The 144,179-nt window shown below is 37.8% G+C and overlaps 5 protein-coding genes and 1 long non-coding RNA gene across 7 annotated transcripts; 4 read left to right on the forward strand and 2 right to left on the reverse strand.

The window, feature by feature from the left end:
• The first annotated feature begins 10,662 nt into the window (after positions 1–10,662).
• Positions 10,663–21,018, forward strand: LOC149834422 (uncharacterized). 2 transcript variants are annotated; one of them, XR_016432535.1, is made up of 4 exons: positions 10,663–10,862; positions 12,623–12,953; positions 13,029–13,062; positions 20,818–21,018. It is a non-coding gene; the product is annotated as an uncharacterized LOC149834422 (long non-coding RNA). The 2 variants fall into 2 exon arrangements; XR_016432536.1 differs by lacking the exons at positions 10,663–10,862; positions 12,623–12,953; positions 13,029–13,062 and adding exons at positions 20,074–20,208; positions 20,286–20,738.
• Positions 21,019–45,806: 24,788 nt separating this feature from the next.
• LOC149834423 (gamma-soluble NSF attachment protein-like) lies at positions 45,807–79,171 on the forward strand. The gene is made up of 3 exons (XM_090011398.1): positions 45,807–45,990; positions 78,759–78,826; positions 78,955–79,171. The coding sequence occupies exons 1-3, from the start codon at positions 45,929–45,931 to the stop codon at positions 79,062–79,064; spliced, it is 240 nt and encodes a 79-aa protein (XP_089867524.1). The 5' UTR covers positions 45,807–45,928; the 3' UTR covers positions 79,065–79,171.
• LOC149834424 (uncharacterized) lies at positions 65,422–69,542 on the forward strand. The gene is made up of 4 exons (XM_090010126.1): positions 65,422–68,421; positions 68,528–68,646; positions 68,732–69,056; positions 69,149–69,542. The coding sequence occupies exons 1-4, from the start codon at positions 66,738–66,740 to the stop codon at positions 69,316–69,318; spliced, it is 2,298 nt and encodes a 765-aa protein (XP_089866252.1). The 5' UTR covers positions 65,422–66,737; the 3' UTR covers positions 69,319–69,542.
• LOC149834425 (gamma-soluble NSF attachment protein-like) lies at positions 79,057–91,008 on the forward strand. Its single transcript, XM_090011397.1, has 6 exons — positions 79,057–79,305; positions 79,395–79,532; positions 85,235–85,313; positions 89,360–89,439; positions 89,694–89,823; positions 90,685–91,008. Exons 1-6 carry the CDS (start codon positions 79,169–79,171, stop codon positions 90,784–90,786), a joined length of 666 nt encoding a protein of 221 aa, XP_089867523.1. The 5' UTR covers positions 79,057–79,168; the 3' UTR covers positions 90,787–91,008.
• LOC149834426 (NAD(P)-linked oxidoreductase superfamily protein) lies at positions 90,947–94,448 on the reverse strand. Its single transcript, XM_090011396.1, has 10 exons — positions 94,199–94,448; positions 93,070–93,161; positions 92,915–92,955; positions 92,570–92,731; positions 92,464–92,486; positions 92,305–92,376; positions 92,035–92,202; positions 91,454–91,536; positions 91,313–91,375; positions 90,947–91,206 (listed from the first exon to the last, which is right to left on the reverse strand). Exons 1-10 carry the CDS (start codon positions 94,401–94,403, stop codon positions 91,021–91,023), a joined length of 1,095 nt encoding a protein of 364 aa, XP_089867522.1. The 5' UTR covers positions 94,404–94,448; the 3' UTR covers positions 90,947–91,020.
• A 26,726-nt stretch (positions 94,449–121,174) lies between these two features.
• LOC149834427 (sulfate transporter 3.1-like) lies at positions 121,175–140,720 on the reverse strand. Its single transcript, XM_090009363.1, has 12 exons — positions 140,408–140,720; positions 138,277–138,484; positions 137,823–137,994; positions 135,638–135,703; positions 133,957–134,070; positions 132,734–132,850; positions 125,296–125,422; positions 124,859–125,145; positions 124,002–124,195; positions 123,133–123,218; positions 122,087–122,163; positions 121,175–121,880 (listed from the first exon to the last, which is right to left on the reverse strand). Exons 1-12 carry the CDS (start codon positions 140,718–140,720, stop codon positions 121,716–121,718), a joined length of 1,926 nt encoding a protein of 641 aa, XP_089865489.1. The 3' UTR covers positions 121,175–121,715.
• Positions 140,721–144,179: the final 3,459 nt, after the last annotated feature.

Genomic DNA, 144,179 nt, shown 5'->3' on the forward strand with positions numbered 1-144,179 from the left:
TCTATAATCTTTGTTTTCATTACCAAAAGCCACATAACCCTCAGGTTGATTCATATAGATCTCTTCTTCAAGATCGTCATGCAAGAAAACAGTCTTCACGTTCATTTGATAGACTGAAAGATCATAAATGGAAGTTAGTGCAATAAGCACCCTAATTGTGGTCATCCGAGTAACCGGAGAATAGGTGTCTTATTTGAACCCCTTGGCAACCAGTCTTGCCTTGTACTTGTCAATGGATCCATCTGGTTTCAACTTTTTCTTAAAGATTCATTTGCACCCAATAGTGGAACTACCACGAGGGAGGTCAACCAGTTCCCAAGTGCCATTAGAGACAATAGAGTCCATTTCACTCTTGATGACGTCTTTCCAATGCCTTGCTTCAGGTGAAGTCACTGCATCTCGGAAAGTGGGAGGATCATCCTCGATAAGGTAAGTGATAAAATCATTTCCCAAATCCTTGGTAATCCATGGTCTTTTACTCCTTCTCGGTTCAACCACTTCCTCATACTCAATGGGTCTAGAATGAGAACAAGATGGTTTTACCCCCACATCTGTCATCCTTTCCACATGTTCAGGAATGAAACCAGAAGTTGAAGGTATATCTAAAGAAGAAATATTCTGAGGTACACCAACTTTCATGAAAAATACATCCTCAAAAAATGCAGCTTCTCGAAGCTCAACAATAGAGTTTACATCTATGCCAGATATCTCAGACTTAATTACTAAGAACTTGTAGGCATAGATGTTCTCTACATAACCCAAAAAGACAGCATCTACTGTTTTAGGACCCAGCTTCTTCCTGTTGTGCTTTGGGACAAATACATTTGCAAGGCACCCCCACACTTTAAGATATTTCAAGCTCGATTTCCTATTTCTTCAGAGTTCCAAAGGGCTACTGTCCTTATGCTTCTGAGGAACTCTATTCAGAATATGGTAAGCCGTATTCAGAGCATCCCTCCATATATAGGTAGGTAATTCAGAACTCCCAAGTAGAGCATTGATCATGTCAGTTAGGGTTTTATTCTTTCTTTCTGCAATCCCATTAGATTGAGGAGAATATGGAGCAGTAAACTCATGAACTATGCCAACAGATTTGCAATATTCATAGAGTTTATTAGAGGTATATTCTCCCCCTCTATCAAACCTCAGTCTTTTAAGTTTTCTACCAGTTTGTGTTTCTGCTTCATTCTTAAAATTAAGAAACTTATCAAAAGCTTCATCTTTTGATTTTAGCAGATACACATAACAGTATTTAGTGTTATCATCTATAAAAGTGATAAAATCCTTTTTATGATTTCTGATTAACACTTCATTAAACTCACATATATCTGTGTGCACTAGATTCAATATTTTAGAATCTCTAATAATCGTATGAAAAGGTTTCTTACATTGTTTTGCTTGCACACAAATTTCATATTTTTTAGTTTTATCAATAGAATGCTCAAGAATCATTTTTAAATTCATCATGCGTTTCACAAAATTGAAATTCACATGACCTAATCTATTATGTCACAAATCAGATGATTCTATGTTATATGCAACATTAGACAATGAATCAAAAGAAACATCTTTTTCTAATTTGTTACTGCAAACATGTTCAACACGAAGTTTAAACAAACCATCATCTAAATACCTCTTGCCAATAAAGATTCCAGAATGTAAAATAACAACTTTATTACATTTAAAGTTAAATTCATAACTCTCTCAAACAAGACATGAACCATTTAGAATGTTTCTTCTAACTACAGGCACATGGTGCACTCTGTGTAAAGATAAAACTCATCTTGAAGGAAACTTCAGATCCACGCGCCCAATCCCTAACACCTTAGTAGTTGTTGAATTGCCCATAGTCACGGATCTGCCTGCAGTAGCCTGGTATGAGACAAAGACAGATTTATTAGCACAAACGTGCACATTAGCCCCAGTGCCAACCAGCCACTCAGTAGGTTCATAAACGTGATAGATTTGAAGGTTAACAGAAACATACACAGTACTGGTTCCAACGACCTCAGTCACCATGTTGACTTGAGGTGTTTCATTTGTGGTCCCATGAGCTTTGGCCTTCTTGGAAGGACATTCCTTAGCCAAATGCCCAACCTGCCCACAGTTCCAGCATGGTTTGTTCTTTGTCTTTTTCTGGATTTTGGCCTTAGGTTTAAACTGGTTTTTCATTACAAATTTCGGTTTTTTTCCCTTGCCCTTAAAGGATCCAGACATCATGTTTACTTTAGGTTGTTCAGTTGGCATCATGACCTGTTTCTGGCTTCTATGCTCTTCTTCAATGGCAATAGCTACCATAAGATCATTCAGGGAAATCTTTCCTCTACGGTGCTTGAGAGACATACCAAAGTCTACCCAAGACTTAGGCAATTTCTCCACGATGGTCATAACTTGAAACTTCTCAGAAAGTTTCATATCAGCCTCAGCCAAACTATGGAGCAACAGCAGAAACTCGTGTGTCTGCTTAGTGACCGACTTGCCCTCAACCATTTGATATTTCAAAAACTTGGCAATAGAGTATTTTTCAAGATCTTGGTCTTCGGTATTATACTTTTTGTCAAGTTGATCCCATAGGCCCTTAGCAGTGGAAGACGAGGAACAATATACATCGAACAACGTGTTGGATAGAGCCAACAGTATGCAACCATGATATATACTATCATTTTCTTTCCACTCTACAGTCGCAGTGACTGCAGCAGGGTCAATATCAGAAATCGAAGAGCAGTCGATTTCTAGAATAGACAACAACCCTATCGTAGTGAACCAGATTTTCATGCGTTGCTGCCAACGCTTGAAATTCTGACCGACAAACTTTTTTGGCATCCCGGACATGTCCACTTTTGGTACAAAAGTGAAAGAGGTCGACATGCTTAGAATCTTCTCTAAGACTGTTAGATCGATATTCGGATCACGCAGTTTCACAATCATCATCATGATATAAAACATGATATAAATTAGGAAATGTAACAATATGGAGATCATAATCAACATATGATCGAAACAATAACAGGGAGCAAGAATGATGTTTTCCGCATTAGACCAAAATCCAGACAGCAGCATATGAACAAACAAATGCATAGAACACAATAAAAATAATTGAAGCATGTTAATGCTGTGTAAAAGGCTAATGCGTACAAAAGTACTCCCCTTAGAGAAGATTTGCTCCCACATACAGTGCAAATAGGGTCCAGCATCCTTCCCCCAGGATACAATAGCCTCGGCAATCTGGATCGGTGCACGCCGATGGTAGATTGCCCTTCGAAAACAACATTAGAAACTACAACTGCAGACCTCACAGTTTTAACAAAGCAAGAGAGAGAGAGATGATAGAGTGTACATCCGTTCTCTTGGAACCACTCTAACCACGTTTATATAGACGTGGAAGAGATATGTTCGAATGGACATGACTCTTGAAGAGTTTCCCATTTTGAATAGACATGACCCTCGCAAAGAGTTACCAGATTTGAACAAGTGTGACTCTGCCAAGGGTCACCAGTTTTGAACGGGTGTGACTCTGCCAAGGGTCACCAGTTCCAAAAGGCATGACTCTTATCCTTAATATAATCCAAGGATAAACAGAAAATTGAGGCAAAAAGGATACATTGGTCTTGAAACCCGAACCGGCTCGGCACGACACGGCACAGTGCGGCGGGCGGGCGCGCGTGTGTGTGTGGTAGTCATCCCAACCTCTTGTTCTCAGGAACAAGTGTAAGAGTTTACATGTGGGTTATAAAGCCCACAACAAACTCAAACACAATCAATATGGGACTATTTCACCTCATCAAAACCAAATTCCTCTAAAACACCCCACGTTTCATCTCTTGAATTCTCTCTCCCCTCACTTCTTACAACTAACACAAAGTACATTGGATGTGTTGTGGTGATAATCACTAAGTTCTTTCACTTTAATGATTCCTCTAGAAGAAAGGAGAACTTTCACTTGGATTGTTAATGGGGCTGATGAAATCTTGAAGGCGACAACAAAATATTTTTATGATTTTTGACCTCCAATATGGTTGAGGACTCTCTTGACATAATTGAGGCTTTCATGAGCTGTTTTGATACGAGAAAGCAAACCTCTCTTAAGAGGGATTTCTTGGTAGATGAAATCAAGCAAGCCATATAGGATCTTCCCAACAACAAGTTCTTGGGGGTGGGCAGGTTGCTTGTTGAATTTTTGACTGCTTGGACACATGGATATTGGGTTGGATAGTTTTATTTTGGATAGTATGACTCGTACCACCCAACCTTACGAGTATTTTAACATGTTTATTATGGATTTTAGCTTTAGAATTAGATTTAAAAATTTAAAATGTTTACGTTTAAAGTAATTTATGAAAAAATAACAATTGATATTTTTTATATATATAGATGCTTTAATTGGTGTAATATTGAAAAGTTTATCAAAGACCTGATGTGGTTTACTCACTCAAACCAAAAGATGCGGGTTTCCAAGAGCATGATATGGTTTGGAGGTGGAGAGGGAGGTGAGTTAGGGAGGATTGTGAGAAAAAAAGAGAGGGGAGGATGGATGAGGTGGATTCTCTTGAGAGTTCAATAGTCTTCTCCTTCTAGGAAGGAGACTAATCCTACCAAGACTGTAAGATCCATAATTTTTCAGTAAACTTTTAAATAAAAATAAAAGATATTTTTATGTAATTTTATCATATTGACCTAGAATGTGAAACAAAGAGATTTTACATAGGCAATTATACTTAGGACACATATATCCTCAATAATATACACTCAAAAAATTCAGTAGGACACATCGCACTCATTTATAAAAATGTGAGAATTTCGCAGAGACAATCTACTTCGTCTTGTCGAGATGAAAAAAAAAGTGTATTAACTTTTTTTGCAAAAAATATCAGCAAAATACCAAAAATATATAAGCCCCAGATAAATATCTCAAAAAATATCTTGCAAGCTTTACATAAATATCTCATAAAAATATCTAGGTAGTTCCCACAGAGGATATATCTATCCTTATCTGAAAAGGGTAAGAAGAAATCAGGAAGAAGGGGAATGTTTATCCCTTGGGTGGGGCTTACACCCAAAATCTATAAATAAAACCCTCACCCCCTATTTTAGAAATTGTCACCCTCTTATCTCTCTCATCGCTCCCTTTTCTCTCCTCTTTCTCCCTCTTAATTCTAGCCTAAGTCAAGCCTACTTAACCTGGATAAAGCCCACTTGAGGTGAGCTTGGACCTGCCTGACCTATATTGAGTCTACTTGGGTCAAGCTTACTTGACCTACTAGGTTAGCATTTCTCTCTCTTCTTTTATTTCTTGGTCGTAACCTGATTCAAGTCTACTTAACCTAAACCGAGCTCACTTAAGGTAAGCTTGGACTTGCCTGACCTACACTGAGTCCACTTGAGTCAAGACCACTTGACCTTGACAAATTGACTTTTTATATCTTATTGCCTAGGTCTAACCTATTTGACCTGGACCGAGCCCACTTGAGATTGGCTTGAACCCATTTGGACCTAAGTTAGGTTTGATTCATTGTTTGCCTATATCTCCCTGTTTGTTTGCGTAGACAAGTTCTATACGAGATGCTCTTGATTGTGACCATTTCAAATGTAAGGACATGCCGACCATAACTTAGGAGTGTCTCTACGCTTGTGCTAGTCCACCTCTACCAGATTTTTTGTAGGTTTGCACATTGCTTTCTATTTCAAGTTATATTTGTTGAAATAACTATCGTGTACTGTGAGATTTTCCTTATTATATATCTTTTTTAAATGATATTGGGTCTTAGTCCTTAGTTTATGCCCTTTAGGCTATCGTCAACTTACTTTGGTATTCACGCTTGTGTCCTTGCGACTACTTCTTGATATTTATGATGAATTATGTATCACAAGGTCCTTGTCTTTAGTTCATGCCCTCTAGGTCACTGTATGCTTATTTTGATGTTTATGTGTATCATTGTGATTACTTTCTTATTATGTGTGTGTGTGTGTGCGCACACTTTACTTAACCCGATGTGTGGTTTCATTCATTGGGCCCTACTTTATGCATTTTACTTAGCCTAATATGTGTGTGCATATATATATATATATATATATATATATGTTCTTTTATGCACTTTACTTAACCCGATGTGTGGTTTCATTTGTCGGGTCATGCCTTACGCAATTTACCTAACTCAATGTGTGGTTTCATTCATCAGGCCCTATTTTATGCATTTTACTTAGCCTGATACATATTTCATGCATCGAGCCTTGTTATATGTTATTTACTTTATTATTGTATTGATATGTGCACAGGCTTTTGCTTTTAATAAATATAATTGTCTTGTAATAAGTGTACAAATAATGAATCATCTATATTGCTCAAAGCGATTCAAAAGCTTTGTCACGTTCAAAACATTGTTTGACGAAGAAACCTCCTATTTTAAAGGTTTTGGATTTTCTTAAAATTGCATTTATGTAAACATCCAAGTTATCAGCGTAAGACTTAACTAAGGCCTATGTTTTCGATAAACCATTAGAGATGCAACGTATGCACAATTATATGCATCTATTCAAAATTGAATATAGTATTTTTTTTGTTAAACATGAATTTTTGACAAGGTGCGCTCTGAGCTAAAAAAGAATATAGTGCTTTACATGTTAAATGAGAAAAATACTGGTAAAATACTCAACCGAGCTAGTATGAATGACATGATGATGTTTTTATTGTCAAAACCCTGTCATGATGACACATTTCATTTTTTCTTTCAAGGCCATCATACTCGTAAGGGTCGTTATGTCAGAGTAACTATTGCACCTTATTAGACTATTACTCGGTATGGTTGAATACACCTAAGTAGTCGATCAAAAGTGATTATTGATTATGCATGCCTTTGTAAACTATTATATAATAATAATAATACTTGTAAGTATCGTTGTTCTAGAGTTAGTTATCCATCCGCAAGGGGTGAAGCACACGTGAAAGTTGTAGATGCTAAGAGCGATGTATGCATGCAGATAAACAAACATAACAATAGTCCATGTCCACACGAGAACCGACTTGCACTTCAGAAAATTGATTGGCATTGGGTTTATATTTTTCTTTGTACGAAATGCACTGAATTGCTTATGTGGTACTCAATGTTCTAATAATAAAGATTGTGTCATTGAATCCCTCCAGGACTTACGCTCATCGAGGCATACAATAATGGTATCACCTCGAGTGACATACTTTATTTGATGAACTAGAGAGTTCGGGTGACCTCCCAATCACTCGGAGGTTAGGAGGTCAGGTTATTCTATGACTTAGGGTTTAACCTTGTTATTGTTGTAGTAGGATGCATCCAAACCAACCTAACGAGGTTTATCTCAACAAAAATCTGTCACTCCATTACAGATAGGGTCACTTAGGCTACTGGGCACAAAAATACATAGCATAATAAACACACAAAAAACTTTGTTTGACACTAAAGTTATGTAATCATGCGTGCTAGGAGGTGAACTTATAATTATCAAAACAATGTATTAATTATAGGTACAGTAACAAAACTTGAGCTATGATGTTTTCAACTATGGTCTTTGAGTGACTTTTATGTCACCGACATATTATACTTGTTAAAATTTAAATATTTTTTCTATCAAACTAAGAATGGTTCTAACTCCGTTTTATCAAAGATACAAGTACTAAACCTGCCATGTGATATGCAAAGCAGGATGACATAAAGATCTAGGGTTTCTTTAGACATTGTTAGATATTTCATTTACGAACCTATTGTCTAGTATTAAATAACTCATTTTGGGACAAATGGCTTGTCTCATTTCCCAACCCTAGTTAGGACTAGTAAATAAGCTGAACAAACCGAGCAAGCCTTTGTTTAGGTTCAGTTCATTTACATGGAGGCCTTACTCGTACTCAGCTTACCTAGCTTGTATAGGCTGAGCTGAGCTCGAACTTGTACAAGCCTGAGCCTGAGGAGTTGAATCCAAGCTGGCTCGTTAAGCCAAAACATACACCTCTTTTTCCCTTGAGACCATATTGAGAATCAAATCTGGGACCTCATTGTTACATTCACGTATCTATATAGACAGTTAGTCTACCTTACCGAATATATGTAAACTGTTTAAGCAAGCAACTGAGCCAAAGCCAAGATGTACACTCACTGTTCGTACTTGGCTCCCATACTATATACGAGATGCTCATAATTTATCATGCCGAGCTCATTCAACGAATTCGAACGAGCTTCACATGAGCCGAACCAAGCGAGCGTGAACTGCTCAGATTGTACAACGTTACCAATGGTCCTACAGTGGACACGTTAGCCAAGATACATTTTATCATTACTCAAAATTTGTAATTTGTGCCTCTTATCATTACCAAACTATTGTCTAAACTCTTGATTACATTTAATTAGCTGTTGACATCCCAAAGGGTGCAAATATTTCTTGCTGCATTCAGATCCAGATGGGTCTCATTCTGACCAAACTTCAGAGCTTACCTGGGTGCAGGTCTATACCTACCAAGTCTTGATCTGGTCCAACATACCTCAATAGTTTATGATGTGTGAGTTCCGGTCAGTAAGCTTACTGGATCACTGGGCATATGAAATATGTGGTCTAGTCTCTGACCAATGGGCAACGTATCAGTGAAGTAGTTGTGTTTGTTGAGCGCATGGTCCACTTTAGTGTACATGACTTGTATTCTTATTGGATGACATCACAAAAAGAGAGATGTAGCTTAGAAGAAGATGGCCAACCGTGCACAATTTCAAACACAAATATAGCGTCTCAACAAACAAACACATGGTGCGTATCTATCTTTTATTTGTTGAAAGAAACAGGTTCATATCTTTCAACTCTTCTATAAAGACCCTGACAGCCTGCTTCTCTACTCAACACCCTTCCCTCAGATATTCTGCTCTTGTAGCCAAGTCACAGTATACACTCTTCCATGGCTTCTCAAGGTTTTCTCTTCTTAGCTCTGCTTGTCTCTGTGTCCATGCTAAGCACTGATGTGTGTCTTGCTGGACGCTATTTGTTGGAGGCTGAGGAATCAGATTTGACCCCTCATGAACCCACTCTTCCTACATTCCCTACCTTTCCTAACCATGAATTTCCACCATTCCCAACCATCCCCACTCTCCCAGAGATCCCTAAGCCTACTCTCCCAGAATTTCCCACCTTGCCAGAATTCCCCTCTATTCCAAAGCCAACTCTTCCAGAACTGCCCACTCTGCCCAAGCCAACTCTCCCAGAGTTACCCGCTCTGCCTAAGCCGACCTTGCCTGAGTTGCCCACTTTTCCTAAGCCTACTCTTCCAGAGTTGCCTGCAGTGCCCTAAGCCAACATTGCCATGATTTCCACGACCCGCCATACCTAATGAATCTTTCATCAATCCCATCCATCCATCCATTCATCTGTGAACCAACTTGTTTCTTTGCTCATCCTGCATAGTCCTCCAACGGTCGCCATGAGCCTGCATTCAGCTCAGCTTATGAAACACACACTTTGGTGGGCTTTCCTCATATATGAGTGATTATTGATGGAGTTGTTAGGCTTTACTATAGTCTTTGTTTGTTATCTCGTGTCTATGTGTATAGTTGCACTGCAGATATCTTTGTATTGTGTCCTACCTTTGTTTCATGTATTTTGTTATTGTTATGATCATTTGGTGTATTCAGACCAAAAGCTACCTTGTTTCTTTGTTGTTTTTTTTACGTAATAAACCAATTACTAGCCAATGTTAGGTGCAGATAGTAGGTTGGCATGCAAAGACACACTCATTGGCACACACATACGAATTGACCCTTGGATCAAACTTTTTTTGGGGTTTTTTGTTTTTTGCAAATGGGCTTCCCTAACTCATGCCTTTTTGCAAATCGGTTGCCATCTTTTCATTAACCTTTGCAAATTAGTCCCTGAGGTTAGCAACCGTTAGTGAGGGTAACGGCTAAAGTAAGGCAAATTGACAGTTGTACTTTTATGAGATTGCTAATGTGCAAAATACTAATAAGTTGGGGACTCATTAATTTGCAAAATGTTACAAAAATAATTGTTTTACGCTCCGAGGACAATTTTGAAAAATTTGAATCAAGCAGCAAAAACTTTTAAATGAAATAAAATGACTGTTTTGCCCTCTTAGAAGAACAGTGTGTAAATAAAAAATAAGACGGGGTTTATTTTGCAAAAAGAAACAAAAATGCAGCAAAATGATAATTTTTTCCCATCATTCTTCGTACAAAATTGAGTAAAACAAGAAATATTTTTTAAAACTAATAGAAAAAGCGACAATCCAGATATAAAATTGTGCGACAACAAGAAAACCAATCCATACTCGTATTTGAAATTTTGAACCCACTTTATGAATTATGCAGAGCAGATGTATTGGGAAAATGATCGCTGGATTAGTTGATCAATTTTGATGGGTCTTTCTTTGATGACTCAGGTTTAGAACCTTGGTAGCTGGTACCGTGTGGGTTAAATCGATGAAGCTTGAAAATGACCGAGCATTCTCCAAGACAGTCACAAAAAAGAAAAAATGGTCACCACTGATGCAAAAACTATCCACCATCTATAAACAGAGAGCGAGAGATCCTCGATGGAGCCGCTGGAAGGCACCCATTTTCCGTGGAAAATAAAAAAACGCGTGCACTTTCTGTGCATTTACACAAACTAAAGAAACGAAATCCTCGACTAGTTCGAGGATCTCGTTTCTACGAAAGGGGTAAAATGCACGAAATCGTTTCCCGACCACCCCCGTCGGGAAACGAATCCGCGCATTAAATTTCTTCTCCTTTTTGCCTCATTTCTTCTCCTTTGTAACCTATTCTTCTCCGCTGAGCAGAACCGAAGAAGACCCCCCATCTTCTCCTTTGCTGCTGAGCAGAACCAAAGAATGACCCGATCAGGTTTGCTCTCAAAACTCTCTCCCTTTCTCTGAAGACCTCTCTCAGACTATTCACATTCTCTTGGTTTATTGGGTAATTGGGGAGGTGGTTTCCTTCCTCTTTGATTTTTTTATTTTTTTGTTTTGTATGATGGTGTTTTATGGTGGTGGGTTTTTACCTGTGGTGTTCGTGTTCCATGGAGGTTTTTTTTTAGCATGATAGTTTTCTCTAATTTAAAGCTGGAGGTTCATAATGCCTTCATATGCAGAAACATTAGGATGGTTCTGTCTATCTTTTCACTATTCTTTTCCTTTTTCCTTTATGAGCTCTGTTTTTCCTGTACCTCTTTCTTTTCTGTTTTTGCTGTACCTCTACATTGTTAGTAAGGGGGTATTTCCTATAGAGATACAAAGAGACGTGGGTATCTTATCCTAAAATAAAACCGCAATAACTTGAAAACATCATATTTATGAGATATCCTGTAAATCAGCATTTTCTCTTGTTGGAACATAATCCTATGCATTTTGAATATGCAAACTGCTTTGTGCTTCTTTGATTGAGACATTCACAAAGCCTGATGTGGTGTTTCTACAAATGGTATTTCTGATGGCAGTTCTCTGCAAGAAAGAAATTGGAAGAGTAACCTGGAAGGATGACTGTACCTAGTTGTCCATATATGTTTACTCCTAGAGTAGTTTCAATGCGAAATTTGCACGTGAAAGTTAGTGTTTTTTTTCAAAATGTTATAGCATAAATCCCTCTGTTTTTCTTCTTCATTTTTGGGCTAAACCTCTCTTCTTCTCAAGTAGCTGGGCAAATTTTTGTAACTGAAAACTGGTGACATACACTATTCTTCCAATCTATCAGCTGAGAAAGCATCTCATGAAAGGCAAAAAAATAGCCTAAGTCCACATAGAAAGGCTTGCTACTTTCCTGTTATATGGAACAAATGAAAATTTTAATTTAGCAGGCACTCAAAATGTTGGTTTTGTACTAGTACACCATATCAGAGCATTTACATTCATTTTGCATTACCATCTATATGCATGCTTGCATTGAAGTGAATGCCTTCATAAACATTTGTATTTATTTGTGGTTCCAGTGAAGACAAGACTTTTTCTCCAAAAATCTTATATTAGTTAATATCATAAGAGTTAAGCTATGTGAAATACAAAACTAGATAAGCATCAGAAACACTAGAAACTTGGTTGAGTTGGTCAGGTGTTATGGACTTGTCAACTTGGACCTAATCCCTAATCAGTTTGGATTCTCAAGTTTTGTGAGACTTGAGACAAGTTAGTTTTAGTTGTGCCTTGCATGTCATTAAAATCTTAGGATACTAGTCCATGCTGACTACTGAGGTTTTTGATATTGAAACTGAGATTGCAGATTCGGATACAAAATAGAGAAAGTACCTACTTCCTGCTTTGAGATTTCTGGAAATGTGGCTCATCATGCAACTACTAAATTTTGGTTTGCAATGTTGATTTATTTTGTGATCCCCTTCTTGATTAGATTACTTTACTGTAGTGTGGTCCCCTTCTTATGAAATGGAAGAGGCATGCCATCTCATGTTCAATGCTCATTGTTGGCACACCAAACACACAATCATACAAAACATGCACATATACAGGTGCACACACATGCACACTCTCATATAGTTATTCATATCATCATTAGCTTATGAATTTACTTTAAATTACATGTGTTGTTAGCTTGAATCTTGTTAGTGTTAAGTTTTTTTTTTTATAAAAATTACTTAGTTCATTTCTTTATCATAGGAATGGCTCCATCAACTAAGGATGAATCAAAGAGAAATATGCAGTGGCTGGCAATACATGACAAATATTTCATACATTGCATGCTAGATGCATGTCGGAATGGATACTCAATTCCGGGTGGGTTTACTACAAAGGGGTGGACAGAAATAGCAAACAAATGATGAAAGAATTTGGCAAGGAGTTTGAGAAGGTCAAACTAAAGAATCACATAAAGATAATTTAAAGGCATTTTAATGTTTTAAAGGAAATTCTCAATACAAGTGGCATGGGGTGGAATGGAGCTACCAAAAGTTTAGATGTTGAAGATGAAATATGGAACTCGTATATTGAAGTAAGTACTCAAAATTTTGCTTAATAATTTTTTGTTTGGCAACATATACTCTAATATAAATGTTGTTTTATGCAGAGGTATCCAGATAGAAAGAAGCATAGAACGGAAGGTTGGGATTGGCATGAAGAACTGTCTATTATTTTTGGTGAATTTGGTGCTATTAGAAATGAAGCATTTACTTTATTTAGCAAAAAACTTCATGATACCAGCCCATTATTTGGTAAATCTATTGGCTTCATTTTGTGCATGATGTAGCTTGTTAAATTATATACTTAAATATATATATATATATATATATATATACACGAATGTATATATTTAAGTATATAATTATACTGTATAACCAAAATACCCGATAGGGGTATTTTGGTCATTTCACTGTACATTTTTTAGATGTTTTTCTTTCTTTATTTTCCTTTTTCTTTTTTTATTTTCCTTTTTATTTAATGTCTTTTTGGGCCACATAAAGGGGCCCCACCCTCTAGTCGTTGGGGCCCCAAACGGTCATAAATATGACCGTTTGGGGCTCCCAACGGCTAGAAGGGAGCCCCTCTATGTGATCCCTTGGGTCCTCCCTCATCCTTGTATGGCTTTTAGCCTCTTCATTTCTCTCATTCAATAAAGTTATTTTTGCCATTGAAGGCTTTTCACCCCTTAGTGGATTATTTGCACTTGTATTGTGCTTGTGTTCTCTTTTGCACATTGTATGCTTGTGTTGTTGGCTTTCATTCTTCTCCTCTTTTCACATATTGATGCTTGCGCGTATTTCATTACATGGTATCAGAGCAAGGTTGGTGATCTTGCATTCTTATTGAAGCCTTTGGGAAGCGTGCCTCTCAACCTCTTTGAAGAACGGAATCCTCTTTGTTATCTATGGGGTCCGAATCAAAGGTAGAGCTCTCTTTTAAGCTCAATGAATCCAATTATCTTATATGGGCTTCCGCTATGGAGAATCACTTAAGAGGTAAGAAACTTTGGGGTTTTGTTATGGGAACCTCTCCCGAACCTTCTCTTGAACTCACTAAAATGGAAGGAGATGTTGAAAAGGCTTTGGAAGGCAATGAGCTCATCAAGGCAATCAATGATCATCAATCCAAATTAGAGGATTGGGAAAGTAACCATGCCAAAATTTTGGCATGATTCATGAACAATGTTGATCTAAAGAATTGTGCCCATATTACGAAATTTAGAAGAGCCAATGAGGCATGATTCTTTCTTAAGGGTATGTATACCCAAAAGGACCTTGCTAGGCAATTCTTTTGTCAAGAAAAAATTAGATCTACCAAAAAAGGGGACATGAATGTCCAGGATTATTTTAGTGCTCTTACTCCCCTTTGGGATGAGCTTGCCCTCCTTGAACCTAAATGGGTGGCTCCACAAGATATTGAATTAAGAAGGGAACAAGTTGAAAAGAACATTTTTTTCAATTCCTCCATGGTCTTAGACCGGAGTTTGAGCAAGTTCGGGCATCTCTTCTTCATCATAGCAAAGCTCTACCTATTGAGGATGCTCTTGCCGAAATATGCCAAGCTGAAACTCATCTTGGCATTTCCCTAAAGAATGATGATGTATTGGCCGTTATTAGGCCCGAAAACAATGTTAAACCATATAAACCTCCTCATTTTGGAAAAAACAATAGAAGAGGTATCATATGTCACTTTTGTAATGAACCGGGGCACATTAAGTCTGTTTGCCCCAAGCTTAAAGCTATGGTTGCCGCCGTTGAAGAAAATGCTTCAAAAAGGGAAGAAGATGGAGGTGATATTAAAGTAGCTCTCAATCAAATCTCTGAAGCGCTCCAACATCTTCTCAAAAATTCATCTTCCTCTACCTCGGGTGCCGCGGTTGCCTACGCTTCATCACCCCTAGGTATGTGGATTCTTGACTCAGGCGCATCTTTCCATATGAAATCTCATAAAAATATTTTATCAAATTTGTTTACTGACCTCATACTTTCATATGTTTCAATGGCCGATGGGACATCTTTAAAAATTGATTGTATTGGAACACTTGATTTAAATCAAAATTTTATTCCAAAAGTAAGAGTTGTTCCAAAAATCAATCTTAATCTTCTCTCAGTTTTTCAAATTGTCGATCACGGTTGCCAAGTCTCTTTCTCACCCAAAGGTTGCACTGTGCAGGATCTCCAGTCAGAGAAGCTGATTGGGCGCGGCCATAGAAGGGGTGATCTTTACTACATGGATTTTTTGGCTCTTCCAACCAAGTTATTTTGTAATCTTGTAAATGTCAAAAATATCGATATTTGGCATAAGAGACTTGGCCACCCCAATTTTCTAAAGATGTCTCTATTTCCTTTTTTAAGCAATTCTTGTAAAAACAATCATATGTCTTGTAAAGATTGTATCTTTGAAAAATCTAAAGCTATTTCTTTTCCTCAAAGAAATTTTGTCTCCACTAGGCCATTTGAATTAATACATTCTGATGTATGGGGTCCCTCTTCGGTTGTATCCAAAGGAGGATTTTCATATTATGTTCTGTTTATTGATGATTTTATTAGATTCGGATGGAACTATTTTTTAAGAAATATGAAGTTTTCTCTTTTTTTAAAGAGTTTCATGCCATGATAAAAAAATCAATTCCTTGGCAACTTGTCTATCCTTAGATCCGACTCAGGAGGCGAATTTATGTCAAATGAATTTCAAAATTACTTAAAGAAAATGGGATTTGTCATCAACGTTCTTGTCCAAACACTCCGCAACAAAATGGTCTTGCGGAAAGAAAACATAGGCACACAATAGAAACAACTAGAACCTTGTTGATTTTCAAAAATATCCCAAAATCTTTCTGGGCTGAGGCGGTTTTGACTTCAGTATATTTAATTAATCGAACTCCCTCATCTTCTTTAAAAAATTTCTCTCCATTTGAAAAGCTTTACAATAAGACTTCTGATTATCAAAGGCTAAGGATCTTTGGGTGTAAATGTTTTGTCTTAACTCATAACAATGCTAATCTTTCTTCAAGGGCGATTGAATGTATATTTTTGGGGTATGGTGAAAAACAAAAGGGTTATAGGTGCTTTGATGTAACAAATAACAAATTGATATCTCAAAGGATGTCACCTTCTTAGAAAATGAAAATGGATTTTCACTCCAATCAAATGAAAAGGTAGATCACTCATTCCTGTTTGATTTATTATCGCATGATAATAGCTTTAAAGAGCCTATTAATGAACAACAAGAAGAACATATAGAGGATTTGAATACTGAACAAGAAAATATAAATGAACCTACATCTAGGCAAATTCAAGTTTATTCCAAAAGAGAAGAGGCAAATCCTCCTTGTGCTCTCGAGAGATATTCTCAAAGAAACATTATGGAAGAATCATCTCAAAGAAGGTCAAGTCGTGTAATTAGAGCACCAAATAAATTTGTATCCTATGAATCCTTTTCACCAAATTTTAGGGCATGTCTGTTAGCTTTGCATTCTTTTCATGAACTGTATCATTACAATGAAGCTAAACAATATGATCATTGGGTTAAAGCTATGGAACTTGAACTAGATGCTCTTGAAAGGGCGAAAACATGGGAAGTTGTTGATTTTCAAAAAGGGAAGAAACCTATCGGGTGTAGATGGGTTTTTAAAGTTAAAACCAAAAGTGATGGGTCTTTGGAAAGATATAAGGCTTGATTGGTAGCAAAAGGATTTGCTCAAGAATACAAGGTAGATTATGATGAGACTTTTGCCCCTGTCACTCGAATGATTAGTGTTCGAACTCTTATTATTGTTGTTTCTATTAAGAAATGGAACATTTTTCAACTTGATGTGAAAAATGCTTTCTTGAATGGTGATCTTAACGAAGAGGTTTATATGGAACCTCCTCCTGGTATGAATCTTAATGGAAAAGTCTTGAAATTAAAAAAGGCTTTATATGGTCTTAAACAAGCTCTCAAAGCTTGGTATGGAAAATTTAGCAATATCTTGATTAATTTGGGTTTTATATCTTGTTATACTGACACTGCTCTCTTTGTTAAGAAAACAGGTGACCTCATAATCATTCTTCTTCTGTATGTTGATGACATGATCATCACAAGAAATGATAAAAAGGGAGTAGATGATGTGAAATTTATTCTAAAGAAAACTTTTGATATGGTTGACTTGGGTTATTTGAGATATTTTTTAGGTATTGAAGTGGCGTATTCGCCTCGTGGGTATATCTTGTCTCAAATGAAATTGACAGTTGACATTTGTACCAAGTCAGGAATTTTGGATAAAAAAACAGTCGAGACCCCTGAAGTTATAAATGCAAAACTCAGACTTGAAGATGATGTTATCCTTGAAGATCATATGCCTTATCGCCAACTAATTGGCTCTCTCACCTACCTATCCATCACCCGCCCGGATATAACTCATGCGATTCATGCTGCAAGCCAATTTCAGCATGCTCCTACTTCTGTACATATGGCGAGCGTAATGAGGATTGTGCGCTATATCAAGAACACCTTCTCTAAAGGGCTTTTCTTATCCTCTTCTTCATCTCTTGAATTAAATGCTTATACTGATGATGATTGAGGAGGAAATCTCAATGATCGAATCTCAGTCACTGGTTTTTGTGTTTTCTTAAGAGAATCGCTTATCTCTTGGCGGTGTAAGAAGTAGCAAAAAGTTTCTCTTTCTTCCACTAAAGCCAAATATCCGACGATGGCAATGACAACTATGGAAATTGTATGGATTAAAAGTCTCCTCAGCGACATGGGCATCTGCATTTCTACTCCTACCAAGATGTGTTCCGACAATAAGAGTGTCATCTATATTGTTAGCAATCACACCTTTCATGAGCGTACAAAGCATATTGAGATAGATTGTCACTATGTTCACGATGAATACCTCAAAGGGACCATTTCATTGCCATATGTTACTTCAGAGTTTCAATTAGCGGACTTCTTCACCAAAGCTCTACCAGCTCCAAGATTTATGTTCCTTTTTGACAAACTTTCCGTCTTCTCCCCGTAAAGTTTGAGGGGGAGTGTTAAATTATATACTTAAATATATATATATATATATATATATATATATATATATATATATATATACGAATGTATATATTTAAGTATATAATTATATTGTATAACCAAAATACCCGATGGGGGTATTTTGGTCATTTCATTGTACATTTTTAGATGTTTTCTTTTTCTTTATTTTTCTTTTTCTTTTTTTATTTTCCTTTTTATTTAATGTTTTTTTTTTGCCACATAAAGGGGCCCCACCCTCTAGTCATTGGGGCCCCAAACGGTCATAAATATGACCGTTTGGGGCTCCCAACAGCTAGAATGGAGCCCCTCTATGTGATCCCTTGGGTCCTCCTCCTCCAACAACAACAACAACTACGCCTTCATCCCAAAACAATTGGGGTCGGCGATATGAACCAACAAAGAAAATCATTCTGGGTCTTCCACATGAATCCTTCTTCTCTAATCATTTCTATCCAATGTCATGTCCTCGGTGAGGTTCAAAGCATTCATATCCTTTCCTATCATGTCCATCCAAGTCTTCCTAGGCCTACCCCGACCTCTTTTAACTAATATATTTTTCCATTTCTCCATCCTTCTAACTGGAGCATCATTTAGCCTTCGCCGAATATGTTCAAACCACCGTAAACGATTCTCTCTCATCTTATTTTCAATGGGTCCTCCCTCCTCTATAAATTGAGGGCTCCTCCCTCATCCTTGTATGGCTTTTAGTCTCTTCATTTCTCTCATTCAATAAAGTTATTTTTGCCTTTGAATGCTTTTCACCCCTTAGTGGGTTATTTGCACTTGTATTGTGCTTGTGTTCTCTTTTGCACATTGTGTGCTTGTGTTGTTGGCTTTCATTCTTCTCCTCTTTTCACATATTGGTGCTTCCGCGTATTTCATTAGAGTAGCTAACAATTTTAGAAGTCATTAATTGGTGTCCCATATATTTTTTACTTGATGAGTTCGTATTTCTTTATTGAGTAACAACATTAAACTCATGTTTCAAAATTAATGGTGTGAATTATATATTTTGAATGACAAGCATTTCTATTATTTGTTTTTATAGCTTCTATGCATAATGCTTACAGGGAAATTGTATTCTTGTATAAAATAATAGGTGCTCTAGTCTTGTTTGTGCATTGTTTATGATTGATTAATTAAATATTTATTGCTTTGGTATATGCAAAATGTAACAAGGACTCAAATTGTTTGAACATGAACCTGATATGGATATGATTATCCTTGCAACACTTGTGACATTTATTATAATAACCACTTATTATTATATAAGAAGAATATCCAGACAAGTTATACTTGACTCAATTCACTCTGGAGGAGATTTTGTTTATGATTGCCTTCATGAAAATCGAAAAAATAGTTTTGACTTATTACGCATAGATCCAGAACTATACAAAGAGTTGTGTAACAAATTAAGGATAAAAGATCTAGTACGTGATTCATGCCAAGTGATGCTCGAAGAAAAGGTTGCAATATTTCTTTATACATTATGACACAATGAGCAAAATAGGGTAGCACAATATGTATTTCAGCATTCAGGTCAAACAATTAGCAAATATTTAAATTTGGTATTGGACACAATATGTGAATTGGGTAAAGACCAGAGTTTCCAGTTGAGGAAGCGGGAGTGGGAAGCGATACGGGAAGCGAGGCACTTTCAAAAATGCAGGAAGCGGGGAAGCGTGGGACCACTTAGAAGAAAATTACGAACCATCTCGGAAGCGAGGGGGAAGCGAAAAAATGAAAAAAATGGGGAAGCGAGGGGGAAGCGCGCTTCCCAAAAAAGGGGGACGCTTCCCCTCACGCTTCGGAAGTGCGACGTTTCGCGCTTCCGAAGCGCGCTTCCCCTTTACCCTAGGCGCTTCCGGTAACTCTGGTAAAGACTACGTACAATTGCCTGACAATAGCATTCCACCTAAGATCAACAACGACCCTCGATTTTTTCCATATTTTAAGCTAATAATATATTTCATTTATGTTATTTTTCTTACATTGAAATATATATTTAATTATTTTATTTATCACTATTATTTTAGGATTGTATTGGTGCTATTGATGGAACTCATATCCCAGCTTGGGTGCCTGCAGCCTCACAAGTGCGATTTCGTAATAGAAAGGGTTACTTATCCCAAAATGTAATGGTAGTAGTGGAATTCGATATGAGGTTTCATTATGTACTTGTAGGATGGGAAGGGTCTGCATCTGACTCGATGGTTCTTACAGTGCACTTGATAATATAGAGTATCCGTTCACAATTGCTCAAGGTAACATGCATTACTACAATTTTTTTTTCATATATTGTTATTCAAATTTTATTTTTTATGTATCGTTTTATGTGCAGGAAAATATTATCTTGCTGATAAAGGATATCCAAATATGGAGGCATTTCTTACACCATTTCCTTCAACTCAGTATCATTTGCAAGAATTTTATGGCCCTAATGCACGCTGCCCTGTTAAAAATAAAGAGCATTTTAATCTTCGTCGCTCATCAATAAGAACTACTATGGAACGAACATTGGGTTTGTTAAAAGCTAGATTTCCAATGTTAAAACCACAAATACAATATCCATATTGTACTCGAGTAAAAATACTGCTTGTTGTGCATTGCATAACTTCATTTTAGATTGTAATTCAGAAGCCATGCAATTTAGAATTGAAGATGAATGTGATAGAGAAGAGGAAGTCAATGATGATGATGATGGCTTATTAGCCAACAGTCGAGCATGTCATCGTCATAGTAATAACCCATTACGTTTTAATATTACAAATCATATGTGACGAGATTATTGCAGGTAATAGGCTGTGATAAATATTTTAATGTTTGGATATCATTTATAGAATAAATTCTAACATGAATTTCATCATTTGTAGGCAACATAGACGTCGGAGGTAGGTCAACTTGAGTTATAAAGGTTTGGCAGTTTAGTACTTGAAGGCAGATTTTCTAATTATATTTAGACAATTTATGATAAGAAATTGCAATTTCTATGGATTATGGTTATGTAGTCTCGATTTTCATCTATTTGCTAGCTGATGTACTCCAAAGAACCACTAGTTGTTTGCAATCTAAATTTTATTAATGCATATTGGGTTTGGATATTGTGGTGTGAATATGGTTATAAGTTGTATGTGTATAAAGGTAATTCTATTATTTCTGTGTTCATTGTTTTTATTCATAGAGTGTGCCACAGTTGTTTGTCGTAAAGTTGGGCCGTTGTCTCAAAAGAAAACTTGAAAATTTTGTAGATCACACAGAGAGAGGGTGGTTATTACCCCAGGATCAGATTTTGTAGTTTAAACTTTTATTTATGCCGTCTATCAGATTTTGCATGGAGGGAATTGGTGCAACGAGGTATCCATATGTATCAACCACAGGATCATAACCCCATAGTTGATCATGCTCCTGGAAGCCATCATGTAGTCATTCTCCCGGGTCTTATCGAGCCATTTAACCATGGTGATTCCCATCAGCATCATGTTAACTTGCATGCTTATACCAACAGTCTTGTTAGATCATAACCCATGTCCCGAGTCCATTTCATATTTTGCAGGTCTCAATTGATTCACGATTTGTTATTGTTTCAGAACATATTTGAGTATAGCCCTTTTTATCAACTGCTAGTAGGTTATCTTTGTGTGTGTGTGTGTGTGTGTGTGTGAGAGAGAGAGAGAGAGAGAGAGAGCTGAGTATCGGGCTTGGATGTTAATGCATATTTAGATCTATATATTCATGAGCTGAGTAGTGCACAAAAAAGCATTTTCCATGATTCATAGTCAAACAGTAGAAATCACATCCCTTCCTCTTTCCTCTCCATAAAAAACATTGTATTTGTAATCATTGCAGAAATGAAATGAAAGGATTTATAGTCTTTGCAGATCGTTTTCTTTGATGAATTGTTTTCCGTGACATGTTTGTATGTTATGGAAAAGGGAAGGTTTCTGCGGAAATGCACAAAGCACAAGGCCTTTTCGTGGGCTCCACCATGTCAATGCAAACAGAGGGCTTTCTTTCCTCGTGGAAAGAGAGACCCAAAACCAACGTGAACACCTCCCTTTCAGTTGATCCCCTTCCAGTAGGGGAGTGGTCCAACTCTGTTTCCGCGAAGGAGGCTCCATGCGGATTGAGGTGCAAGCCTCCTTCCACTTGATGCAAACGCGCCCTGAGGGTTAAGGAAAACAGGGTTACAAAGAGAGAAGGTTAGAGAGAGGGTATAAATCATAAATTATCTTTACTTATAACCATGGTCAGTCTGACCATTGGTTAGTTTGAAGCCATCTTGACAGGACTATTTTGCAACGGTGAAAGAGACGATCGGATTTGCAAACTGGTACAAGGGAGGGACTGTTGCAAATCACCAATAAGGCAGGGACTATTTTTTCAAAAACTTTTTTTTTAACAAAAAGTATTTGTTTCTTAAAGTCGTAAAAAATCGGTGCACTTGCTGCCTTTGTTTTTTTTAATTGCCAGAACTTACACACATGAAATATGGTGATTAAAAAGCCTAACCCCACCAATTGGACTATGTAGATTACATTTGTAGGACTAGATTCACTTAAAAATACATGTGCCATGAGATATTGTTCGCTTCAACTCATTGATACCGTGCACAGATTAGCACCATAGACTTTCCCACTTTATTATTAGTGGATTAGTGACCACAGATGGTTTCTAGTGAAATTTGATCAGCCTGGATTAAACAAGTGTTGTGATCAGGTATTTCACATGATTGTTTGGAAATTTTGCAGTTTTCAAAACAGGGTGTGCCATGAAGATGAGTTTATTTCAATTCGTCCAGCTAAGAGGGTCCTGTGTCAAGCTGAAGGCTGAAGATCAAACCCCACTGGCCCATGAGGGTTGGCACCATTGCTTTATCATGGTTTATCCATATAAGGCTGGTCAGTCGTGTGCTCAACTCAGAGTTTTACCTTGTAGGGAGGCAAGCCCATTACTCGATTCGGGTTTTCCTTCATCATAAAAAAAATCCATTGTAATCTGTCATGTAAATCTCCTTGGATCTCATCCGGTTAAGAGTGGGACGTTTCCTTGTAACCAATATATACTCATTTGGAATCGGAATGCAGAATGACTGAAGGATTTTTCTTCTTTCTATCGTTCCTCTCGATACCATGGTCTTGCCAAAGTTCAATAGACTGGAAATCAAGTTGGTTAAAAATATATATTTCATCAGTTGATATTCGTTCATGACCATCAGCTGGTGTCCGATCTTGAAAAGAACTTACATACTAAAAAGCAGTTGTTTAGAGCTAATGCTTGCTAACCTTGAGATTAGTTAATCAAAAAGTTCCATTTTTTTTGGCCGTTCTCTAAATCCTTTGTGCGTAATTAGAGTCTCCTTTGAGTTTAGATTAGACCAGACACGAAGAACGAACTTGATCAAATATTGAGGAAGATTAGTCTTTGACAAACATGGTTTTTTTTTTTTTGAAAGACCGATGCTTGTTGAATAGTTTGTAGAAATTCTGGCCAACATGAGTAAACTCTGGAGTGAGTTGGTTGAGTCATTGACCTGCTGACTAACTTGGTCCAGTGAAGATCAAAGGTCTCAGAACTTGTTCTTTTCGTTATTAGGAAGGACTTTACAGGTATGGTTGTCTGAACCGTGCTCCTCTTCACATGGAAAACCACAAGTCTTTGAACATCATAAAGCAGCCAGCTAGAAAGAAAATGACCAACCACCAACATAAATTCTAACCACAAAGGTGCTTCAACCAACAAAACTCAGTAAATCACTAACTGTTCTCCTATATATAAATACTCTGCCTATGTTGTGTTCCCTACATCTCCATTCAAAGCATTCTTCCTATTGGTCATACTGCAAAAAGCTTGTAGACATCTCGTAACACCCTCTCAATGGCTACCCAACGTTGTCTAATCTTAGCTCTGCTCCTCTCTTTGTCAATGCTAAGCACTGAAGTGTGTCAAGCCAGTCGCCGTCTGTCAGAGTTCAAATTTCCAACTGTTCCAGCCAATCCTACTTTACCCAAGCCCGAATTGCCTCCATGGCTTACCATCCCAATTCTGCCTAAGCCAACTTCACCCGAACTGCCAAAGCCAACAGTTCCAGAGGTGCCCACTTTGCCTAAGCCAACTCTCCCAGAGTTGCCCAAGCTGCCAGCTTTGCCAGAGTTGCCTAAGCTACCAACCTTGCCAGACTTGCCCCATCTGCCAACTTTGCCAAACTTTCCCCATCTGCCAACTTTGCCAAACTTGCCCAAGCTGCCAACTTTTCCAGACTTGCCCAAGCTGCCAACCTTGCCACAACCAACTTTACCAGAACTGCCCAAGCCAACCTTACCAAGTAACCCCCCTGTGCCCAACCCAAATTTGCCATGATTGCAGGCTAATTCCCAGCGTTGAATCTACTACTTGATGGTCTTCCTTCCAAGAGTTCAAGTAGAGATTGTTCTTGTCTGATAGATGTTCACATGTTTGGTTATTGTTTTCTAGCCCTTGTCTAAATGTTTCTGTAGCCAGTGGCAGCGTATATATGTACTTGTGCTTGCTTGCATTTCCCTCTCTCTTCTATTTGTGATGTAGTCGTCTGGTACATGACTGATTGTATTTGGTGCCTTCAAAAAGAATATAGTTTCCTTATCACCTTCACCTGCTTTTATGAAATTAAAAGCATTGGGTTTGCAAAACATGCATGTGACTACAAAGTTCTGACAACTGAGTGCTAATTAGGTCCAGCATGAGAACTGTGAAACGTGAACCGGATCAGTATCCAACCTGACATGGGATGCATATATTTAAGGATTCCCCATTCTTAAACTACGAGTGGGAGACAAATTCATTTACACCACAAACAGTATTAATTATCAAACTTAATGAGACAAATCATGAAATTGTGGTTGTAAATTCAAGCATATATAAGTTTGCCTTTGGAAGTAACCTGGCTTTGCGTTCTATTATGTACTTTACCTACTTGGTTTTAATTTGGTGGTCTCGTGCTACAGGTATCTGTTCTGAATCATGACATAACCATGGAATTGAAGTGAAAGTTCAAACTCAAAGCTACCAACTGTGCTTTTGAATTGAGAACTTTGTTAATTTTAGTGAGGTGTGGCTTTGAGGCTTTTTAGCTACAACCATGAGATTAACTAGCCATTATTCAATTATACCCTACTAAGACCACTTTCCCGCGCCACCTTTTTCTGCTGTCTAATCCCTAAATTTTGGACTCCTAAGACCTGTTTGCAAATTCCAACATGAGATATGGACCACAGGATGGATCATTTGCTTTATCCTGACCCAAATGGGTCAGATCCAGGACGAAGGTTTTGCAATTTTTGTCTGTTCCATATCCCACCCGCACACGAGATGCATGGTTGTGAGACCACGTGCACCATGCCCACACAAATAGGGCTGGTAAATGAACCGAGCAACTCGTGCCTCGTTTTGGTTTGGCTCATCTCAAAGTCATTCATGTTCGGTTCATTTGGATAGTGAGCCGAAGACGAGCTCATTCGTTGTACATAGCCGAGTCGATCATGAACAAAAGGTGTTCTTCTTGGTTGGGATGATATAAGCTCGTTTAGATAGCTTATGTAGAATTTATTGCAGTATAGGTCAAGAAATCATGTTAGCTCAACTGGGTGGTTGGGCTTACTTGTATCAGGTCGTGTGTTCCATTCCCGCTATAAACCCTTTAAAAAAAACATAATCTTTTATTTAGGCAAGCCAGCTCGGACTTGGCTTGTTTGGCTCAGAGCTCGGCTCAAGTCATATGAGCCGAGTCCGAACACAATATGGCTGTAAGTGAGCTGAGCTTGAACCGCCTCCGTTCAGCTCAGCCCTATAGATAATTTTTGGCTCCATGTCTCGGGGGCATAGCACGCAGGAGAATAGCAAGGAATCTAAACTAGGGTAGGCACAAACATACAGTAAAAAGAACAAGAACAGGCAGAAGAAAGTATATTGTTGCATCATACATTGCACTATGATATTCATATGCACCTTAAGATTTACCTATTGCATCAATACCAATTTACGTAAATCAAGTGAATGAACACATAAGAATACTTCTCAAATTATAAACTTTAAAAAAAAAATCTATCTTTAATATTTCTCTCAGTAGTTCAATAACTAAGAAGGAGGCAAAACTCAAACTGCTAGTGGAAATGTTCCTTGCTCACATTCATCTTGGCATAGAAACAAGAAAGCTTTTTCATAAGAGACACTTCCTTAAATTCATTCTCATCCATTATCTGTCTTTTTCTGCTCAAGACACAACTTGATCCCCATATTATAACAGCATTTTTTAATCTCATGATTTCCTCGTGCAATTGGGATACAATCAACTAAAGTCTCAGTTTCTACATGTTAGGTCAATTCCTCAAGAGAGAAGCTCAAGCAATTGACCAAAATTGCAAAAACTCTTTGAATCATCAAAGTGACAATTCCTAAACTGCATTTGGCTCTTAGTTTTCTGTATAATAAAATGCTCTATTTATCCATGTATTTCATTGTACTAATTGATGCAGAGCATCCGGAGATTCAGAATTCAGAAGCGGAGTTGGATTCTAATCCAACTCTTCAGACCTGATCTGGGCATCGCTACTCAAGGCGATCTACGCGCTTGCAGGACATCTCTTGTCCTAGTGGATCTGTAGTTTAGTTGATGTTCACCGTGTTTCTTCATTAGATGTGTCGATTTCATTGCGTCTTTATGGAATCACATTCTTGGATATTTTATCGACAGTAGTTATTTCATGTAATCTTTTTTTTTTTTTAAGAGCCGGATTCTACGGATCCGGATAGTTATGGTGCTCTGTAGGATTCTTTTGTGGCACTAGAAGGTGTATGGGGAACATGGGTAGTTTTTTTTATTTTTTTCATAATTGTATTTTTTTTAATGCATCTTGTGCATTATCCAGTTCGCTGCATGTTTTGGATCTGGATCAAGATTTATTTTATTGGAGCCCTAGTTGGCGTCATTTGGAGTCAACCATTTTGGTCATCATTCAAAATTCAACTTTTACTAGTCCAAGTCAATATGGTTGTTAGTCACTTAATGACCCTTGGAAAAAAATAGCTCAATCAAACTCGTTTTTGGAGCAAGGCTTGAGAAGGTTATTTTTTTCTTTAATGTGGCTCTTCCCCAAGCTCCAAGCTTATTAATGAAGGGAGGTCGACCAAGGGGGGGTGCTGCTTCTCATTTTGAAAACTTTTACCTTGGTGTGGCTGAAAATTCAGTGGAGAGAAATCTTGTGTGAAGAAGACTCATTTCTTCTTGGGCGTGAAGGTGATCTTGTCTAGATCGACCTTGCGAGTTGAAGCAAATGTTCTTGGTTCGAGTTGGTTGCTGATTCAAGCTATTGTTCATGAGTCATTATTCCGGTGTCTGCTTCCCAACAACATTTATTGTCATCTTCATCCGGATATCATATTTCCTGGTTCACTTGTCTTTCATTTTTGTTATTTTTATCATGTGATTTGTTCTTCTTATTACACATTGCTTATAAGTTGCAAGTAGAATATTTGTTGTTATTAGAATGAATATTTGAAGTATGCATATTATTAAGTGATTCTAGTGTTCACAAGATATTCAGTTCAATTTTTTATTTCATAACTCGGTTTTCTGTTGAAATCTGAATTCCCGAATTTTGAGTTGTCAGAGATGACTCCAAAAAAATGATCATATCGGCCTTGATACTGGTCGGTTTATAGCGTTCTTTAGCTTCCCAAAAAGCTAAGACAATCATATACAACTTTGTAGTTGAGGCCATTGCATGAATCAGTCTTATAGACCCTTAAAAAGTGCTGACAAAGTTTCGGACTGACAGGACTCCACTGTCACCTTTCTGTAACATAACACATCTGGTGGTGTTCGATATTTTTTAATTATCTTAAGATTTTCTGCATGAAAAAATGTTTTGTTTGATTCTGTAGAAAGTTAGAACATAGCTTTAAAACTTTTGTGTTCAGAGTTATAGTTGAATCTTCATTTAATTGTCTCATAAAATATTAATCTTTTTGTTGTTATCGAATATTTGGAAATTAATTCATTTGTCAATATCTCATACCATTTTTTAGAATTCAAAAATTTGTAGAGACTCATAGAAAACTTAGAAAAATCCAAAATTTAGTTCGTTGAAAAGGTCTAGATCTGACCTACGCTTTCTCTGTTAATGATTTATGCAAATTCTACTGTCTAAATGGTCGAAAACCCCTTTGAACAGACAGTCTGTGGAGTCCGAAAGTCTCTCATAAACTTGTTTATCCGTCCCAATCCCGAGTCAGTGAAACAGACACCTCAAATCCAAATTCAGTGATTTCAGATTCATTGAAAAGGCGTGCAAGTCATGCACAACTTTCCTTTGGACCTCCCTTGCCGAAACAGAGCGTACGGGTCCCGAAAAATCTATTTTCTTGAGTCATATTCAAACTCATCTTTGTAAAAGCTTTCACACGTCTTGGATCGTGGATCGGTGTTCACCGAGTCCATATCACTAATAAACCACGATACTTGGCTGTTTGACATCTAGTGTGGAGATTAGTAAATTTTCCACTTAGTTGAGAAAAAAAAACTCACCTAACGCAAAGGTTCTTTCAAAGTTTTCATGTTTTCTTTGTTTTTATGCTTTATGCAACTTAATGCTCCAAAAATCATATTGTTTTGAACCCATGCAAAGAGAACATGCAAAACACAACAATTATGCTTATGTTCAACTAAGGCAGCTTGACCGGGGCAGGTTATATGCCCCCCCCCCCCGAACATGCATTGTAGCTATAGTGCATGTTTGGGGGTCCCGACTGAGCACCGAGTGGCGCTCAATCGGCCCGTACACCACCGCGACCCGGTGCTTAGTTGGGACCCCGAACATGCACTGTAGCTGCAGTGCGTGTTGGGGGGGACACGCAACACGGAGTATCCATTAAATTTAATCATGGCATGTAGCTTTCCCATCCTAAGTGAGAATGACAGTGTCCCAAAATTTTCCACTCCATTCTCCTCTCCAAAAATTTAAAAACTAACTAGACCAAATAACAGACTAAGTAGTGAAAATCAATTAACCACCAAAAAGAAAATAGATCAATCAATATAGAACAGACTTCCCTCCAACAGTAAGCTCATATGCATAGACCTCACCCTATCATCACATCCAGAAACACCTCACACAACAATATACAAGCAGTAATTAACAACACCCACAACCCAAAATCCGTTTAACCAAAAAAAAACGTGAATTATATTCATGGGAGGCACAGAAAATTTCTCCTCGTTAATCTTTAGAACAACTCTATTAGAGAAAAAAAGCACACATCATAAACAAATGACTAAGATTGAACCTCTTAGAGAGAGAGAGAGAGAGAGTCGGGGTCGGGGATGGCCATGCTTAAAAGCGTCGGGTCCGGGTGGTGCCCACCCTGACCCAACCTTTTACAGGGTCAGGGTGGGCACTGCCACCCTAACCTCACGTTTTACAGGGCTTGACCCTAATGTGGCTCCGCCTTTGATAGCACGTGACATGCTCTTGGCACGTAGTCAAAATTTTATTATTTTTAGTAATCTATTAACAGTTTTAGTAAAATTTTCAATAATAAAATAGAATTTTATGTAATAGGATATCAAAAGTTTAGTATCAAGCAGTGTGATAAAAGTTTTTATCGGCAATTTCTTGTTTTTTAAAAACTCATGAGAAATTGAAAAAAAAATCATAAATCTCGTGTTTTTTTTGGTAAAATCTCGGCAATAAAAAATTTAATTAAAAAATATATAAATTAATTTTATAAGAAAATATTAATAAAAATTATTTAAAAATAAAAATTCATGATTTTTTCGCGATAAAAAGCCGTTTAAAACGTAAATATCGCGTTTAAATCGTGGTATTTATGTTTTTTCATAAATCTCACGATATTTTGTAAATCTCGCGAGAAATTGCCATTTTAAACTTTCAGGCAATTTCTCGCGATATTATCGCGAGATTTTCATAAATCTCGCAATATTTGTCACTATGGTATCAAGTCACATTTCTTTCTTGAAAAAAAAGAAAGAAATTTCAGTACCAAGTCACATTTTTTACAGGCCGTCTTTGTGACATAGCCCATTTTGATTCTCACCTGAATCGCAAAACTCGATAAACTCTCATGGTCTTAAATATAGAACACACATGCCTTTCAAAAAAAAATATGGTACACACATCATGCATAAAACACCTGTGGGGCAATAAAACAATGAGACCAGTTCTCTGAAGTAAAACAATATTTTCCTGGCTTAAGGTGAAGATGTATGTTTCACTATTAAGCTTTAAATGACTAGAAAATAGCTTGTTAAAAGTTTTCCAATTGCTTTCCATGAAAAAATCGTCCAGTAGAACGCAAGCAAGAATAGCATAGGAAAATGACTAAAAACAAGTATCATGGGGTTGACTGCTTAATAACAGAGCTATGGAAAACTTTCTCTGCCATTCCATTGACACTGAAATGTTGCTTGAAGCTTCTGTCCTTAATTATGAAAGACAACAACAGCGTAGTAGTGCCATTTTGCTACTTTAGGTACATAGTGTTTATGCAAGGGTTTGATTGGTTTTGGATGTAGGTGTTACTGAATCTCATATTTGGAGTTGGAATCGGATGTCAACCAGGTCTGGATTTGGATGTAAAACAGAGGATTCTCCCTTGGAAAAAATTATTAATCCATTGGGTAAAGCAGATTTTCCTCCTTCATCAAGTTATTTTGGCAGTTTAATTGGAATTGGATGTCAATCAGACCTGGATTTAGATTTGGGTTTGGATGTAAAACAGAGGATTCTCCCTTGGAAAAAATTATTAATCGATTGGATAAAGCAGCATTTCCTCCTTAATTAAGTTATTTGGCAGTTTAATCATTGTAAAAGAGAAGGGATGGTGGGTTGGAAATTAATGACGTCTTGACCAAAGGGAACTTGGAACGCAACTGCAACTGAGCCAACTGAGTCTCCTTCAATTGGCCAGTCCATGATAAAGATGGGACTATAAGTAGGACTCTTGCCATAAGCAGTATCTCTTATTTGGATGGGCAAGCTGGGGATTGTCCCCATGTGTGGATCTAGCATAAGGTCCTTAAGGTTGGGAAACAAGATGAGTCACTCATGTTCGGCTTGTAAAGATCTCATTCGAACTTGTGAAATCGGCTCGACGAGCTCGAGCATGAACAAGCAATGTTAGTCTTGGTTTGGCTCGTTTACTAGTAATAAATATTTTCACATATATTTTATGTTATAGAGTGAAGATGGTTGAAGTGTTTGGCCTGCAAGCAACTAGTTTAGAGTTCAAATTTTATTGCTTACAAGTTTGAAACAATTATTTATTTTGTAAATGAGTTAGTTTCTGCTTGACTTAGTAGGTTTAGGGTTCAAATTCTATTGTTTTCAACTTTTAAACTATATACATTTTGGTAAATGAGTTTGCTCATGCTCGTCCTGTTTAGCTCAGGTTTTTCATGAGCTCAAGCTCCACTCTCCTTGACACAAGAAACAAGTCAAGCTTGAACACCCTCAGTTTGGTTCCTTCAGCTCGTCTACCAGCCTTATTCCTTTACAAAGATTGTGATTTCACTGATCCAGACACCGCATTCAACATATAGACGTGTGGAATTAGGTTTAAAGTGTGAATATATTTGGTACAATCTAGTTGGGATTTCATGATATAAGCTGTTTTGACTCAATCTAATATTGCAGATATGTTCAACATGGTCAATGTGTTAGAAATCAACTCTTGGATAATCTTTTTTAGATTAAAAACTGTTACAACACTTTTTTTTTAAATAAGAACACTGGGGTAACCCTGATTTTATATTAGAAAATAAAAAATTACAAAAGATCACCTTTAAGGGGTATCCAATATGGAAGCTTATCTTTTCATAACAAATTATTACAAGATTGAAGAAAGAAAAGAACAAAACGCATGCTCATCAAAAGCTCCTTACACAAAACATCCTCACAAGCAAAAAGATTTGTCCGAGAAAATGTTGGATTTGAAGTTCAACTTCCTTTAACAGCACCCCTCATGGTTCTGTACACCCTCATGATAAGATGTATTTCTCAACTTTCAAATATTTCAACAAACAATATGAAATGTAATGTCCCAACAAGGCTTGAGCCACGAAGGGTGAAAGCATGATGTCATCCACCATTTAAGTTTTTGGATAAAATCAAAATGTAGAATATGTTTCTTCACAAAAAATTTGCACTAATGTTTTCAAATCAATTGAGAAATAGGGTAAAAAACAATAAATGAGATTGTGATTCCTCATGCTTAAAACATAGAGGGCATTTTTTTGGCAATGCGACCCCAAATTTCTTTAATTTGTCTTAAGTGAAAAGCCTTTCATGACCAGCCAAATAAGCAACCCATGTTGCCTTAGGCATCACTCTTTTAGGTCATACATAATCATACCACTAATAAGATGGATCATCTTTGCGAATGAAATTTTGGATATTCATCATGCTGATTTTTGTTGCACTGGAATCCTATCAGATTAAGTCACAATGGTTCCCTTTGTAAGTTTTGCTGACTATGCTGGACATTTACTGTTTCCCCAACAATATCAAATAAAATCACAAACTAGTTGGAAGCAATAATAGGATTCTCCGAAGCACTTAGAGGATCCTTCCGTTTAGATTCTGAATTATGTAACATGCACAATATTTTTTGATTTTTCAGCATCATCAGAAATAACATGCAAGCAACTGGAATCAACAATAGAAACCTTCAAAATATTTGGGAGAGCCTCTTTCCATCTCTGATCACCAATATCCACCACCATTGAAATGTCATGCAAGATATCAAGTTGGTTGAGAACCCTGACCTTATGCATTTTTTTTCCAAGTTGGTTGTCAACCATCATCTGAAACTTTCTTAGCAGCAAAATTAGATTTGTGTGGGCATCAGTCCCATGAGATCAAGACTGACTTATCTCACACACTTTAGAACACTTTAAAAGAAGACTCATACTCAAAATTCAAATGTCCTTTGAATAGTTTGCCCAATACAAGAAGTGCAGAAACAATAAGGTGACAATTAATATGTATTTTAATCAAAATTCTAGCAAAGTGAAGACATACCATGACACTCATGCACTCATCCACAACCACAAGCTTACCACCCGGACCTTCTACAACCATTACAAACATAGTCAGGTAAGACTAGTAATACAAGACCATATGGCGAGAGATATTAACTTGTGAAACTTAGGTATCCCAGAGCCATCCTATTGTTTCATCAACAAAGTTCTCCTTGCCATCATTCAAGGACCCCATTAAAGCATGTACAACATGTTCTCTTTATTCCCAAAGCGAATAAGAAATTCACTTTCAGGAAGAGCAGAGAAAATGGGTTTTTCACATAATTTCCATCTCTTGCACAACTTCAACACATAAAATTCCCGCTCTATAAGTTAGGTATCTCATTTACACACCAGAAAAAATTCATATGACTTCATATGATTAACGTACAAACCTTGAGGAATGAGAAAAACGATTTTCCTCTCTTCCCTACTTGGCTTAGGCCAAAGTGGATTCAGATCAACCGAGTGACATCTAACAATTTGGGCCCAAGACCGATTCACAGCTGAGTTTCCCTTACCAAGATCAAACTTTGGAGAATCAAGACGGCAATCAGAATTTTTGTCACAACCACCATTAGTCATCTTGGATGGGTTATGTGATGGGTCCTTAAGTTCATCACCATTCACACAATCATATGTCATCTTGGATGAATTATGTGACTATCCCAAAACCCTCAAATCAGAGCACACAAAAACAAGATTGATCATCCTTATCATGTTAGTTATTTGGATTTGGATTGGATTCATCTGGTTTTAGTTTGGATCCAGATCCATTTTTCATAATTAACCGTTATGGACGTCAAATGTGCATTTATTTGAAGTGGAGATAAGTCACACTTAGTCGTGGGCTTATCTGTAATTATTAATCAGTTGCGGAAGAGAATACAAGTATCCCTGCGTGGTTGAGAGCAGGTGTGTGCGATATACATCTTTCTAAAGGTTTTAACATATGGTAAGGGTCCCTGCTCTATTCTTCTCATCTTGTGTTGTGACTCACCTAAGGCAGAGAAGAAGCTAGAGGAGAAGGCTCTTCTGCTCTACTTCAGACGTCTGAGTTCCATCATCAATCAATGGCAGGGATACAAGGTACATGTTTCTGTCATTTGTATTTACTGTTTTAGCACAGTATGCATGTACCATATTGTTTTAGCCTCTAGGGATGTTTTGACCCCAATAATTGGTATCAGAGCAGAAGGTTTTTATACCTCTGCGACCTGCTCCTCCATCTTTGTATAAGGATGAACAGAGATGGGAAAATAGGTTGTTTTGCTAGCTCAGTCAGATCGATTATGTTCTTGAAACAGAATCATTTTTTTTAGTTCAGTCAAGCTGAATCGGGTTTCTGGAATTCAAACCGGTCTTATACATTTTCTTATTCGGTTCAGGAAACTGTATTGGACTAGACCCATTTCAGATCCGGTAGTAAACTGAATCGGGTCAAGGTTCTGAACCGATCCGGTTCACGGATTGGGTTCAGACCCATATCGGGTCTGGGTGAATCCCCTGTGACCGACACGGCACGTGTCGGGTCACTGTGTTTTTTTGGATTCCTTTTTCACACCGGTCGCCGACGAAAATCCCATTCGAATTTTTAAAGGGTTTTTTCATCGAAAAGGACGGGAACAGGTTTTGGGTTAAACCCAAACCCTCCCGGAAATCGCAAATGGCTTTGACTGCCGACCATTTTCGCTGAAAAACCCCTCTATAAAGAAAAATGCTTACAGAAGGCATTTTTCTCTCTTTTCATCGACTTCTGCCTCTGTCACTGTGTGGTGACCAGAGCTCGGAAGGAGGTAGGTTCTGGTCGGACCTACAGTCCACACCGTATCGGATGGCAGAAAGGGATCGGGGTCGGGTCGTCGTCGGATGACTGAAGGGGGTCGGAGTTGACCGGATTAGCTCGCCGGAGCCCGACAAAACCACTAGTCGGTTGTTTTTTCTTCCTTTTCCAATTTTCCTTTCTCTGAAAGATGACGACAGGCTCCACATCAGGTTTCATCGGATGCGCCGCCATTTGTACTGTCGGGGCGTCGCCGTCTTTTTTTTTTCGTCGGAGCCACCGGCCGCATCGCTGGATCCTTCAGAACGGAGAGAGAGAGAGAAGAGGCTTGGAGGCAGCTAGGGTTTTTGTAAACATCGTAACGATGTTTTATATTCGGGAACCGGATCGGGTCTGGACCCAATCTGAAATATCCGATTTTTCCTGGATCCAAAAACGATAATCAGATCGGGTTTGGACCCGATCCAGAATACTCATTTTAGCCTGAATCCGATATATGAGGCGGTGCTACAGTAATGGGCCCGGGTCTGGACCCTGGTCAACTTGTTTCAAGATCCATAAATCTGAAGTTCAGATATACCCGGTACGTCTGTCCCGGACATGTTTTTCTACGATAGACAGAACGTTTCGGACATCAGGAACTTCTGTCCCGGACACCCTCTGCAATTATCCCAGAATATACTGTTCTGGAACGGACAGAACATTCAGAACAACTATCCCAGAGCATATATGTTTTTGTCTGAATAGAACGGTCTGTTCTGGAATAGACAGAACGACCCGGAATGAACGGTATCGGTCTATATGGCTTATGAGACCGATACAGGGCATTCTGGGACCGGTTTTGAGTGAATTTAAATCGGTTCCTAGGGTTTTGGAATTGGTTCTTTCACTTGGCATAACTGTTTTTTCATTTTGAGACTGTTCTAAGGGTATTTCTTTTATGGTTCATCAAGTTTCGAACTGATACATTTATTTCTGGAACTGTTCATCATATTTTTGAACTGATTCTTGGATTCTAGGGCTGACATACATGTTTTAGAACATGCATATCATATTTAATTATATTACTGATTCATTATGATTTGGAGTTGGTTTTAATGCTTATATATATACTTCTATTGATATTATGCATATTTCATGCACATGTATACACATTTTGAATGCATAAAGATATATGTAGTATTGTTTTTAGTATGCATAATTGTTTAAGCGTTCACATCAATGTTGATGTAGGGATTAACATAGAATTTGCATTTGTATGTATCTGTTTTCACCAAAGTGAACTGATGTATATTTTTGCAAGTGTCTAGTTAAATTTTTTTAACATTGAAATTGCATTGGCCTCATAGAAATAATATGTCATCCAAAGATGATATTATTATGTTCAGAAGCTAGTAGGATAAAATGAAGGAAGTGTCTCCCAGCACACGAGATGTGTAGTACCCAAAGGTACCATATCGATTGTCTCTGGGTACATGTTCCCTCAGTTTTATCGAATAATGAGAGGCGAAGTGCTTTGCGTATTATGAGTGCCTACCAAAGTGGGACCATAATGACCCCTGACACTTGCCTAGGAAAAAGTAAATAATTAAGGGCCTTATTCATGTATTTATTTTTTCTTTTACATGTCTGATTACGTGCAATAATATTATTATTTGTTTATGTAGTGCCTAATACAGTTTTTGGCTCATCTAGTATCCCTTTTCTTGATGGTTCTAACTTCTCAGAATGGAAAAAAACAGTTTTATTTACTTTAGGGTATATGGATTTAGACCTAGCTCTTAGAAAAGAAGAACTTGCTAAACTAACATCTACTAGCACTCCGGAACAGAAATCCGATTTTGAAAAGTGGGAGCGTTCTAATCGCCTCAGTCTACTTTTGCTGCAGTCTAGGGTGGCTAAGAACAGAAGGAATGTCATTCCTACATGTAAGACTGTAAATGATTTTCTGGCTGCTATAGAGGCACAGTTCATGAGTTCCAACAAAGCTAGGGTTGGTACCCTTATGTCTAAGTTAACATCTATGAGATACATAAATGAGAGAAACATCCGACAACACATACTAGAGATGAGAAACATAGCCACGCAGCTTAATGACATTAAGCTGACTATCTCAGACTCCTTTCTTGTCCACCTAATTATGACATCATTGCCAGCTAAGTACGGTCCCTTTAAAATCTCCTATAAGACACATAATGATGAATGAACTTTTAATGATCTTCTGTCCAAGTGTGTTGAGGAAGAAGAGAGGTTGAAGGGTAAGAAGGTGCATAGTGCACATATGGCTTCTCATAAGGTTCAGCAGAAGAGTGGACCGAAAAAGAAATCTTTTAAGAAGAAGCCCAAGAAAAAGTGAGTTTCCCAACCCAACCAAGCACCTGCTAAGTCTGATGTTCTTGCAGTAAAGTGTTTCTTTTGCAAAAAGAAGGGACATAAAAAGGCAGAGTGCGTAAAGTAACAACTCCGGTTGAGAAAGAAAGGTAACTTGTCATTTGTTTCTCATGAATGTAATTTGATTGATGTTCCAATTAATAGTTGGTGGATTGACCCAAGTGTCACTGTGCACATTGCCAATTCTCTGCAGGCATTTCTGAACCAGAAGAAACCAACAAGTCATGAAAGCAGCATCTTCTCCGAAAATAAGATGCAGTCTCATGTGAAGGTTGTTGGGACCTACAGAATAATATTAGATAATGGTTTTATTCTAGATTTGGTAGATACTTTTTATGTTCCATCCTATAGCAGGAACCTTATTTCAGTATCAAGACTTGATAAATTTGAATATTGTATGAAGTTTGAACAGTCCAAATTATATATCAATAAAGATGATGTCTTAATTGGTTCTGCATTATTGTGTGATGGATTGTATCATTTGGAAACCCAAATGCATATCCAAGAAACTCTTAATATTAATCAAGTAATTGGCAATAAGCGTAACCTGATAGTTGATCAATCCTATCTTCTTTGGCACTGTTGTTTAGGACACATCTCGAAAGAGAGAGTCTAATGGCTTGTGAAAGAAGGGATCTTGGGATCCTTAAATTTCATAAATAATGAACCGTGTTTGGACTGCATCAAGGCTAAGCAGATAAACACATATAAGAAAAATGCCAAAAGAAGTGATAAATTATTGGAAATTATTCATACCGACGTATGTGGACTGTTTGCCCCTTGTTTTATGGGCCAAAAGTATTGTCACCTTTATTGACGATTATTCTCGGTTTACGTATTTGTACCTTTTATTTGAGAAATCTTAAGTCTATCAAGTTTTCAAAGACTTCAAGAAAGATGTAAAAAAATAAACAGAAAAAATAATCAAAATTGTTAGAACCGATAGAGGTAGAGAATACTATAGGTGATTTACTGATATGGGATAACAAGGACCATTAGCATGATTTCTGAAGAAAGAAGACATTGTCCCTCAATACACCAAGCCTGGTAGTGCATATCAGAATGGTGCAGCCGAAAGGCGAAATCGAACTCTTAAAGAAATGGTTCGAGCAATGTTGAATTATTCAACATTACCTGTAACTTTGTGGGGTGAAGCCCTAAGGACAATCGTGTATATTTTGAACAAGGTTCCTACAAAAACCGTTCCAAAAACTCCTTATGAGTTATGGACAAGTAGGAAGCCTACCCTTTCGTACATGCACATATGAGGTTGTCCTGCAGAGGCTAAACTTTATAACCCTCACATAAAGGCTTTTGACCCTAGGACAACCAGTGGTTTTTTCATTGGTTATCCAGAAAGGTCAAAGGGTTACATATTTTATTGTCCTTTTCATATACTACATATAGTAGAAACGAATAAGGCAAGATTTCTAGAAAATGGTTCTGTTGGGAAAGATGCATTACAAGACCTCAATTTTGAGGAATCTCAAAATAAGGATAATACCCCTGAGATAGATGATAGATTGCCTGTCATTTTTTAACCAAGTGTTGAACCCACAAGTGATGCACCCGCTACAGAAGAACCATTAGTGGATAATACTGGAGAGTACATACAGAAGGATCAGGAACCTCGACCTGTATGGAGATCCACTAGAGTTAAAAGAACAACTATTCATCTGAATTATGTGGTGTATTTACAGGAGCACGTAAATCTCATAGATAATGATCTCACGACATTTATGGAAGTTGTTGAAAGTAAGCAATCCTCACTTTGGATTGAGGCCATGAAAGAAGAGCTAGACTCTATGGCAAAAAACAAAGTGTGGGACCTTGTTACATTATCTAGGGAAGTCAAACCCATTGGGTGTAAATGGGTCTTTAAGACCAAAAGGAACTCCAAAGGTAATGTTGATAAGTATAAAGCAAGGCATGTTGCAAAAGGTTTTACCCAAATGGAGGGTATTGACTATAGTGAGACATATTTGCCTGTCTCAACTAAAGAGTCAATACGGATTGTACTTGCCCTGGTAGCGCATTTAGATTTAGAGCTACACCAAATGAATGTAAAAACAACTTTTCTAAATGGTGAACTTGATGAGAAAGTATATATGAATCAACCTCAAGGTTTCTCTAAAGGTGAGTCTGAATGTTTGGTTTGCAAGTTAAATAAGTTATTATATAGACTTAAACAGGCCTCCCCCCGCCAATGGTACATTAAATTTACCGAAGTTGTTCTGACTTTTGGATTTACAAAAAACATCGTTGACCGATGTATGTTCTTCAAGACAAGTGAGAGTAAGTTCATAATCATGGTATTATATGTAGATGACATATTACTTACGACAAACGATATGGCTATGCTCACAGAAACCAAGGGTTTTCTTTCTCTTCATTTTGAGATTAAAGACATGGGAGAGACTACTTTTGTTCTCGGCATAGAGATTCATCGAGACAGAGCAAAAGGTGTTTTAGGCCTCTCTCAAAGAACCTATATAAATAAAATTCTCAAAAAGTATGGGATAAAGAATTATTTTTCTACTACGGCACCCATACTTAAAGGGGATAAAATAAGCCTCACAGATTGTCCTCAAACTGAAGAAGACAAGGCACTCATGAACCAAATACCATATGCTTCAGTTGTTGGTAGCTTGCAATATGCGCAGACCTGCACCCGACCTGACATATCCTATGCAGTTGGGGTTCTTGGCAGATTTCAGTCGAATCCAAGACATGCCCACTAGACAGCTACAAAGAAGGTCATGCGGTATTTGCAAGGGACAAAAGATTATATGTTGACCTACAGGAGATCGGAGCACCTTGAAGTGATTGGTTATTCGGATGATGATCTAGGAGGATGTTCTGATAGTAGAAAGTCTACAACAGGATATATCTTCCTTCTTGATGGTGGTGTCATTTTTTGGAGGAGTGGGAAGCAGTCTATTATTGTTGCACACACCATAGAGTCTGAATTCATTGCACTATTTGAGACGACTTCACAGGCTATCTGGTTGCGGAACTTCATATCTGGACTCAAAGTGGTTGAATCCATTGGGAGACCACTTAGAGTATATTGTGACAATGAAGCTGTTGTGTCCTTTTCTAACAACAACAGAAGTACTACTTTATGCAAGCATATGGAATTAAAGTACTTTGTTGTCAAGGAAAGGACCGATAATCAACATGTGTGTATTGACAACATTAGTACCAAAGAAATGGTTGCAGGTCCTCTTACTAAGGGTTTGGCTCCGAAATTATATGCTGAACATGTAAAGAGGATGGGGCTCTCCATTTCGTTGTAGTCAGATACACAATTTTGTATATGTGATCATATGCTGTAATAAATGTTGATTTTTTTTTCTTATATTACATAAAGTTATCTATGTGAATAGAATTTTATTGAAGCAATATAAATTGGACCCGAATAGAATTGAGGCCAATCTATTCAAGTTTGTTATTTCAAATCATTTGGGAATAGCTTATTTTTGTCCAAGTGGAAGATTGTTAGTTATTTGGATTGGAATTGGATTCATCCAGTTTTAGTTTGGATCCAGATCTATTTTTCATAACTAACCGTTACAGACGTCAAATGTGCGTTGATTTGAAGTGGAGATAAGTCTCACTTAGTTGTGGGCTTATCTGTAATTGTTAGTCAGTTACGGAAGAGAATACAAGTATTCTTGTGTAGTTGAGGGCATGTGTGTGTGATATACATTTTCCTAAAGGTTTTAACATACTGTAAGGGTCTCTGCTCTATTCTTCTCATCTTGTGTTGTGACTCGCCTAAGGCAGAGAAGAAGCTAGAGGAGAAGACTTTTCTGCTCTACTCCAGATGCCCGAGCTTCATCATCAATCAATGACAGGGACACAAGGTACATGTTTCTGTCCTCTGTATTTACTGTTTTAGCACAGTATGCATGTACCATATTGTTTTAGCCTCTGGGGTCGTTTTGACCCCAACATATCAATCTTGTTTGCATCAAGGGGAGACACCAACCTTCTCGTTTGCATTGAATAACCTTTATATTGGGAATCGATTGTAGCAAGGAGGAGGCATCCCTTAGATAAATAACTCCTTGATCAGTAAAAGGCCCAGGCGGATGCACCAGAGGAAAAAATCTTGGCCTGAAGCTAGGTAAGAGAGATATGAATAGCTCGATCAAGGTCAGGACTCCTACGGATAAGATGATCCTCCTTCATCTTGGACGAGAAGAGATTCAAAGACAAGACCTTGGCATTGTCCATTACCTTGGGTGAAACTAGGGATCAAATAGGAGGAATCTGCCCAAGAGACGGAGAAACCAAATCTTGGATGGCATTGGCTAGAAGCCTGGACATCATCCAAGAAGAGATCTAACTCGGACACCACAGCCAGAGTCGATCAACAGCAAAACTAGGAAAGGGTCCAAGAGGGGGGAGGACTTGCTTCAAGGTCAATATTCACTTGCAATTACAACACTTGATTTTTAAATTGCCAGACAAAAGAGAAAACACTAGCATATCAGAATTCGGCAAACCAATTGTCAATTCTCACAAAAACAGAGCATGTATCATCATCCAAGAGGGGATAGAACCCAGTCGGAGTCAATAAACAGCAAAACTAGAAAAGATTCCAAGAGGAGAGAGGACTTGCTTCAAGGTCAATAGTCACTTCCAATTACAGCACTTGATTTTTAAATTGCCGGACAAAAAAGAAAACACTGGCACATCGGAATTCGGCAAACAAATTGTCAATTCTCACAAAAACAGACAATGTAGGTCATATCTACAGGGCCATATTGATCACAACTGCTATGGTCTTTCTCTAAATCACTTGTGCATAGTTAGATTAAACTAGTTTAAGCCAAAGTGGAGTTGAGATTGGTTCGAACGCCAAAAACTAACTTGATCAAATGTTTGAAAGAGTTGACAAACATGCTATGCTTATTATTCTCTAAAAAAAATCTGCATGAGTAAAAATTCTGGCTAACTTAATCAGACTTTTAAGCTGATTAGCTTGGTGAAAAACCATTGAGCTGTGAACAAACTCGGTCCACCGCAGTTGAAAGGTTGAGACACTTCTACTCTACAGAAGTTGACATATTTCTTGTTATTTTGGTTTCTATTAAGAAGGGCTTTTTTTTTATTCATCCTGAAAAAGAAGAGCTTTATTAAAAATATATATGCTTGTTGAAACCATGCTCCTATTTCACGTGAAAAACCATAAGGCTTTGTACATCATAAAGAACCACCCAACATGCAGCTCACCAACCAACATAAATTTCTAACTACAAAAGTGTTTCAGCCAATCAAACTGAGTACATTACCAACTTCTCTCCCACCAATAGCCTGACCAAATCAGTTTTCTCTACAACTCCATTCAAAGCGTTCTATCAGTTCCTCGTATATACTGCAAGCTTGTGGACGGCTCATAGCATCCTCTCATGGCCTCCACAAATTGTCTAATCTTGGCTCTGTTCCTCTTTCTGTCAATGCTAAGCATTGTTTGCAATCAAGCCCGTTGCCGTCAATCGGCCGGAACTCGAAAAGCCAACTCTTTCAACCATTCCCAATTTCCTCCGGTCTGAATTTCCTCTACTACCGACTTCTGTGACAAATATCGCAAGATTTATGAAAATCTCGCAATAATATCACGAGAAATTGCTTGAAATTTTAAAATGGCAATTTCTTGCAAGATTTTCGAAATATCACGAGATTTACAAAAAAACACAAATACCACAATTTAAAATCTATATTTACGTTTTAAAAGGCTATTTATAGTGAAAAAACTGTGTTTTTTATTTTTAAATAATACTTATTATTATTTTCTTATAAAAGTATTTTTTATATTTTTTATTGCCAAGATTTTGCTGAAAAAGATGCGAGATTTATAAAAAAAATTCTTTAGAGTTTTTGAAAAACAAGATTTTGCCGTTATTAACGTTTGTCACTATGCTACCAACCGTGCCAACCCAGCTTAAGCCAACTTTGGCCCGAGTGCCAAAGCCAACTTTTCTAGGGTTGTCTACTCTGCCCAAATCAACTTTACTAAAGTTGTCCAAGCAAACCTTGCCATACCCACCTACTTAGCTAAGTTGAAGGCAATGTTGGCACAGTTCTCCACTTTGCTAAAGCCAACTTTGTTAGAACTGCTCGAGCCAACCCTGCCAGACTTCTGTACTCTCCCAGTGACAACTTTTCTGAACCTCTAGGCCCCAAGGGCTCTGCTCATCTGGTAAGGGTGACTAGTGAATGTCACCAAGTTGATGGGACGTCATATGTTCGAAACTCACTGGTGGCATCCATTACCGCAATTGAATGTGGCTTCAATGCTAGAATGCTTCATTCACAATCTGTAGTTCAATATCCACTGTCCATTTTTAACCATATGAACTAATCTCCGAAGGGCCACATCATCGTTTTATCCACTATCACTAAAATTAGATAATGGATACAGGGCAATCCTCACCAAACCGTCCTAAAAGCAACTTCCAACAGGTTGGATATCCACTCCAGCTGATACTGAACCTGAAAACAATCATACTTAGACCCACAAAACAGGCCCGATGAGCTAATCATGTATGGCTCACATCACAAGGTTGGATTTAATTTGGTTTGGACCCAGATGAAACCAGACTTAGACCCGATTTTCGGGTATGATATCGGATCCAGATCAGGGTCTAATCAGGTCCACTACAAGAAAAACCATACACGGGCCCGATAAGAACTACATGAACAATACCTGGACCATACCCGGTAAAACCATATTTTTTTTTTATCATTTTTACATTGATAATTTGCGGGTCTTAATCGGAACTCGGGTCAGGTCCAGGTCTGGTATAAAATTTCACAAACTATACCAGGTCTATGTATTAATCGGACCTTTGGGTCAGGATCCGAGTCTTAATCGGGTTTTACTATTTATCACTATACCCGGATCCTTTAGGGTTTTGTTCAGGTCGGATCCAGGTAAAACCGACTCATTGACACCCATATTAGGATTGCATTTTTGGTATAGGCACCGAGGCACGTTGTTGAGGAATATTGGGTGGTCTCGGTTGCGCCTGAATCAAGTCCTGGTAAGTGTTTAAAAAGAATGTTACCAACGGGGCTCCGCTTATCTGGTAGAAGCAGCTAGTGCACGTCACTTTCTGTTGGGACCCTTTTATTGGGACGTTGTAGGTTCAAAACCGAATGGTATAGTTGTATAACTGGTAGAGGTCAGTTATCTATCTCAGGAATTTCTAGGTGAAATCTTGCTATAAATTATTTAAATGTTGCTTTGGGGGAAAATCTTCCAAATTATTAAAATATAAAAAGTTTAAAAATAAAAACAAAATTAAAGTCTTCACATTATATGAAGTGATGCTGCATTGCTGACAGCCACACATCTTGGCATTTTTTGAGATGAGTATGGTCTCCATCTCGAGAAATGTTAATGATGGGTGGCTGTTAGTGTCCGCACCGCTGCATAAAAAATGTTCTCTTAAAAATGTTGTTATGACATTATTGTTACTGTATTGTTGGAGCACCCAATGCTAGGTGGTTGTGTCTTCAACTCAGAGTTTTTCTTTGTAGGGCTGGTTCTAGGTTAGGGATGGCAGGGGGGAAATGGGGCCCCGCCCCACCTTGCTCCATTTGGACCTGGGAAGAAGGGCATGAAACAGGGATAGAGGCAGGAAAAGGGCATGAAACAGGGATAGAGGCAGGAATGAAGGTTAAAATTCATCCCCATGCGCGGATGAAGGCAGGGATGGATGAAGGCAGGGATGGACTTACGCTTTCCCCAGTCCCATTCCGTCCCCACCCCGATTCCCGCCTTACCCCGCGACTGCCCCATCTCCGATCTTTTTAAGGGATGACAATACCGGCCGTACCCCGCCTCGCCCCGTTTAGACCGGGGATGGAGGACATAAAATGCGGGTGGAGGTTAAAATCCATCCCCGTGCAGGGATGGAGGTTCGGGTTTTGAGACCGGGGTGGAGACCTTGTCCCCCACCCGGGTCCATTGTCATCCCTATTCTCAGTGAGGGTTCCTTAACAAAAAAAAAAGACATTATTATTACCGTATCAGTATCAACATAAAACAACTCGTTATATTTTTAAAATAAGTAATATTTTGAAGTGCTGCAATTTATTCAGGATTCTTGTGCTTTTGAAAATGTTGTGATAGGAGCCAAGATATTTTCAAAATATCGCCAACTTTTGTGACAAGGCTTGAGACACGGATATATAGGGTTGCAAAGGGGTCGGATTCAGGAGGAGAATTTTACAAGTTTAGGATCTGAAATCCGAACCGTTTGCATCCCTACGGTTATGTTCCAAGCCTTCGGATTAAGCAATTTTTTTTTTTTTGCAAATTTTAGCTGTCTCAGATCCCAACCGATCCGTCTGTCGAATCAATTTTCTGATCCGAAATCCGAACCGTTTGCGTCCGCATTCAAGCAGGAGCTCGTTCAGTTGTCTAGCCTAAGAGGGGTTGGCGAACGTTTTCGCCAGTCCGTAGTGAGTTTAAAGAACAAGTCCAAACAAAGCACTTCAACGGATACTTCTTACTCCATAATTCCCCAAACTTTTCCTATCTTTTTCATTTAATTTCATAATGACCTCTTTTCTGTAATAGTGGCCGCATCAAACTGTTGGACTTGATTTTTAGATTCAACACTCTTACTTTTGGCGAAAGTCTTATTACACCGTCTTTTGCACCCTTCTCTTGCATTCCTCATTTTGAGAGAGAAGCAGCAGCGGGGGAAGGAGGTCAGCAATGGCGAGTACCGACCCCAAGCTGCAAGATGCAGAGAAGATGATGACCATGGCCGATAAGATGTAATCCTCTTACTCTTCCCACTCGTTGTTCCTTTTTTTTTTTCGTTATTTGATGCGACCCATTTCCTGTTGTCGAAAACTAATCATCCGAGAACGTTGATGAGTTTTTTTTTTCCTCATCTATTCCTGTTTACTAGTCTTATAGTCGATGGGTAATGTCATTCATTTGGGCGATTTTTTACATGATTCTTTTAGCGTTTCTTTTTCATTAAGTATTGATCGATTGCTTCAAGCGATTGAATTATGGGTGATCATTTGTTGGTTTCTACGCATGGATGAGAGATGTGGCTTTCGAACTCCATTTTTTCATGAAATGTTCCGCAAATTTGTGTCACCTACGAGACGCCGTGTTTGATTAAACTTTGTTGAGATGTCGATTATCGATGATGTTATGCTTTTCATTTATTATTCGGTAAATGAACACCGCATATGAGTTTCTGAAATTTGGGTGATGCAGATAATATGATAATTAAGCTTCACAATTGTTCTAGATGCTGTAATGTTTAAACGGATAATGGCATCGGATTTAAGCTATTCTTTAGTAAATGGTTAATGTGATGCCTAGTCTGATGCAAAGAAGTTTCGGTGTAGAACTGTGGTGTCCAGTTGGCTAAGACACTGAATATGATCAGGTATTACTACGATGACATATATGAAGTACTGGTGTCACCGTAGACTAAATTTGTTGGTTAGATACATAATTGGTGGTGTGTACTTTAAAGATAAGGACTTCTATATATGTAATACTTACATCATTTCCTTTATCTATGGAAAGGTGTTTACAATTTGGGAAAGGTGTTTACAATTTGGTACCATGAAGTGCAATACGAGGGATTCTTTTTAGATTTGGGAGAGCTGAATATGATAATTTTAAATTGAAGCACTAGAACATCAGTACGTTGCAGCAATATCATTGATCTAGGAAAACATCAACAGCATTAATTGCATAATTTGAGTATGGTTTATTCTTCGATATTGTATCCTTCATTGTGGGAGAGAATTATGGTTCTGCTATGAACATAAAAGCATAGTTGGCACACTCGTGACTCGGTCTCGGATCGGACCCCTACTGGGTCACCGAGTCAGCGGGTTGACTCGGTGACTCGACGAGTCAGGAATCTATATTTTATTGTGTAAGCACATGAATAAGACATGTAAATAACTAAACTTCAAGCTAATATGCCAATAGATAAGTTACAAAAACATATAATTATACGTGATTATTATTTTTTTTTCATTGAACAATATTAGATTTTTCATAACAAGTGACTTTATATAAGAATTATGCATTAAAATAATAAAATACATCATAAAAAAAAATTTAATGGGTTGGATCGGCAGTCCTGAATCATGACCCAGTAGGGGTCCGATCCAGGTCGACTCAGGCGATTCCCGAGTCAACTCGCCGGGTTTGCCAACTATGCATAAAAGATATCTGGTTGCGTTTTGATAGAATAACTCTAAACCTCTACAGTGCCTTTTTCATGTTCCAATTTGCATCATTTGAAGTTCAACATCGTAGAGGGGAAGATATTCAGCCTTTGAAGTGAGAGGCATTAATTTGATTTTCTTGGTTGTTATGATAGTCAAAATTGGAACAAGTCACAAATACACACTGAATATTTAAGTCTGTATTCTTAGATGCATGACACTGGTCTACTTTAAGAACTCATGTCTCCAGTAATCATGTTGTTCCATTGAAGAATGATAAAATATCTTCAGCGGCTGGATTGCTTGGTATTCGCACAAGGCATAATGACTGCACTTGCAAGCACATTGTTGCACTGCCTCCAGGATACGTACACTGCACTAACCGCTACCTCAATTGTGCACGTAGGCACTCTATTGTTTGGCGCACACAGGCGCTCCTTAACACACGGTGCACGCAGGCACAGGTACTCGCTCATGCACACAGGCTCGTTTCACACGGTGCGCATAGGCGTTCTTTAACACACGGCGCACACAGGCGTTCTTTAACACATGGCACACACAGGCGCTTAACACACTCGCACGCACAGGTGCTTATCACACTCGCACGCACAAGCGCTCACAGGCGATATGAACTGGCACACGCAGACGTCTCTGTGAAGACGTGTGCTGGTGTGTGTGGAGGAGAGCGTTCCACCTTGGCAGCATCCTCAATTATGCGCGCTCACGATGTAAGCACTGCGATGAAGGTGCTTGGCAATTGAGTTGTTTTTAAGGCCTGCAATCAAGCAAGCAATCCACAGTACTAGCATAAAAAAGCTTAGGACTGAGTTAGTTGTTTATGCACTTAACTTTGCGCACTGGATCGACGCAGTGAGCAGTTAGCTCAAAGTTGTCGGATGCATTATTGCTGCGGTCTGAAGAGTGCAGATACGGATGAAGTGCACATAATGTATGCAATCGTGATACTGCAGCTGCAAATGGAATGTATCAAGTCTAGCTAAGATTTAGCAAAATATTAGTGTGCTTGCACTCATATGCAGTGTAAGGAGAGACGATCATGAGCTGAATTGCTCATTGATTCGTCTGGGGCAATGGACAGCTTGTGCCATGTGCAGCTATCGGCTGATGCAATTCAAACTGCTGCAGCAGTGGATCAAATCACCCGAAGATATACGTCAATGCCGAATGATGATCCGATCGTCGAGATTAACCTTCATCTCATCATCTCAACAGTTGCACTACTTCGGAAATGAGAGACAGAGGTGAATGAATGTGAAGTGTTGTGTTGTAATTCCTTTACTAGTCTATGAGTGGGACTAGAAAAGGCCGATCCTCAATTTGAGGTCTCTCTCCAAGTAGAGCCAAAAGAAAACGGAATTTTTATTTCTCAAAATCACTCTTCAGATTACATAATGAACATTTTTACAAATCCAACACTATTTATAGTGTTGACTTTTTCTTTGGTGCCAAAGGCTGCGCTGAAATGAAATGGGGATCTTCGAAACACGAGCTTTGATTAACAAGAGCAAGTGTCAAGAATGACACTAAAGCATAACCCTTAAAAAGGGTATAACTGGAAACAAAATAAAAATAAAAATGTATTCTTTATTGATATGAAAAACCAATTGCTTAAGAAGCATTGGAGTGAAATACAAGAGGGGCTGCACCCCTTTATATACACAGCTGAAAGAGGACTCAATAGAGCTGTTGGGCACAGTCCAACAGCTCTATTTAGAGCTGTTGGAATGTGTCAGTCCAACAGCTCTATTAAGAGCTGTTGGACTGTGTCAGTCCAACAGCTCTATTGCTAGTCAAGTCTGGACAGGACTTGACTAGCAACAGTCATTCTAGTTCAAACTGAACTAGATGACATAAAGACAAAAAATAAAAATAAAGGAAAAAAAATACAGAAAAGAAAGAAATTAAAAATGTATTTATATATATATATATAATAATATAATATTATTATATATACATATATGTACAGTTTTACATTTTAACACTCCCCCTCAAACTTACGGTACAATGAGCGAAAGTTTGTCTAAGAGAAAGTGAAATCGGGGAGCAGCGAGAGGCTTTGTAAAGAGGTCTGCTAACTGATATTCTGAAGTGACATATGGCAGATCAATTATCCCGTGTAGATATTCCTCTCTGACGTAGTGACAATCTATTTCGATGTGTTTGGTGCGTTCGTGGAATGTTCTGTTACTGGCAATGTAGATCGCACTTTTGTTGTCACAACACATTTGTGAAGCCTTTGTTGCTTCAACTCCCATGTCAGCAAGCAGTCGTCGGAGCCAAACTACTTCCATGGTCGTGGTTGCCATGGCTCTGTATTCAGCTTCGGTGGATGAGAGAGATACCTTCTGCTGCTTTTTACACCTCCACGAGATTAATGATTCCCCTAAAAAGACACAAAAGCCAGTGGTTGAGTGTCTGTTATTGGGATCACCTCCCCAATCAGCATCAGTATATGCAATTAAATCAAGAGAAGAGGAGGAAGATAAGAAAAGTCCTCGTGAAAGAGAGGACTTGATGTATCTGATAATACGCATGACTGCTCCCATATGAACAGAAGTAGGAGCATGTTGAAATTGACTTGCTGTATGAACAGCATGTGCTATATCTTGTCTGGTAATGGATAGATAGGAAAGTGCCCCGACAAGCTGTCTGTAAGGAGTAGGGTCTGCAAGAAGTTCTCCATCATCAATCTTCATTTTAACATTAACAACTTCTGGAGTGTCAACTTTCTTATCATCAGTAATACCAGACCTGAAAACAATATCAAAAGCAAATTTAGTCTGAGATAATAAATATCCTCTAGGAGAATAAGCAACTTCAATGCCTAAAAAATATCTCAACAAGCCCAAATCAGTCATTTCAAAATGAGATTTAAGAAGTGTTTTGATTGTTTCAACTCCCTGTTTATCGCTTCCGGTGATGATCATATCATCCACATAGAGAAGAAGCACAATGATTCCTGCATCAGAATTCTTAATAAACAAAGCAGTGTCAGTTAAACAGAATTGAAAACCAATATCAATCATAACACGACTAAACCTATCATACCAAGCTTTTGGTGCTTGTTTAAGTCCATAAAGAGCTTTTTCTAAGCGAAGGACTTTACCCTTAGGAATACTTAGACCAGGAGGGGGTTCCATATATACTTCTTCAACTAGCTTTTCATTTAAAAAAGCATTTTTGACATCCATTTGAAAAATAGACCATTTTTTGATAGAAGCTAAGGCAATTAAGGTTCGGACAGTAGTCATACGAGCCACCGGAGCAAAGGTTTCTTCATAATCAATCACATATTCTTGGGCATAACCTTTGGCTACTAAACGGGCTTTATATCTTTCAAGAGTACCATCACTCTTGGTTTTAATTTTATAAACCCATCGACATCCTATAGTTTTCTTCCCTGGAGGAAGATCTTGAATATTCCATGTAGAAGCCTTTTCAAGTGCATCTAATTCAACTTTCATGGCTTCTATCCATTTGATATCATTTTTTGCTTGAAAATATGTGGATGGTTCTTCATATGAGTGAATTAATGCAATAACTGCCCTATATGTGGGTGAGAAAGACTCGTATGATACAAACTTTTCTGGAGGCCTCGAGGTTCGGGATGATTGTCTAGTTGGAATGTTAGAATATTTCTCAAGTGCACATGGAGTATTAGACTCTTGTCGCCTGGAATATTGAATACTAGTATCTCTATGAACTTCTTCATTTTCAACATTAAGATCAATAATTCTTGGATCATCATCAAAGTTACAATCAAGGTCATATTCATCAGATGTTGATGTTAGATCTAGCAAAAAGGAGTACTCAGTGACGTCTTTTAATTTTCTAAAATCAAAGAAGCTCTCCTTTTCAAGAAAGGAAACATTTCTAGACACATATAGTTTATTATTTTTGAAGTCAAAACATCTATAACCTTTCTGGTTTTCAGCATATCCTAAAAAGGCACAGGGAATCGCACGAGGGGAAAGTTTATCATTTTTGTCAGTAAATATGAAACATTTGCACCCAAATATTCTTAATCTAGAGTAGTCTGGAGAAATGTTCATAAGTTTTTCAATGGGAGTGATATTTTGTAACGAAGAAGATGACATCCTATTAATGAGATAGGTGGCAGTTAAGGCAGCTTCTGCCTAAAAGTCTTTAGGGACTTGATTTGCTATTAATAAAGTTCTAGTGGTTTCTATAATATGGCGATGTTTTCGTTCTGCCAGTCCATTTTGTTGAGGTGTATAAGGACAAGATCTTTGGTGTGTGATGCCATGCAATTTAAGATAATTTTGAAAATCTGTGGATAAAAACTCTCCCCCTGAATCTGTGCGAAAAATAGTAATATCATTTTGAAATTTGTTTTTAACCATATTATGAAAAGTTTGAAAGTATGAAAATACTTCAGACTTATGTTTGAGAAAGTACATCCACGTATGTCGGGAGAAATCATCGACAAAAATAACATAGTAAACAAATCCTCCTTTAGAAATTACTGGTGCAGGACCCCAAACATCCGAGTGTATTAATTCAAGTGGTCTTGAAGAGAAAAAGGTTCTGTTCTGAAATGGTAATCTTTTCATTTTGCCGAGAATACAATCTTTACAATCAAATGATTCAGAGTTACAAAATTTCCCTAGATTTGGAAAATGTTGGATTTTGGCTATATGTGGGTGACCAAGTCTCTTATGCCACAGTTCCAACTCTATTTTTTGAATATTATAACAAAAAGCTTTCTTCGGCATTTCCAAAAAATCCATGTAATAGAGTCCTCCTTCTCTATGGCCTTCCCCAATCAGCTTGCCTGACTGGCGATCCTGTACCCAACAACCATGAGAAGAAAAAGAAATATTACACCCATAATCAGAAATTTGAGATACAGATAAAAGATTTAAATTTAATTTGGGAACATGTCTAATTTCTGGAATAAATTTTTTTTTTGTTTTATAAATTTTTTCAAAATCTCCTATTCCTTCTATTTCAAGAGAAGTCCCATCAGCAGTAAAGACCTTTGACACACTTGTTTTATTTTTAACACATTTGGATAGACTTTGATTATTTGGGGTCATATGAAAAGATGCACCAGAGTCAAGAAGCCAAGAAATTTTACCTAAATCAGAAAAAGATGAGGCTGCTGCGCCGGTTGAAGCTTCAGATGAGGAAGAGGCACCTTTGATGAGAGGCTGAAGGATCTCTATTAGTTGGGCCAGGGAAACTGGTGCATCCTGATCTTTAGGCTCCGATCCAGCAATTGTAGCTCTTTTTTCTCTCAGCTCCTTAAGTTTGGGACATTGTGGCCTGTAGTGTCCCGGTTCATGACAGTGATGACAAATAACTTTCTTCTTATCATAGTCACCATTTTGTCGTTTAAAGTGAGGAGGCCTATATGATCGAACATGATTCCCTGGTCTAGACACGGCTAAAACGGAATCATCTTCAATTTTTAAAGAACCTTTCCGGAGACGATTTTCTTCCATTGTTAACTCTTCAATAGTTTCAACAATAGAAGGAATTTTTCCCCGGTGAAGTAGGGCCGATTTAGTGGTTTCAAATTCCGGCCTTAATCCAGTGATAAACTGGTAAAAATGTTCAACATCGAGTTGTTTCTGACGAAGCTCGATGTCTTCGGCACAATGCCACTTTGGTTCTAAAAGGGAAAGTTCTTCCCAAAGTTCGGACAACCCATTGTAATATTCACGAATAGTTTTGTCTCCTTGTGTCATCATTCGAACTTTTTCTTGGAGGTTGCACACGTGTGCAATATCTTTAAGGGAATACATATTCTTAAGGTATTCCCATGCCTTATAGGCATGATCAAATTTGGCAAGACTTGAGCATTTTTTAATGTCAACGCTATTGATAAGCCATGACATTATCTTCGCATAAGATATTCTCCATTCTTTCCATTTCTTCTCGTATGAGGCAATAGCCTTGATTTTCTCTTCTTCCGATAGAGGGACGTCTTTATCTCCCTCCTTTTTAGTAAGAGATAGCTTAGGTTCCGAATCGGAACCATCCACAATCCCCCATAAGCCTTTTCCCCATATATGGTGCTTCATGATTGAAGCCCATGTTACATAGTTCGTATCGCTTAGTTTCATAGGCATGATGGTGACTTTATCATTGTCATCCATCGATTACAAGGAGAGAAAGAATAGGGATAGAAGAGAAACAAGAAGGAAAATGAGAAAGAAAGAAAAAAAAAAAACAATACAACAAGATGTGAAATCTTCTCCAATGAAGTGATAAAACACTTCTCTTCAAGTGGCGAACACTTTTGCAAACGGGCACGGAAACCGAGGCAGCTTTTCCTCAAGATTTAGTACTTCCGCGGCTCTGATACCATGAAATGAAATGGGGATCTTCGAAACACGAGCTTTGATTAACAAGAGCAAGTGTCAAGAATGACACTAAAGCATAACCCTTAAAAAGGGTATAACTGGAAACAAAATAAAAATAAAAATGTATTCTTTATTGATATGAAAAACCAATTGCTTAAGAAGCATTGGAGTGAAATACAAGAGGGGCTGCACCCCTTTATATACACAGCTGAAAGAGGACTCAATAGAGCTGTTGGGCACAGTCCAACAGCTCTATTTAGAGCTGTTGGAATGTGTCAGTCCAACAGCTCTATTAAGAGCTGTTGGACTGTGTCAGTCCAACAGCTCTATTGCTAGTCAAGTCTGGACAGGACTTGACTAGCAACAGTCATTCTAGTTCAAACTGAACTAGATGACATAAAGACAAAAAATAAAAATAAAGAAAAAAAAATACAGAAAAGAAAGAAATTAAAAATGTATTTATATATATATATAATAATATAATATTATTATATATACATATATGTACAGTTTTACATTTTAACATGGGCAACCCACGTATCAAGCCCTGCTGCTGACATACTTAAACCCTCTGCTGACACCGTGCTGACCTTGACTCTTTACCGGTGCTGATCACCCTGCACTCTGCTCATACCCACTCGGCTGGCCGAATACCTCTTCTGCACACTCACCTGACCGTGCGGCTGGGTTTTCACTTAGGTCTGCATCACAAGTGCGTAGACACTGATCTCTCACCTGATCATTTTCCACCAAGGTTAGACCTATTGTTCAATAGGTTGCTAATGCTGAGTTTTCAAGTCTATGGCACCGGGATCATCAGTGGAGGCTTTGAAGTTTGGACTGTTAAAATATGTATATATAAATATATATATATATATATACATATACTTATATATATACATTCATATATATATAAGTATATATACACATATATTTTTAATTCTAATACCCGATAGGGGTATTTTTGTAATTCCCCATGTACTTTTTACTTTAGGTTTTTCTTTTTATTTTTTATTTTCCTTTTCTTCTTCTTTTTTTCTTCTTTTTTTAATCATTGTAATAGGACCACTAGGGGCCCCACCTTCCGGTCGTTGGGGCCCCAATGGTCATTAATATGACAGTTGGGGCTCCCAACGACTAGAAGGGAGCCCCTATGTGGTCTCTCTCTCTACCTTTTTCTCCTCTATAAAAAGAGGGCTCTCCCTCTTGCATTGTAAGGGTTTTAAACCCATCTTTTTTCCTCTTTATTCAATATATTTTTGCCTCTAAGGCACTTTACCCCTTAGTGGGTTATTTGCGCACTTTACGTGCTTGTGTTCTCGGCTCTTTGTGTGACTCTTTTAAAGAGTTCATTGGGTCATTGGTACTTCTGCTATTTTCATTACATGGTATCAGAGCCATCGGATTTTCTATATTCTTGAAAGATCCTTGGAGCTTGTCATATTCTATTCTTCCCGTCATCAATGGAGCATGAATCAAGAGTTGAGCTCTCCTTCAAACTCAATGGTGCAAACTATCTTACGTGGGCATCTTCTATGGAAAATCATCTAAGAGGTAAGAAGTTGTGGGGCTTTGTGATGGGCACCACTCTTGAACCCACCTTAAAGCTCACCAAAATTGAAGGAGGCGTTGAGAAGGCTCTAGATGGTGATGACTGCATCAAAGCCATTAATGAGCATCAATCCAAGGTAGAAGATTGGGAAAGTAACCTGTTAAAATGTACTTCATATATATATATATATATATATGTTAGAAAGTGACTTTGAATATTTTAGGTTCGATAATGAACCCATACATATGCACATTAAGTGCGAATATACCCACTTAAGGGAACAACACAAGCACATCAAGTGTTAATACATAAACCCATAAAAGGGATAAATATGACTTAAAGTCATAAGTTGAATATTATTGAAGAAATAAGGAGAAGAGGGTAAAACCGTATACAATGGAGCATAAGCTCCTCCAAGGAGTGAAGGAATTACAAGGGGGAGACCCCTATTTATAACACAAGAGAGGAGCCACCTAGGGGGCTCCCAAAGAAGTCGTTGGGAGCCCCCAACGACTCTTTGGGGAGCCTCCCTAGGTGGCACAAACCACAAAAAAGAGAAAAATTAAAAAAGGAAAATTAAAAATAAAATTACAAACATATTCCAAATGGAATATGCGTAAAACTGTGAAATGTCTAAACTACCCCTATGCCTATAAATAGTGAAATATATATTATATATATATAATTAGGATAATAAATATGCATATATACCATATATGAATATGTATTATCCTTTATATATATAAAATATATATAATATTACAAATGTTGAATGATACATTTTAACACCCCCCTCAAGCTTTGCGTGGGGGAACGAAAAGATTGAAGAAAGCAAGAGGAAGAATCTCAAGGCTTCAAGAGCCTTCAATACGAATGCCATTGCAAATGTCTTCCTCCAACGTCTTTAACGATGAGCACCTTCCATGATCTATCCAAGGTACTTTTTTTCTTCTTATCTTCAAGATCCTGAGGAATAACAACAAAGAACAAGTAAAAAATATCTTTGCACTTTACTCAAAAAGGAACATTCCTAACAAGGTGCAAAATTTATGCATAATAGGAAAATTTAGAAAACCAAAGTTTCAAAAATCAAATATCATGTTAAAGAGTGAGCGGAAATGAATTGCAAGAATGCATAATGCATTCATAAGGTCCAATATTGGACAAACACAACCCCACAATGGGAAATAACAAAATGGTCCACTAAGGGACACCACAATAAGCCTACGAAGAGGCATATGCTTTATTGAATGAGGGCCTAAAAGGCCATGATGAGCATATGCATATACTATCATGAAATGAATTAACACTTAAATAAAATCATTAATGAACATGCTCCAAACATACTTTAGTCAAAATGAACACGGATGCAAATGTTCAATAGATCTTCTCCCTAAAGATGTGAAAAACTCTATTGTTGATCTATGTCAAACAAATGTCATATATAAGAAGCATGATTTGACTAAATATATTAAAGCATCCACCCAAGATTCAAAAATGAATATCATTTGAGACAAAAGACTCATTTTGCATGTCAAATACAAAATATGCCGAAAAACTGTAAGCACTTAATATATAGATTAAATGCCAAAAAATCAACTTGATTTTAAAATATGCATATCAAAAAATATGATTCACTTGAATGTCTTAAAACACAAGTCATGAATGAAATTTTGCAAATTTCAACAATAGTTCATCCATTACAAACAACTACCTCATTAGTCCTCCAAAACCCATAAATCAAGTGTATAAGCTACTAGATCAAGAATATAAATATAATGTCATTAAAAGCCAAAGACACACACAAAGGTGTGCAAAAGAACCTCTTGTCTACATATAATAATACTTGAAATGAGTACATCTACGACAAGAACAAGATAATACACGCCAACATGGACCAAAAACATCTCTTGTCTACGTAAAAATATACTCAAAACCAAGTATGTTCAGCTACTAGAACAAGAGTAACAAGCCAATCATGGGCTAAAACACAATACATCTCTTGTTTACATAAGATGGCACTTGAAATGAGTGAAATAAGCCAACCATGGGCATACATCTAAGCGACTAGAACAAGGACACAAATGCCAACATAGGCTAAAATCACACACCATGGTGTGAATCAACATGCCTTGTCTACATATAATAACACTCAAGACAAGTGTGTTCAGCTACTAGACCAAGAGAGCAAAAGCCAACAAAGGGCTAACAACACACGAATGTGTAATAAAATTCTTGTCTACATATGATGACACTTAGATAAGGGGCTATAAAAGGAGAAGACTTTTGAGGCAATAAAACTTATAATGACAAACATATAAATAAAACCTTGAAACAATATTCTTCAAAAAAGAATACCCATAACAATATCATTTTGGAAGTATCTTCAACAAGATACTTTAGTTGATAACGCAATAACCTTGAGAATAAATGTGTGAACATACACACACCAAGAACACTTGGAACACTTGTGCACAACAAGCACAACACACAGAATCACAAATGTGCAAATGCACTCATAAGATTCATAAACAACTAAAGAGGTTGGGCTATAATCCCAAAACCCTTAATTTTAATATACCTTAAAACATTTAAGGTTTTAAACACCATATATCCATCACATTTACATATAAATGAGAGCATCCATTAGATCAATGGCCAAAAGAGAAAAAATGAGTGACACACTCATAATTAGAGATCATATAACAAATCATTTTAGAGTCCCAAGGTGCCCATAACTCACCTCAACAACCATCTATAATATGGCAAGTGGACAATCTAGAATGATATAACACGAGGTGCTCATAACTCACCTCAACAAACATCTGTAATAAAACAATAATAAGGCCAAACAAATGATGCATTAAATAGCATGTGATGGGCAAATATAAATGCCACAAAAAGGCAATAAACACTTAAGGAACCATTTTTCAAAGAAAAGAGGACCGATTAAAAATTGAATCAAAGGTCCAACATAATTAATCACAAAAATATGTCATATGACAATAATGTTGTATATCTACGAAATTATGTTTAATCATGATCATTATAAAAAGACTTAATCAACACAACATGAAATATTTAAGCTATGTCATGTGGGAAAAAGGATTTGGAATAATCCAAGAAATAAATCAAGCCTTTATAATTAGCAATTTATATGTATACCAAGATGTAAAATGGCAATAATCTTAAATGTGCAAATTTAGGACAACATGTACTAAGATATTACAGAAGCATTTATAATGATAAAAGAAACAATCTTACAAGTCCATTTAGGGATAAAAACAAACACAAGCCCTAAAGAAGGCAATAAAAACATCTCTTTATTGAAAAGAGAGTACTATGTGAAAATGTCTATGGATAGACAATACGCATACAAGCATAAATATTTTATAAAAGAAGTGTACAAAGACACTTTCACAATCACTTGAACAAAATACGCAAAAAGCGTAATAAAGGAAAACATGTAATAAAGCATGTATTTCATAAAAAGAAACAAATGCTTGAGACTCTCAAGCTTTAATTCTGCAATCATATGCAATTTAAGACAAGGAAGACCATATTATGGCCAATGTAGGCATCCTTAGAGGAAAAATCAAAATAATGAAAATCTTTTATACCAAAGGATGCAATAGATACACTATGCACTCTATAGAGTGTGAGAAGATTTTTAAAATAAACAACCAATATTTAGATGCGAGAAATTCTCATTATATCAATATATATATATATATATATATATATATAATTTTTTTTTGTTTTTCACAAAAAAGCACTAAAAACCATACACAAGAGTTTTAAGCAAAGATCATTAATTTAGCAAGAAAATATATATAAAAAGTTAATTTATAGGTTAATCACGAAATTCTTATGGAAGAATCATAAATCTCACATAATTGAAAACAATTTTAAAAACATAAATTACTATTATATGTAATTTCAATTTTGAAAAACATAAATTACTATAATATGTAATGAGGAATCGATAACTTATATAAACAAGAATTATATATTTGAACAATAAACACGTTTACCAAAATTAAAAAGAGATATTTTTAAAATATACTAAAAGGAAATGATTCAACTATCAAAAAACACTAAATGTGCAAAAAATAGTTTCATAATGCATAATATGTTAAGAAAAGAGATACATACCGAAAAACTTCCAAAAAGAGAGAAGGAACAAAGAATACTTCACCATTTCTTGAGCACCACGCTTTCCGTTGCGCCAAGAGACAACCCCATCGTAACCGGGCTCTGATACCATGTTAAAAAGTGACTTTGAATATTTTAGGTTCGATAATGAACCCATACATATGCACATTAAGTGCGAATATACCCACTTAAGGGAACAACACAAGCACATCAAGTGCTAATACATAAACCCATAAAAGGGATAAATATGACTTAAAGTCATAAGTTGAATATTAAAGTCATAAGTTGAATATTATTGAAGAAATAGGGAGAAGAGGGTAAAAACCCTATACAATGGAGCATAAGCTCCTCCAAGGAGTGAAGGAATTACAAGGGGGAGACCCCTATTTATAACACAAGAGAGGAGCCACCTAGGGGGCTCCCAAAGGAGTCGTTGGGAGCCCCCCAACGGTCACATTTGTGACCGTTGGGGGCTCCCCAACGACTCTTTGGGGAGCCTCCCTAGGTGGCACAAACCACAAAAAAGAGAAAAATTAAAAAAGGAAAATTAAAATTACAAACATATTCCAAATGGAATATGCGTAAAACTGTGAAATGTCTAAACTACCCCTATGCCTATAAATAGTGAAATATATATTTTATATATATAATTAAGATAATACATATGCATAGATACCATATATGAATATGTATTATCCTTTATATATATATAATATATATAATATTACAAATGTTGAATGATACATTTTAACAATATATATATATATATATATATATTACATCAATACCTGATAGGGGTATTTTTGTAATTTCACATAGTTTTTTAGAAAACAGCTATTTTTAATTTTTGTTAAAATGTAATTTCTTTTTTTATTTTTTATTTTTATTTTTTGTATTTTTTAGGAACCAAAAGGGGCTCCCAACGACTCCATGGGAGCCCCCTTTTGGGCTCTCCTCTTGAGGCCCTTGGCCTTCCTTTTCTCTCCTCTCCCTCTCGTATAAATAGGGGTGAACCCCTTGTATATTTTCATTCTTGAGAGCTCTCTCTCTTTTCAATAAGAGGCTTTTTATATTGTTGCCTTCTTAAAGGCTTGTGCTTGCATTGTCCCTTAGTGGACTTGTGATATTGTCTCTTTTATTCATTGTTGTAAGTGCTTATAAGCACTCTTTATATTTCTGCAATATCTCATTACATGGTATCAGAGTCACTCGATTCTTGAAGGAAAAGTGTGGTTCGTGTATTTCATATTTTGTGTATCTCTTCTCACTTCTTGGAAACATCATGGAGGCAAAGATCGACCTATCCTTCAAGCTCAATGGAAAGAATTACATGATGTGGGCATCGGCAATGGAAAACAACCTCAAAGAAAAGAAACTTTGGGGTTTTGTCATGGGTACCGTTTCGAAACCTAAGCTTATGTTCACGAAGAACGAAGGAGGTCAAGAAAAGGCTCTTGAAGGAGATGCTCGCCTCAAATCCATTGAAAATCATCAAAAGGAAGTGGAAGATTGGGAAAGCAATCACGCGAAAATCCTTGCGTGGTTTATGAACAATGTTGAGATTAAGGTATGTGCTGATATAGCTAAATTTCGTCGAGCCAATGAAGCTTGGTCCTTTATGAAGGGTATGTATACCCAAAAGGATCTTGCAAGAGCATATTTTTTGCAAGAAAAGATTAGAACCACCAAACAAGGTGATTCTAGCATTCAAGACTATTATAGTGCCCTAAACTCGCTATGGGATGAATTGGCTCTTTTAGAGCCAAAATGGGTTTCTATGGAAGATATTGAATTAAGACAAACAAATGGAACAAGAACAATTGTTTCAATTTCTTTTTGGGCTACGTCCCGAATTTGAGCAAGTGAGATCCTCACTTCTCCATAGATCTATTTTTCCTCCTATTGAGGATGCCATTGCCGAAATCACTCAAGAGGAGACAAGGCTTGGCATGAGTAAACATGTTGATGAAGTGCTTGCCGTATCAAAACCCGGTAACAATGTAAGAACCTATAAACCTCCTCATTTTGGGAAACAAGGAAACTATAATGGAGGAAGAAAAATGATTGTTTGTCATCATTGTTATGAGCCGGGTCACATCAAACCCGCTTGCCCAAAGCTTAATGGAACTTTCAAGCCTAAGGTGGCCTCTCTTGAAGAAACTATCACCAAAGAAGATGAAGGCAAGAATAATGACCTCAAAGAGACTCTTGGGCAAATATCTATGGCTCTCCAACAAATTCTAAAAGCTTCTTCCTCCACATCGGGTGCGGCTATTGTTTCTACATCATCACCCGGTACGTATTCTTGGATCCTTGACTCCGGAGCCTCTTTTCATATGACCCCCCCTGAAAATGCACTTATTAATGTTTGCACCAATTCAAAGGATTCTTTTGTCTCTACGGCCGATGAAACCTTTTTAAAAATTTCAAGTATTGGCTCTTTTAAAGATTCTCAAAATTTTTGTGTTCCAAAAGTAAGAGTTGTTCCCAAACTAAATTTAAACCTTTTTTCGGTCTCTCAAATTGCCGACCATGGATGTGAAATATCTTTCTCATCTAATGGTTGCTTTGTGCAGGATCTCCGGTCCGGGAAGCGGATTGGGCAAGGCCATAGAAAGGGAGACCTCTATTATATGGACCATCTCGATCTCCCTACAAATTATTTTTGTTCTTATGTCCAAGAAAAAAATATGAAAACTTGGCATAAAAGACTTGGTCATCCAAGTTATTCCAAAATGTATCTTTTTCCCTTTGGAAACAAATTTTGTAAGGAAAAAGAAATTAGTTGCAAAGATTGTATTTTTGGAAAAATGAAGTCTATTCCATTTCCAACTAGAACTTTTCTTTCATCAAGACCTTTTGAATTGGTGCATTCGGATGTTTGGGGGCCTTCTCTGGTTATGTCTAAAGGGAGCTATTCTTATTATGTTACTTTTATTGATGACTTTACTCAGTATGTTTGGATTTATTTTCTTAGTCATAAGTCGGAAGTATTTACCTTCTTTAAAGATTTTCATAGAAGAATTCAAAATCAATTCCAAAATAACATATCTATTTTGAGAACCGATTTCAGTGGTGAATATTTATCTCACGAATTTCAAAACTATTTAACCCAAAATGGAATTTGTCATAAAAAATCATGTCCTAGGACCCCTCAACAAAATGGCCTAGCAGAAAGGAAACATAGGCACATTGTAGAAACCGCTAGAACATTACTTGTTTCTAGAAATATTCCAAAGAAGTTTTGGGCCGAAGTCGTTCTAACCGCAACTTATCTAATCAATAAAATGCCCTCTTCTAAATTAAAAAATGTTTCTCCCTATGAAAAGCTCTTTAAACTTTCACCCGATTTTAATCGTCTTCGTATTTTTGGTTGCAAATGCTTTGTCCTATTACATAAGAGAGATAAGTTGTCTCCAAAAGCAATTGAATGTGTTTTTTTAGGATATGATGAAAATAAAAAAGGGTATAAATGTTATGATTTTAAGAATGATAAACTATATGTTTCAAAAGATGTAACATTTCTAGAAGAAGAGAATGGTTTTGATAAAATAGAAGAAACAAATGAAATTGATTACATATTTTTATATGATCTTATTGATGACATACAAGAAGATTTCCTTGAAAACATAGAAGATACATGTGAGGCGTCCCATCTTGATATAATACCCTCAAATGATAATAATACAAATATGAATGTTTACTCAAGAAGAAATCAAGAAAACCCTATTAGTGCCCTCGAAAAATACTCTCAAATTTCTGAGTCTACTGAGGAACCACAAGTTAGACATTCTTCTAGAATATCAATACCCCCAAATAGGTTTGTATCCTATGATTCCTTAACACCCAACTATCGGGCATGTTTAATAACCCTACATTCTTATTTTGAACCCGCTCACTATAATCAAGCTAAATCTATATCACATTGGGTTGAAGCAATGCAAGTTGAACTAAATGCATTAAAAAAGGTTAATACTTGGGAAATAGTTAATCTACCCCCCTACAAAAAACCTATTGGGTGTCGCTGGGTCTTCAAAGTCAAAACTAAAAGCGATGGTTCTTTGAAACGATATAAAGCTAGGTTAGTTGCTAAGGGATACTCACAAGAATATGACATTGATTATGAAGAAACATTCGCTCCCGTAGCTCGAATGACCAGTGTCAGGACTTTAATAGATGTCGCATCAACCGAAAAATGGCCTATTTATCAACTTGATGTAAAAAATGCCTTTTTAAATGAAAGTTTAAGTGAAGAAGTTTACATGAATCCACCACCCGGAATTAATATTAAGCAAGGTCAAACACTTCGGCTTTTAAAAGCATTGTATGGCCTTAAACAAGCCCCTAAGGCTTGTTATGATCGTTTCAGTGATATCATGATAAAATTAGGATTTCACTCTTATTATACTGACACTGCTCTTTTTGTTAAAAATGCAGGTACTAGTATCGTAATATTGTTACTTTATGTTGATGATATGATTATCATTGGGAATGATCAAAATAGTATTATTGATGTTAAAAATATGTTAAAAAATAATTTTGATATGTCTGATTTAGGTTTTCTTAGATACTTTCTTGGAATTGAAGTTGCATACTCTTCTCAAGGATATATTTTGTCACAGATAAAGCTTGTTGCAGATATATGTTCTAAGTCTAGGATTTTTGATGACAAAAAAGTAGAGACTCCCGAGGTTATTAATGCCAAATTACAGTTGGAGGATGGGGTTCTTCTGGAAGATCTCACACCCTACAGACAACTCATTGGGTCTCTCACCTATTTAACCATCACCAGACCGGATATCACCCATGCGGTTCATTCAGTTAGTCAATTTCAGCATGCTCCTACAACTGTGCATATGAGTGTTGTTCTCTGGATCATCCGTTACATTCGGAACACCATCAATAAAGGGCTATTTCTATCATCCTCTTCTTCCTTGAATCTTCTTGCTTATAGTGACGCAGATTGGGGAGGTAATCCTAATGATCGAGTCTCAACTACTGGTTTTTGTGTTTTTTTAGGGGACTCTTTGATTGCCTGGCGATGCAAGAAGCAGCAGAAAGTTTCACTATCATCTACTGAAGCTGAGTATCGGGCTATGGCAACCACGACAATGGAACTTGTATGGCTTCGCAGTCTGCTTAAAGACATGGGGGTTGATATTACCGAAGCTTCAAAATTATGTTGCGACAACAAGAATGCCATTTATATTGCAAGCAGTGTTGTTAAAAGCGCGCCTCAAGGCGCAAAAAGCGCGCCTCGCCTCGAGGCGAGACCCTTTTCGCCTTGAGGCGCACGTAAAAAGCGCAACAGCCTCAAGGCGTACGCCTCATGCGCCTTGAGGCGTACGCCTTGAGGCGAGGCGCGCCTCAAAGTGAGGCGCGCATTAAACATCGGATGGCCCGGACCCGAGTTCGACCCGGATCCGGGCCCGTATTCTCGAAAGATCGAGAACCTGTGTCTTTAAAAAAGACACAGGTGCTTCGGGGCGAGGGAAAGCCCTCGCCCCTTCTCTCTCCACTCCGTCCCCTTTCGTCCACCGCCACTGCTAGCCGCCGGCCACCACTCGCCGCCGGCCACCACTCGCCGCCGGCCACCACTCGCCGATCACCGCCTCTGCTGAGAAGGGATCACTCGCAGTGCGACCACTCGCCGTGCGACCACTCGCCGTGCGACCACTCGCCGCCGCCACTGCTGTCGCCGACCACCACTCGCCGCCTCTGCTGAGAAGGGACCACTCGCAGTGCAACCACTCGCCGTGCGACCACTCGCCGCCGGCACTGCTGTCGCTGGCCACCACTCGCCGCCGGCCACCACTCGCCGCCGATCATCGTTTTCCTTCAGGTATGGCTTTTTCATTTTTTTTTTATTAACCAGGGGCGTATCTAGGGGGGGGGCAGGATTGGGCTGTAGCCCAGTCCTGCCTCCCGAAACAGTTAAATTTTTTTTTTTTTTTAAAAGCCCAGTCTTACCCCAACCCTGATTCCATATGAAATAGATTTTTATCCATTTTTGTAGCTCAGCCCAGTCCTAGCCCAGCCCTGACTGCAGCAAATAGTTTGATTTGTCCATATGAAATAGATTTTTATTAATAATTGTAGTCATTTTTTATCCATATGACTGCGGTCCCTTGTTTTCCTTTTTTGTCCATATAACTGTAGCGATGATGATTTCTTGGTGTGCAATCAAATATGCGATGTCCTGAATTGTTTAAGCATGCATTGATTTGGTTTTTCGTCAATAATGCTTGCTTACTTGAGGCATATGAGAGAGAGAGAGAGCCTGAACATCTTGTGCAGAATACAGTCCAGAAATTAATTCCTTGCTGCTAAATTTGCATATTTTATTATTCTTTTGGAAAGCATCATTTGCTTTTCATGGTGGCGAATATCAATCTGCTTTGAAAAGAAAGGAACTGAAAAGGCTCTTATGGAACTTGTATCCCTTGTCATGTTGGTGGTCACTTCAGCGCAACTTCTCTTGAAGATAAAAGTTGGACATAAAGGAGCAGTTGTATGGTTATTTCAATCAGTTTCTGATGTATAGGAGCCCACCCGACCTACATTTTGGAAATAAATTTGTTGAATGAAACAATAAAAAGCAACTTTTTCTTTAAACTGACTATTTAAGGATCTCTCAAGATGCTATTAGGTCTATCTAGATGTTGATCCATAGGATATTTTACACTATAACCCATTTTAATTGAATTAATTTGTGATTTTTATTGGCTCACATCTTTGAGTATGAAAACAGTCTCAGTTTTGAGTGCTTTTACAATAGGATAATGAAGCAAACTAAAACAGATTGTGGGGTTGTAGGTTTCTTTTCACTACTGTGTAAACTGAGATAGAACACACAATTGAAATATTCAAACATAATGGTGACCTCTGTTTAGCATATTCAATATATGTTTTTTTTTTCGGCATTTTCACAATTTCTTGGGGTTGATCTCCGGAGTTGGTTGGTATTTTCTTTTTGTTTTTGAGAAGAAATCTGGGATCCAAACCACCTCCACTCTATCTCTACTATGTGTGTGTGTGGCTATAAGTGTGCATTATTGAATGAACTTTGAGACCCAATTAAAAAACTGACCTAATTATATTTATTATTTTTTTCTCGTCAATTATGTTTTTTTCTAGGATTCGTATATAGCTTATACACCAAGATTGTTTATTTTGCATTTGTTTTCATGTAATGTGGTCAGCAGAATGCATGATGTTAATATATATTTTGTGTTATGTATTTTTGCAGTTGAAAAATGACAAAAGATGTAGGATGGGATCATGGAGTTAAAGTTCCAAATCCTACTAAAGATCTCAAACTTGTAGGACATGTAATTTGCAATTATTGTCATAAACAGACTACAGGAGGCATCTATAGGCTAAAGCATCACTTAGCTGGCACAAAGCATGGTGTAAGCATGTGCGAAGCGGTTCCACATGACGTGAAAAGATTTTTTCAGAATCATCTAAAGGATCAGAGGCTAAAGAAAGAAGAGTTAGAGCAAACCAAGTTGGATATCGGGAGAAGTGTTTATTTTGGATCATCAACCGGCGATAATGTGAATAAAGAAGCTAGTAGATCAGGTAGTGATGCAAAAACAAGTGCAGCTGGTCCTATGGACCTTTTTGTGAACAAAGAAGCACGGCAAACCACAATAAACACTGCTTTCAAAAGGGATGAAAGAAAAAATGCATGTCGTGCCATTGGTAGATTTTTTTATGCAAATGCCTTATCATTTAATCTTTGCAACAGTCCATATTTTGGTGCAATGGTAGAAGCTATTGCAAATTATGGGCGAGGGTTCAAACCACCTTCTTATCATGAGATCAGAACGTGGATTTTGAAGGACGAGGTAGATTGTACTCATGAAATTTTGAAAGAGTTCAAAAAAGAGTGGCCAAAGGTTGGTTGCAGTATTATGGCAGATGGTTGGACAGATGGGAAAGGAAGAAACTTAATTAATTTTCTTGTGAACAGCTCATCTGGGACAGTATTTTTGAAGTCTGTTGACATCAGCGACATGGAAAAAACTGGTGCAAATTTGTGTCAGTTGTTTGAAGAAGTTGTTAAAGAAGTTGGTGAAAGTAATGTGGTGCAATTCATTACAGATAATGCACCAAATTATGTGGCAGCTGGAAATATGTTAACAGCAGGAAAAACATGTTTTTGGACACCATGTGCAGCCCACTGCTTGGATCTTATGTTAGAAGATATTGGAAAGATATCAATTTTTAAAGATACAGTGGAAAAGGCAAAAAAAATTACAAGATACATTTATAGTCATGCATGGGTATTAAATTTAATGAGAAAATTCACAAAGAAGAAAGAACTTCTGCGTCCAGCCGTCACTCGTTTTGCCACAACATATCTTACACTTCATAGTATTGGATGTTATAAGAAAGAGTTAAAGTCGATGTTCTTATCTTCAAATTTTAGAACATCTAATTACTATAAGAAATCTGATGCTAAGAACATTTCTTGTATTGTTCTTAATGATCATAAGTTTTGGGCTGCCATATCATATGCAATTAAAGCTACACTACCTCTCGTCAAAGTGTTGCGACTCGTTGATGCAGATGAACCTGCTATGGGATTTTTGTATGAGGCAATGGATAGAGCGAAGGAGGAAATTGCTTCAAACCTTGACAATGTCCAAAGAAAATATAAACCTATTTGGGATATCATTGATAGACGATGGGACTTGCAACTTCATAAGCCTTTGCATGCAGCTGCCTATTATTTAAATCCACATTTTCATTATGCTGACAACTTCAACCCTGATGGAGAAGTTATGGGTGGCTTTTATGATTGTGTTGAAAAATTAGTTTCTGATGCAAATATTCGGTTGAAAATTACAACACAAATCGATGCATTTAAAAAGGCAAATGACTTGTTTGGCAGAGAGGCAGCTGTTACAACAAGAAAATTAAAAAGTCCTGGTAAGTTTGCAATTATGTTGTTATTTGTCAATATTTTTTTATGTTTTTGTTAATTATGACATTCTTAATGTTTTTATCAATTTTTTATTATTTTATTTGAATGCAGCTGATTGGTGGAGTTCATTTGGGCACGAAAATCCTGAGTTGATGAATTTTGCAATTCGAATTTTAAGTTTGACATGCAGTGCATCGGGCTGTGAGAGAAATTGGAGTACTTTCTCATTGGTTTGTGACTTTGTATTTTATTTTTGAAATACATTTTTATATTTTAATTATCTTATATTTGATTATCAATGATTTGAAATTATAGGTGCATACAAAACGAAGGAATAGACTTGAACAAGAGAAGATGAATGCATTGGTTTTTGTAATGTACAATATGAAATTAAGAGAGAGAAATATGAAGAGGAGGGCTACCAAAGACCCTATATGTCTAGATCATATAGACTCAGACGATGAGTGGATTGTGGAGAAGGAAGATCCAGTGTTGCCAAGTGATCCCAATTGGTTGGAGGATTCATGGTTGGATCCGAACTTCGACATAAATACCATTGAGCATGTTCCTATTGAAAAAGTCACTTCACCTCATGTTTCACAAAGTGGTTTTAGGCAAGACATGTCTTCAAGAGATCGAGGTAAAGTTATATTCCTTTTACCTAGCTATGAATATAAATGTATTTTTTTAATTACATAACCTAAATATTTAATACATGTTTTTTTATTGAAGGAAAAAGAAAAGCAAAAGAAGTAATTGAGGACGTGGATGAAGAAAGTGTAGATGATGAAGAGTCAGAGAATGAAGATGAAGAAGAACCTATTTATATGGATTCTTCAGATGATGATATTGAAGACTTAAATATTGATGATGACGAGACACAACAAGAGCCTAGGCCCTAATTCATATCATAGAGCTATTGGCCATTTATATGTTTTTTGGGACTTTCAGTTGTAATTGTGAATGTTAACACTCTCATTTTAAAGAATTCTGGACAAATACATTAACATTTGGTTGTTAATGTTAACATGCATTTTTTAATTATGACATGATGTTGTTAGTGCTAATATGCATTTTGTTGTTAATGTTAGTTTTTTATTGAATGAATGCTCATATTTATGCAATTAGATACTTATATAGATCAAGTTGTTGCATTAATGCTACTTTTACATGTTAATCTCATATTTTTTTCGTATTTATTTGAGATTTTTTATTTCGTGTTGGTTGGCGCTTCATCAATAAAGCATTTCTTATTTATTTATAATTTTAGATCATTTTTATAGTTTTTTTTAAGTTTAAAAATATTTTTTTTTGAGGCTTACGCTTTGCGCCTCGAGGCTTACGCCTCGCCTCAGATTTTGGTGGAGCGCCTCGCTACGCCTCAACGCTTTTAACAACACTGATTGCAAGCAATCATACCTTCCATGAGCGTACCAAACATATCAAAATGGATTGCCACTATGTTCGTGACGAATACTTACGAGGAACAATTGCTCTACCGTATGTCACTTCAGAATATCAGTTGGCGGACTTCTTTACTAAAGCTCTTCCGGCTCCCCGCTTCATGTTTCTTCTTGGCAAACTTTCCGTCATTTCCCCATAAAGTTTGAGGGGGGGTGTTAAAATGTACTTCATATATATATATATATATATATATATATATATATATATATATATATATATATATATATATATATATATATATATATATATATATATATATATATATACATCAATACCCGATAGGGGTATTTTTGTAATTTCACATAGTTTTAGAAAACAACTATTTTTATTTTTTGTTAAAATGTAATTTCTTTTTTTATTTTTTATTTTTATTTTTTGTATTTTTTAGGAACCAAAAGGGGCTCCAACCATAGAGTCGTTGGAGCCCCCAACGGTCACAAATGTGACCGTTGGGGGCTCCCAACGACTCCATGGGAGCCCCCTTTTGGGCTCTCCTTTTGAGGCCCTTGGCCCTCCTTTTCTCTCTTCTCCCTCTTGTATAAATAGGGGTGAACCCCTTGTATATTTTCATTCTTGAGAGCTCTCTCTCTTTTCAATAAGAGGCTTTTTATATTGTTGCCTTCTTATAGGTTTGTGCTTGCATTGTCCCTTAGTGGACTTGTGATATTGTCTCTTTTATTCATTGTTGTAAGTGCTTATAAGTACTCTTTATATTTCCGCAATATCTCATTACATAACCATGCCAAGATCTTGGCATAGTTCATGAACAATGTTGATATTAAAAATTGTGCCAACATTGCTAAATTTAGGAGAGCGAATGAAGTATGATTCTTCCTTAAGGGTATGTATACCCAAAAAGATCTAGCTAGACAATTTTTTTGTCAAGAAAAAATCAGATCTACTAGACAAGAGCACATGAGTGTCCGTGATTATTTTAGTTTTCTAACCCATCTATGGGATGAGCTTGCTCTTCTTGAACCCAAATGGGTGGCTCCGGAAGATATTGAGCTTAGAAGAGAACAAACTGAAAAAGAGCATTTCTTTCAATTTCTTTATGGGCTTAGGCCCGAATTTGAACAAGTTAGGGCATCTCTTCTTCATAGAAGTAAAGCCTTACCTATTGAAGATGTTCTTGCCAAAGTATGTCAAGAGGAAACTTGTCTTGGCATAAGTTTTAAGAATGATGAAATTTTGGCTGTTACTAGGCCGGGAACAAATGTTAAAGCCTATAGACCGCCCCATTTTTCAAAAAATAATGGGTATAAAAAGGGGGTGATTTCTCACTATTGTAATGAACCGGGACATTAAGCCGGTTTGTCCTAAGCTTAAAGGAAAGGTGGCCATGGTTAAAGAAATCACTCTAAAGAAAGAAGAAAATATCAACGGAGGAGATATCAAAGATACTCTTTGCCAAATTTCCGAAGTCCTCCAACATCTTCTCAAGACTTTTTCAACATCTACTTCTGGAGCCGCTATAGCCCATTCATCATCACCTTCAGGTATGTGGATACTAGACTCTGGTGCCTCTTTCATATGACATCTCATAAAAATTCTTTTTTAAATGTTTTTTCCGACCCTATATCATCATATGTTTCAACGGCCGATGGGACATTTTTAAAAATCGAAAGTATCGTAACACTTGACTTGAAATCCTCTCAAAATTTTTTTGTTCAAAAAGTAAGAGTTGTTCCAAAAGTTAACTTAAATCTTTTTTCGGTCTCTCAAATTACCGATTATGGTTGACAAGTCTCTTTCTCACCTAAAGATTGCACCGTGCAGGATCTCCAGTTAGGGAAGTTGATTGAGCAAGGCCATAGAAGGGCCGATCTTTATTACATGGATTTTTGTCTCTTTCATCTAAGTCATTTTGTAATTTTGTAAATGTCAAAAGTATTGAAGTTTGGCATAAGAGACTTGGGCATCCGAATTTATTAAAGATGTCTCTTTTTCCTTTTTTGGACAATACTTGTAAAGACAAACACATGACTTTTAAAGATTGCATTTTGGGGAAATCTAAAGCTATTCCATTTCCTCAAAGAAATTATATTTTCACACGGTCGTTCGAACTTGTTCATTCCGATGTATGGGGTCCTCCTGTTATATCCAAAAGAGTCTTCTCATATTATGTTGTTTTTGTTGATGATTTTACTTGATTTACATGGATTTACTTCCTAAATCGTAAATCTGAGGTTTTCTCTTTTTTCAAAGAATTTCATGCAATGGTTAAAAATCAATTTTTAGGAAACCTTTCAATTCGTAGATCTGACTCGGGACGTGAATACATGTCCAATGATTTTCAAACATATTTGAAAGAAAATGGAATTCTTCATCAACGTTCTTGTCCAAACACTCTGCAATAAAACGGTCTTGCGGAAAGAAAGCATAGACACATAATAGAGACAACAAGAACTCTATTAGTTTCCAAAAATATTCCAAAATCCTTTTCGGCCGAAGCTGTTTTAATGTCAACATATTTAATTAATAGAACACTCTCAACTTCTTTGAAAAATCTTTCTCCTTTTGAAAAACTTTACAATATGTCTCCCGACTATAAAAGACTAAGAGTTTTTTTATGTAAGTGTTTTGTTCTAACCCACAAGAACGATAAACTTTCTTCAAGGGCAATTGAATGTATTTTCTTAGAATACGGCGAAAAACAAAAAGGTTACTGCTGCTTTGACCTACTAAATAACAAACTTTATATCTCAAAAGATGTCACTTTTTTAGAAGAAGAAAATGGTTTTTCGCATAACCTAAATGAGAATATTGATTATTCCTTTTTGTTTGACTTGTTACCTCAAGAAAAATGCATTGACAATCATGTTGAATCTATTGATCCTCCTGAAGCTGTTATTGAAGATTATATCGAACTTCAAAATAATGAGCAACATGATTTTCTTGAAAATCTAAATGAAAATATAACAAGTCATACACAAGTTTATATTAGAAGAAATGAAAGTAATCCTCCTTGTGCTCTTGAAAAATTCTCTCAAAACGAATCGTTAGAAGAATCCTCTCAAAGAAGATCAAATCATATTTCTAAAATACCTAATAGATTTGTATCTTATGATTCTTTTTCTCTTAATTTTTGAGCTTGTTTGTTGGCTCTTCATTCTTTTCATGAATCATCCCATTATAATGATGACAAACAATATGCTCATTGGAATGAAGCAATGCAACTTGGACTTAATGCACTTAACAAAGCACAATCTTGGAAAATCATTGATCTTCCTAATGGCAAGAAACCCATTGGATGTAGATGGGTCTTTAAAGTAAAAACTAAAAGTGATGGTTCTTTAGAAAGATTTAAGGCTCGATTAATAGCCAAATTATATGCCCAAGAATATGGGGTAGATTATGATGAGACTTTTGCCCCTGTTGCTCGAATGACTAGTGTTCGAACCCTTATTGCAATAGCCTCTATTAAAAAATGACCCATTTTTTAACTTGATGTTAAGAATGCCTTTCTAAATGGCGAGTTGGGTTAAGAAGTCTATATGGAACCACCTCCTGGTATAAATTTAAATAAAAAAATCTTGAAATTATAGAAGGCATTATATAGCCTTAAACAAGCCCCCAAAGCTTGGTATGATAAGTTTAGTAATGTATTAATCAAATTGGGTTTAATTTCTTGTTATACTGACACTGCTCTTTTTGTTAAGAAAACAGGTGACTCCATTGTTATTCTACTTCTGTATGTTGATGATATGATCATCACTGAAAGTGACAAAAAAGGGAGTAAATGATGTTAAAACTATGCTAAAGAAAACTTTTGATATGTCTGACTTAGGGTTTTTGAGATATTTTTTAGGAATTGAAGTGACATATTCTCCTCGAGGATACATTTTATTTCAAATGAAGTTAGTAGCAGACATTTGTACCAAATCAGGAGTTTCAGATAAAAAGAAAGTTGAAACTCGTGAAGTTATAAACGCAAAGATCGGCACTTCTTAACCCAACTCGCCCTATCGGCAATTGATTGGATCTCTTACTTATCCATCACCCGTCCAGATATTGCTCATGTGGTTCATGCTGTAAGTCAATTTCAGCATGCTCCTACTACAGTTCACATAGCGGCCGTGATGCGAGTTGTGCGATACATCAAGAACACCATTTCCAAAGGGCTTTTCTTATCCTCTTCCTCATCTCTTGAATTAACTGCTTTTACTGATGCAGACTAGGGAGGAAATCTCAATGATCGTATCTCAACTACCGGTTTTTGCATTTTTTTTAGGTGATTCCCTTATTTCGTGGAGATGTAAGAAACAACAAAAAGTCTCTCTATCATCCACTGAAGCTGAATATCAGGCTATGACGATGTCAACTGTGGAAATTGTGTGGCTTAGAAGTCTCCTTTGTGACATGGGCGTCCTCATTTCTTCCTCCACTAAGATATGTTGTGATAACAAGAGCGCAATTTACATCGCAAGCAACCATACATTCCACGAGTGTACCAAGCATATTGAAATGGATTGTCATTATGTTCGAGACAAATTTCTCAAATGAACCATCACACTACCATATGTTACTTCTGAATATCAGTTGACGGATTTCTTCACCAAAGTGCTTCCAACTCTGCGTTTTTTGTTTCTTCTTGGCAAACTTTTGGTCTTTTTCCCATAAAGTTTGAGGAGGCGTGTTAAAATCTGTATATATAAATATATATATACATATACTTATATATATATATACATTCGTATATATATAAGTATATATATATACATTCGTATATATATATATATAAGTATATATATATAAGTATATATATACATATATTTTCAATTCTAATACCCGATAGGGGTATTTTTATAATTCCCCATGTACTTTTTACTTTAGGTTTTTTTTTTTTCTTTTTTTTTCCTTTTCTTCTTTTATTTTATTTTTAATCATTGTAATAGGACCACTAAGTCATACCCTATGAATATGAACCAATATGAGAATTTTGTTGGGGCGTTCCCTACTGAGCGACGCGCTGTACTCTATAGGCCCGGAGGCAGTGATAAATGGGCAAGGGTTGCTAGGTCGTCGCCCGGAAGCGACGCGTCACATAGGCGCCCGGGTGTGGTGTCAAATAGGCAAGGGTTCCCTCACTTTGTTGGACGGGTGGGGGTAAAGGTCCAAGACCATAAAATTAGGTTAGCCACTTGGAACATAGGGTCTTTAACTGGTAAGTTGGTAGAGTTAGTAGATGTTATGTGTAGGAGAAAGATTGATATTTTATGTCTACAAGAGACCAAATGGGTAGGTGAGAAAGCAAAAGTGATAGAACCTTGAGGATATAAGATTTGGTATACAGGAATAAATAGGAATAGGAATGGAGTAGGGATTGTTATGAGTCATGGGTTTATAGATAATGTAGTTGAGGTCCGTAGGAAGGGTGATAGGATTTTACTTATTAAATTAGTATTAGGTACGGATATTATTAATATTATTAGTGTTTATGCACCTCAAGTAGGTTTAGATGATTCCATTAAGCGTCAATTTTGGGAAGATTTAGATGGAGTAGTACAAGGGATATCTTATGGAGAAAGACTTTTCATCGGCGGTGGCCTTAATGGGCATGTAGGCATTAGTAGGGATGGATTTGAGAATATCCATGGAGGCTATGGTATAGGAGAAAGAAACGAAAGTAGAGAAAGAATTTTAGATTTTGGTTTGTCCTATGATATGATCTTAGCAAACACTTGGTTTAGGAAGAGAGACTCTCACCTAGTAACATTTAAAAGTGGGGTTAATACGAGTCAGATAAATTTTTTCCTACTTAGAAAGAGAGATAGGGGTTGTTGCATCGATTGTAAGGTTATACCGGGAGAAAGTGTAGCTACACAACATAGAGTCTTAATTTTAGATCTTAGAATTAGACAATGCCGCAAAAGGGATAGACATAGGATAGATCCTAGAATTAAGTGGTGGGCACTGAAAGGAGCTAAACAAAGAATGTTTGTAGAGCAGGTAGTTAAGGAAGTTGATTGGTGTCTTGAGGAGGATTCAAAATCAATGTGGAATAAGATAGCGGGTGGCATGAGAAAGGTGGCTAAGGAGGTATTGGGTGAGTCTAAAGGCGGTGCATCGCTAGGTAAGGATACATCGTGGTGGAACGAGGATGTCAAATAAGCTATTAAGGTTAAAAGAGAGTGTTATAGAAATCTAAGTAAGAGTCGTGATAATGAGAATTTCGAGAAGTATATGATAGCAAAGAAGGAAGCTAAAAAAGTAGTTCGAAACGCGAGGGATAAGGTATATAAGGAGGTTTATGACAAGTTGGATACCAAAGAGGGCGAGAAGGATATTTATAAGCTTGCAAAGATGAGAGATAGGAAATCGAGGGATCTGGGTATGGTTAGATGTATCAAAGATGAAACACAAAGGGTTTTAGTGAAAGATGAGGAGATTAAGGAGAGATGGAAAAATTATTTTGATAAGCTATTTAATGAAAGTCATGCTCAGGATCTGGGAGACTTCTCCATTCCTTTTCATGAGATGAATCGTGACTTCATGTGCAAGATTCAAAAGAAAGAAATTGCAGAGGCTTTGAAAATAATGAAATCAAGAAGGGCAGTTGGCCCAGATGGTATTCCTATCGAGGCTTGGAAATGTTTGGGAGAGAAAGGTTTAGAATGGTTGACAAATCTTTTTAACAAGATTTGGCGGACAAATAAGATGCCTAATGAGTGGAAGAAGAGTACTTTGGTGCCTCTATATAAGAATAAGGGTGATATACAAGATTGCACAAACTGTCGTGGTATAAAACTCATGAGTCATACTATGAAACTTTGGGAGAGGGTGATTGAGTCTAGGTTGAGGAAGGTTGTCATGATATCGGAGAATCAATTTGGTTTTATGCCTGGAAGATCAACTATGGAAGCTATACATCTTCTTAGACAACTTATTGAGAGAAATAGAGAGAGGAACAAAGATTTGCATATGGTTTTTATTGATTTAGAGAAGGCATACGATAGAGTACCTAGGGACATTCTCTGGTGGACAATGATGAAGAAAGGTGTTTTTCTCAAGTACATTAGTATAATTAAAGATATGTATGAAGGAGTAGTAACCAATGTCCGCACTTGTGGAGGAGTGACAACCAATTTTCCTATAACGGTTGGGTTACATCAAGGATCTGCATTAAGCCCTTTCCTATTTGCTATAGTGATGAATGAGCTTACGAGACCAATTTAAGAAAATGTGCCGTGGTGTATGTTGTTTGCTGATGATATTGTTTTGATTGATGAGTCTAGAGCTGGGGTTAATGCTAAGTTAGAATTATGGAGACAGACATTGGAAGCAAGAGGTTTTAAGTTGAGTAAGACAAAATACATGGAATGTCGATTTAGTAAGCAACGAAGTAGTGATGGGAGTGTAGTGAAGCTTGGTGAGCAAGAAATACCGGTGGATGATTGTTTCAAATATTTGGGATCTATCATTCAAAAGTATAAAGAAATTGATGGAGATGTAAATCATATGATAAAGGTTGGGTGGATGAAATGGAAGAGTGCAACTGGAGTGTTGTGCGATCGTAGAATGCCATTGCGGTTGAAGGGAAAGTTTCATAGGACGACTATTAGGCCCGCTTTACTATATGGTACGGAATGTTGGGCTGCCAAGAGACATCATATGCAAAAAATGAGTGTAGCTGAGATGGATGTGTGGAAATACAATAAAAGATAAGATTCGGAACGAGGAAATACGTAAGAAGGTAGGTGTTGCACCCATTGAAAATAAGATGAGAGAGAATCGTTTACGGTGGTTTGGACATATTCGGCAAAGGCCTAATGATGCTCCAGTTAGAAGGATGGAGAAATGGGAAAATATATTAGTTAAAAGAGGTCGGGGTAGGCCTAGGAAGACATGGATGGAGGTGATAGAAAAGGATATGAATGCTTTGAACCTCACCGAGGACATGGCATTGGATAGAAATGATTGGAGGAGAAGGATTCATGTGGAAGACCCAGAATGATTTTCGTTTTTGGTTCATATCGCCGACCCCAATTGTTTTGGGATGAAGGCGTAGTTGTTGTTGTTGTTGTATTGTAATAGGACCACTAGGGGCCCCACCTTCTAGTCGTTGGGGCTTGGGGCTCCCAACGACTAGAAGGGAGCCCCTATGTGGTCCTTCTCTCTACCTTTTTCTCCTCTATAAAAAGAGGGCTCTCCCTCTTGCATTGTAAGGGTTTTCAACCCACCTTTTTCCCTCTTTCTTCAATATATTTTTGCCTTTAAGGCACTTTACCCCTTAGTGGGTTATTTGCGCACTTTACGTGCTTGTGTTCTCGGCTCTTTGTCATCCCACATATCAAGCCCTGCTGCTGACATACTTAAACCCTCTGCTGACACCGCGCTGACCCTGACCCTTTACCGGTGCTGATCACCCTGCACTCTGCTCATACCCACTCGGCTGGCCGAATACCTCTTCTGCGCACTCACCTGACCGTGCGGCTGGGTTTTCACTTAGGTCCGCATCACAAGTGCATAGACACTGATCTCTCACCTGATCATTTTCCACCAAGGTTAGACCTATTGTTCAATAGGTTGCTAATGCTGAGTTTTCAAGTCTATGGCACCGGGATCATCAGTGGAGGCTTTGAAGTTTGGACTTCTGTTCCCGGCACTCGTATTCCATCTTGTTTCATTCCCATTAGTAACTCATGATTGAGGCTTATTTGTTGGTGATCTCAAGTCATCCTAATAATGTATACTTTTCTCTCTTGGTGAAAAAGAAAAAAGCAACTTTGGTAGTTAACTTCCAGGGACCTGATTTGTGCATGTGGATTTTTGTTATTAAATGCCTCAAATTTCATTTGCATGCACTTTGTTGTTATCACATTTGAACTCGTCAATTCCATCTTTCTGCGTCGTGGCTAAATCATATACTCTGCAGGACGAGGCTCAGCCTTACCAGGTGGAAAGCTGATTGGAGAAGTGCCACTTCATTGTATGAGAAAGCTGGTTGGTAATGCTTTGATTTACGTGTGTCATGCTAGTCGAGTGTGATTGTAATTATATGAATTTTTATCATGATTAGTTCGTGTCTGATTTTAACAACTTATTTGTTTATTTATTTATTTCGCATAAAGCTCTTGCCTTTAGGAATGCCAGAGCTACTGAGAAAGCAAAAGAAGCATTTGAGAAGGCTGCCAGAGGACAAGAAATGCTTTCATCATATCCTTATCTCTTTGAACTATGACTGTATTAGACGTTTCATATCTGGTTTCTTTTTTCAAGCTTTAGAAATGATCTCTCAACTATAACCTTGACAAGTTTCCCAGACCTTGGGATGCTGCCAAGCACATGGAATCAGCTGCTGCTTTAGCAAAGGAAGTTGACAATTGGGCCGAGGTTTCTGACTTTTACCGGAGAGCATCTGAGTATTACAGTGAGTGCGGAAGATCCCAGCCTGCATCAGATGCTCTTGCTAAGGGTGCACGGTTTGTGATATGTTAACTGCATTAGTATTTGAAGTTTTTATGTCCAGTTGCTTCAATTTGTCTCCTAAACATGGTTCTGCATATTACAGTGCCCTTGAAGAAGCTGTGCCAGAAGATGCAATAAGGATGTATAATGATGCTTGTGCCATTCTTGAAGAGGATGGGAAGGAGCAGATGGCGTTTGATTTGTACCATGCTGCCACCAGCATATATATAAAACTTGAGAGGTAATGACTTTCATCATCATCGTGACGCTTGAGGCTCATTTTTGGTCTCAGTCTGCCAATAGATATCCTTTTCTGCTTCTTTGTTCTGAACATCTACAATCCACATGCGGCCTGTTAAGAAATTGTTGTTTAAGTTCATAGCACCAATCATGAATGCATTTACATAACATTTAACAATTGAATTTTAACTCATCTAATTTCATTGGACTGGTTTTCTGTTGATGAATTAAAAACGTGGCTTATTTTATTGGACTAAAATGGTTGACCTATATTGACTTATTTATCATTTTAAATGAGTTTAACTAATGCTAAATGGTCAAAAAGGAATTTTTGCTAGTTTGATAGTCAAGAGTCAAGACTGAACCAATAGAAGATATTGAAAATTCTGATAGTACACATTGAGTATTCCCTTGATAGATATGCCAGCACCACAAATTCTTCATTTACAGATTTGGTGATGTGCCATGTTGAAGGGTATGCATGGAGAACTTCTTGCCTCTTTTCCTCTATTTCTTATTATACAGTATGCACATTATACAATATTTGAATGTAAATGGTCAAATAGTGTAACAGTATTTTGATGCGGGATCGTTTGGGAGGCATCCTCCAAGAGCTCCACCCTCTATCAACCTCTTAGGACACGGATTAGTAAATCTAATCACCATAAATACATCAAATTATGCTCAATAACACACTTAAGGTCAGATTTTTAGTTCTATGGTCACAAAAAATGGGATTAAATGTAAAAATGAAGAAATATCTTGTGAAAACATAAAAAAGAAGAAGCTTGCCCTTCTCCAACTTCAACCTTACTCAAATGAAGCAAAGAATGGAGATTTTTACCTTATTCTCACTTCTTCGAGTGAAAAATAGGTGAAATGCTCTCTTTGCGAGAGAACCGCAAAAGTCCTCTCCTCTGTACGAGAATTGGCTCCCAAATGATCTCAAGCCTCAATGCATGGTTTCCTCTCTAATGGCCAGTTGGCCACTATACAAATGAGGGCACCAGCCTTGGGTGGGTGTTTTAAAACCCAAATCACTATATAAGGGGTTCTACCTTTTTTTATACGCCCTGCATTGTGGTGTATCTATGGTACGAGGGTGTATCTTATTATATACCCGATACAAATACAATACACACTTGTGTCACGATATAAGTGTATATCGTATCGATTCCCCTAATCATACCATATCATATATTACAGTACAATACTTACAACACTGGTCAAAAGTGCCAACTAGGCACCTATGCGGCCTAGGTGTGATCCTACTGCCTAGGCCCAAGGTAATAGGATCATTTTTCTTCCTCTTCTTTTCGTTTTTTTTCCTTTATCTTCTTCTTTTTCTTCTATTTCTTCTTTTCTCTTCCTTTATTTTGTATGTATGTATATCTGTGTGTGTAGACTGTTTATGTATATATACATGCTTTATGATTTTCTGCGTATTCTTTTTAGATTTTTTCCTTTTTTTGGATGTTGTGAACATGATTTGTTGTATGCATGTGTAGATTTTCATATTTATGTGTATATTTCTCTGTGCACAATACAAAGTCCACTAAGGGTTACACACTTACAAGTAGGGGTGTCACAGGTCGGGTTTGGTTCAGACCATGGTTGTCAGTCGAGGAAGCGGGAGCAGGAAGCGATACGGGAAGCAAGAGCGGGAAGCGAGGCACTTTCAAAATTTTAGGAAGCGTGAAGCGTGGGACTACTTAGAAGCGAATCACGAACCGAAAGCGAACTAGAAGTGGCCTAGGAAGCGAGAGGGAAGCGAAAAAGAAGAAAAAATAAATAAAAAATAAAAAATAAAATGGAAAAAAGAGGGAAGCATGGGAGAAGAGAGGGGGAAGCACACTTTTCATAAATGGGAAGCGCGCTTCCCAAAAAAGGGGGACGCTTCCCCATGCATTTCGGAGGTGCGACGTTTCGCGCTTTCGAAACGCGTATCAGGGAAGCGCGCTTCCCCTACTGTAGGGGCGCTTCCGGTAACTCTGGTTCGGACCTAGGTGGAACCTAACCCAGACCTGATTTGAGATGATGGTGTCGGGTTCAGACTTGGGTACAGTCGGACCCACTGTAAAAGAAACCATATATGGATCCTGTAAGGATTACATAAACCAAACCCGGACCATACCCGATAAAATAATATTTTTTTATCTTTCTTTACATTGAAAAATTGCAGATCTTAGTCGGAACTCGGGTCGGGCACGACTCTGGTATGAAATTTCACAAACCATACCCGGCTCCATATATTAATTGGACCCTTCGAGTTCAACCCGGATTCTAATTGGACCTTCTTATTTATCACCAAACCCTGACCCTATAGGATTTGGTACAGATTAGGTCGGGGTTAAACCAGACCCATTGACACCCCCTACTTGCAAGCCACTAAGGTAATACAAAAGCGCCACTATGGGCTAATACAAGATCACAATAGGCAACACAATCACAGCCTAGTAAAGGGCAAGAAAACACAAGTAAAAAATAAATATTTTATTGGCTTGAATACTTAAAGGAAGCATATTTACAAAGAGGCTTAAAGCCTCTATATATACACAAGCGAGACTAGCTATTAGAGAGCTTCTAACAGCTAGTCAAACCCAGCGGCTAGCTAAGACTAGCCTTGTTACAAAACTACCCTTATACGAAAAGAGATACAAGAACAGAAAATAAAATACAGAATAAAAAATGCAACAAATACCTATGTTCAGTCTGTTCATATACACCAGAATTACCAAAATCCCCTGAAGACTAAAATTACCAAAATACCCATTCAGATTCTAACATATACTAATACATATATACATATTTAATGTGTATACATATTAATATATATAAGAAAAATGAAAAATTATATATATTTAAGAAGAGTCTAAGATGTTCGAGTCATCATCTTTCAAATTTATTGAAAATCTAGAGGGTGTGACCTACCACTCACAAAGACTTCTTTTGTTGTCTAACTTTTTTTAATCTCCATGGATGTGAATTTGGTAGTGGGTTGACGCAAGGAAGATTGTGGAGAAAACTTGTTAAATAAGCAATTTAGCATGTCATTTTATTATGATATCTAGAATTGGAATCGTTTGCTTGTTTATAGTTTTCAAATCCATTCCATATGCATACTCTGTTCTTCTTCTGGAGCTGAATGTATCCACCTCCATACAGTACCGTGGTTACCAAGTAACTTACTTATCAACTAATCAACTTACGGTTGGTGGTATAACCATGATTTAATTGTTAGATATGATTAAGCATAATTGAGGTAACTGAACTTGAAGTTGTCATGATGTTTTGGAAACTAAAATCCCATTTCTTGATTTTGGCTTAAATTGAGAAAAGTAAGTTAAGCATATAGGTTGATGAAGATGAACTACAGTCAATTGTATTGTATAAATTTTCCAAATTGGCTTAATTGCAAGCATCTTCTAGATAAATACTTTTTTTCTTTTTGGATAGTCAAGCTACAGTCATCACCTCTCTTCTAATATACAAAGCCTCTTTATAGATGGAGCAATTTTAAGTTCTACCCTATGTCACATGAGTGTGGGTGCGGGTGCGGGGGTGCGGCACTTTCAAAAAACTTGGGTGCGGGGGTGCGGCAAAAATATAAAATATATATATATATATAGTCCAAAAGTTGGACATAAATGACCCTGGGTGCATTGACTGCACCCAGGGTCAGGTTGACCGCATCGGGTGCGGGTGCGACACCTAGTTGAAGAGTCCCTGTGACATAGGTTCTACCATTATAAACTGTTAAAAAATATATATATATATATATATATACATATACTTATATATATACATTCGTATATATACAAGTATATGTATACATATATGTATATATATACATATTCTAATTTATTGAAATACCCGATAGGGGTATTATTGTAATTCTGTCATTGTACCTTTCCTTTTCTTTTTTATCTTTTTCCTTTTTTCTTTTTCCTTTTTACTTTTTTGTCTTTTTATTTTTTCACTTTAGGATGACCACAAGGGGCCCCACTCTTGTAGTCGTTGGGGCCCCAACGGTCATATTTCTGACCGTTGGAGCTCCCAACGACTACAAGGGAGCCCCCTTGTAGTCTCTTCTTTAGAGCCTCCCTCCTCTATAAATAGAGGAGGTGTTCTCCTTCTCATGTATGGGTTTTATACCCCTCTCTCTTCTCTTCTTCAATAATATCCAACTTATGACTTTAAGTCATTTCCATATTTGAGTTTTTGTGTGTGCACATTTGGTATTTGTGTTCTTGGCTTTAGTGGTCACTCTTTAAGAGTGACATTTGCTCTATTGGTGCTTCCGCCTCTTTTCATTACATAAACATGTATATATAGTATGTGAATTTGCGAAGTTGGCTGAATTGCAGCTATCCTATAGGGGGCGTTTGTGTCACGGTAACACTCTTCGTGCAAAAAAATTGCACGGAGAGTGTTATAGCGGAAACAAAGTCCGACCACCCCCCGTCGGACTTTGTTTCCACTGAAAATGGGGTTGCAGCGTGGAAAACAAGTGGTGGGCAGGCACTCTTCCATGGGGACTTTGTCTCTACTATTTGCATGCACCACAAATCCAAGATGTGGGCCCCACAGAAAAGGTACAATTTACCCCAGTAAATGGGCATTTTCCGTGACACATAAATGGGCCTTAGATGATTAGAACTTTCCTTCGTAGTCAAGCTATTGGAAATAACTACCCTTAATTCAGCATCCTAAATCTCTGTAAAGATGGAGCTGTTTGAAGTTCAACAAATACACTCAGCCCTCCAGGAATGCCTATTAGAGTTGCACTTGTTTACAAGTTCTGTGGTACTCAAATTGATGGAACCATAATATTACCATGCTAAATGTAAGTACATGCTATTTTGTGTAAAAATTTGGTTACCAACTTACTAGACATTTGTTCAGCTGATTTATCAAAGTTGTCCGTATTGGATCTTTCTTGGTTAGACTGCACACTTCATTGTCAAATTTGTATGTGAAGATCATTTCTGCACATCTTCATGCATTAAAGGCAAAATTCTCTCAGCTGCCTTTCATGCCCTTATTATTGTTAGGGTAATACATGTAGGTGCCTAACAAATAGTAACTCTGTGCTTAACTGTGGGATTCAAATATTTAAACAAAGGCCTACACATTTTAAATACTTGTGCAAATGGAAATTTAATTCACCTAACTCTAGTTAGCTCTTAAAAATTGACAGTTTAGAACCTTCTTTTCTTTAATTATTGAATGTCACTTTTATAGCTTCCTATTGTCACTACAGTTAAGGATAAATAAGTAATTTCAGGAAGTAAATGTAACACAGGCAGCGAACTAGCAATTCCTGAAAAAGCAAGGCATTTTCTGAAAATATTTGAGACCTGAGGAATCTAAATGTAAATTCACCATACATTAGGCACCTATATGTAAATTACCCTTTTTTTACTTTACCTGTTGCCATATTCCCATGGAGCCATATAAATTAAATTAGCTGCTAATTTTAGCTAAACTGAAATGTTGTTTTCACGACTATGCACTTCTTTTATTTGTGAATTTCCAGTCATTCTAGAATCTAAACATAGGAAAAAGTCAGCTATGTGAATTTCTTCTGAATTCCTTATATCGTAATATGATGTAGTATTGATCTTTGTATGCATCTATCTGCTGTTATCTGATAAATTTCTCTTCAATTCAATTCTCGTTACCTACCATGGCTGCTAACAGGTTTACTGATGCTGCAACTTTCTTACTGAGATGGGGCTTGGCTGCCGACAAATGCAAAGCTGTTAACAGTCAGTGCATGGTTTGTGGATATCACAATTGGTCAACTGTTTTTCCTCTTTTCTGGACCTTGTTAGCTTTATTTTAAGTTTACCTGACAAGTGACAACCAGTGGAAATGAAATGACTACTTTAACTGGTAATGGTAACATGATTGACCCAAGTGAGACCATCATGGTTCTGATTGTTTTGATCAAAGTTTGATATGCTTTTTGAGCTATACTGGTTCATAGAAACATAGAAATCTATAACATAGACAATTTCAATGGCTCCCATTATCATGCCTGCGCTTTTTACTGGTTCTGTCTGTTCCTGCACGTCACTGCATATTTGTGGTCTTTTGTGCTACTGTACATTCAAGACTTCTCATTTATTCTGATTCTTATTGTTTTTATATTGTTATTTCAGCTTGTTTCCTGTTATAGCAAACTTCTATTTCTTCAGTATATATATATATATATATATATATATATATATATATATATATATAGAGAGAGAGAGAGAGAGAGAGAGAGAGAGAGAGAGAGAGACTGATCAGTGTCATCAGACCCAATCATCAAACCTGGGTCTGAAAAGGGGGTGTCTTAGCATGCAGCAGGGTTTGATTAGATCTGATTAGAGGCCTGTCCAAATGGACTTGGGTCTCTTGTTCAATCCCACATTCGATTGAAAATTTGGTCTGTGAAGGGCCTCAGCCTCTTTTGCTCAGCACGCGGCAAAGGACCAGATTCTCACCCGGGTATGATCAGACCTGTGTCTGACTCAGGTCTGCTATAGGCCCTGGTTCTTATCAGTATGATCAAGCCTATCTGTGTATGAGAGAGAGAGAGAGAGAGCTCCTACCATCCGATGGCTGACACTAATTAATGGAAGGGGCTCACTAGCAGTTAGTCATCAACAGGGTGCATCTCCAGAGTGCCAGAGAAACCCAGTATGCATAGGAAGAAGAGGAAACCCTTAAGTCCCTTTTTTATTTGGAAAATTTTCGGAAAAATGGTCTTGGCTTTGGTTTAACAAGTCAAAATTAATAAAATAGGGTCAGGTGAGTGTGGCTTGCACCTAATCCTCCTTGAGTACAATATTGAATGCCCGCCCCTGTGCTGCACTGTGTCAACATGGTGGATTGGTGGCTCTTAGAAGCAAGGTTGTTGGAAGCATTCAGGCGAGGCTAAGTATTACAAATTCCATGAAGCGGACATAAGTACCAAGGCATTGAAACTTATGTATCTCGATCATTAGAAATACAAGACAAGAAAAACCAGCAAATATGCAATAAAAAACATAAAACATGCAACTGAACATTTTACCATAAATAACATGCAAGAACAATCAACTTTCCAACAGAAAAAGGATCACACACACATATGCACACAGCTGACAGATCTTTTATATTATTTAATTAAAACATCCAACTTGGTTTAAAGGTAAGTAAATCAGAACAAAAGTAACAACATTATGTACCTAATTAAGAGAGTTTAAAAGTTCAAAGCTCAAATCATCATCAGTAAGACAAATTCTTCAATCAATGTCTAGGAGGAGCTTAAAATTAAAAAAAAAAGCACTGTACTAGTCCCTTCCCTTCCTGCCATTGCTTGAGTTGCATTTTCATCACTTCAATCCTTGTTGGAGCTTGATAATCGACCTTCATTTGAACCATCCACTAAAGAATAGGTTCTTCATCTTCGGTTTCTTCATCATTTGCACTTTCAAATTCTCAATCTTCCACTTGTTTTCCTGTGCTTCTATGAAAAACATTGACAAAAATCAATACATTTAATAATAAAAAGAGTACTTTCCTGCTTTAGAAAATGTAAATACATATCCTTTTTTGTTGTTGCCTTTTGAAGACATTTTTTTTCTTACGCTTCTTTCTTCTTCTTGGTGAAGCTTCAAAGGGAACAACTTTTATTTCATTCATGTTAAACCTTGAATCTAACCAACAGCCTTCCAGTAAAGATGGGTTTCTGTGCAATGCTGGATAGTCACGTAGGTATCAAACCTGAGGCCCCTCAGTTATGATAGTGCGACTATCCATTTAATTATCTCATTCAACCCCGTCTTTTCTTCAACTTCATATTGTATCAGGACCAAAGCTTTGAACTTTATTTTTGCTCTAGATGATTCTGCTTCTTTGTTGCACCTACAATTAGACTTTTGTAAATAATTATTATATTGCAATTATAATAAGATAAACATTTGAATAAGGTAAACAATAAATTATTTTAACATAGTTGTCACTTACCAATAGAATGTGCTCCAATTGTGCTCGCACCTGAATGCAACATGTAAGATGATAACATATGTTGCAAAATTCTTCAATTTTGTTTCATCATCAAATGTATTCCACGAATCAGCCATAAAATTTTAAATATGAATATATAGAACAAAATATGAATCATATAAATGTTCTCCTCTTAAACAAGGGAAAAAAATGCAACACACAGACGAGGGCATAAAGTGGTCGATCCTTACCTCTTACTTTTTTCTGCAAGTGACCACATTCAGGACTTGAAGCTGCATCTCCGTACTGACAGCTTGAGTGCTTACCACTGCATCAAACAGTGATCTTCATTTTGAAAGTATAAGAAAAAAAAAAAATCATTGGAGATCTCAGTGATGAAGTTGAGAAACCATACTGGTTGCATCATTTCTATTCCGCATAGTGCAACAGAGAACATATATCTGTGGAGTTTCTCACGGTGTGCAATTGTAATGAAGTATGCGGAAGAATCAAGAATGCAAATGCATTCACAATGTCCAACAATGGACTTAGCACAAAGAAGAAATCCACTAAGGGATAATACGAAAGGCCTTGTAACAAGGCTACACACATAAAATAAACACTCTTTTTATTAAAGAGGAGCTCTCAAAAGCATAACATACACAAGGGGGGAAAGCCCCTATTTATACACTTCAAGGGACCACAAGGGGGCTCCCAATAGAGTCGTTGGGAGCCCCTAACAGTCACATTTGTGACCGTTGGGGGCCCCAACGACTCTATGGTGGGGCCCCCTATGTGGTTTCAAAAAAGAAAATAAAAAAGAAAAAGAAAAGAAGAAAAATAAATACCCCTATTGGGTATTATGTGAAATGACCATAATACCCCTATCAGGTATTATGGTGTATTTGAAGATATATGTATATATTGATACATATGTTTTAACAGCAATATCATTACTGAGTTTGAACTAAAGTGGAAAAACTTGTTTTGAGAGCTGTTGGATGACTAACACATAATAATGCTCTATGTCCCTGTTTAATTACATGTCATAGCATGTCTAAAGGCGATGCTTTAAAAACAGTATTCTGAAATTTTTGGTATAATAAAAAAGAAAATGTCTGGAGATTCTTAAAGCTTTGCTTTTTTCTAGGGAAAATGTTGGAACATTCTTGGCAGAATATATAAGTTAAGGAAAAGAAAAAGAAACAATATGCAAAACTTTATTTCTTTTTTGCTGTGAAATATCAGGAGAAAAGCATTGGTTTATCATGATAATTTCAAGTTCTGCTGTATCTTCAAAATATCATGATATTTTCAAGATTTTCTCATTTTGTTTCAAAAGTATTTTGAGAAATTGTGAAAATATTGGATATATTTGTATAAGTGGTTAGGGGATAGGGACCTTTCCTCTCTCATCCCTCTGATCAGCATGGTTGTTGGAACATTATTATTTTCTCATGTCCATAATTATCATGATATCATGTACACATGGATATTCTTTGTTTGAAATTATCTTTCCTTATTTTGCTGTGTTTTAGATTTTTCATCTATTATCGGGTTTCATTGTGCCAATCCCTTGATTCTCAACTTGCAGTTTGAAATTGAGCATGTGTGAGTGAGGTGTACATTTGTTTCTGCCCCTTTTTGCTATTTTCAACTTTTGAAGAATTTTATTGGATAAAAGGACTGATCTTCTCTTAACCTTATATACACTTTTTTTGTATGCAATTATACTTCTGGAATGCTCTGCGGAGTAACTGCATGAAGAAGTTTGTCCTAAAATGATATGCTCTGTCTTGTAAGGACTGTTGTTTGTGCTATGTTTTCTGACTGAATGGTTGGTTTCAGGCATATTTGAGTGCAATCATTGTGTATCTGTATGGGCGTGACTTCAAGCAAGCTCAGAATTGCTATAATGACTGTACACAGTAAGCTTTTGATATTTTCCTCTTTTTTGTATTATCTTGGCTTGGAAATGATGAGATATCTGACCTGAGAAATTCTGTATAAGACGATATTGCCAAGTTTTATTATATTTTCAACCGAAATCATATTGGATCATATCAATGCTTCATGACTCAAGCATTATCTTCTCTCTTTATTTTACTGCACCATGTGAGTTTGCTTCAATGAAGCAGGAGAACACGTATTTGACCCTAACCATTTTGGTTGAGCCTTGCAGGATTGATGCTTTTGTTAGCAGTGACCAAAACCGCAGTGCAGAGAAATTGCTTTCAGCTTATACAGAAGCTGATATAGAAGAAATCAAGCGTGTTGCTCAGTCAAGTACTATTTCCAATCTTGACCATATGGTAATTTCTCTTATATCATCTTGCCTTGTTAACTTTATACTGCCAGTGTAAATCATATGGATGGCTAGAGAATGAAAAATAAGCACGGATAACATAATCACTTCTAGCAAGCCTGAGCCCTCAACTGTTCCTTTCGTGGGAAAATATACTAATCAAGCAAGGCTCTTGTGCCGCTAACCATTTCTGAGCTATCTCCTTATTCGTATTATGGAAAACTGATACAATGTTTACAAGGGATTGAGGGTCCTGATTCGAAATACACAGCAGTACACTGGGGTAGGTTCATTTGAACCATGTAGGCCCCAGTAGACTGTGATATGCCTGGTTGTAAGTGAAGGTTGCAGGCGCCAAAAGGGCTGGTGCACTTGGGCAGGATGAGGGGAATTTTTACTGTACGGACCCTGTACACTTTGAGTTGCGCTTGTAATCTGGGAACTATGGCAGAGTAAAATTCACTTGCTGGATCCATTCTCTCATGATTGAGTCAATTGAGAATCAGCCTTGTCAAGAAGCAACTCAACTGGTCAAATTACCTGTGAAGGCCAACTATTTGTAGACATTTGACTACCATGCAGATCAATGCTTGTAGCACAATACAAATAATAGAGGCCTCTACCTTTGCTAGTGGAAGAACTAACACCTAACATACAAATGCCAAATGAGCTTATTGGTAGATGTTAGTAGGTCCTCATTGAATACAATCCTCATATCTGGGGGAACACATGTTGCAAGTTGGCTTCCGCATGCTCTCTTGCTAAAGAACCAGCTTGAGAAAAAGATTTTTGATGTTTTAAATGTGTGTGTGCTTTCAGCAACTTTTTCACAATTCTCCATTTTTTCTAATTTACGGATTCGTTGCAGATCATAAGGCTAGCTAGGAAATTGCCAACAGGTGATCTGAGCTCACTAATAAACACAGGTTCAAAAGAAGATGAGACTCTTGACGAAAATGACCTCACATAGTTTGATTCAGTGGTTCTTGGGAAACATCTTGTTGTCATGATTCTTAAAAGAAAAATGTATGGAACGCTACAGGTACTTTGCTGTATTGCTGGTAGACATGAAGAATTGCTTCTTTTATGATGTATGCTTGAAATATGTTATTGTGTTGTCACCTCCTGTCTGGAGCAAACAAATCTGTGTATAGACTGCATATGATGCTACATATAAATTTTTTTTGTCAACTTACAGGATAAATTACAATTTTTCCACCGGAAAACCAATAACTGGTTTTATTTCAGATGCCATTGAGCGTAGTTCAGCAACCTCGTCATTTGAAAGTCTCCATCCAAGCGCTCCTGCGAACTCTTTTGCTTGCTCTGCATTCTTTGCTCCTGGTATAGGTATAACATTGTCCTGAGCTATTAACCAGTTTAGGACCACCTGCAGAAAATAAGTACCAAGGAATTTAATCACTTCTAGGTGCTGTGAAGCTTTATGATTATGTTGGGCACCACTAGGCTAATTGATTTCAAGCCTTGCGAAGCACCTGTGTGGAGGTTTTCTGGTACTGTTGTCCAATTTCCTTGATTCTGCTCAACAAAGGCTGGATCTGAACAGAATGACAAACCATAGATCTTAGATGATGTCCTCAATTGAAGCAGTAATGCTTCATTAAGCAGCCATTTACCTTGGTTAGAAATTCAGGTGTGTAAATCCGACCTCGAGGACCAGTAGGTGGGTTTTCTGGTGTATACTTCCCAGTAAGAACCCCTGAAAGATTAAGAGAATACAACAGCATGATGAAAAAATACTATGTTTTTTAATATCTAAGGACACAAAAATAATCGGTCTATGTAAAATACAGGCTCGGAAGGAGAAATAGAGTGGTTTCTAGACAATGCTAATAAGGAACCCTTAAGATATGTCTTTTTGAGAGTCACAGCAAGAATACTTGAAGAATAATTAAGTTTCAACATGTAAGCCATGCAACAAATGTTTAGGCCATTGGATGTTTTTAAACTTGAGTCTAACAAGAGAACAGGTAACATAAGAAAGAAAAAAATCACAGATAATGTGTATAATTGATCTTTTATGATTATGAACCAAGATCTGCATTCAAAATCTTGCATATACAGCAGGTTGAACCACATGGAATCAGCTGATCCAGGCTTGCCTCAGTTTGGCCTTTCCTAAATTTGTTTTCCCTCCAGGAAAGTCCTCATTACACTATTAAAATAAAGTTTGTTGGAACAGAAATGGAATCAATACCCTGTGCTATTGGTGAATAAGCGATCAAAGTGATTCCCAATTCGTCGCATGCAGCCTTTACGCCGTTCTCCTCTGGAACTCTGTACAGAAGACTGTAATTCACCTGGTTTGAGGCCAATGGAATGCCTCTTTTCTTTAGCTGCTCAGAAGCATCTCTTATTCTTTTTTCTGATTAATGTACAGATCAAACGTATCAGTTATATGATAAAAATGAATATATGATACAAAACTCCAAAGAAATATGCTGAATATATGATACAAATGAACTACCACTATAGTTTGAGACACCAACAGCCTTCACGAGCCCCTTTTCAACAGCATCTCCAAGTCCATCAATATAACCTAGAAAATACGATAACCATTTGTGATGTAGAAACCAAGTTCAGAGGCCAAAGCATAACGAACTCTAGCTGGAAACGGATGTCACACCTTGGTTGCCCCATATCCCTGGCCTGAAAATCATAGACATTGTGAGTAAATCATATATTTAACAAATCATATAGGAATAATTTATTGCGGTTCTAGTAATTCGAACCAGTGAAGTTGATATAGCTCGACAGAAGTAAGATCAAGACGGGCTAGAGAATCTTTCAGAGCCGCCACTACGCTTTCTCGGCCAAGGCGCCATGGCAATGCAGCAAATTTAGTTGCAACAGCTATCTCTACTGAGTCTACTTGTTTTCTTTCTTTAATGAACCTGCACAGAAAACAGAAACAAAATCGAGTATTTTATTCTTTGGAAGAAACCACTGTTTTCATTCAAAGTTGCTGGATGACCAACAAAACATAATAGGGAAAAAAGGAAAAGGAGTTCAACATCTGAAAAATGAAAGCAACGACTTAAGTATCAGTAAATGAAGCTGTTGTTCAAGTTGTTTACCTTCCAAGCAAAGTTTCAGAACTCTCAGCACCAAAACTTATCTGTCAGATGATCCACAGAAAATAATATAATGCAGCTTAGAGATATTTGTTTAAAAAAAATAAAGATATAAAATTTGATAAGCAAAATCGAGTAAATGGAAAACCACTTCTCACCTTTGAGCCATAAACCTCAGCCGTGTCAAAAAAGGTTATTCCCTCATCCACACTAGCATTAAAAGCAGCTTTAGCTGCCTTCATCTTCCTATCTGGAATCAGTAGACAGGACAGGTGTCATGATCACCCAACACAAAAAAAATCTGATATTTCACATGAGATCAAGATGATTTAGCAGAGTACCACTCAAGAGTCAAGTGAAAACCAAAAGAAAAGACAAGGGAAAGACGGATCAAAGATTTCAGGTGCATTATATCTGAAAAGTATTCAGAAAGATGGAATACAGAAAGGAGCATATTTTGAGATGAGAGAGAACACAATTGGCACTTGAATCCAGCAAAAATGAGAACAAAGAATGAAGTCTAGTAAACAAAAAAACTCAAAATCTTTATCAGCTCTTATTTAAACATCGGATGAACCAACGTTCTTCAACCCATTGAAAAGAAAAGAACGGGAAAAAAACAAAAAAATAGAATAATGTGCACATTCAGAAAAGCTACGCAGCTATAGTGAAAATATATTTTTAAAAACTGTGAAACTCCAACTAAAATAAAAGTTCACTCTATTTAGCGAAAGAAGGCTACGATGCCCACGAAGAGCCAAAAAGAGAAAAAACTCAAGGAAATGAAACCAAGGTGAAAGAACAGGGTAAATTAATCAGATTATTGAAAGAAACAGAATCCAAGCTCCACACTAAAAAGAAAATAAAAAAAATAAGCCCAAAGATGGGATTAATCTTTCTTAGAAGAAACAAAATCCAACCTCCAAATAACAAAAAAGAGAAAAAATAGCCCAAAAGATGGGATTTAACTGCATAGCTTAGTTGGTCTACACCCAGCACAATTCTCCACCCAATGGGGATGGGATCAATCTGCACAGCTTAGATAGTCTACACTACACACCCAGCACAATCCTCCACCAAATGGGGAATTAAAAAGGAACCAATAGAACCAGGAGAAGGGCATACCTAAACTACACAAGAAAATGAAAATTTTGGGTGTCACTCATTTGATCCTAAGCACATAGAAAAGAAACCGTAGAAGAAGGAGAAGGGCTTATCTAATCTAAACAAGAAAAGAAAGAAGTTGGGTATCACTGGTTCGATCCTGAACCAATTGAAAAAGCATACCATCCCACTCAAAGTTGTTCCAGTAGCTGGTATCTCCCCATGACCAAGCTCCAATCCCAAGCTTGGTCACCTTCAGTTCAGACCCTCCAACTTTCACCTTTTCTTCTGTTTCTGCTTCTTTCACAGAGGATGAAGCTCTCACTCTGTAACGACCTCTTCTTTGATCAAAGAGTGATAAGCTGGCGTTGCTGAGTTGCAGAGCCATGGCTTTCTCTGATTTGTGGATGCTGCCACCAGCAGAAGCCAAAAGTGCATATGTATTTATTTTATAATTTGTAGAGTGGTCTCTCTGGTTGCCGCGTGTACGTGTTGATATCCTCACGATCTTTCGCTGGGACTGTGCAGCGTGAGCCGCTCGTTTTATCAGTTGCCATAGGTGACCTGGGGAAAAACCCAGACATCAAGCCTCCTCTGCCCGTAGCGCCAGCTTCAAAACAACGCGGTTGGAAGCGAGAAAGACGTAGGAAAAGTGATGCAAAATGTAATCCATTCCAAACCAGACTTTTGCTGAAAGAGTTTTTCTAAAAAGTATACTTTGGTACTAAACATTCTTCATGAAAGGTCCCTTATCACCGCATCTCACCACCACCCACCATCTCACCATCACACACTACCATCACAACCCTCTTCTCTCTCATTTTTTTTCACATTTTCCAACTCAGTTTTTCTCATGCTACACCAACAAGCAAAAAAGTTTCTTTTCAAAAACTCTCATACGCTAAACTTTTTTTTTTCTCTTGAGAGTTTCTCTCTTCCAAACGTGCCCCTAAGGTTAAGAAAGAGAACTAAATTTTTTGAAGAGAAATGGGGTGCAAGGGGGTCGATGCAGTAGGATATCTTATATGAATCTGACACACTATTTCCAGATTGGGATCCTTCAAGTAAGATTCGAATGTGCATTTGGACTGGGTTTGGATGCACTTAATGAGATTTTTTTGGATTCAAATTGGATTCAGATTAATATTTGAGATTAAATCTAATCTGGATTTGGATAACTGATTTTTTTATGTAAGGAGCATGTTTTGGATATGTTTTTACCGAATCAAGTATTACCACATACAGTTCAGATGCCGTAACAAGGTTTCATATTGGAAGAATGAAATTTAATATCCATATCCAAAAATTGATGTATTAGTGGATCAGAGGTCCAACTGGATCCGATTAACTTGCACCCGTAATTTTTTATCCCCCTTATATGTGAAGGCCTGATTCATTGAGAGAAGGGGTGTCAATGGGTCGGTTTTACCAAGATGACGACCTGGACCAAACCCTATAGGGTCATGGTGACAAATAAGAATACCTGGTCCTGACCCAAAGGTCCGATTAATACATGGACCCGGGTATAGTTTGTGAATTTTTATACCAGACCTGGGCCTGACCTGAGTTTCGATTAAGACCCGTAATTTTTCAATGTAAAATGATAAAAATATTATTTTACCGGGTATGGTTTCCTTTATGGTAAATCCCATTAGACCAAAATTCAGACCCGATACCATACCCAAAAATATCTGGTCCACCTGAGTCCGAACCAAACCAAACCCGACCCGTTGACACCCCTAATTGAGAGCCTCCTGGAAGGTGCTGCAAAACAAGATGTACTCCGATTCCTAGCATATCTATTCTCTCAATTTCTTTTAATTCACTTCCATTCATTCTTCCTAAACTAACTTTGAATTTAGTGGATATAGAATTTGAACAGTTTTTTTTTCTTTTGTGGTAACTAAGCCACCAACCCGGGGCTCCGCGTGGTTGGTAGGAGCTGTCAGTGCCTAAACCCTTAATATCCCCATTGCTCCCTTGGAGTACACCCAACTTTGAATATACAGCAAGGATGCCCTTATCAACTTGGTGACATTCCCAAGTCACTCCTATCCGATGAAATGGAGACCTTGTGGGTAGGAATTTGAACAGTTATTTTCTGATAACTAGCTTATTTTATGGTGAAACTAAAGTTAAAATCCCACTGAAGGAGCTACATTTTATTCATAGTTCCAGAAACAGTCTATTCTTTTCACATCTCAATTATTAATTTGCAAAAAACTGCACAATTTATCAAATGCTTAGAAAAATTGGACCTACAATTATCTAATTGACCATTTTCGTAGTCAAACAAAATGGCTAGAATAGCTTCACCATTTATTTATTTATTTTTTTCACTACAAAAGAACGTAGAAATCATTATTTTATCAACAAAAGACATGCAAATTTGTAAGTTAAGGGTATTCGAATGTAAGTGTTAATAAAAAGCGGGTGGTTGGATGTAGGGCTTGTACATGAACTGAGCAGCTTGCGATTCGGCTCGTCATGAACTCGTTTGTGATCAGTTTGTATAACTGGCGAGCCAAGCCATGAGCAGCTTGTTCAGCTTAAATGAGTTGAGCCCACGGCTCAGCTCGAGTGAGCTCATATAGATAAAATTATGTATATTTTTTTATGTATAATACAGTGTAATATATAAAGAGAAGAATACATAGAATATTCTATCAGCCCCTTTGCCAAAGCCTGCATCTTCCATTGAAGGGCTTTGGTTCGAAAACCCTCTCTTTCATTCTAAGCATACTTGACCCTAGATAGAAAGTGAGCTGTAAATGGATATTGGGGCAGTTATATTGCAGAGAATCGTCAAGGATACAAAGCTTCACAACAAACTCAAATTTTTCAAATTTTATTTAGATGTTCAAACCATTTTTGGAGAGAGTACAGGAAACAACTTCCTTTCCATACCAGCAAAACATTGATAAACGTAAATTGTTTCATGAATCTAAAACTATGGAAATTGTGTTTTATTCTCTGCATTTGATGGTTACAATGTGAAATGGCAAAATAAGCCAGTAGCAGCTTAATTCCAAAGGTTTATTCACTATAACATTGTAGAACCCACAGACTAACAACAATTTTATCAGTTTTCAACATAACCAACCTCACAGTTTCCATTTGATCTTCTCATTCCACAATGTATTCTCACAATCATGTGGAAGTATAATAATCAAACTTGAGAAGAACAATGAAAATAGGTGCAATGAACGAAATGGGAATAGAAAAATGGTTAAACTGCATTTGAAACTTTAATTTTCAGGTTACATCTGATTCCTTATTACAATTTTATGGAAAACTGCAAGTTTGGAGCAGAGAACGACAAAAAGGCATCATAATGCTAATGGCAAAATGGCTTAAAACATGACACAAAGCAACTGAAAATTGAACACTGTGAGAAGAAGAGCTAGATGAGAGTCATCATCTCCAGATTTTGCAGATATTGGTTACACCAAGTCTGCAAGAACTCTGACACAGCAAGCCTTGCTACAAAGGCATACAAAAATTCATGAAGGTTTTCCAACTGGTGGGTGATGCATCATGACAAACCAAATCCTTTTATGATCTGCTTCCTGTCACTCCCTGGTCCTACCACCTGAATCAATAAACCCTTTCACGGACCATCACCATTATAGCAATCTATGATGCTCAATTCAGTTAAGCAATATCTGGAGAAATTCATGCTTCCAAATCTTGTATTAAATAAAAGAAGAAGAAAAGGAAGGGATTATGTGGCAAATTCATCACCTCCTGCACTTAAAGGGCATTAAGGGAGCCTTTGACTCAGGATGGTCAAACAGATGCATGCTCTGGTCTTAGTTTAATTAGGTTGCATTCTAGTAAATGGAATGTCAACACTACTACTAAGCTGCAAGTCATTATTGGATCTAATGCACCACTGCTTAAGCATAGTGATACATTTCCATGGGTCTAGATTCAGTTTTAGGGGTTTGACTAGGTTAGGGTAGGCTTGGGTAAAGTTAAAAATCAAGTTTTAGGAAAATAGGTTTGGATAGGTCTCATAGGTTTAAAAAAAAAAATCAGTTTCTCTTAAAATACATTTCTATAAATGATGAAAAATTAGAAGATAGTTTAGGGCACTTTAAGGAAGTTGGGGTTAAAAATTGAAGGTCAGAGAAATTTGGGTTGCAGAGCTAAAATTCTGCAAAGTTCGGGTTTTGTTTTGGATCTGGATTCTGTTCAGATTCTGATAGACCCTAAGAGAATGAGTTAATTTCCTCATAATAAAATTCAAAAAAATCTCAAAAAATAGGATTGAGCTGAGGATAGGTTGGTGAAAGTCTGGTGAAATTTAGGGGTTGGATCGTTCTGTTTTGGGATCTAAAAATTGACAAGGTCAAAACACGGGTAGGGCTTAGGTCTGACTCAAAATTTGGTTTTGGGCAAAGCCAGGTTCGGTGTCGGATTTTATTCTCCTTAATGGTGAAGAATTTGGATTCAATTTTTGGGTGATAAATTTAAAATATATAGGGGATTTTAAGGTTAAATTGGTAGGTGTGAACTAGGTACAAATTGGGAGAAATAAAATTTTTAAGTTGGGATAAATTTTGAAAATTACATCAACAAAGTGTTGTTTTTATATTTAGCTTTATGTGAGGTTTTAGGCTAAAAAATACTTAGGACTTGGGTTTTAGGCACTTACTAGGGATGGTGTCTAGGGTGTTGGGAATGGTCTCGAGCATCCGAATGCAGTACATGAATCGCTTTGGTGCAGGGATTGCATTGATTCCGCCAAAAAGTTGGAGTCCACTAAGTAGAGATGGGTCTACTTAGTGCCTTAGTAGTTTCAAACCTCACAAGGCTTACAACCACTTTAACAAACCAAATGAGTCTTAAGACAAGGTGACCAAGTTGGAAGGTAGGGAATTGCATGGGGTAGAAGAGAGAGAAGGGAGTGAAGGCCTAAGGGCCATAAGAGAGAGAGAGAGAGAGAGAGAGAGAGAGAGAGAGAGAGAGAGAGAGAGAGTAGAAAAAAACATCCCTAAAGGGCGATTTCTTGAGAATGAGAAAAAGACAATTTTAATATTTCATTTCATCATGCTTTGCTTTACAAAATAAGTTGTATTTATAAGCTCAATGTGTAACGCCCCAAAATTTCAAACTTTTGAACCTTTCAGAAAACAGGCAAGAGAATAGAAAAAATCTCTTTTCTTTCAGAGTTTGTTTATATAATCAGCGGAAGATAATTCTTTTGTTGAATTTAGAAAGGCAAGCTAACAACTTTCGGTACGTTAGCTAAAATAACCAAAACTCACTACATATGTTACTTGCAAAACACTTGGAAAACCCACTTTCATTTAAAGAAGTTCTCAAATAGTCCAAAACTTGGATATCCTAAGGAAAATCTGTAACAAAACCCAAAAACGTTCAAAACGCGAGCTAAGGGCAGAAAAAATAAATATTAAAGCCATATTACAATTCTGCCATCGCCCGTGATGTACCTAATCATCATTTGTACCCATAGAACGGGTTCGTTTCACAAAAAATTAGTAGGTGTACAAGAGAGACTACAGAGAACTGAATTGAGAGCATTTAATTTAGCATGCTAAGCAGTTTAAAGCAGATCAACAGTTGAACAGATAAGCAGTTCAAAGCAGGTAAGCATTTCAAAGCAAGTAAGCAGTGTAACTGTCAAACGCAACATGCCGATTCATTTGATCGTAAGCTGTGAACTACCCCACAACTAGCAAGTCTTATGACCCATCAACCAGTGTGAACAGACTTATATTTCGATATTACTGGTCTGCGGGTACGCGCAGACGTGAATCGTAGAAACAACTACGACTAGTTCAGGCATTTGTTATTCTATGTATTTTTAATAACCCAAATAGCTAGTTGAGTCCGCTCCTAAGGGGACGGCTTTCAGCCGAGAGAGGATTCCCCGAAAGCAGTTACTTGGCAACAGATGCATCCAACTTCTGCAGAAGTCCATGAGATCTACCACCTAGGATAATGTTTGGTAGTCCCTTCCCCTAACTCCAATGACTGGGAAAGCCGGATCTTTGCCCGTGGGGTGGTTGTTAGCAACCTGTACATTCGAGTTTTTGTACTGATCCATTATCTCCCTTGACATAAACAAAAGGCGAATGTGTGCGTTAGGCATTGCTCAACTAACGACCCATTCTACATGCTCTGGTCTTTCAATCGCTAAAGCATCTTGCCTGTAATGGCGATCAATCATCATTTTATGTGATTACAGCATTGGGTATTTAGCATTGTTCGAGGTCGCATGACCGTCTCATTCGATCATCGCAATACTAGTGTGCAGTGCACGACTACAAGTACTTTAGGATGAAAGAGATATAGTTCCTCAATAGGAGCCTTAACAAAAATGTTTTGCAAAGATATAATGTTTCTCAAACTTTACTTTTGACATTCTTTATCTTTTAAAATAGCCATCAGCTTGTGCCAACATTCGGCATGCGAGTTTCTAGAATCTCATCCGCTATCATAGTATCTACATACCTCGCACATCTCAATACTGGCCTAGATAAATGTGATATGGGTTTCTCAACAGAACCTCCGCTAAGAAGTTTGCTCAAGCCCCAATTCGAAGTTACCCGAGATATGTCTGATCGACAAACAAAACCAGACAATCATATCCTTCCAAATACTTTGATTTAGGCAGTCTCTGATGCTTTTGCGTAGTTTCCTAATTTCTTAAGTCTACTTTGCAAGACTGCTCACTCGAAAAGCCATGATGCTTGCTAGGGATCTCTCTCCTTAGACGAGGATGTATCGTTAAGCCCCCAACTCAACTCTAATCATAAGAGGGAGAGCGGTAAATGCCCCTTGCATCCTTCACAAGGATGCCTTTTATAGAACATGCAATGAGCAAAAACTTGAGCGTCATCTGCAATGACAAGGCAGTAACAAAATATTTGCAAAAGTAGGAGCCTGGGTGCAAAGCGCGATGACAAAGGAAAGACTGAAAGTAGGAGTGCAAACACAGAGCCTGGGCTCAAAGCACAACGACAAATGAAAGACATGATGAAAAGTAAAGGACAAAGATCGTGAAACTGTGTCCTTGAATTAAATGCATACTCGTATAAATAAATAAATAAATATATATAAATATATATACATATGTATTTATTTAAGTGTCCTTTTTAGTTAATTGAACTCAATTCAATTGTCCAAGTCCTTCGTGCAATCTTCTCCTACCTCGAGAAGTTGCAAGCTTGCGGGCGTAAGAGATTGATGGCTCGAGCCACAGGGTGCCAGCACGATCTGTCATATAAGCTGCAAAAGCGACATATTTAGCAAGCTAACACCAAAATAGAAGAACAGGGGCATTGTCGTTGTCCTGATGTGAAGGAAGCAGAGGCAGGGGTTTCACGCCTCTGCGCACCTGCTATCAATGCAAGAAGCAGGGGCAGGGGTTGTGAGCCCCTGCTGACCTGGTGTCAGCAAACAATGGGGGGACAGGGTGTTGCACCCCTACCTACCGATTGTTTAGACAAAGACAGGGGATGCGCCCCTGCCTGACGAAGGCAACGAGAGAGGGTGCAAGGAGGGGGCTCAGTCCCTCCCCTAACTCCAAACCAAGAGAGGAAGGGGTCTCGGCCCCTTCCCAGTGAAACAGGGAGGGAGCCGACCCCTTCCCTGCGTAATTGACAAGCAGAGAGGGGCTCGACCCCTTCCCTAACATCAAGGGACCTAAGAGGGGGCTCGACCTCTCCTCCAACGTACTACAAAGGCAGGGAGGGTCAAACCCTTCCCTACATAGCACGTAGGCAAGGAGGGCTTGAGCCCTTTCCCACAACAAATAGAGGCAGGGAGGGTCAAACCCTCCCCTGCGCAACAAAAAGAAGACAGGGAGGGCTCGACCCTTCTGTGAAAAAGAAGAGACAGGGAGGGGTCTCGACCCTCCTTGGTGAAAACAAAAGGGCAGGCAAGGCCCCCAAAACCCTCTGTCAGAACCCTTCTCACAGGCAACAAGGGTTTTACCCCTACCGACCTGTCGGCAAAATGGCAGGGTCTAAAGCCTCTGTTGGACGACCATTCCCTACCGTAAAAGAATGACAGGCAGAGGTTTTTTCCCCTGTCAGTCGACGGAAGAAAGAAGAAAAGAAAAAGGGGAAGAGGAGGCGGCAAAGGGGTGTGCACCTGGGCTGCCGACCTTGGGTTTCTAGAAGGGAGCTCGGGTCAGGGTCGCCTATGCCGATCCTATCAATTGGAGAAGACAGGAGAGGTGAGGGGTGGTCACCTGAGGGTTGTCGGATGGGAGATTGCTGGTGGCGGTGGGTTGTCGGAGGGTCTCCGGTGAGTAGAAATGAGAGGGGATCAGGGGAGAGAAAGTGCAGAGAGAGAGAACGGGAGAGCAAAGGGGAAGGAGGTTTCGAGAGACCTCCCCCCCCCCCCCCCCCCTTTGCCGCTGCGTGCTTTTATAAGCACACAACCGACTAACCACCCTGACGGATCTGGGTCGAGTCCAGATCTGGCCCGGGTCCAAAAAAAAATTCTTTTTTTTTTAGGGTTTTATATCCTACCCTCCTTAAAACAATTTCGTTCGTAAAATTTCTATTGCATTCATTGATCAAATTACCAGTTAGAGTATTTTTCCCTGATATCTCACTCAGGCTCCCATGTATATTCCTCTATTCCGTGGTGTTGCCAACATACCTTTACAAGAGAAATCATTTTTGACATGAGCACTTGGTCTCAACGATCAACGATTGCCACAGGTATTTCCTCGAACATCAAGTCCTTTTGAATGTCCACATCATCGTAATGAATGATGTGTGATGGGTCATGAACGTATCTTCCCAACATAGATACGTGAAAAATGTTATGAATCTGAGCATACTGAGGAGGCAACACAACTCGGTAAGTCACCTCACTGATCCAATCCAGGATTTCAAATGGTCCTACGAATCGGGGACTTAGTTTTCCCTTCTTCCTGAATCGGAAAATGCTCTTTATGGGAGACACTTTAAAAAAAAATCATATCTCTCGTTGAGAAAATGAGCTCTCGATGCCAACGATCGGCATAACACTTCTGTCGACTTTGCGCAGAATGAAGACGTTCTCTGATCATCTGCACTTGCTGAGTATAGTGTTGTAACACTATTGGTGAATCTAGCATCTGTTGGATGACCTCGTCGTAGTAAATAGGTGATCGACAAGGCTTCCCGTACAAGGTCTCGTACGAGGCCATTTCGATGCTAGCATGATAACTGTTATTGTACGTGAATTCTTCCAATCTGGTATGAGAATCCTGTTCTCCCTTCCAATCCATCATGCAAGCTCGTAGCATATCCTCAAAGGTTTGAATCGTACGCTCAGATTGTCTGTCGGTCTGAGGGTGAAAGGCAGAGTTGAATTTCAGTTTTGTGCCTAAGGCCATCTGCAACTGCCCTCAAAACCTTGAGGTGAAACTCGGGTCTTGATCGAAGATGATTGATACAAAAACACCGTGCAATCTCACAATCTCCCAGACACAGAGATCTGCCAAGTTGTCCAGTGACTGGTTGAGGCAGATAGGGAGGAAATGCGCTGATTTAGTGAGTTGATCTATGATCACCCAAATCGCATCGTGTTTCCTTCGCGTCCTCGACAAACCGACGATGAAGTCCATTGTAATGTCCTCTCACTTTCATTGTAGAATATCCATCTGCAGCATCACTCCACCTAGTCGTTGGTGCTTGATCTTAATCTTTTGGCAAGTCAAGCACTTTAAAACGTACTCGACTACGACTTGCTTCATTCCGCTCTACCAATATCTATGTTGCAAATCTTTAAATATCTTCGTGTCGCCAGAGTGAATCGTATACTTGGACTTTTGGGCTTCTGTGAGAATCTCATCTCTCAAATTAAGATCTTCTGGCACCCAGAGGCGATACTTATGCCATACACTTTCTTCCTCACTCAAACAGAAAGGGGTATTGGCCTGCTGCGCTAGAGTCTTCACCTTTTCATACTGTGCATTGATCTTTTGTTTGACAAAGATCTTGGCCAAAAGCTCAGCTTGAGCTACCATACTGGATAGACTGATCGAATTTTGAGTGACTGCAAATGGTTCCCATGATACCAAATCCTCGATCAGCTTCCACCCAGCGAATAACAAGTTAATGAAAACACTGTGAGTCTTGCGGCTGAGGGGGTAGACCACGACGTTCGCCTTTTCAAGGTAGTAGAATAGGGTGAAGTCGTAATTCTTAAGGAATTTCAGCTAACGTCGTTGTCTCATATTTAACTCCTTCTGCGAGAACAAGTACTTGAGGCTTTTGTGATCTGTAAATGCCTCAAATCGCTCTATGTACAAGTAGTATCGTCATATCTTCAACGTGAAGACCACCGATGCTAACTCCAAATCATGAGTCAGATAATTCTTCTCATGAATTTTAAGTTGGCGCGATGCATAGGCGATCACTCTATCATTCTGCATTAGGACACAACCTAAGCCTATCCCGGAAGCGTCAGTGTAGATCACAAAGCCACCTTGACCCGAAGGTAAGGCCAGAATAGGAACAGTCGTAAGACGTTCCTTCAACATCTGGAAACTGCTTTCGCACTTGTCGTCCCACATGAACTTAGCTTCTTTCTTTAGGAGCTTTGTCATAGGTAGAGAGATCTTAGAAAAGTCCTGGATAAATCTTCGGTAATACTCAGCTAATTCAAGAAAACTCCTGATGTCACGAACATTCCTCGACTGCTGCTAACTTAGTACGGCCTCCACCTTCGTCGGATCCACAGGCACACCTTATTTGGAGATGACACGCCCCCAAAACATGATCTCCTCGAGTCAAAACTCATACTTGAAGTACTTAGCGAACAAACGCTCCTTTCGCAGGGTTTCGAGAATAACTCTCAAGTGCTCACGATGTTGCTCTCAGCCATCTGAATACACCATGATGTCGTCAATGAATACAATCACGAAGGTATCCAAAAAGGGTTTGAACACCCTATTTATGAGGTCCATGAAGGTTGCAGGTGCGTTAGTGAGTCCGAAGGGCATGACCGTAAACTTGTGTTCGTATTTGGTCTAGAAGGCTATTTTAGAGAAATCATGTCCCTTAATTTTGAGTTGATGGTACCCCAATCTAAGGTCGATCTTTAAAAAGATCTTGACCCTATACAGCTAGTTGAATAGATCCTCGATGCGTGGCACCGGGTACTTATTCTTTATTGTTGCTTAGTTAAGCATCTGATAGTCGATGCGCGAGCATAATGATCCATCCTTCTTTTTCACGAACAAAACAGGAGCTCCCAAGGGCGAGACGCTAGGGCGAATGATTCTCTGATCCATCAACTCCTGTAACTGCTTCTTGAGCTCTTCCAGCTCAGCTGACATCATCCGATATGGAGCCTTTGAAATTGGCACAGTACCTGGCAACAACTCAATGCTGAACTGCACCTCACGCGGCGGGGAAAGTCCTGACAGCTCCTCTAAGAAGACGTCTGGAAAATCTCAAACCACCTCCCAGTCTTCGATCAAGACTCACATTGGCTCAGACTGGATGGCACAAACCAAGAAGGCAGTGCATCCCTTCCTCATATAGTTCTATACCTTTAGCGATGAAATCAACTTGCTTGCCCAAACGGGTTTCACGATCTTGAATTCTACCTTGGGCATTCTTGGTGAGGATAATACAATCCTGTTATCTTGGCAAAAGATTTTGGCATAATACTTGTGCAGCCAATCTATGCCTATGATGATGTCAAATTCTATCATATCTAGCAAGATAACATAAGTCGATAAATGATGATCTGCCAAGACTACGTCTAACTCTGGTACGTAGGCCGCACAAATTGTATTTTTTCCAATTAGGTTATATACTTCAAGGGTGTTATACACTTCAAGGGTATTATACAAGGGTTTTACAGGTATATGCAAAACTCGACAAAATTTACCGAAATAAAAGAGTGTATGGCACCATAATAAAAAAGCACAAAGGCCGCTTGGTTAGCGACCAAAAGGGTACCTTACACAAGCTCACCCTTGGTCAATTGCTCAACCATGGCGACATAGATGTGTTACGGTGCCTTCTTCTGACCGCTTGACTGCGGTTGTGGCGACTGATGTTGTTGTTGTAGTGGCCGAGGAAGCAAAGGTGCTACGTTGTTCTGCCTAAGGTCATCAGCTGCCTTTTTGTGATATTCAGGAGGTAGTGGCTCATCTTACCATAATACAGGCATCCGCCTGTCTCGAGCGGGCACGCCTGCCCAATGTGAGATCATCAGCATCTGGGGCATACATTGCCAGTCTGCTGCCTGGCTGGAGGGTTGCCCTGAGGCCGCTGATGCTTCGAAGAAGGAACCTGCTTCTTTCCTCCTTCGATCTTTATAAGAAAGGATGATTGTTTGCCTGAGCTGCCAAATGGTGTCTTCGGCTCACCACCCGCAGCGGGTGGCTTCTTGCTCTGAGTACTCTTAGAGTGCTCCCAAGCTTCACTCAGGAGGGTGGCGGCACAACTGCTGTAGAGAAGGTCGAGGGCATACTAGTTATGACTCGATACTTGAGTCCCTCCTTCAGCCCTAGAATAAATTTTCATGCCCTATCGCGATCATCTTCGAACAGGTTGGGGCAGTAGCGCTCTAATCTCTGAAATTTGATGATGTAATACGTTAAACTCAAATTGCCTTGGCTAAGCTCCAAAAACTCCACCTTCGTCTCTCTCGCATGAGGAGGAAAGTAGTTCTCCAAGAAAGCTTTTCTGAATGCTTTTCAAGGAATCACTGAAATTCTCAAAAATTGCACATCCTGAGACATGTCTCACCAGTTGTGGGCATCGTCCTTCAGCCTGAAGGTCCCGTATAACGTCTTCTTGTCATCGGGGACTGACAAGACCTGAAACAGTCGTTTCACCTCCTTCACCCAGTTCTCGGCCATGTCTAGGTCGGGCTTGTCGGTGAAGGTTGGGGGATCAAGCTTCAAGAAATTTTCATACGTCACTACAGTATGTTGGCTCAGCTCAGAAAAGGGTGCTTGATCCCTTTGAGAACGAACTTAGCCTCGTATAGCCTCTGCCAGGGTATTTAGGGAATCCATCACAAAACTCCACTGTTTTGATCATTCGTCAGCAGAATCTCCATTCAAGTTCTTTACCATCCTTGAAGTAAACAAGGGATACCAAAGATAAAATTTTTTAAGAAGCTCGAGATAGAAGCAAAAAGCATTCGTACTATTCATGTGTAACACGAGTAGTTTACAAAAACCCAACAATGTTGGTACATAAGCAGAAACGTGTCAAGCCACTTAGCTTAACGATGCAAAGTACAACTACAAAGCAAGAGAAATTGTATACTCATAACGTGATGCAGATGCTTAATGGTCAAGAATCTTTGTTTCTCTTAGCTCTGATACCAAATCTATAATGCCCCAAAATTTTAAACTTTCGAACCTTTCAGAAAATAGGCAGCAGACTAGAAAAAAATATCTTTCCTTTCAGAGTTTATTCAGAAAGGCAAGCTAACAATTTTGGGCACGTTAGCTAAAAGAACCAAAACTCACTACACATGTTACTTGCAAAACACTTGGAAAAGCCACTTTCATTTAAAAAAGTTCTTAAATAGTACAAAATTTGGATATCGCAAGAAAAAATCGTAACAAAACCCAAAAATGTCCAAGATGCAAGCTAAGTACAGAAAAAAGAAATCTTAAAGCAATCTTGCAATCGCACCATCGCCCATGGTGTATCTAATCATCACATGTACCCATATAACAGGTTAGTTTTACGAAAAACTAGTAGGTGCATAAGAGAGACTACAGGAAACTGAATTGAGAGCATTTAATTCAGCATGCTAAGAAGTTTAAAGCAGATCAGCAGTTAAACAAGTAAGCAGTTCAAAACAGGTAAGCAGTTCAAAGCAAGTAAGCAGTGCAACTGCCAAATGTAACATGATGATTCATTTGATCGTAAGCTATGAACTACCCCACAACTAGCAAGTCTTATGACCCATCAACCAGTGTAAACAGACTTATGTTTCGATATTACTGGCTTGTAGGTACGTGCAAACGTAAATCGTAGAAACAATTGAGACTAGTTCGGGTGTCTGTTATTCCATGTACTTTCAATAACCCGAATAACTAGTTGAGTCCGCTCCTAAGGGGACGACTTTCAGCCAAGAGAGGATTCTGCGAAGGCAATTACTTGGCAACGGATGCATCCAACTTCTGCAGACGTCCATGGGATCTACCACCTAGGATAATGTCTGGTAGTCCCTTCCCCTAACTCCAATGACTAGGAAAGCTGGATCTTTGCCTGTGGGGTGGTTATTAACAACCTGTCCATTGGAGTTTTTATACTGATCCATCCTCTCCCTTAACAGAAACAAAGGGCGAATGTGTGCGTTAGGCGTTGCTTAACTAACGACCCATTCTATATCCTGTGGTCTTTCAACCGCTCAAGCATCTTGCCTGTAAAGGCGATCAATTACCAGTTTATGTGATTACAACATTGTGCATTTAGTACTGTTCGAGGTCACACGACCGACTCATCCGATCATCGTAGTACTAGCATGCATTGCACGACTACAAGTACTCTAGGATGAAAGAGATATAGTTCCTCAATAGGAGCCTAAAAAAAATGTTTCGTAAAGATATAATGTTTCTCAAACTTTACTTTTGACATTCTTTATCTTTAAAAACAACCATCAGCATATGCCAACATTTGGCATGCAAGTTTCTAGAATCTCATCCGCTATCGTAGTATCTACACGCCTCGCATGTCTCAATACTAGCCTCGATAAACATGATATGGGTTTCTCAACAGAACCCCCGCTAAGAAGTTTGCTTAAGCCCCAATTCAAAGTTACCCAAGATATGTCTGATCGACAAACAAAACCAACCAATCACATCCTTCTAAATACTTTGATTTGGGCAGTTTCCTAATTTTTCAAGTCTACTTTGCAAGACTGCTCACTCGAAAAGCCATGATCTTTGCTAGGGATCTCTCTCCTTAGACAAGGATGCATCATTAAGCCCCCAACTCAACTCTAATCACAAGAGGGAGAGCGGTAAATGCCCCTTGCATCCTTCACAGGGATGCCTTTTATAGAACATGCAATGAGCAAAAACTTGAGCGTCATCTGCAATGACAAGGCAGTAACGAAACATTTGTAAAAGTAGGAGCCTGGGTGCAAAGCGCGATGACAAAGGAAAGACTGAAAGTAGGAGTGCAAACGCAGAGCCTGGGCGCAAAGTACAACGACAAATGAAAGACATGATGAAAAGTAAAGGACAAAGATCGCGAAGTTGTGTCCTTGAATTAAATGCATACTCGTATAAATATATATATACATATGTATTTATTTAAGTGTCCTTTTTAGTTAATTCGGAAACTGTGTCCGCTGATTCGGAAGCTCCTCCTCTCGCACCTGGAGGTTGAATTCCTTTGGTGGATGGACAACGACACCATGTTTACTAACATGGTCTTCGAGCTCCCCTGGGATCGCTATAAGGACTCCAATTTGGTGATGCACGGGTGGAACGAGATGATCTACGATCAGAAGAACTGGATCGGATTGAACACCGATAGCTTCCTCTTGCGGAATTTCCAGTGGTCACTTGACCTCCTCGATGCCTGGGCTCCGATGGGGTCGAAGGGGAAGATCAAGACGGAGGCAAGGAAATTGCTCACAAGAACGCTCGTTTGGGAACAATTTAAATCTCACATCAGTTTAAATTTTGAACGGGGGAGAGGAAAAATTTCGCGCCTTAGGTGAGACGGTTTAAATCGAAAAGTAGCGACAGAATTAGAGTGAGAATTTTTTTGTCGCTAATTCCATTGCCAATTAGCATTTTTTTTGTAGTGTTAGCGACGGATTTGGCGACGACCTACTTTCATCGCAACTCCGTTGCAAATTTACATGACCAGTTAGCGACGGAATATTTCTGTCGCTAACGTCGTCGCTACGTAGCAACGAAAAAACCTCCGTCGCTAAATACCACAGGTATTGCGACAAAAACCTGACGTCGTTAAGCCGTCGCTAATTAGCGATGAAAGTTTTTCCGTCGCTATTTTCATAAATATTACGAATTTTAGCGACAAATTTGTTTCTCTCGTTAATCCGCCGCAAAGTTGTGACAAAAAAACTCCGTCGCAAACTTCGGTCGCTAATGGCCATTTTTCTTGTAGTGGACCCTATAGGGTTTGGTACGGGTTGGGTCCAGGTCAAACATGGCCCATTGACACCCCTACTAACAATCCTAACAGGTTTACGAATAAATTCTTTGGGGAAAATGAATCTCGATCGTCTCCCCTGGTGTCTCTCACTCCAAGTGCATTCCTCCACTTGGATATGTTTTTCTTGCTCTCCAACCCTAACCAACAGGCCCCAATCAATATCCAAACACATTCTTTGGAGTAGGAGGATCCTCTTAAATTGTTGGGGTCTCTTGAGCGAACTCACTCATCTCACGTTTTCCAAGTACTCTTCACCTTCGTTCTCATTTTCGGTTTCCATTGTGTTGTTCAATATACCACTTTCAATGGATAAGCATTCCAAAGTTTTCAACTCCCACGAGGGTAGGCGTCTTAGCTTCGAGCATCCTCTGATGTCCAATTTGTTCAGCTTTTCAAGGGACCCTATGGAATTCAGAATCTCTTTGATACCAATCACACAGAGGTCAAGGTAAGACAAGTTTCTTAAGTTAAAGGTACCTGTTTGAGATAAAAATCATCAATTGATGGACAATATCCTCAGGTTTTCCTATGATTTCAGGAAGGTCTTTGAAGGTTTGTCAAGCTCCAAAGCGACTCAAGTCGGACTTCAAGTTCCCAATCCCAACCATCTATAAATAATAGCTCACTACAAGAAAAACCTATTTCACTAACGCTTCTTCCTGGTTGTCAGTAAAAGTATATTTTTACTGACGCTAGTTTACTTAGCACCAGTTAAAAAATGAGTTATTATATGTGTACACAAAAAGTGCGCCAGTAAAAATAATTTTTTTTGGCGCAACAAAGAAGTGTGCCAAAAAAAAAAGAAGAGTTTTTGGGTGCAAACAAAAAGCGTGCCAAAAAATAGTTTTTCTGATGGACATAAAAAATGGGCCAATAATTCAACGTTTCAAAAAAAAATCCTTCCTGGTGTTTTTCTGCACGTCCTTGGGGTTGCATTGCGTTTTCTTCTTTCTTACGATCTTAATAATGTTGGTCATTTGATTTCAGCTATTTGTATGTTGGCCATTTACACCAACAAAACAAGGTCTAACTGTGTTTTGCAAGAAACATGTTACTGGGGTTTATTTATTGGCCTTTGTATTAAACATTTTAGGGAATTGTGTGCAAATCTTTGGCAGTTCACATGACAACTTACGGGAAGCAGCACATTTTATTGAATAATTTGTATTGCGCTGTGATAGGGCTTTCGGTTTCTTGAAGCTTTTATATTTGTTTGGCTGGACTTGAGATTGTTTACCTGCTATGATTGACCAAGTGAGTATTGCGATGATTTCATCTCTATACATCAAGTTGCTTGCTTTGCTTATATTGGAATTTGGCACTTGCTTTTGCTATCTTGGTAATTTGGTCTTGTCTGCCGCTATCAAAATAATTTTCCTGCAACCAGCAAACACATTCTACCTCTTGATGCTTCTACTTTTCTTTTGTGAGATTGAAGTTGGTGAAGGCATCACATTGTAAAGAAATGACTTTGAATACATTAGGTTCAATAATGAACCAATACACATGCACATGAAGTGCGAATATACCCACTAAAGGGAAAAACACACGCACATAATGTGCTAACACATAAACCCATAAAAGGGGCAAATATGACTTAAAGTCATAAGTTGAATATTATTGAAGAAAAGGAAGAAGAGGGTAAAAACCCAATACAATGGAGCAAGAGCTCCTTCAAGGAGTGAGAAATACAAGGGGGAAAGCCCCCTATTTATAAACCTTTGAGGAGCCACATAAGGGGCTCCCAAAGGAGTCGTTGGGAGCCACCAACGGTCGCATTTGTGACCGTTGGGGGCTCCCCAACGACTCTTTGGGGAGTCCTCCAATGTGGCGCAAACCACAAAAAATAAATAAAAATAAAAATAAAAATAAAAATAAAAGGGAAAATACAATCATATTCCAAAATGGAATATGCATAAAATGACTAAACTACCCCTACGGCTAATATAGGAAAATATATATTATATATATAATAAGGAAGATACATATACATATATACCATATATGTATATGTATCATCTTTTATATATATAAAATATATCTAATTACAATAATTGATGAGTACATTTTAACACACATTTCATGCATCTGTCCAGTTGTCAACTATGAGAGATTGGAATGCAAGCTGCAAATGATTTTCTGAAATTTCTAAAATCATATTTTCTTTATTTCATTTGATGCTTTCTCTGACACCCTTTTGAAGATTCATCCATGGGACATTGAAAAGAGAAAATAATGAAGAAACACCTCTGCATATTTGATTTTGTGCGGTGCATTTCTTTTACAATTTTTTGTGATATTTTCTGGTGGATTGTTACTTTTCAGTTTTTTTTTTCCGAGGATTGGTGTTACCATCAGGTCACAATATCTGCTCTGGTTGCTATTTTGCTTTATATAATGCTGAATTGCTAAAATGACAGACTTAGACTGTGCAGTCTAAGCAACTTTATTGCTTGTAGCTTGTACATAACGGTCTTGCTTTGCATGTCTAGATGAATCTCTTTGAATCAATGTTTTATGTGTTGGCTTTATTGGGCTGTCACTTGTTAAAGATTTTTGGTAGTTTGGAGCTCATAGGTGTGCATATAAAATTTATCCAGTGGTTTAAAAGTGTTGACTACAGTCGAATGTACCATACTTTCTAGCAGAAACTCATAGGAGTGAGCTTCAATTGATTAATCTGACCCTGCATATGTGTTCAACATGGTTCATCTATTAGGAATCATAGCAACTTCTTGACTAGGTTACCTTACAAAAAAGATAATGAGCAAGTCATTTAGATGGATGGCTATGAAATGACTCCCTGATATTTATGGTTGTCTTTTACATATATTTCTATCTGTTTATTGTTGATTGAGTGTTCATCTGGACTATTTAGGTGTTTTGTTACTATTGCTTATTCAAAGAATAAGATGGTTTGTGGTTTTAAGTTGATTTATTCAGTTGTCATAATTGTTGCTGAAAGCAGAGTGGTAAAGAAGATGAGGAGCCTGAGGTGGAGTACACCCCTGCTGCTCGAGCTCTGAAAGACAAATTGTAAGTTCAAATTGCTGAAGTTATAGTGATCGAGTATAGTTATCATTTCTTATTATTTTTTGAACAGTGCCAAGCTTAGTTCTCATTCCTTAATTCCTTCTTTGTTCAAGAGTTTTGATTGTATCATTTTTTTGTAGGATTGTGAACTTGTGCTTCGTTTGATAACTTATGTTTTAGTTTCTGTTACTCTATGCTGGATATAGATTCTCTGCCTTGTCATATGGAATATGGTTTATGGCCATAATTTGAACTGATGGTTAACATAGTAAAATTGAACTTAAATGATTCAGTGCCCATCTATCATTAAGTTAATCTTTTAATCTTTTTTTTTAATAAATGCCTCCAGTGGTTTGTTTGTTGGCTGTAGGCTTAATAGCAATATATATATATATATATATATATATATATATATATATATATATATATATATATATATATATATATATATATATATATATATATATATATATATATATATATATTCGCCACTACAGCATATAGCGGCGACAAAATGTTGCCTCTATAGGCCATTAAATATATATTTTTTGCTGCTAAAGCCTATAGCGGCGACAAAAATGTTGCCGCTATATGCCAATAATGGCGACTTGAAGTCGTCACTATAGGCCAATAACGGCGAGTTAATTTTCACCATTATAAGATATAACAGAATTTAATTCTCGCCATTGTCTCCTATAATGAAGATTTAATTGTCGTCGTTATAGGCTAAGTTCCTGCTATTGGGGCATACCCTTTAACAGTGACCAAAAAATGTCACCGGTATTTACCAACAGAGGCCAAAACTAGATGGCCAATTTTTGTCGCCGTTATAGACCTATAACGGCAATAAAGAGAGCAATAGCGGCGACTTTCATCACCGCTATTGACCCATATTCTTGTAGTGTTCCCGTGAAGCCATGCAGTAAAATGATAAAGGGCAACTAGTCTTGTCAATCAGCCGATGGACTCATTGATCCATCCTAATTTTTCACACTCCGGTTGGAAAAATCAGGAAGAGTAACAAGTTCACTGCAGCCATGGAGATCAACGACCCTCAAAGCTTTGATCCAGCAGAAGGAGGAGGAGGAGGAGGAGGAGGAGGAGGAGGAGGAGCGACCACTTGAATGCCACCGACCAAAAAGGTGTAAACTTTATTTCAATGAAAACCTTGATTGAAACAAATGGATAAATTTAAACAATGATAATACCACCAACGACAACAGTCTAATGTAATTAAACTACTGACAGGAAGAAAACAAAGAAGGGAAAAAGCTGTTGAAAGGGGAAAACTGTCAGAGAAAGGCTGCAAACAAAGTAAAGAAATAAAGAACTGCTGGAAGGGGAAAACTGCGGCTGTGATTTCTGAAAATTCTCTCTGTCTATGCGCACACAACCCTAGAGGGGGCTTTTAAAGGCTTCAGCTGGATCCGGGTCTTGGGTCCGGACCCGGACCCGGAACAACGTCTGTGTGTTAGTGGGTCTGTGACGTCTGGGATGTCCCGGACCTGCTCTGCATCAGTAATGATAGAACTTTTTCACCAATGGGGGCTCCACTTGTTTGGTAGGAGCTGTTAGTGCAGGTCACCATGTGTTGGGACGTTGCAAGTTCAAAACCCAATGGTATGTTGTGTAACTGGTGGGGGTCTGCCTAACCCCAGCTTGCCTTAAAAAAAAAGACTTTTCAAAACTAAATAAAGGGTATGAATGCCATTCTAAAGATTATTCAGCAAGACTTCAAATTAGCAGCAATAACTAAATGGCCTCGTACTGATATAACTGGATGGGTCCACTTAGGTTGCGTTTGCATCTTAGGACAGATGCCATACTGGAAGCACACATTACGTTTATCCTGGGCTGGCCCGTTGGGAAAGCCCTGGCCCACAACCCACCCGTTAGGTCCGTGGGCCTAATCGGGCAGGTCTGGGCATATATATATATATATATATATATATATATATATATATATATATATATATATATATATATATATATATATATATATATATACACGGGCCAGGCCAAAAGCCTGGTTCAGGCCAAGCTTGGTCCTAATTTATAGGCCCAAACCTAGCCTGTGGAAGGCTGGGCCTGGCCCGCGGGCCTGTAATGAAATAAGCGAAAGAAACCAAGAATGCTAAAGCATTCACTATGTCCCACACGGACAAATGCAACAAGCACAAGAGAGAAAATCCACTAAGGGATATACAAAGGGCCTTATAAAAAGGCTACACACATGAAAAATAATATCACTATTATTGAAGAGGAGCTCTCAAGAGCAATACAACATACATGGGGGGTTCCCCCTATTTATAAGAAGAGGAGACCAAAGGGGCTCCCAATAGAGTCGTTGGGAGCCCCCAACGGTCACATATGTGACCGTTGGGGGCCCCTTTTCGGTATCCAAAAAATACAAAAATAAAAATAAAAATAAAAATAAAAAATAGTGAAATACGAGAAACAAAATAAGTACCCCTATGGGGTACTTTGTGAAATGACCATAATACCCCTATCGGGTATTATGGTATTATTACATATGTTTTAACACCCCCCCTCAAACTTTACGGGGGAATGACCGAAAGTTTGCCAAGGAGGAACAAGAAGCGAGGAGCAGGCAGGGCTTTGGTGAAGAAATCAGCAAGTTGATATTCTGAAGTGACATATGGCAGTGTTACTGTCCCACGAAGATATTCATCACGTACATAATGACAATCCATTTCAATATGTTTCGTCCTCTCATGGAAAGTGTGGTTGCTGGCAATGTAGATAGCACTTTTGTTGTCGCAACAAACCTTCGAAGCCCCGGTAATTTCGACTCCCATATCTTGAATAAGACTTCGAAGCCACACCAGCTCCATTGTAGTGGTTGCCATAGCCCTGTATTTTGCTTCAGTAGAAGACAATGAGACTTTCTGCTGTTTCTTGCACCTCCAAGCAATTAGCGAATCTCCTAGGAATACACAAAAGCCAGTAGTTGAGATTCGATCATTTGGGTTTCCTCCCCAGTCAGCATCAGTATAAGCTAGTAAATCTAAGGAAGAGATTGAGGATAGGAATAACCCTTTAGTCAAAGTATTTTTAATATATCAAATGATCCGGAGCACAGCACTCATATGCACAGATGTAGGAGCATGCTGAAATTGGCTTGCAGAGTGCACAGCATGAGCAATATCGGGCCTGGTGATAGTCAGATAGGTGAGGGAGCCTATGAGTTGCCTGTAGGGCGTAGGATCGTCCAGCAGAACTCCATCCTCCAGTCGTAGTTTAGCATTGATAACCTCGGGAGTCTCCACCTTTTTATCATCTGAAATCCCAGATTTGGAGCATATGTCTGCAGCAAGCTTCATCTGTGACAGTATATACCCTCGAGGAGAGTATGCAACTTCTATGCCAAGAAAGTACCTGAGAAAACCCAGATCAGACATATCAAAATTATGTTTTAACATATTTTTAACTTTAAGAATACCGCTTTCATCATTGCCAGTGATGATCATATCATCAACATAAAGCAGAAGGATGATGATACTATTACCTGCATTTTTAACAAAAAGAGCAGTGTCAGTATAACATGAGCGAAATCCCAATTGTAACATGATAGCACTAAATCTATCATACCAAGCCTTAGGGGCTTGTTTAAGACCATATAAGGCTTTTAATAACCGAAGGGTTTGACCTTGGTTAACACTGATTCCCGGCGGAGGATCCATATATACTTCTTCATTCAACTGACCATTAAGAAAGGCATTTTTAACATCTAATTGGAATATAGGCCATTTCTTAGATGATGCTACCGCAATTAAAGTTCTAACGCTTGTCATGCGAGCCACGGGAGAAAAAGTCTCCTCATAATCGATGCCATATTCTTGTGAGTATCCCTTAGCAACTAATCTAGCTTTATAGCGCTCTAGGGAACCATCACTTTTTGTTTTGACTTTGTAGACCCATCGACATCCTATAGCTTTCTTATTTGGAGGAAGGTGAACTATTTCCCAAGTTTTAGCTTTATTTAAAGCATCTAGTTCAACTTTCATTGCTTCAACCCAATGAGGTATACTTTTTGCTTGATTATAATGGGAGGGTTCATAGTAAGAATGCAAGGCTATTAGACAAGCTCTATATTTAGGTGAAAGAGTTTCATATGAGACAAACCTATTAGGTGGAATTGATTCTCTAGAAGAACGCCTAAGGGAGGTTTCTTCTAAGGGTTCATTAAGCCGCAAGAATTTTTCTAAAGCACTAATAGGTTGGGCTTCCTCACGCCGAGTGTATACTTGGAGATTGTCACCATTAGTTGGTGATACATCATCATCATGAGAATCATGAGTATTTTCTAAAATTTCCGGATGACTCAAAGAGTCATCATTTGAATCTTCTAAAAGATCATTGATAAACATATAATCAATTTCATTTGATTTTTCCAATATGTCAAATCCATTTTCATCTTCTAAAAAGGTTACATCTTTGGAGACAAATAACTTATTGTTTTTATGATCAAAGCATCTATAGACTTTTTGATTTTCACCATATCCTAAAAATACACATTCTATTGCTTTATGTGACAATTTATCTCTTTTATGTAAAAGAACAAAGCATTTACACCCAAAAATCCGAAGACGATTGTAGTCGGGTGTCATATTAAAAAGTTTTTCATAAGGAGAGATATTATTCAATTTTGAAGATGGCATCCTATTGATTAAATAGGTGGAGGTTAACACGGTTTCGGCCCAAAAATTTTTAGGAATATTTTTAGAAATGAGTAAGGATCTAGTGGTTTCCAAAATATGCCTATGTTTTCTTTCCGCTAGACCGTTTTGTTGAGGAGTTCTTGGGCAAGATTTTTGAGGACAAATGCCATGTTGTTTTAGATATGCTTGAAAATCATTTGATAAGTATTCTCCACCCGAATCGGATCTAAGAATGGATATTTGACTTTGAAATTGATTTTGAATTTTTGCATGGAATTCTTTAAAGAAGTTAAAAACTTCCGATTTAAAGTTAAGAAAATAAATCCATACATATCTAGTATAATCTTCAATAAAAGTAACATAATATGAATAACCACCTTTAGATAGAACCGGAGATGGCCCCCAAACATCGGAATGCACCAATTCAAAAGGTCTTGTTGTCACAAAGGATCTAATAGGAAAAGGAGTAGACTTCATTTTGCCAAAAATGCAATCTTTGCAATTGATATCTTTTTCTTTACAAAACTTGTGTCCAAAAGGAAAAAGATACATTTTAGAGTAACTTGGATGTCCAAGCCTTTTATGCCAAGTTTCAATATTTTTGTCTTGGACATAAGTACAAAATGAGGTATTTGGAAGCATTAAATTATCCATAAAATAAAGGTCTCCCTTCCTATGGCCTTGCCCAATCCGCTTCCCGGACCGGAGATCCTGCACAAAGCACCCTTGGGATGAGAAAGATATTTCACATCCATGGTCGGCTATTTGAGAAACGGAAAAGAGGTTAAGATTTAATTTTGGAACTATTCTAACTTTTGGAACAAGGAAATTTTGAACATTTTTAGAATCAAGAGTTCCAACACCATTTATTTTGAGAAAAGTTCCATCGGCCGTAGAGACACAAGACATTTTTGAATTGGTGTGCACATTGGTTAATGCATTTTCATGAGGGGTCATGTGAAAAGAAGCTCCGGAATCTAAAATCCAAGAGTACGTACCGGGAGGTGATGATGAGGCAATGGCGGCACCGGAGGTGGAAGAAGTGACCTTTAAGATTTGTTGAAGAGCCAAGGAGATTTGTCCAAGAGTGTCTTTGAGATCCCCGTTCTTGCCGTCATCTTCTTTGGTGGTGGATTCTTCAACGGAAGCCACCTTTGGCTTGAATGCCCCATTTAGCTTTGGGCAAACGGGTTTAATATGTCCCGGCTCATAACAATGGTGACATATAATCATTTTTCTTCCACCACTCCCTTGCTTACCAAAATGAGGTGGTTTGTATGTTTTAACATGATTGCCGGGTTTAGATACGGCAAGAACTTCCTCTATGCTTTTACCCATGCTATGCCTAGTCTCTTCTTGAGTAATCTCGGCAATAGCTTCTTCTAAGGGAGGAAACGTGGATCTATGGAGAAGTGAGGATCTCACTTGTTCAAATTCGGGACGAAGCCCAAATAAAAATTGAAACAATCTATCTTGTTCCATTTGTTTTTGTCTTAGAACCACATCCTCCATAGATACCCATTTAGGCTCTAAAAGAGCCAATTCATCCCACAAAGGATTTAGAGCACTATAGTAATCTTGTATGCTCATGTCACCTTGTTTTGTGGTTCTTACTTTTTCTTGCAAGAAATAAGCTCTTGCAAGATCCTTTTGGGTAAACATACCCTTCATAAAAAACCAAGCTTCATTTGCCCGGCGGAATTTTGCAATATTTGCACATACCTTAAGTTCGACATTATTCATAAACCATGCAAGGATTTTTGCATGGTTGCTCTCCCAATCTTCCATTTGATGATTATAATCTTCAATGGCCTTGAGACGAGCATCGCCTTCAAGTGCTTTCTCTTGATCTCCTTCCATCTTTGTGAGCTTAAGTTGGGGTTCCGAAACGGTTCCCATTACATAACCCCAAAGCTTCTTGCCTTTGAGATTATTCTCCATTGCGGATGCCCACATCATGTAATTTTTTCCATTGAGTTTGAATGATAGATCGATCTTGACTTCCATTGCTACACAAGGAAGATGTGAGAAAGAAAGGAAGTAGAGAGAAACAAGATTTTACCTTTAGAAGATCTTATGGCTCTGATACCATGTAATGAAATAAGCGGAAGAAACCAAGAATGCTAAAGCATTCACTATGTCCCACACGGACAAATGCAACAAGCACAAGAGAGAAAATCCACTAAGGGATATACAAAGGGCTTTATAAAAAGGCTACACACATGAAAAATAATATCACTATTATTGAAGAGGAGCTCTCAAGAGCAATACAACATACATGGGGGGTTCCCCCTATTTATAAGAAGAGGAGACCAAAGGGGCTCCCAATAGAGTCGTTGGGAGCCCCCAACGGTCACATATGTGACCGTTGGGGGCCCCAACGACTCCATTGTGGGGCCCCTTTTCGGTATCCAAAAAATACAAAAATAAAAATAAAAATAAAAATAAAAAATAGTGAAATACGAGAAACAAAATAAGTACCCCTATGGGGTACTTTGTGAAATGACCATAATACCCCTATCGGGTATTATGGTATTATTACATATGTTTTAACAGGGCCACCAGCCCATTGCAAGTGTGTGTGGTGCATACTTGTCTCAAGTCACAGCTACTCAATGTACGATATTGCTGAAGATGTAAACTACTCAAAACTGCAATCAGCTCATTGAAGGACTTTAACACTGCATGTCACTCTTCAAGCTGCTGCTCACTGTACATGGGACTGTAACTTCGGTGCTTTATCTTGCTACTGCTCGCTTTTTGGGTGCCAGCATTGATCCAAACTTGATCTCTTTTGTTTCCCTTTTCAAGTAAGGAACATTTTTGACTTCTGGTTTCCAGTCACCAGCAGTTGGTCCTGCATGATCAGAGCTGTATGCTCTGTTTCTCGGTCTGGAATACAAGGAATTTTAGGTTACTACTGGTGGACTGATTGGGCAGCTCCAGTTCATCTTTGACATAGAATTTCTGCAAATAAGAAAAAGATTCTGATACTCCTTGATGGGTTTATGAAAATTTTCAGCAAATTGATGTCAGCTGTCACCTTCCGTATGAGTGTTAACAATGCTGCTTCAGGTGAACAGAACGTTGATACAGAGTTCACACATGCCCCTGTTTCTTCTCTGCTTTATTCCTTGCTTTTCCAGTTTTGCTAACATTTCTTCCTAGATGAATGATTTTTCATCACCCTCTTTTAATTGTTGAGCTTAATATTTCCTATTAGTTGATGAAATTCTCTTTCTTTCCAAAAAAAAAAAAAAACAGAACAATCCAACAGTCTTCTCAGCTTCTTTGTGTTTGGCGTGGGAATCAAACTCTGGACTAGGAGAAATTCAGATTTCTTTCTAAAGCTTATATCAATTTTGTACTTTCTCTTTCCCACTTGGCTTTTCCCTTGCTTTTTGTTTTCGTTCTGTTTCTTCAGGGTTTCTCGTCACCCTGCTTACTGTAAAGACATGCAAGCAGACCTATATATTTTGTGCTGTCTATTTCACAAGGCAAAAACAATGACGTACAAGAGGCATGGCTTCATCATGCCAAGTCACTATCTCTGTTAATCCCTGTGATTATGTTCAGCAAGTGCAATGGATTTTTCTTTTTGAAGAAAACAAAATTAATAAACTTTATTCAGCATGTGAACCTACTCACCCAAAAAAGGAAGGAAAAAACAGTATGTGAACCAAAAGTATACAAGATATGGTGACAAGAAGTGCACACACTCAACCAACAAATACTATGACTTTCAGAAATGGTGACTAACATGGGCATGAACCTGGTCATGTCATTGGAATTAATGAAGGGTTGTCTCTGTGATTAATTCCATTCATAGTAATATAATCATGGCCTTCTGGGTGTTGGCTGCTCTGCATTTTGTAACATGAATTTGCATTTTGATACTGCACCATCTAACATAAGGAAAACCCAATTGGCCCCAACTAATTCAATGAAATTAGAGGAAGACAGCTTCTCCATAACCTCCACTCCTGCAATTGTCAGAACCAACTGCAAAATGATCCACAAAGAACGTTATTATTTTGCTCATGCAGCAAGGCTCATGCACAATATAAATGATAATTTTCCTTGGATGCATTTGACATAATAGAACATGACTAAGTTTATGTATGCCAACACTTTTCACAATTAATAGAAATACAGGACTTTTGTGTTTCATGTGATTTGCAAATGTACCCTCGCACATTGTACCTTACCTGAATACCTCTTTTGTCTAGTGTTTTCTGCAAGTCTTTTAGCATATTGATGCCACTAGTATCAATGCTGGTCAATCCTGCAGGATGAAACTGGTTAATCTACTTTAGTTTACCAACTTATTTTTTTTGGGGGGGGGGGGGGGCATGACCTGTACTCCATAGTGACAAAAGTTAAAAACGACAAAATCTAAAGAGTCAAAAACTCGGTAGATTTTGAAAATTTTAAAAAATCTTGCATTTTTTCAGCAAAATCTCGACAATAAAAATAAATTAAAAAATATAAAAATTTTATTATTTATAAGAAAATATAAATAAAACACATTTAAGAATAAAAATCTCGTGATAAATATCTGTTAAAACCATAAATATCGCAATATTTGGTAAGGTATGGAAATCTTGCAAGAAATTACCATTTTAGACTTTTCAGCAATTTCTCGCGATATTTGTTACATAGGACCAGTCATTTTTCGGATCACGAGAAAATGGTTGGCCCCAGTTTTTCTTATTTTATTTATTTATTTTTTAGTTTTGGTGACCAGCCACCGAAATAGCCACAAAAGGCTTGGTTTTTAGGCAATTTGTCATCCAAAAAGGGCCTTATGAAGGCTTGGTTTTACCAGTCCCATGGTGCTGCTCCATATCTGTTGTAGGTTCCTGGTCACTAAAAAAAAATCCTTAGAAAATTTAGTTAAATAGTCACGGTTACATTAAAAAGCCTAGGATTTAAGTGCAAAAACATTGAGGCCTGGGACCATAATCATCAGAGTCGATGAGTTGTGGCCTGGAAATAGATCAGAAAACGTAAAGTGATCTATAACTACCAAGGGTGTGTTCGGCATCAGTTAAAGCATGACAAATTGCCTAGCACTAGGTGCTTAAAGTTCAAGAAAGGATAATCAAATAAGTGGCAGTCTATCTTTTCATGTGAGCTATATTTTAGACCAAAATAATTTGATTGAGAAATAATGAGCAGTGGTGGTCGGAGTAGGAGGCAATGTGCTTTAACAGGGGTGGATGCATATTCCTCTAGGAATCTTGATACTTACCACTTATATCCAGTATTAAGTAACTTAATTCTCTTCCATTTTTGTTTGCTATATATTCTTCTTCTTCAGTTATCCACCTCCAAATCCTGCATGCAACCAAAGTCAAATAATCAAAAGAAAATACTGAGAATTTAAGGTTCTAAATTTGTTGGTCATGAGATTAGCGGCACAAAAGAACAATAGAACTCTTTCCCTATAAGGGTAGAATTTCACGTGTGCGCGTCTGTTTTTGTGTATGCATAAATAAGATATCTTGAATCCTCAAAAATTCTTTCACTAAGGGTTCTTTTGCTGACATAGTTTAAAATATATAAACATAAAAGGTTTATTTTTGGCAAATTACAGCATATTAAAAATGGTATCAAACAAGACATATTAAGAAGAAATGATGTAATAATACCAAAATAACGCCCAATACTCCAAAATGTAGCAAAGCTAGAAATCAACAAATCAAATGTACCTTAGATGAAAATAGACAAAATTAGTGAATGTTCTCCAACACATTGGCCAAAATTGTGCACTAGTTGAGAAACTATCAGAAACAAGTTTGTATTTCATAGTATAAAGTCCATTTATAAAATGCTAGTCATGCATTGGTAATACTGGGCCTGTTTAGGTACATTCAATCAAATAAAAAAATGCAGGTTTAATCTATTGTGCACGTAAAAAAAATAATCAAAAGATCAAAGAAAAAGAACCCTGATTAGGCCTGATCCATGTCGAGCCCGGCTGGACTTGGTCCTGGATCCATGTAAGGGTCTGTGATGGTCATAATTTGGAGAAAGCTTCAAAACAATTAGCAACTGTATTACAAGAATAACTACAATAGTCAAATAATGATCACTAGTTCTCCTTGTACTGTTTGTCACCTTTGTTTCAGGTAGCCTGCATTGGCAAAGTAAATAGGTGAACCCAATTGAAGAATTAGAATACCAGGAACCCTAGTTGCCTGATGAGGGAATTGCTTTAGATCAATATAGCTGGTAGTGTCTTGTACGTGGCCCAGTAAGGTGGTACCTGGCCTAGCCACATAGAGAAGAGCTTTTACCATGGAAATCCCTGCCTGCATCCATGACGGAAGAATAAAGTTACTGACAAAATTGAATAGCATTTCTGCATTAAAAAAGACCAATTTGGACACAATCTACAAGATCGAAATCAGCCCAAAATCTAACCATATCCTACTTGGGGTTTCGAGTTGGTAAATGCTGCAACTCTACTCAAGACTCCTACTAGAAATATGATCAACCAATATGGATAATTACTCCTATTTTCCTGGCAAATGACTTGAAATGCCTCAAAGGATCCTGCTACTGCATTATAGTGTTTAAGGATTTAGGATGGCACCCTCAAAATGCCATAATATCAGCCCGACTTAAATGTTCGCCGAGGGCATTTCAATTAACCAAAACTGCACATTATTGGTGTGTTTAGTGGACTTGTTCTAAGTGACCTAAAATGTTCTTGCATCAAATCACTTGCTATGTCAGAGGAATACTCCAATTTATTCTCGTGTTGTATCCCTTCTCTATATATTTAATGAAAAATGCACAAGATAGCATGTCTCATGTTCTCTGGTCGTGTCCTAATGGTATAGATCACTTGTGTAGAGCCTTTTGTGGAGCAAACAAACATAATTGCACCAAGTGACAATATTACTATGTACCCTGACCAAGCCTTCAGCAAGACTTGATCAATCCTCTTGAGAACTAGTTACTGAACTCACGGAGATCATGAGGCCGATGTCAATGCTGGCAAAGATGACACCGATGAATGCCGAGATGCAAATGCAAAAATCAAATTTGTCAACACAAAGGAGATGATAAGCTTCCTTCACATGAATCATGCTCTGCACGGCTGCGATTATGACTGCTGATAGGACCACGAGTGGACTGTAGTAGAAGAGAGGGGTCAGAAATAGGAGTGTCAACATCATTGCAATTGCTGCCACAATGTTCGAAGCTGCAGTCTCACAACCAGAGCTGTGGTTCACTGCTGATTTGGAAAGTGGACCTGCAAATTTCCAAAAGACTAGTTGTAAGAAGTAGGAAATATGCCCATCGACATGCATACCCATACACAAACAGAGAGAGAGAGAGAGAGAGAGAGAGAGAGAGAGAGAGAGAGAGAGAGAGAGAGAGAGAGAGAGAGAGAGAGAGATGCCTGTTGTTATGTAGCATGAGGTACAGGAGCCCATAATGTTCATTATCCCAAATGCCAACATTTCCTTGTTTCCATCAATTTGTTCCTGTGTAAATATGGCAAGGCTTCTTCCAACAGCAATACCCTCCTGTATTCTCAAGAAAAGTAATAAGCATGAATAAATATAGTTTCATGTATGCCAAAATTTGCCCAAGAAGCTATCGGCGGAGGCAATGAATTGTGCTTAAATAAACTTTTATCAAGTAGCTACCTGTGAAATATCCTTACAAAATAATGCATGAAGTTAAGGTTGCAGTCTGATTGTGTATCACAAATAGGAGGTTAGTAGACTCCGTGGCAGATGGCATCAACGACCTACTACAATTGCTCAATTAGCTAGGCCTACATAGATAATTGTTATGCAAAACCACAACAGAAACAAAGCAAACCACATAAATAAAGAGGAGCAAACAGGAGAAGAGACCATATTTATGTGGTTCGGCACTCAGTCCTATGTCCACTGGCGTAGGAGCAAGAAATCCACTAACAAATAGGAAGAAATACAAAGGCAAGTTACAGCTCTCTCAAAACCCTAATTCTCAATACACCCGAAACTCTGTTACTCAACTCTCAAGAGGAGGCTATAAAAATGACGAAGGGGAAAAAAACCCTAACTGGTACAAAAGGGGAAAATACAAAGCTGGATAGGTCCATACCGCAGGGGCTTTGCCCCTTGCACCCCCAAAGGGGTTTACGGTGGCTCCAATCTCCTGCTACTACCACAAACCCCTATTGGAAATCCTATTGCATGGTCACCAAAATTATTTTCGGATTGCATCATGGATTGAAGCAGGTCCAAAATTCAAGACACCCACATGCAACAGATCTCCACCTTGGCTTGAATTCCATCAAATCATCACATAATCAACAAATTTACTCCACCTTCTCCACAAGAGTCCTAAAAGACTCAACTCCACGAGCAATAAACACCAAGAAAGTTCAAGCAATGCTTGAACATAACAACTGGGAGTGACTTTGTCAACATATCAACTGAGTTGTTTGCAATACCAATCTTCTTCAGAAGAATATCACCCTGTGCAATAACATCCTGAATGAAATGGTATTTGACATCGATATACTTCATCTTCTCATGGTACATCTAGTCCTTGGTCAAGTGAATAGCACTTTGATTGTTACAATAAATAACAGTAAACTCTTGACCCAAGCTAAGCTCACCAAATATACCTCTCAACCAAATAGTCTTTTTCATTGCCTTAATCATTGTCATATGAACAACCATCTAAAGAGAACACATAACCAGTAAGTGATCTCCTCCTATCAAAATCACCTGCATAATCTCAGCCAACATATCCAATTAGTCCATCATCACATGTATCTACACACTGCTTGCGAATGAGTTTTTGGTGGACATGACATGTATCTATACACCACACTAATTGCATGTGAAATGACAAGACATGTACCAATTGCACTACAATAGGGTATATTTGACATATTCTACCTCGTCATCTGTTCGAAAGATTGAAATGAAAAGCAAGAGTACTTACAGGTTTGGCATTCATGTCAAAATGCTCTAGAACTTTGTTAACATATATTTTTTTGCAATAAATATAACTTTTCTATTGTTCGGTTCCTTTTAATTTTTATACAAAGGATCTCCTTGGCTGATCCTAAATCCTTCATTTCAAACTTATTGTTAATTGTGTCTTCAACTTCTTAATTTCATATATGGGCTTCGTTGTAATTAACATGTCATCAATATAAAAAAGCAAATAAATGAAGAAACTATCATAAAGTTTTTAACAATAAACAGAACTATCATACTTGCTTCTATAATAACCAAAGCTGGCAATAGAGTAGTCAAACTTCTTATACCACTTCCTGAACGACTACTTTAAGCCATACAATTTCTTCAAGTAAACATGGTCTTCTTTACCCTCAACCTCAAAGCCTCATAGGTACATGTATAATTGCAGGTATGGCACGACAAGTTCAAAAGATATGGGTATATATATATATATATATATATATATATATATATATATATATATATATATATATATATATATATATATATATATATATATATATGTGTGTGTGTGTGTGTGTGTTTTAAATATAAAAGAGAAAGAAGAGGTAAAATAACTTTTTTTTAAAATAAGTGTTTTCCTTTTATTATAAAAAGAAAGGGACCCCATTCCCACCACCTCTCTCTCTCTTTGTATAAGAAGAAGAAGGAGGAGGTAGGTACCCCTTCGCTCTCTCTTTTCCCACTCCCTCCCTCTCTCTTGTCCTCCCCCTGCTCTCTCTCTCTCTCATTCTCCCCCCCCTCTCATTTACCCCCTTCTCTCTCATCCACCCCCACCAAGTCAGCGCCCCAAAAAAGAGAGAGGGAGAGGGTGGAACGAGAGAATAAGATAGGGGGGTACAAAGAGAGAGGGCGTACCAGGTCATCGGGGACAAGGGGAGACAAGAAGCAGAGTGGGCGAAGACAAGAGAGAGAGTTTATCGCGGTGAGGGGGGACCAAAATAGTCTCACCCCTTTGACCACATGTCAAACACCACAAAAAAATGGATCAAGTTGAAGTTGAACCCAATCCATCACTTACTTAGACCCAACCCATGACGTACTTGCACATCGTGCAATACCCGTACCCATGTCCTGTCTTGTTGACACGAGTATGACACCTCATGTGGAGTGTTCGTGTGACACAACTTCAGGTTGATCTATTCTTTCAAGTCACCATGTAATAAAGTTGTTTTAACATCAAGTTGCTCTAATTCTAAATCATACATTGCAACTAAAGTAATCAAAATACGAATAAAGCAACTAATTGTGCCTTGTATCTTGCATTAGAAGAGAACACATCATTAAAATTAACTACTTGCACTTGACTATAGCCTTTCACAACTAATTGTGCCTTGTATCTTGCATTTTTCAATCCTGAGATACTTTCTTTTTTCTAAAGACTCATTTGCCACCAATAATTTTTTTTTTTAGGCTTCACGTGCTCTTAAGTTTTATTTTTATAAAAAAAAATCAAAATTTTCATGCATATCAACCAACCACTTAGCAAAATTCGAAGAAGAAATAGCCTACAATATGATGATGGTTCACCAATATCAATTGTTTCTACTACTGATAAGACATATGCATAGCCATATCTCTGAGGTGGTCTAATATCTCTCCTTTGTCTCTCTCTAGCAATCATATATTGCTCCACCTCCTCCCCCCATTTAAGGAGTTACTTTTACTTGAATATCACTATGCAACTGAACTGACTGATCAGGTGAAGGAATCACATGCTTAGGTGTATAATCACCAATCTCCAACTCTACCTTTTCTACTAAATTCTGTATGTTCTGTGCATTTTCTACAGTAGATTGAGAAGAGGATTCATCTTTTAGATGCAACATGGAAGTCTCATAAAAAATGACCTCTACTAATTATAAACATATGAGACTTCAAATCAGAACACCACAATCTATAACCATTTACACCTGACGCATAGCCAAGGAAGATACATCAGGACAACCAAATATTCTTAAATTTGAATATTCAGCAGGGCTACCAGACCATACCTCTTCTAGACATTTGCATTGTATAGACATTAATGGAGATCGGTTCACCAAATAGAACAACATATTAATAACTTATGCCCAAAACTCCTTTCTCAATCCTGCATTAGACAACATGCATCAAGCTCTTTCCAATAGGGTTCTGTTCATGCATTTTGCAACCCCATTCTATTCTTGTCTTTACAATAGTACAATGTTTAAGAATCCCTTCATTCTTACCCAACTCATTAAACTCATATGCTTTCCAGTTTGCTTTTCAAGTAAAGTCTTCCATTATTTAAAGGTCTTAAATACTTCACTTTTGTGCTTCAAAAAATAAACCCAAACCTTCTTAGAGTAATCATCAATAAAGATAAGCAAATAATGAGCACCACCTTTGAAAGTAACCTTTGCGGTTCCCCAAAGGTTTGAATGAATATAATCCAAAGTGTCCATTGTACTGTGAATTCCAATATTAAAACTAACAATTTTCTGCTTTTCAAAAACACAATGTTCACAAAACTCTAGTTTTCTTGTGCTCTGGTCACACAAAAGATCTCTCTTGCTCAGGACAGTCAAGCCTCTCTAACTCATATAACCTAGTCTCATATGCCATAACTTGGTAATGTCTAAATCACGGGGAGATGATAAAGAAATGACAACTAAACTTGTAACAATAGGACCCTACAATACATATAGCCTCCCAAACTTTCTCCTTTCATCACAATAATACCTTAACTGATTTTTATGACTCCACCTTCAAATGAATACTTGCACTCATTTGCATCAAGAGGGTCCAAAGAGATAAGATTCTTAAATTTGAAACATATTTAACATCGGTTAGAGTTTTAGCTACACCATCATGCATCCCTTACCAACAACTTTATATGATGGATTATTGCTTATTAACACAACTCCAATCTACAGGTTCATATGTAGAGAACCAATCTCTATTGGGACACATATGGAATAAGCAATTAGTCACAAATCCATTCATCCTTAGGCCCAATTTTATCTTCGGTTACTAACAAAATGCCAGATTCATCATTTGATTGCGCAATATTGGCATCTATCTTTTTCTTAACTTTGTTATCAACTTGATATTGCTTGTTCTTCAACTTAAAGCATTAGACTTGATGTGTCCCTTATTATGACAATAATTTCACGTCAAATTCTTATATCAAGATTTCGATTTAGACTTATATTTAATACTATTCATATCTCTTTCCTTAGTCCTCCCTCTAACAGCAAAGCCCACTGAATGATCTTCACTTTCATTAACAATAAACTCTATCAATTTTCACTACTCATTGGTCTTAACCTCATCTATTGTGACATACTTCCTTCCATAATCATGGAGTCTCTAAAATTCTTATACGAGGAAGGCAAAAAACACAATAATAAAATGGCTTGATCGTCATCAATCTTAACATCTATGTTTTTCAATTCCATGAATAATATATCCAAATTCACTGATATGAGATTTAATGGGCGTGCCTTCCTACACAATCGTTGCTTTAAGACCAAATGATCATTTAGTCAAATACAACTTTGTTAACTTCTCCCAAACATCAACAACTGTCTTCTCCATAAGAACCTCCTAGAAAACATCATTCACTGAAAAGAGTTGAATAGTGATTAAGACTGGCATCCAACTCGTTCCAATTATGATTGCTCATGGTGGGACTCTTCTTCACCTTTCTGAATAGTACCTTCTTCAATCTGGTCTGAGTCAAAACAACAATCATCCACACTTGTCATAAACTAAAACTCATGATGCTGAACTTTATTGACATTATGGAATCTCCAATTGGTAAAAACGCTTTATACCAATTTGTTATGCAAAACCACAATGGAAACAAAGCAAACCACACAAATAAAGATGAGAAAAAAAGAGAAGAAACAAAGTTTACGTGGTTCTCAGGCCTATGTCCATGAGCAAAGGAGTAAGAAATCTACTAGAAAATACAGATGTGAGATACAGAGCTCTCAAAGCCCTAATTCTTCATACATTGAAAACTCTCTTACCCAACTCTCAGGAGGAATCAACTATAAAAATGATGAAAGGGCAAAAAACCTATCCGATACAAAAAGAAAAATTACAAAACTAGATTGGTCCATACCACACTTCTGGAGAGGTTTGTGGTGGGCTCAGATCTCAGGCCTAATGGCGTGATCCCTCCACTACCACCACAAATCCCCAATGAAAATCTCATTGTACGGTCATCAAAATATTTTCTGATTAGGTCATGGATCATAGCAAGCCCAAAATTGAAGACATCGACAACAACAATATATAGCATCATTCAACAACTTACTACAACCATGCTCAATTGGCCAACCCTACATAGATTATATATAGCATGGTTCAATAATGGCCTTGTCCAAGTGCCCCTAAAGCACACCTCATTAGTAGTGGGTGGCATGAAGATTCTCAAGATGATGGATGCCACATCAAATCCCATTGCTATCAAGATATACCTCACTGCTTTCACTAGTAGTCCTCATAAGGCATGAGGGTTAGTGGAATTCTAGGGGTTTACTTCTTGCGGAGGCAGACTCATTAAGTGACATTTATCATTAGGAGGGTTCCTTACAAAAATGGCACATTTTTCGAAATACCTAGCAATTTGACAAATTTTCCTACATATCTAAAATTTCAATTCTCAAATTTTTAAGAGATTTTTACCCCTCCACAAATATAGCACAGCCTTCGCAACTCTTGCTAATGTCCCCAAAATGTGTGAACCTCTATAAAAAAATGACATATGCATGAGGACATTAGCAAATATAGTACGACCTTCACAACTCCATGGTTGCAAATGTTGTATTGTATTTGTGAATGTCTTTTTTTAGAAGACGTTCGCAAATGTGTGAGGACATCCGGCCTTTAGTAGTGTTTTTGAAGCGCTGCTAAAGGTTCCAGTTTCGTTGGGACCTTTAGCAATGTTTCAAAACGCCACTAAAAACAATTGAAAAAATAATGGGCGCATCCCCGCAAGGGCTTTTAGCGGGCATTTTGAAGCACCACTAAAGGTGCCAATGGAACTGGGACCTTTAGCGATGCTTCAAAAGTACCGCGTCTATTTTGCATTTTAAAGCAGCTATCACTGTTTTTCACAAATGTGAGAGTATTTTGTTAAAAGAAGTTGGTCCCTGTAATGTGCAAACCTCCTTTAATTAAATACTCTCACATTTGCCAATGTCCTCACACATTTGTAAACGTCCTCCATAAAAAAAATGGCATAGACAAGAGGACATTTACAAATACAGTACGACTCAACTATAAGAATTGTGAAGGTCCTCTTGTCTGTGTAGTTTTGTTTTTTTATGGAGGTTCGCACATTTTGGGGACATTTGCATGTAAGAATTATAAAAGTCATACTTTATTTGTGGAGGGGTAAAATGTTCTTAAAAATTTGAAAATCAAAATTTTGGATATGCCAAAGATTTTGTCAAAATGCCAAGTATTTCATAAAACACAGCATTTTGCAAGGATAGTACTGTCATTTTTTTTTCCATTAAGTTCAAAGAAGATATTGTTTGAGAAAAAGTCATATAAGGAAAAAACTTTACGGCCTCACCCTGGTTAGGTGATCAGACACAAAACACAAAAAATCAGTATGTAGCGATTTTGTGTAAAACAGACACAGAAAATCGCTATGCCGATAGTGATTTCTATGGAAAATGCAAAACACAGAAAATCGCTACAAGCACAGCAATTTTCTGTGTTTTGTGTTGTCCAAGTACTTTGTAAAGTACTCAGACCCGATCATTGCATCTGCTCAGCCTCCACTTCATTGTGCTTCTGCTTTTATAAGCTTTAGGGCTTAATAGAGAAACTATCTATTTCAAGAGCACTGTAGTTCACGTTTCTAACCGCTAGTGCCACGAACCCTGTTGTGATCCCAGCCTTCAATGTGGTTCCAAAGTACTGTGACTGGAAATTCAAACTTGATACGGACAGAGGATTCAGTCCCTTCTTCAGCTTGCCAACCTACAATCAGAGATCAACTTGATCAAGTCATTGTAGTCTGAGAAATAGAATTCCATCAAATAAAAAAGAATGATTAAAATGGCGATGGTTGGTGTTATACATGTGATCCCGTGAACTACTTTTTCCATGTCATGCATATTCCACCAAACAAGGAAAGGGACTTGATCTAGGTGACAAATGTTTCTTATGTACTGGAAATTGACGCGGTTTTACTGCAATAATTTCATACTGCATCGAAATTTCTAATTTTACTTTGATATATTTGTAAATTTCTATATTAGTTTATATTCGTGACATATTTTCCAAGATTTCCCAAAAAGAATTTTTTTTTAGTTTGCTGCTAGGTTTTCCTTGCCGAGAAAATCCCAATATCAAGATCTATGAAACTGACTATTGGAATATGGGATGCAGTCGACCATATATGATTGAGGTTAGATTTCCAGCATTGTCCAAGCTAAATCGGACTAAGTTTGAATCAACAAAGAAATGAAGATGGCCCTTATCCATCTGGGTGCAAAGAAAAGATTTAGCTCCTTTTAGTCCTTGACAGTATCTGGGCAGGTTTTAGTTTTGTCAAGAAAGCCCGTATTAAAATTCATATTCAAGATGTAGAAACAACAAGGAAAATCTTGGAGAAGAATTTGGATTTTATTTCTGAACACTTACTAGCAGAGAGCACATCCACGTAGGCTGATTGGCAAGAATTACAGTATGATGGTTGTGAAGTCATCGCATTTTCCCACTTTCAAATGACTCATGATGTATATATGATGTGCAGAAGTTTTCTTTCAAAAAAAAAAAAGATGAGCACAAGTTCAAACTGTTCTTTCCAGTGGTAAAAGCAAGCATAAGTTGTTCTCAATATGTTCCTTATGGCCACCAACATTTACTTGGATTCTTAGACCATTCTATTTTCAATATATAGCATGTTAAAGACAAACAAACTTACTATAAATTACACATTACCTTTCCATTGTCAAAAAACATAAACTATTTTCAAAATGACGTTCCCTATGCTTAGAATATGCTACTATCATGTAAGCTACAAAATCCTTACTCTTTTCTTTCTTTTTCTAAATGAAAGAGAAGTGAAAACAGAGACTTACAATCGGAATCCCATGATGCTCAGCGTGAGTAAGATACACTAGAATGCTTCCAACTATTACAGAAACCAATGGACTGATGGCTGAAATCCAGAATAGCCGCGGCCTCCTTTTACTCTGCATTTGTTTATCCAAAAACCAAGATACCAAAAGGATAATCAGTATGGTGCATAAGTACATGATTGCATATTGGCAATACTGCATCAGTGGATTGACTTTTTAATGCCATCATTTGTCGTTATATCAATCAGTAATTAATCGTAATACCTCCTTCCCCTTTCTCCTTGAATGCCTATGTAAGTAACTTGTCAACATAATCAGCACGTAATTCCAAGGCTCTTGCATTGCTTGTGCACAAATCTTGTATGTGAAATGTTATATAGTAAAACAATATAGCAGAGTGATGCCAAGAAGAGCTCATCACAGCTGGTTAGTGGCTCTACTTAAGATGTTCAAGTTGGAGGTTATGAGTTTGATACCTGGGGTGAGCATGATGAGGGACTATTCATTTCTTCATTCAAAGGAAAGAAAATTTTGATGTCCAAATTGTCTCACAGTCAAACGGCCTTTTCCTGCCGGAAAGGGGTCGCTATCCTATGGGATGTGAAATAAACGGAGCCAGTGGGTTAGCCCATGTGAGCCCCAAGGTTTCCCCGAGGGATGCGCTTTTTTCATATGAAAGAGCTCCAGCAAGGGCCTTCTGGCTAAGCATTTTCCCGTGGAAAAATGGAGGATGGAACAGTTGATTTGACAACAAATTTTTTTTATGTTTTGAAACCACCACCGTGCATGCCTTCAATCACTTATGAAAGCAGTGGGTCCCATCAGAAAGTGATGATGTCATCATTTTACAATGAAAGGTGGTGATTTCAGAACACAAAAATTTTGTGTTTTGTCAGATCACCTGATCACTGGGGACAATGTGGGCACCATAGGAACCCAGTGGTGTCTCGAGGGAAATGCCTTCCCTTCTCACCCCATGAAACAAATGAACCCTGCGGGTATGTTTGATAGCTTCTCTACGGGTGAATGAAATGAACAAAAAGGATGAAACAGAACATTGGTTTTGTTCTTTTCGTAACAACTGTTTCAAGTCCAATATTTGTTTAGACCATATTCAGATGCTATATTCCAAATGTCCGTTGTTTGATGACAATGTGCAAATAACTTGAACAGTCATGAATAATGGGTCTTAGTTTTGGATATTATGACCCAATTCAATTTTGTTACAAGGCACCGTTATGGAATGCCTTTTGCTATGAGAGGGAAACTTTGGATCAAAAGTCATCCCCGGTAGGAGGAAGGTGCGGCTTGATTTTGACTAGAAAATGGCTGGATGGTCCTGCCAAACTATGATTGCCACACGCAACCCTGAGGCCACCCCCCTCACCCACCAAGGAGTCTACTGCTTCGGCCCTGCGGACACCATTCACTATATATCTAGATCTTTGATTTTCATCTAAATGATCAAGAAAATGAACTCGTTAAAGTGTCAGCTTAAATACCATACAAATTGAAATGGACATTCCACTGCTGCTGCTCCACTTCCATCTATCACAAAAGTCTACTTCAAAAGGTGGTGGATTTTAATAGTCAAGTTTTAGTTGGTCTCAATAAAGCAATAAAATAAACCTTAAAATTGGAAAATGAAATAAAAAAAAGACAATTCTGGTTTCATCATTACTATGTAGCGTGCCATGAAAAGGAAGAGAAGGATCAATATGCCTAGGACAGCACTCTGCCATCTCCACTGCACGTCACAGAAAAGAAAATTAGAAAATTTCTACACGAAATGATCAACAGCAGCGGGTACTGATAAAAAGAAGCAGGGACAAAAAAATGAGACAAATGCAACAAATCATTGTAAATTAATTAAGGTTAAAGATTAGAAGTGTGAGATAAGTTAGGAAAGTTGACAAACGGTTTTTCTCAACCACTATAAATGTGTGAACAAATGTGTACAATCAGACATTTTGTTGTTCATCTTAAGTAATACGATTTCTAAAAGCACCATAAAATCATATTTTTCAAGAAAAACTATGACTGGATATAATATAAGGGGTCTCATATGTAAACATTTTTATATGTTAGGGCATGTCCGACAGCTCTTTTTTAGAAGGATTTGAAATCTTTTTTTATTTCAAATCCTGGCATCTCAAATCACATTTTTTTTTGTGATTTGAGATCTCCAAGGAAGCAAATACAAATCACATGTGAACCCAAACAGACATCGTGTGATTTGAGATTAGGGATGGCAGTGGACCGGGAAAAATGGGGTCTCCTAGACCGAGGATAGAGGACATGAAACTAGGGATGACAGTGGACCGGGGTGGGGGCGGGGGACAAGGACTCCACCCCCGCCCATCTCAAAATCCGACATCCATCCCCACACAGGGATGAATTTTAACCTTCACCCCCGCCTCCATCCCCGTTTCAAGTCCTCCATCCCCGGTACAAATGGGGGCAAGGCGTTCGGGGGCCCCGTTTCTCCTCGGACTATAGTCATCCCTTAAAGGATTGGGAATGGGGCAAGGCGGGGATTGGGACGGGGCGGGGAGGGGGAGAGCGTAAGTCCATCCTCGCCTCCATCCTTGCACGGGGATAGATTTTAACCTTCATCCCCGCCTCCATCCCCATTTCATGCCCTTCATCCCCGGTCCAAACGGGGCGAGGAGAGGCGGGCCCGGTTGTCCCCCGGTCCACTGCCATCCCTACATGAAACGGGGGGATGGAGGCAAGGATGAAGGTTAAAATGAAAACACGTGCGGGGATGGAGGAGAGGATGAACTTATGCTTTCCCCTGCCCATCCCCATCCCCACCTTATTCTGCCCCATCCCGTCCACGATCCTTCTTTAGGGATGGTAGTGGACTGAGGGGAAACGGGCTCTGCTCTGCCTCACCCCGTTTAGACTTGGGATGGAGGACATGAAACGGGGATGGAGGTTAAAATCAAAATCTGTGAGGGGATGGAGGGAAGGATTCTGAGATGGGGCCTGGTGGAGACCTTGTCCCCCGCCCATGCCCTGGTCCACTGCCACCCTATTTGAGATCTCGTGTTTGGTTGCTCATTTTCAATTAGAAAGTGATTCAAAAAGATTTCAAATCCTTTCTAAAAGGGAACTGCCGAACATGCCCTAGGTGTATGAAATTCTAGAAAAATAGTAGCATTAAATAATCTAGTAGGTACGGAAGTATTCTAGATCAATTGATCAACATCTGGGTCTGTCGAAAGAGCAAATGGACTTATGCAACTTGGATGAGGCATATGTTTGGCAATCGATATTGGAATTCGATAATCTTTGTACTGTTGGAAAGCTTATTTGAGAGTTACAACTGCTAAAACTATTTTGAAGGTTATCCGAGCTTGTTTAATTGGTCAATCGAGCAAGTCAAGGTTTAACGTAGTATATATAGTAAAGTTTGACTAAACATGTCTCCTTATCCAAAATTAGTTAAAGTTGATTGAAAAGCCAAAATTAATGTAATTGACAGGTTCTAGAAACATATGAACTCATGCAATCTATAATGTAACTTATCTCATTAATTAGGTAAGTATTTCTTGTTTTAGCCACTAGCAGGATCATATCCTAATTAGAAAAATAAAATGAAAATATAATTAGAAAACAAGATACTCAGTATAAATATGGGCTCTCAGTATCAAAATGAAGAGAGAGTTTGGTGGTTAATAAAAGCAAAGAGAGTCATTTCCCAAAGTTTCTTTGTGTTCATCTTTTACGTAACCTATTCGGGCAGCTTGGAGGAAGAGATTTTTCCTCTCCTAGCTCTGGATCCTTAAAGAAGATATAAGAATATTTTTTGCATGTTAACACGTAAATGAAGATAGAAGAAAACAAAAAGCAAAGAGTACCTCATGAGATTGAGAGAAAACAGATCGCATGACAGAAACCACATCAGTTTTACGAGTAAACTTCACCAATCCAAGCATGCCTTTGAGCTGTTGAAGAATGATTATCGTCGCTGTTCCTCCCATGAATCCAACGATGGTTGCATGAGAAAGAAAGTCTACCAATATCCCAAGCCTACATACAAAGTGCAGAAATAATTAATAAGTGCACTACAAAAAAAGTATTCCTTTACTGGCGCGAGAAACTTGCCAGTAAAGGTCTATACTGGTGTTGTCAAACCTTCAGTAAGTATGCCAGAGTTGCTCATGCAGGTACAGCCTTTACTGGTGCGAAAATGTATAGAGACATGTTGCAATCTCTAAGGTTATTGAAAGCCTAGACCTAGGTCGAGCTGACTAGTGCCATGAATCAAAGCTGAAGTAGGATGGTGAAGAGCTGAAGTGACGGGAACCTTACCTAAAGAAGCCCAATGCAGCTTGGAGGATGCCAGAAATTAGTGTAGAGGTGAAGACCAAGTTGAGATACAGAGCTGGGTCTTGCGTGGGTGAGACCGCCTGACCTATTATGGAAGATAGAAGAAGAGAAGATGTGGCCACCGTCCCAATGGCAAGGCATTTGGAGCTGCCCAGCACTGCATAAATGAGTGGAGGAACAAAACTGGAATCTGAAAAAAAAGAGAGTTCATGTTAGTTGACTTGTAGTCATGTGAACAGTTGATTGATGTTAAGGGCCTGTTTGGAATCTCGGCGCTGGAATGGGCATTTAGACATTTGGTGTTCCCCAGGCAAAATCTTGGTCAAACGCCCATGGTGGTTCCGTTTGGAATCTCGCGCCAAGATGGATGTTTACGCGTTTGGGATGGGAAGTGAGGCCCTTCCTCAAATGCATAACTCTATAAATGCCCATCCCAGCTACTGATCTCAAACAGGCCCTAAGTAGCACTCTCTCCATGAGAGAGAGGGAGAGAGGGGCAAAAACATAACACAAAATATATACATGGGTGAGAAAAAACTGTCATGAGAACTAAAGACTCACATGAAGGGAGGTGTGACTTCAAATCTCATGAAAGCCTCTACCACAGAAATTATGGTTGAGAAAACTTTCACAAGAATTAAAGTCACATAGGGGGAGATGTGACTTCAAAGCCCATGAAAGTCTCTCTCTCTCTCTCTCTCTCTCTCTCTCTCTCTATATATATATATATATATATATATATATATATATATTTTCTAGGACAGTAGGTTCCATGTTCAATTTGAATTTCTTGTTACATGAGGAATTATTTATTTTCCCATGAAAATAAATCACTTTCCCACTTCCTGATTCTGCAATAATGGGTGTCGGGGAAAAATTAAATTCACTTTCACTTGTGAAAATGATTCACATCTTTTACAATCCTATGTATCAATTTCTTCTGTTTGTTTTGACTGATGTAAATTGAGATATGATTCACTTTTGCATGTTTGTCTTATGCTATAATAAGTTGGAGATCCAACTAATTTCTTAAATTAGGCTTACTTTCATATCCAAAGAAGCTGGATCCAATAATTTTCATTTAGTTATTGTTCCACATAAAATCCCATCTAAATTTAAATGTATTAGGTGCAAAATATAAATGTTTTACAATGGATAAATATTTGATAAATGTCAAAGCCAAATCAAGATTCTATTTCATATAGATTCGATTAAGTTGTGTTTTTGGTAATTTGTATATCCAACACAAACTTTTTGAGGGAGAGAGAGATAGAGTATAAAGCATAAATTATGAATGAGAATGACTTTAGTGGGAATTGAAGTCATAGCGGGAAAGTGTGACTTCAAATCTTTTTTTTTTTATGATGAGGAACCCTTGCTGAAGTGAAAAAAAAACCCGGGTAAGACCCCACGACCACCCTGCCTTATGTAGCCCACCTCTGAAAGCTACGGACACAACCGTGCGCCAGTAGGGTTTGATTAGGTGTCTTCATCTCAGCACCTTCACAACCACCCCACAGGCCACGCGGAGTACACAGTTCAAATCTCTTGAAAGTCACTTTGGCCGATATCTATTTTCTCATTAAGTAGAGATAATGGATTCAGTGTTTGAATAGACGTACAGTTTATAAGAGAAAGTATTTATTTTAGATCAAAATTAAATACCTCAATTTCCGCTTTTCAAACGTGCCCTAGAGTTTTCATAGCTTGCATTCATGGCCGGCCTTGTGAGGGTTTGGTAAATTTCATAAAAAGACCTATTTTCCTCCTGATATTCCAAAGACAGACCTATTTTTCCTGGAAAGACATTATGAGATAATTATTTAAAAAAATTTCAAACAATTTAAATTTCTTCCTTAAACGCATGTGTTTAGAGTTTAACTATAAGATACCATAACATTGCTAAATTATGGTGTTATATATTAAGCAATGTTATCATCCTTTTTTACTGTTGGTTTGTATGGGTTCTTTTGTCTCTACAGGGTTCCTCATGTTTTCAATGAAATTCATGGCTTCTTCTGCACATGAATAATATATATATATATATATATATATATATATATATAGAGAGAGAGAGAGAGAGAGAGAGAGAGCGAGAGAGAGAGAGGCTTACATAGGCCAATGATCGGGGGAATGCAGGCCAAATTGGCATAGCTTATGCCCTGGGGGATGGCTAGGCTTGTGATGGTTATCCCTGACACCAGGTCTGACTTCACCATCCCCAACCTGTACTTGGGACCCCATTCCAGTATGGGCAAGAAGTATCGCAGCACCCAAACCGTTTTCTGCCAATGCGTTCGGCCCGCGATTTGCAGGAACGGATCGTCGGGGAAGAAGGTCTCCTTCAACGATGATCGCAGGCTAGTAAAGAACCCTCTGGGTGCAGGTATCCACCTCCTCCTCCCTTCTTCCTCTATGTCAGCCATGGCTTCCTTTGGCAGAGAGAGAGAGAGAGAGAGAGAGAGAGAGAGAGAGAGAGAGAGAACCACAACCCTGAAAAAATCCACACACACACACGTATATATATAGTACAAACTGGTTCGTCTTAAACCTGTATTTCCAAGAATCAACCTGTTTTTTAATTGGGTCTAAGTTTTTGAGCCGGCCAGTGGTTTACTATTAATACGTCATTTGGGTCTAATCTATTGAGTCTAGGTGAGGTTCTGCATGACGAATTTACACCATTCGTTCCAACGGCTACCTCAATGCAGCCTGTGGGAAAGTCCTTGTTTTCAACTAGAAAACTGAAGTCCAGTCTTTTGGACAGTTGTTTATAAACTAATGAGCAATTCTGTATTGCAAGAGGAAGCTAATTTATCGAAATTAGGCAATTTGAGTCTAAACTTTGCACAGATAATGCATTACAAACCGATTGGCTTTGGATCTTGAAGGAATCTTTTCCATACCAGCCTTACGTCCAACGCCAGTGGGCTCATTTTCAACAAGAAATAAAAAAACAAAGTCCACTCTTTCAGCAATTGTTTACACATTAAAGGTCACGTTTGAGTGATGGGACACACCTTCAGGGACAACTCGTCCTGGACACAATTGTCACACCCCATGTGTCCGACTCCAATGTTCCACCAAGATATGCTTGCAGGGACGTTTGCATCCCATTCATGGTGGAACGGAAGTGTCCGGTGTTTGATGGGCGGGCTCTGTGGGACACAAGATTAATTTGAGACTGTTGTGTCTCACCATTCAAACGTGACGTAATGTTGCGATGTGCAGAAACCATGTCCGTTTGCAAAGAAAACAAGGGGTCTTGCCTTGACCTTGTCTAGATACGGCAGCTAGTTGCACGCCTTGATCGTAACACTGCAAAATATTTCAAATATCACAATATAATGAGATTTTAACGATAAGTTATGTATTATATGTTTTGATTTTGTTTTCTTTTTTTGAACTATTGAATACCATGTTCAGCCAGTCTTCTGGGCGGGGTTAGCTTTGTTAGAATCACTCGTAGTTGCAGGAAATCTTTCAACATTTCCAACACTCTGTTCTCTGTTACAATTTTCTGTTCTTTTCTTTGGTTTTGTTTTGTTTATAACCTCTGAAGTGTCGTCTGGGTGAGCACTCGTCATGCGCTTCAATGTCTGCTTGTGCTTTCTTCCCATCAGCAATAAAAAAAAAATCTTTCATAAAAAAAAAGAAGAGATATTCTACAATGGTCTTTTAGTTGCTAAGAGCAGCTAGTTGTTTGGTTTGTGATCCAAACATGTTTACATCTGAATCGTGACTCCAACTTAATTAATTTAATAACTACTGCTTGGAATTCCTTATTTGGGACTTCTAATTAAAAAAAATAACTAGCTTCGTGTACATCTACATTAAAGGTGGACAAGCATCCTGCACTGTACTCACGGGTTTGGATCTTGTGGAGGTTTTCATAGAGTAGATTACGTTAATAGAAAACTAAATATTATTTCAACAATTGTTTATACATTGCCCATGCATTTTAGTCTTGAAAACCAACATACTTTTGCCAAGACAAGGCCACTTGAAATGGAAACAAAAATGACAAACATACTGGTAAATGGAAAACGTGACTTGTTATGGTTCATGTGAAATGAGAGTGAAAATGTCTTGTCTTTGTATTTTCTGTAAGAAATCAGATGAGATAGATGTGCACTCTAAAGTCATATGATCACAAGTGACTGTTGGAAGTCAACAGTTACAATACAAGAGACAAGAGACATGTCTCTTGTGGGATGGAGGGATTTCTCCTAGAGTTGTCCCAAAACTTGAATCCTTCATGTCTATAAATGGAGTGGAAAAGAGTATAAAAATATACAAACATTCACACAAAGAAAATAACAATTCTGGTTACTAAATCATTGAGATAGAAGAAGGGTTGAGAGTTTGGACTCACTGACGATTTCGAGCGTAACAACGAAGTCTTCGTCCCGCTGCAAATTCGACCCCGTGTAAGGTCACTTTCCAACATTGGTATCAGAGTGTGGGTTCGACAGATCCCTATCTGTGAACATGTGCCCTAGTCAGTATCTCGTGTATCGCCTAAAAAAAAATCGAATAGAAAAATAAGAGATTGAGGTTAGTATAATGTTTTCTATTCATTCAAAGGGCAATCAGTGAATCAAAATATTAATTGTAGAAAACCCAAATCTCAGGTACATAAACAAAAATTAATAATTTACTTTTGTGAATTAATAATTTACTTTCATACTCAGGTCTGGTGACAATCCTCAGAAAAAGGGTGTTGTAGTTTCGGCAGAGTTCATTGAGCCTGATTTCTTGTAAATAAAAAAAAATCAAATTAAACCTGAAATTTATTGTAAATTCAGAAAAGGGGTTAATTTTTCTTAAAAAACAAAAAACAATAATCGACTTTTCTTAAATTATATAAAAGTGGTTTTATTCTTTTTTGTTAAACTTAGAAGTTTTCACAATTACTAAAAGGCACTAATCTTTTTTGAAATTATAGAAAAAGGGTTGAATCTTTCTGTTTAACTCAAAAAAATTCTATTTTGAGGTTTTTGTTTTTATTTTTGCTTAAAAAAGGTTTCTGCTTTTCTAAAAATTGCAGAAAAGAGGTTTATCTTTTTTGATAAACTTAAAAAGTTGCAGAAACAAGTTTCTATGATTTTTGTTTACATAGAACCTCTCACATTACTTTCTGAAATTGCAAAAAAATGGTTCTAGATTTCAGAAAATCACCTACTACTTATCTTTGTCAAAAAGTGCATAAATTTAGCAATTTTTGTGAGTTTCTTGCATACTTAAAGATCGTATTGCATGATAAACTAGTTTAGAAGGATCAAAACTAGATATATTTATAAATATTAGTTAAAATATACTTTATTAATTCTAATATTTGTTTATAAGTAGAAAAAAGGCAAATTGAATAGTCATGGCTAAGTTGTCCAAAATCAAAAAACTCAATGGGATAAATTTTAGAATATGAAGAAGAAAAATGAAATATCTATTGACATATGACAAGACCCTATACATATTAAACAATACGAAATCTTAACTAACTGATAAATCGATTGAAAAAGAGAAAGAAAGCTCATAACAAGTTTATTGAAAATGATCAACTTGCTTGAGCAACTCTTCTAACATTTATGCAAGATGATCTCATCAGAGTATTTAAAGATTTTGACATTACGAAGAGAATGATGGAAGAAGTCAGAAAAAATTATGATATGACTTTAGAAATTCACATTCAACTTCTTCTACAATAGTACAACTCTTTTAGGATGAAAGAGTCAGATAACGTGGTCGATCATGTGAATCAAATGCTGGTAATGGCTAAGGACTTAACCATAGCAGAGAATGATATTCCTGAGTGTATGCAAATCTCTACTATATTAAATAGCCTTCTTCCAACATGAAAGATTGTGTTGATTGCTATGAGGTTA

The sequence above is a fragment of the Nuphar pumila genome, chromosome 6 (genome assembly GCF_984573655.1).
Source record: "Nuphar pumila chromosome 6, dmNupPumi1.hap1.1, whole genome shotgun sequence".
NCBI classification, from domain to species: domain Eukaryota; kingdom Viridiplantae; phylum Streptophyta; class Magnoliopsida; order Nymphaeales; family Nymphaeaceae; genus Nuphar; species Nuphar pumila.

What these genes read in the sequence shown, in the direction of transcription:
- LOC149834423 (XM_090011398.1), top strand. Translation starts at nt 45,929, where the DNA reads ATGGCGAGTACCGACCCCAAGCTGCAAGATGCAGAGAAGATGATGACC. An exon ending in ATGACCATGGCCGATAAGAT is followed by an intron (nt 45,991 to 78,758) that starts GTAATCCTCTTA and finishes TATACTCTGCAG; the next exon opens with GACGAGGCTCAGCCTTACCA. An exon ending in TTCATTGTATGAGAAAGCTG is followed by an intron (nt 78,827 to 78,954) that starts GTTGGTAATGCT and finishes TTTCGCATAAAG; the next exon opens with CTCTTGCCTTTAGGAATGCC.
- LOC149834425 (XM_090011397.1), top strand. Translation starts at nt 79,169, where the DNA reads ATGGAATCAGCTGCTGCTTTAGCAAAGGAAGTTGACAATTGGGCCGAG. An exon ending in CTGTTAACAGTCAGTGCATG is followed by an intron (nt 85,314 to 89,359) that starts GTTTGTGGATAT and finishes GGTTGGTTTCAG; the next exon opens with GCATATTTGAGTGCAATCAT. An exon ending in TTTCCAATCTTGACCATATG is followed by an intron (nt 89,824 to 90,684) that starts GTAATTTCTCTT and finishes GATTCGTTGCAG; the next exon opens with ATCATAAGGCTAGCTAGGAA.
- LOC149834424 (XM_090010126.1), top strand. Translation starts at nt 66,738, where the DNA reads ATGACAAAAGATGTAGGATGGGATCATGGAGTTAAAGTTCCAAATCCT. An exon ending in AAGAAAATTAAAAAGTCCTG is followed by an intron (nt 68,422 to 68,527) that starts GTAAGTTTGCAA and finishes ATTTGAATGCAG; the next exon opens with CTGATTGGTGGAGTTCATTT. An exon ending in ATTGGAGTACTTTCTCATTG is followed by an intron (nt 68,647 to 68,731) that starts GTTTGTGACTTT and finishes TTGAAATTATAG; the next exon opens with GTGCATACAAAACGAAGGAA.
- LOC149834426 (XM_090011396.1), bottom strand. Translation starts at nt 94,403, where the DNA reads ATGGCTCTGCAACTCAGCAACGCCAGCTTATCACTCTTTGATCAAAGA. An exon ending in GAGCTATATCAACTTCACTG is followed by an intron (nt 92,487 to 92,569) that starts GTTCGAATTACT and finishes TATGATTTTCAG; the next exon opens with GCCAGGGATATGGGGCAACC. An exon ending in ACCAGAAAACCTCCACACAG is followed by an intron (nt 91,207 to 91,312) that starts GTGCTTCGCAAG and finishes TATTTTCTGCAG; the next exon opens with GTGGTCCTAAACTGGTTAAT.
- LOC149834427 (XM_090009363.1), bottom strand. Translation starts at nt 140,720, where the DNA reads ATGGCTGACATAGAGGAAGAAGGGAGGAGGAGGTGGATACCTGCACCC. An exon ending in TCCCCCGATCATTGGCCTAT is followed by an intron (nt 138,485 to 140,407) that starts GTAAGCCTCTCT and finishes CTTTTTTTTCAG; the next exon opens with ATTCCAGTTTTGTTCCTCCA. An exon ending in GCAGGCTACCTGAAACAAAG is followed by an intron (nt 123,219 to 124,001) that starts GTGACAAACAGT and finishes GGTTGCATGCAG; the next exon opens with GATTTGGAGGTGGATAACTG.